This window comes from Epinephelus lanceolatus, chromosome 22, assembly GCF_041903045.1.
Source record: "Epinephelus lanceolatus isolate andai-2023 chromosome 22, ASM4190304v1, whole genome shotgun sequence".
Classification (NCBI taxonomy): Eukaryota; Metazoa; Chordata; class Actinopteri; order Perciformes; family Serranidae; genus Epinephelus; species Epinephelus lanceolatus.
In genome coordinates this window covers 16769731-16912837 of record NC_135755.1, presented here as the reverse complement: position 1 = coordinate 16912837, position 143107 = coordinate 16769731, and the positions used below count along the sequence as shown (strand labels likewise).

The following is a 143107-nucleotide window of genomic DNA, read 5'->3' as shown; positions in this document are numbered from 1 at the left end:
GATATTTCAGTGTGCTGTGAACCAAACACAATGGATTTAACAAATATTGTCAGTAAAATAAAAAATAAACATTTTAACTCTTAACTGTATGTCCATTAAAAACAAAACAGACTCACACTGTGAAACTGTCACTGTTTTACAGCTCATTAAAATTTCTTATTTGAATAAAACACAAATAATGTAATGCATCAGGCTGAGCCAATAACAAACATTCATTCATTTTCTGTAACTCCATTCACACCTACAGACAATTTAGAGTCACCAATTAAACTGCATGTCTTTGGACTGTGGGAGGAAACCAGAGCTAACATGCACACATCATAAATGCTTTTTTTAGCCCATGAAGTAGTGATGGCCAAATGAAGCCTCATGAACCTCTTTCTTTATTTTCTGACCCCACCAGATGGCGCTATTGGTTTAAGGATAAAGGCTGAAGGACTGGCAATGAAGTGTGCTTTCAAACCTTTGTTGAACAGACAGCGCCATCTGGTGGCTTCAGAAAATAAAGACAGTGGTTCAGTGACAGCCTCATTTGGCCATCACTGCCATGAAGGTTACTTATTTGGGTTGGGTTGGGAGGTAGGTAGATATATGAGGAACGCCAAGCAAGATGCTACTGGTCATGAAAATGCATCAGTCAATACAAAACAACCTCTGAAACAGCACCATCAAAAACTACACATTGTACATTGAGCTTATTCTCATTGATTGCATTATGTTGCCAGATGTTTCGTTGTGTTCACCCCTCCTACTATATACACAATGTTTAATACATGTACCTCATGATAAAAACCTTTAAAGAATGTATTGCATATATTGTAATATATGAGATAGATAGATAGATAGATAGATAGATAGATAGATATTTTTAATTTTAATTTAATTTTTTAATTTTAATTTTTTAATTTTATATACTTTATTAATCCCTGAGGGGAAATTCAATTTTTTCACTCTGTTGTCAATTACACACAGGTCCGAACACACACATGCACAAACTGGACCTGTGGAGAGATGTCAGAGTGGGCTGCCCATGACAGGCGCTCCGAGCGGTTGGGGGGTTCGGTGCCTTGCTCAGGGGCACCTCGGCAGTGCCCAGGAGGTGAACTGGCACCTCTCCAGCTACCAGTCCATGCTCCATATTTTGGTCCGGATGGGGACTTGAACTGGCAACCCTCCGGTTCCCAACCCAAGTCCCTATGGACTGAGCTACTGCCGCCCCCAATCTATCTATCAGATAGATAGATAGATAGATAGATAGATAGATTGATTGATTGATTGATTGATTGATTAAACTTACATCTGGCGATTTCTTCTCTCCTCGCTTCACTCTTGTGTTCTCTCCTTGATGTGCTGATGTAGACTGCTCTCAGTACAGTGTTGCATGCTCTACATGAAGCAACTTTACTGTCGGAATTTGAATAATTAAACAAAGAGGTTTCAGGTCTGCGTCACTGCCACTGATCAGAAGAAGAAGTCCATAAGTTATGGCAGAGGTCGTTTACATAATGCCATGGAAACCAAACAGGAGTGGAACATGGATGTTTACTGTCCAACAGGCATCGTTTCTAAATGCCACAGCTACATATGGGGCAGGAGTCAGAAACCTTTACTACACAGGAGCCATGAAACATATTTTAGCCTTATAATGAAGGTAACACAGACTATTAAGTCTAAATTAACAAATCAACATTATTAGTAGGTCTAAATAAGCATTTTTTTGTTGAGTTTTGGCAGAGTTTGGAGAAAAATGCATCATAGATGTTTGAAGCACATTTCAGTTGACAAAATGTTTCAACATTTTTCTTCAGTTGGTGCATAGGTGCATAATTACTTTAGACCTACAACAATGATAAACAAAAATTAAAATGCTAAAAGCCTGTCAAAGCCACAGGGAGCCACTGAAGAAGGGCTAAAGAGCCACATGTGGCTCCAGAGCCACAGGTTGCCCACCCCTGGTATGGGGGAAATACATTAGATTCATGTTTATTGATAAAGAATTTTAGTTTTTAGAAAAATATCTCTTGTAAAATTTGAAGATAATCTTTACCTCTTGACTTGATTACTGTCATGCTAGCAGAGATATCTATTTTTTTGATTGTTTATTTGTGATGGGAAAGCTGACAGAGTTTTCTTCAATGGTAAATCTCACTTCAATAAAACTCTAGCTGCTATTGCTGATTATTCAATTTATTCTATTGGATTCATATTTGATGATCAAACACTGATAAAGATAAAAGCATCAGGGTTACCTTCCATCACAGCCTGGAAGTCGTGGCACTCACGTTAAGGTTTTTTTTGTCATAACCCTGCGGGAAATGTCCCAAGTACCTGCTTTTGTCACCACAACCTGGCTGTAAATGTCCTGACTTCTCATTATGAAGTGATGAGCAATTTCCCAAACCTTTGTTAAAAAAGTACCCGCTTTTACCACCACAACCACAGTGGGAAATGCCCCAACCTATTGTTAAAAAGTACCTGCTTTTGTTGTCACAACCTAGCTGGAAATGTGCAAAACTCCTGTTAAAAAAAAAATCTTTCTCCTCCCTTGAAATGTTCCAAATTCTTATCCAACATCTTGTTAAAGAAATACTTGCTTTTGTCACCACAACCACGGCTGAAAATGGCCAGACTCTGTCAGCTCATTGACACGTTATCTTTACTATGTCACTTTAAAGTTGTTGATGTGATACGTATGAAACATATAAATGTAAAGTATCCATGCATTGCAGAAATGTACAATGCCAACCTTTTCTTCTGGTGACTGGGCTGGAGATTAGTCTATGTAGCTTAGTCACCTTGGTGTTGGCCAGTAAGTACACAGTTTGTCCACCAGAGTGCAGCAAAGATTATTTTTCAACTGTAAAATCTCCTCAGTACATGTTCTCTGTTCAAACTCTTTAGAAACACCAAACATACTCTTATGTTTGTTTATATTATGTGCTTATGCAAAACATTACTATCTGCTCTAACAGACAGTTATGCAGATCAACACATATGGACAGTAACGTTTCCAGTATATTTAATGGGGTTAAACTGAGGCTAGTATAATGATTACTTGGTCACTTGTTCCTTTTAAAAGCAGAGAGCAGACAAGCTGGCTCAGGTGCGCCCTCCAGTGTCGAAAGATATCACTTCACCAACAAACACATCTCCATGGACTTGTTCAACTACTCACTCAGCAGATCCACTTATGTAAAAGTAAAGCATGAAAATCAATCAATCAAAACAGTGCAAACAAGGACAACATCATGGTTAATGGTTATATAGTTTATTCATCAATAGGCAAATCAATTATTCATTTACATAAAACTCCAAATTGTGACAAAATATGGTTTTGCACATTATAATAATAACCAGATCTGTGATTTTAGACATATTCTCTGATAATCATACAATAGGATACAAGAAAAATTCAAAAGATGAATAAAATATCCACACTTCAAGAGAAAAACAGCATATGGATACACTATACTCATATATTAATAACTACAACAACAAGAAATGTGTCAGTGTTATCTGCCATCCAGCAATAATGACAAAAGGCTGGGATCTTTTTACACTCAAACTGGAACAGTCTCTACAGAGGGATCAGTCATGTAGTCAGTTATGAGTTGTGTGTTCTTAATGTTTGTATTGATTGTTGAGTCTATGATTAAATTGTTTCTTCTTGTGTATTTGTCGTCATGTTTTATGTATTTTAAAGGCCCATCTAGGCACGTGAATATCACCTTAGCTAAGGCTATAAATGCAGGTGTGTGGCATTGGCGTTACATACTTATCCTTGTACAAATAATCATTAAATAAATAAAAATACGTCAACTTCAGCCACTTTAACTCAATGCCTAATCTGCAGTGAACAAGTCTGTTAGTAATTTTGTTTCTCCCCTCGTCAAGCTGTGATTTCTGTACTTGCCATATTATCATTCAGTTAACCCAGAGAGCAGATTATTATTGTAGTATAAGCTTGTTGCAGTCAAGAGCAGCACACCAAAAATATAAAGTCTGTGACCAGTGAGTAAGAGTGAGTTTAGGAGCAGTGTGTAGGATTTAGTGGCATCTAGTGACGAGGAATGCAGACCGCAACCAATTGAAACCTTCAGTGTGTATTGTTCAGGAGGTTTTTAAGTTTAATTAAATTTTTAAGAATATATTGGGTTTTTTTTACCCGAGACTCTGATGGATACTTTTTTTCTTCCGTGATCTGACTGGTCAGAGGTCGGGCTGTTGACAGACTGTGAGAGAGCACAGTCTCACTCCACAGTTGTCGAAATCCACGACTTGCTGTGTCAGGAACCAACAAAACGTCGGCATGTTATGCAGCCGGTTGCCGATATAGTTTGATGGCACCCAGCAGCGTCAGGGGGAAACACGGCGCGACAAGGGTCAAAGTCTGAACGGGCCGGGAAGGGTGGTGGATGGGTCCAACAAACACCGACTTTCACCCGAGAGAGTGGTGTTCGTGTCCCGTAAGATTCTAAAGCCAAACCCTGTTCTTTTCTCCTAAACCTCACCACTTCCCTTTGTTGCCTAAACCCAACTGTGTGTTTGTTGTTGAGGGGAAAACATGTCAGTTTGCAATGTTGTACCGACATAGTGCATTTACTGTATGTAAACGTCAATTTCCTGTGAAACGGAAGTGGATCTTGAAAGAAGAGAACTTGACACGGTGTCCCAGAACGTCAACAACAAACGCACCGAGTGTACCCTGCGCGTCGAATGTGGACGTGGAAATTCCATGACCAAAACATCAATATGTGACGAGGTCGGAGTGAGAATATGTTGGTTCAGCGTAAGTTACCACCCTGATTTAATGTGGCAAAAAGTGGTGATGGCCAAATGAAACTTCATGAACCACCACCAGATGGTGCTCTTGGTTTAAAGATAAGGGCTGAAGGACTTGCAATGAAGTGTGCTTTCAAACCTTTGTTGAACAGACAGCGCCATCTGGTGGCTTCAGAAAATAAAGACAGTGGTTCATGAGGCCTCATTTGGCCGTCACTCGTAAAAAGAGAACCAGCTTCGCCGACTCCAAATCCTGACTCGTAGTACAGGCCTCAGAAGCTGAATTATCAACAGAGATCTCTTCCTCTCCAAAACAAATGGACTCTGTGATTTTAACAGGTAAATACAGTGGGTCTCATTCATGAAATGTGAGCAGAAGGAATTTGTGTGTAAACTGTTCGCAGACGGAAATTTACGTGCATGTCCGCATTCATCAATATTTTAGTAGTTCCGATCTTTTCATAGGTACTAACAAAATCTACTCCTGCTCCTGACCATTCGTAGTGCTTGTGTAAATTGAGTAAAGCACATAAATATTGCTTGTCACTATTGGAAATTACAATTTTAACTCGTATTGCGCTCTGTTATGTACACAATACACAGATGCCTTTGAAACACGTAATCTAAACATGACAAAATATTAAAAATATAACACATTTAGTTAAATTAGTTGGCAATTAGCAGGTTTAAGATCCAGATTAGGTTCATGATTGTGAATTATCTATGTAAATCGACTCAGTAGATTACACATTCTCTCTACATGTTGAATGATGATAATAAAAATATCCGTAAGGACAGCCGGATCACAGCCTCTTCGGCCTCGGTGCCGAAGACTGGTGGAGCCACAAAGGAGCATGCGCCAGCTGAAAAAATTATTTGAGACACTTTTTTTTTTCTTTTTTTTTTGTGGCTTGTTGATCATTTGAATGAATAAATCTGATTTGAAAAATGTTTAATTTACATTTTATTAAACAGAGCTTTAGGCTATTAAGATTCAAATAATTTGAAGACGATGCATACAAACTGCTGTAGGCTATATGTTATCCGTATCATTTGTTAAAATAAATGTTAAAAAGCTCTACATTCCAACAGCCATCACTGATTCAGAGTTTATCCATTATGCACAAAACATCTCTGGTTTCCCGTTCCCACTTCATTCAAATCCCCACAAATGAATCTTCTGTTTGTTTGGTGACCGCTGTATTTTTGTGTGTGTGATTATGCGTTTCTTTGCCTCCAGTTTCATATCAAACCATTTACGCTTCACCTCTGACATGGTTCTTTGTACCACGGAGACAACAATAACAGCATCTGTTACCTCCCTCCAGGCCTTCGCTTTGCCTGTCCCTGCCCACCACTACTAACTGAAGAGAATAAAATGTTCAGCTTCACCCAAAATTATTTTGATCTCCGCTTCGGAAAAAATCTTTTTTCTTTCTCTCTCTTTCTTTCTTTGCGCCATGACTGACAGGTCGACTGGATTCACCTACACCTCCTTATATGGTGGTCATTGGCTATTCATGGGCGGGGATTTATGCTAACTGATGATGCTAATATGCCATCACAAGTAGAAACATGGTGGTGCAACATGGCCATGAACAACGACCCACCCCCTATGTAGATATATTAATGGCTCATTCTAAGGCAACAAAAAGCACAATTCTTGTCTTCAGGTGATTATACAAAGAGGAAAACATAATTATAATGTTATCGTCCATTAGCGCCATTATGTCCTCTAAATCCTACACACTGGACCTTTAAAAAATGTATAATAGATAAATACACACACACACACACACACACACACATGAACAACAACGCAGAATAACAGATACACTTTAACCAAGTAACTTTTTAAAAACTCAAACTATGATCTTTCCCTCATTTAGGATCTTTCTGCTGCTTTCGACCACTGACCTGGGAAACTTACTTTACAGTGCAGATGAAATTAAATGTGTCAGTATCAGCCTTTTCATACCACTCATGTCCTTCCTCTCTGCTCATGGCTGCAGCCCTGTCACAGCTCTCAGTCTTTTTTTCTGAGGCCCACTTCTGGTAGCAGACCACATTGTCATTGACCCAGAACCACAAATCCATAACGCAGGTGTAGCGCAGTCCCAGCCAGACGTGGGTAGTGTCAGCCTTCTTGGCTTTCTCTTGGACCCATCTCTGCTGGTCATGGTTGGTGATGGAGACCAGGTCACAGTGTTTCTCTCTGCAGTAATTCAAGGCTTCCTCCCAGGTCTTGCTCTCTTTGATCAGGATCACTTTATCTGTCATGGAAGAAATGGACAGTTTGTGGACACTTTAGCCGGACAGTTAAAGAAACCATCTATTGTGACACAAAATCAGATGTCTAGGTAATTTACATGTTGTGACATGACAGACTGAATTTAGACCTGGCAGCTTTGTTTCTGGTCATATGTATTTTTACTTCAAGGAATAATTAGACAGAATCCAAATGTGAAATCCTGTGTATAATATATGACAAATATCGTCACTGAAAGGAATTCAACATACATACACAAATATGTAGCATAAAACAAATATTGTTAGATAGACTCTTGCAAAACTCACCATCATAGCAGAAGAAGGGTTTTGTTTTATTACACTCGTCAGAGCTCCATTTTCCATCCAGCAGAGTCACAGCACATTTCTTACTGCTGTCTTCATCTCTGAATAACTCCAGATCCCTGTATCTGAAAGAGAAACTGCTCCCATCTGACCACCTCCAGGAGTCTCTGAACAGGCCGATCCACACGTCTTGATTAGAGCCCATGTTCTTGAGGCCCTCTAACTGTTGGTCTCCACTGACCAGGTCAGTGTGATTTTCTCTGCAGTAGCTCTGAGCCTGTGGCCAGCTCATCTTGTCTTCAATCAGATGGAATCTCTTGTTGGATTGCTTCCTTTCTGTGGGATAAACAGACAAACTAAGAAACACACACTGTTTACAAGTTATTTCATCTCATAAAAATCCTTTTTTCTTATTTAAACAGGTGAAACAATAACGTGAGATAAATTCAAATGAATCCACTGCAGGTTCACATGTTTACAAGATCAAAGTGTGTGTGATATAATAAGGTGGATCACATCATTAAAAGTAGGACTGGATTAGAATTCATTTCTGCATGTAGAGAAAGAGACATTTTATCACCACACTTACCAGTAATGTTACTTAAAAGTAAAATTAATAAATAAATTTAAATAAAATCACACCAGTTGACTTTTAAATATATAATTTTTTAACCTTATCAGCCAAGTTTCTACTTAATCCCACACAAAAAGAGGAGGTATATGTCAACGAAAACTATTGTTAGACAGGATGATCTGCTGTATACACATAATAACATTATTAGTTACATATTCTCACCATCATAGCACATAAATGTATGATTGTAAGAACAAGGGACATCCTTCCATGTGTGATTGCCCATCCGCACACATTTCTCAGGGCTGCTCTTATCATTCGGCTCTTTCTCATGCCATCTACTCTCCCTATCATTGAACTCCAGCCCTGGCAGAGACCACTGCCAGTGCCACATCCCTCTCTCATTTCTTTCAGGGTCGCTGTAAAGCCCAATCCAGGCTTCATCTTGATTCTGTGCAGAGTCACGGAGTCTCTCCATGTCTGTCATGTTAGACACTGTGGCCAGGTCAGTGTGATGCTCTCTGCAGTACTGCTGGGCTTCAGTCCAGTTCTTTGTCTGGTTAACAAAGTGGTACTCATGGAGGTGACACATGTAGAAGGAACACTGACCTAATAACAGAGGAAATACTGCAGTGATGGAGCAGACAGCATGAAATCAACATCATGAGTACACAGCTCACACCTACTACTTACACCAAATGGGGCTCTGAGTCCACCTATTTAACTTTTGATTGATAAGAAAGGTGAGCTGTCTGTCTTAAAATGCTGTAAGATGATCACTTACCCATCAGAAGGAGCACAAACAGACTCCACTGCATCTTTGCTCTGTTGGACAAAAGTGACATTTCAGTGCACAGTGAACAGAACACAGTGGGCCTCGTGCAGAAGGTGATATGCAAACAAATTTTCTCCCATTTTCGTTCCCACTGACTTCTCAGATTCACCAGTGTTTTCCTAATGTTCCTAATGTAAGAGGACATTTCAGTGGAAGACAAAAACATCTGGTTTCACAGTCCTCACATTGTCCAATGAAAACACACGACATAAATTTGAGATTAAAAACATGCATGACTGTCACATCATCAAATTTAGATTATTATGTTTGAGAGTAATTATAATTGGATTATTAAATTCTTCAACACAGTTATTCATTTTAATCACTGTGTTTCCCTCTGCTGACCAGCAGTGGAATGTAACTAAGTACATTTAGTCTAAAAGTATAACTTTGAGGTATTTTAATCTCATGCCACTTTCTGCGTGTACTCCACTACACTTCAGAGGGAAATATTGTACTTTTTACTCCACTACAATTATTTGATAACTTTACAAATTAAGATTTTTTGCACATGAACCACATGAAAATATACAAATGCAACTAAAACAGTTAGTTGATTAATTAGAAAATGAACTGGCAACTGTTTTTAAAAAGCATTTAAGTCATTTTTCATGCAAAAATAAAAAAGAAAGAAAGTCGTGGCTCCTGTTGTTTTTTCCTGTTCATTGTTTTGATTTTATTAAAATTATTTTATTTTTCTGCAGTGAGTGCTTTCACTTTAAAACTTAATTTTCCTGATTGTTCACATAGTTTAACTTTTATTTTCACTGCAGGACTTTTGCAGATTATTCTTACAGTGTATTAGTACTATTAGGATGTGAATACTTCCTCCACCCCTGCTGCTGACACCACATTTACTCAGCATCACAGATGTTTTGTCATTGCTGGGTTTTTGATTTTCTTGTAACGCCTGTTCCAGCACTCACAAATCACCTTTACTTTGAGTTTACTTAACATTTCACCACTGCTGAAGTTCCTCTTCCAGGCTTTTTGGGTGGCACCTCTCCCATTCATGGGCGTGTGCCAGAGTATTTGCACACGTCACAGCATTTAGGAGGCGTTACCTATGCTAATAGGTTACCTAGGATACAGTGGGATCCGTCACTCAGCACACCTTGGTAAGAGCGGGTTGGTTAAGGTGCATCTGAAGTTGACTTTTCTCTTACCAGGATTTTAAGAGAAAATATGAGAGGAATTTAAGAGAATGTTGCTGCATGAGGCCCACTGAGTCTGATAACTTCTGTCAGTTTAAAGAAATGACATTTAACTCTTAAAAGTAGGTCCAGTTTAATAAAAACACACAAACACAGGTCACCACCCCCTCCAGTTTATGAGGAAGCAGAATGATGTTTAGCAGCTAATATGCAAATTAGGATGAAACCTGCATGAACAGACTCACACTGTGAAACTGTCACTGTTTTCCAGCTCATTAAAATTTCTTATTTGAATAAAACACAAATAATGTAATGCATCAGGCTGAGCCAATAACAAACACTCATTCCTTTTCTGTAACTGCTTATCCTGTTAGGGGTCACGAGGGGGCTGGAGCCTATCCCAGCTGACACTGGGTGAGAGGCGGGGTTCACCCTGGACAGGTCACCAGACTATCACAGGGCTGACACATAGAGACAGACAACCATTCACACTCACATTCACACCTACGGACAATTTAGCGATTTAACGATGACGTCACAGGTTCTTTAACCAGAATGAGCAAAAAGAGGTTAACACATAGTCACAGATAAAACAATATTAAGGCTTAACTAAGAGGAGGGAAAGTAGTGTCTTTTCAGCACAGAGTAATGTCTGCTGCATAAAGCTCCATAAACCAAATCCTGAGCCTGAGAGGTAAAACCCAGGGCAAGAAGACGTCCACTGGCCTCACAAAGCTTCACAGTATTGAAGCATTGTTGGATTTCTTTGCATTATAATGTCAGGTGTTCTTGTTATTGTGTCCACTCTTTGTAAAACACGCTGAACTTTGCATGAAATTAAAACTTTAAAATGATAAACTGTGATTATAAAACATGTCACAAATGAGCTGAGCTGTTTGCTAAATCTGGCAAATACAAAAAGACAAAGTGCAAATCTGATTTGATTTGAAATGATGTGAAATATATACTGAAAAAAAGACATTACTGTTCTGTCCACCTCTGCACACACACAATAAATAATATATCAAAGTGACACAACAGAATCATAACTTACATCTTCTGTCCTCCTCTCAGCCGCTTCACTCTGGTGTCTCTCCTTGTGTGCTGATGAAGACTAAAATGTCCCCCAGGTAGATGCTCTCTTTGAGCCGCCTTCACCTGACGTCAGCATTTGAATATCAAAATACTGAAGTCAAAAATGTCCAAAGTCCAGAAAGGATCTATTGATGACAAGAACATCATTTACATGATGCAGCAGGAAATAAAAAGAGGAACACACTTTCCTGTTTTCTGTCCAACGAGCAGAAAACAAGGTGTCATACCTAAATATCCACTAATAAGGAGAATAAACTGAACTCATGTTTGTTACTCTGAAAATATAGATTTTTTGCATTGTCAGAAATATAATTATTGTTATGCCAGCAATGATTTGAACATATTTTTGTTGTTATTCTGTTTCTTTTCATTCACACCCACAGGCAAAGTCAACAATGCCATCAGTTTACAGTGTGTAGGAGCCTAAATGCAGTTTCACATCTCTAACTGTTAAGATAAGGGCACTATTATTGTTGTATTGTACCTTTAATTGCCCCTTTTTTACCCTCTCACCAGTAGGGGGAGCTCTTGGATTTGAGAGAGCTCATTGCAGTGGAGAGTGGAGCCACTCAGTCTGTGACCTCCTATCTCTTTTATCTTTGACCTTTGTCTTTACCTCTTTTTTCTGGATAATAGTGGATTTGAAAATGGACAACTGTCTCTGTACCAGCTTTGAATTTTGAAGTGAAGTGTTAAACTTTATCAAGTGGTCGGCTGGATTTGTTTTACATGTGGATGAAGACGAAGGTGATGATTGGAGCATTAAGCTACGGCATCACTGATTGGAAACCTGCACAGTGAAACAGAATTCCATTAGAATAGAAGTCCATGCACATGCCACCAGAATGCTCTATCATATTCTCAGGCGACTACTTGACATATCAAAAACCCTTATACATACAAACATATATCATCGCTTTGTCAGTGGCCTTTTACATTCACATATAACGTGCGAGGTATCCTTCTGCGTCTGCTGTTGACGTTCCAGGACGCTGCCAATACCAGGACGACAACAAAAGTACACGATTAGGTTTAGGCAACAAAAGCATATGGGTAGGTTTAGAAAAAAAACATCTTGGTTTGGCATTGGGGACGTGAACACTCGACTCGTGGGTGAAAGTCCAGGGTTTGTTGGACCCATCCACCACCCCTCCTATTCACCCTATACGGACTTTCCTGCTCCTTATATTACATCGTTACCAGCAGCATTTCAACGTGACCCTGTCCAGCAGTGTAGCATGCTGCCCTGATAGGTGCTGTCCGGCCAACCAGCAGCGTATCATAGCAACGCCAAAGGTTACATCCGGCCGCGTTACATACTGCAGTAAAAGGTGGCTTTTGGCACCAGAGTGGCGGTATTTGACGACTTCGGAGTGAGAACGGGCTGGAGGGGGAGGTCATAATCACTGATAAAGTTGTTCCTGTCATGATCTGTTTGCATCAGTTCAGCACATGAATTCAACAGCGTGGCTGCTAAATGACCTGTCTCCCCCTCATAGTCTATAACTGACCCATCGAGACTATGGCGAGGCAAATTAGTCAATGTATGGGAAAATCTGTACTTAAACACTAGAAAACTCGTGCCCTTTTCCTCCTTGTGTGGTGTATTCTGCATGATCCAGTGGGTGCACCTCTTTAAGTGGTCCGACCGGCAACCTGTTGAGATGATTTAGTTCCGCGTTCCCCCTCAGACTCTTCAGCTAGGGGGGCCACAAGGGGGGCCGGACTCGGAGTTACGGGGGCATTGGCCCCTGCTGGCCGCCCCTTAAAACCGCCATTGTCTGTGCCGTCACCTAGATCCCACATACCCAAAACTTCATTCAAAGTGAACCAAAAAAAAGAAGAGTAGAAGGTTACGTAGAACGAGAACTATGTATGTGTATAAGTACATGTACATCTAGATGCACTGTGTTATCCCACTGGTCACTATTGTTGCCGTCAACATGTTCACTGATTCTGTGACCCCACTGAACATCCATCCATCCATTTTCTAACCGCTTATCCTCTTGGGGGTCGCGGGGGGGCTGGAGCCTATCCCAGCTGACACTGGGTGAGAGGCGGGGTACACCCTGGACAGGTCACCAGGCTATCACAGGGCTGACACATAGAGACAGACAACCATTCACACTCACATTCACACCTACGGACAATTTAGAGTCACCAATTAACCTGCATGTCTTTGGACTGTGGGAGGAAACCAGAGCACCTGGAGAAAACCCACGCTGACACAGGGAGAACATGCAAACTCTGCACAGAAGGGCTCCTTCACCCGGGATCGAATACTATCCATACTAGACACCTTAAAGACAATGTGTACCAAAAATCCAAACCAGCCCAACCAGGAAGTAAACAGCTGTGGTCATGTGACAATTTACATTGAACATGTGACACTGCACATATTTAAATATTTCATTGAGACCTTTTATCATTTCAATATTTGCTGGAAATGCATTCATACATCATTCAGTAACATTTTACAGCCTTATGACTGAAAACTTTTTTGCTGTCACTGTTGTTACTGGTGGGATTAAATGGATGAATAGATCATTTTAATGTTAAAAAATAAATCCATGTTAGTGAGCACCTCTCCTTTTGTTACCGAGATAACCCATCCACCTGACAGGTGTGACATGTCAGGATGCTTATGAAACAGTGTCATCGAGGTACTAACAGAACCTACGCCTGCTTCTGACTGCTCGTAGCGCTTGTGCAAATAATGACTGCACATAAGTGTTGCTTGTCATTATCTGAAATTACAATTTTAATTTGTACTGTGCTCCGTCATGTTCACAATACACAGACGCTATAGATATTCTAATGGAATTCTGTTTCACTGTGCAGGTTTCCAATCAGTGAAGCCGTAGCTTAATGCTCCAATCATCACCTTCGTCTTCATCCACATGCAAAACAAATCCAGCCGACCACTTGATAAAGTTTAACACTTCAAAACTCAAAGCTGGTACAGAGACAGTTGTCCATTTTCAAATCCACTATTATCCAGAAAAAAGAGGTAAAGACAAAGGTCAAAGATAAAAGAGATAGGAGGTCACAGACTGAGTGGCTCCACTCTCCACTGCAATGAGCTCTCTCAAATCCAAGAGCTCCCCCTACTGGTGAGAGGGTAAAAAAGGGGCAATTAAAGGTACAATACAACAATAATAGTGCCCTTATCTTAACAGCTACAGATGTGAAACTGCATTTAGGCTCCTACACACTGTAAACTGATGGCATTGTTGACTTTGCCTGTGAGTGTGAATGAAAAGAAACAGAATAACAACAAAAATATGTTCAAATCATTGCTGGCATAACAATAATACTGACTCAGTGTGTTAAGGTTCTCTTTGATTTTGACAAGCTGAATTTTTGACGATGCAAAAGAAACAGTTTCAGAGGAGCAAACGTTTAGTTTATGCTCTTTGTTGGCGGACATTTTTGAAGGACACCTTGCTTACTGCTTTCTAGTAAAGAGGAAAGTGTGTTCCTCTTTTTGTTCCCGCTGCATCATGTAAATGTATTGTTGTCATCAATAGATCCTTTCTGGACTATGATAAACATCTTTGACTTCAGTATTTTGATATTCAAATGCTGACGTCAGGTGAAGGCGGCTCAAAGAGAGCATCTACCTGGGGGACATTTTAGTCTTCATCAGCACACAAGGAGAGACACCAGAGTGAAGCGGCTGAGAGGAGGACAGAAGATGTAAGTTATGATTCTGTTGTGTCACTTTGATATATTATTTATTGTGTGTGTGCAGAGGTGGACAGAACAGTAATGTCTTTTTTTCAGTATATATTTCACATCATTTCAAATCAAATCAGATTTGCACTTTGTCTTTTTGTATTTGCCAGATTTAGCAAACAGCTCAGCTCATTTGTGACATGTTTTATAATCACAGTTTATCATTTTAAAGTTTTAATTTCATGCAAAGTTCAGCGTGTTTTACAAAGAGTGGACACAATAACAAGAACACCTGACATTATAATGCAAAGAAATCCAACAATGCTTCAATACTGTGAAGCTTTGTGAGGCCAGTGGACGTCTTCTTGCCCTGGGTTTTACCTCTCAGGCTCAGGATTTGGTTTATGGAGCTTTATGCAGCAGACATTACTCTGTGCTGAAAAGACACTACTTTCCCTCCTCTTAGTTAAGCCTTAATATTGTTTTATCTGTGACTACGTGTTATCCTCTTTTTTCTCATTCTGGTTAAAGAACCCGTGACGTCATCGTGTCTCACGCACTCCTGAAACACAATATGTTTGTGATAGTAGCAGTGTATTGTAAGGTGAATATATGAAAACCAGAGAATAACCACGTTTCTGACAGATTAGGGTGGGGGGTTTGAACCTCAGGGTGGGGGAGCCCTTCTGTGTGGAGCTTGCATGTTCTCCCCGTGTCAGCGTGGGTGTTCTCCAGGTGCTCTGGTTTCCTCCCACAGTCCAAAGACATGCAGGTTAATTGGTGACTCTAAATTGTCCGTAGGTGTGAATGTGAGTGTGAATGGTTGTCTGTCTCTATGTGTCAGCCCTGTGATAGTCTGGTGACCTGTCCAGGGTGCACCCCGCCTCTCACCCAGTGTCAGCTGGGATAGGCTCCAGCCCCCTCGTGACCCCTAACAGGATAAGCAGTTACAGAAAAGGAATGGATGTTTGTTATTGGCTCAGCCTGATGCATTACATTATTTGTGTTTTATTCAAATAAGAAATTTTAATGAGCTGGAAAACAGTGACAGTTTCACAGTGTGAGTCTGTTCATGCAGGTTTCATCCTAATTTGCATATTAGCTGCTAAACATCATTCTGCTTCCTCATAAACTGGAGGGGGTGGTGACCTGTGTTTGTGTGTTTTTATTAAACTGGACCTACTTTTAAGAGTTAAATGTCATTTCTTTAAACTGACAGAAGTTATCAGACTCAGTGGGCCTCATGCAGCAAACTTCTCTTAAATTCCTCTCATATTTTCTCTTAAAATCCTGGTAAGAGAAAAGTCAACTTCAGATGCAGCTTAACCAACCTGCTCTTACCAAGGTGTGCTGAATGATGAATCCCACTGTATCATAGGTAACCTATTAGCATAGGTAACGCCTCCTAAATGCTGTGATGTGTGCAAATACTCTGGCACACGCCCATGATGGGAGAGGTGCCACCCAAAAAGCCTGGAAGAGGAACTTCAGCAGTGGTGAAATGTTAAGTAAACTCAAAGTAAAGGTGATTTGTGAGTGCTGGAACAGGCGTTACAAGAAAATCAAAAACCCAGCAATGACAAAACATCTGTGATGCTGAGTAAATGTGGTGTCAGCAGCAGGGGTGGAGGAAGTATTCACATCCTAATAGTACTAATACACTGTAAGAATAATCTGCAAAAGTCCTGCAGTGAAAATAAAAGTTAAACTATGTGAACAATCAGGAAAATTAAGTTTTAAAGTAAAAGAACTCACTGCAGAAAAACAAAATCAGTTTGATAACACTGATAACCCTATTTCCCCTCAGGGGGATTAATAAAGCATATAAAATTAAACTTAAATTAAATTGAAATAATAAACAGGATGAACAGCAGGTTCTCAAAGGAACCATGATTTTTTTTTTGCATGAAAAACGACTTAAATGCTTTTTAAAAACAGTTGCCAGTTCATTTTCTAATTAATCGAGTAACTGTTTTAGATGCATTTGTATATTTTCATATGGTTCATGTGAAAAATCTCAATTTGTAAAGTAACTAGGAAGTTATCAAATAATTGTAGTGGAGTAAAAAGTAGGCTACAATATTTCCCTCTGAAGTGTAGTGGAGTACAGAAAGTGGCATGAGATTATTTTTTTCTTCTTCTCTATTATGTGATTTCATTGATGTTTTGACAGGGGAATTTCTTTGATAAGCTTTTAGTGGCTTCTAACCTCTCCGGCACTTTTCTTTTTTTAATCTTGTAAATTTTATACTGTCTGTTTTTAACATTACGTGCAAATAAACTAATCTAAACTAAAACTAAACATTATTCATCCCGTTATGCGTTGCCACGCATGTTTCCTCCTCCTGCAGCTGCCACAGTGTTGGCCTTTTCTGTAATGTTGCTTTTCTCCTCCTCATATTTTAATTGAATTAATCTCTGATCCTCACGAGAAATACTTTTTTTTCCCCTCACATACGGCGCTCTGTGAGGACGCTCAGTGACGCTGCGCTTCTCTCATGATTGTGATTGGTCCGCTGCGTGCGCGTTCACGGTTCTTGATAAAGCAACCCTGGGTTGAGTTACCGAGTTGATATCCAGCATTGTGATACCAATTATCCTGATTGCTATTGTTAGGGTTAGGCAATCCAGGATAGGTCTGGGTAACCCAGGAAAGGTTGATCTCGCTTCGTGATACAGGCCCCAGGAAAAAAGTGATGTGTAAAAAAGACGAAGGACTGAGATAGGCAGCCTACAAACACTAAAGAGGCAGTAGGACTGAAAAACAGTCGTGCGTCGGACTCTTAGTTTGGACTACCTTTTGTTACATTTTTGATATCTCTGTTTATGAATAGGACAGTCCTTTACCTTGTTTGTAAGAGAAAATTTGTTTGCATATCACCTTCTGCACGAGGCCCACTGTGTTCTGTTCACTGTGCACTGAAATGTCACTTTTGTCCAACAGAGCAAAGATGCAGTGGAGTCTGTTTGTGCTCCTTCTGATGGGTAAGTGATCATCTTACAGCATTTTAAGACAGACAGCTCACCTTTCTTATCAATCAAAAGTTAAATAGGTGGACTCAGAGCCCCATTTGGTGTAAGCAGTGGGTGTGAGCTGTGTACTCATGATGTTGATTTAATGCTGTCTGCTCCATCACTGCAGTATTTCCTCTGTTATTAGGTCAGTGTTCCTTCTTCATGTGTCACCTCCATGAGTACCACTTTGTTAACCAGACAAAGACCTGGACTGAAGCCCAGCAGTACTGCAGAGAGCATCACACTGACCTGGCCACAGTGTCTGACATGACAGACATGGAGAGACTCCGTGACTCTGCACAGAATCAAGATGGAGCCTGGATTGGGCTTTACAGCGACCCTGAAAGAAATGAGAGAGGGATGTGGCACTGGCAGTGGTCTCTGCCAGGGCTGGAGTTCAATGATAGGGAGAGTAGATGGCATGAGGAAGAGCCGAATGATTTATACAGCCCTGAGAAATGTGTGCAGATGAAGAATCACAAATGGAATGATGCCAGTTGTTCTCATAAACATACATTTATCTGCTATGATGGTGAGAATATGTAACTAATAATGTTATTATGTGTATACAGCAGATCATCCTGTCTAACAATAGTTTTCGTTGACATATACCTCCTCTTTTTGTGTGGGATTAAGTAGAAACTTGGCTGATAAGGTTAAAAAATTATATATTTAAAAGTCAAAAGTCAACTGGTGTTATTTTCTATTTATTTATTTACTTTTAAGTAACATTACTGGTAAGTGTGGTGATAAAATGTCTCTTTCTCCACATGCAGAAATGAATTCTAATCCAGTCCTACTTTTAATGATGTGATCCACCTTATTATATCACACACACTTTGATCTTGTAAACATGTGAACCTGCAGTGGATTCATTTGAATTTATCTCACGTTATTGTTTCACCTGTTTAAATAAGAAAAAAGGATTTTTATGAGATGAAATAACTTGTAAACAGTGTGTGTTTCTTAGTTTGTCTGTTTATCCCACAGAAAGGAAGCAATCCAACAAGAGATTCCATCTGATTGAAGACACGATGAGCTGGCCACAGGCTCAGAGCTACTGCAGAGAACATCACACTGACCTGGTCAGTGGAGACCAACAGTTAGAGGACAACGAATTCAAGAGAGAGTATAGGTCAAACGAGGTCGTGTGGATCGGCCTGTTCAGAGACTCCTGGAGGTGGTCAGATGGGAGCAATCACTCTTTCAGATACTGGGATCTGGAGTTATTCAGAGATGAAGACAGCAGTAAGAAATGTGCTGTGACTCTGCTGGATGGAAAATGGAGCTCCGACGAGTGTGAAGAAACAAAACCCTTCTTCTGCTATGGTGGTGAGTTTTGCAAGAGTCTGTCTAACAGTATTTGTTTTGTGCTACATATTTGTGTATGTATGTTGAATTCCTTTAATATATTCCACAAGAAAAGAAAAGTGATGTGTGTTGCTTAGATTGAAAGCTGTCATATATTTGCATTAAAGAAATAAATCAGCATCATAGCAACACTGTCATGTGACATTATCTAATAATATTACCCAGCAAAGCTTCACATCATGAACCATATATGAGCCTCTGTTTCAGGAACAACCACAAAGAAAGGAACAACAGCAGGTCCCTCATCATCCACTGTTACTGAGGACAAGACACAAGGTGAGCTCATGAAGAAGCTGCTACAAGTGAAGCGATCATGTGACATCGAGGTTTGGCAGATATCGCAGGACAAACAGTTCAGCTTTGGGGCAATATTTAGCCCCTTCCACAGTAAGCCGTGGTAAAAATATTCTTCCGATTTTAAGATTATAGTGATCAATGAGGCAGATCTGATTAAAATATGACCTATGTTTATATTTTTCACTTTTAGATGGTTGGATAATGTTTGTTTATTTATTTATGTTTATTTATTTATTTAGAAGGAGGACAGTGCACATTAATGGACATTTCTGTAAATGTGTCAGTTTTAGCCAAAAGCTAATTCACAACTGTGCTCCTCCGGCATGCTGTTAACATGATTTTGATGTGTGGTCAAAAGTGAGGCAAAGCAATGCAAAACCTGTTCATGATTACAGTCATAATTTATGGGAGTGTGGGTATGAGTTGTAAAGTGCTGCAGTGCTCAGTTATTGATATAAAAAGTTGAGTTACCATGATTTCACTTCAATAAAATTAGACTAGGGAGAAATCTGTTGGGGGTGAATATGAAAAATGGGGTTGCAACAATGCAGAGACCAGTACATTAATTCTTAGAGGATGATGAAGATGCTGGAGATGGAATGGAAAGAGGGAGTATAATTTTAAAGCGGTGTAGTATTCGTACTAAAGTGCTAGTTTGCCCATGTTAATGCACATAATCACAAAGGTGCTACATACATTAACAATGGTTACAGGTCTGGTTGTGCTTGAGCCAGTCTTTGAAATGCTTTTTAAAGATGGAAAAGCTGGAGCAATCTCTTATGGAGATTGGCAGGCTATTCCAGATTTTACTACCTCTGACAGATAAAACAGTTTGAGAGAATGAAGTGCGTCTGAATGGGATTTCACAGTCTCATACTGAGCTTGCTCTAGTGAAGGAATTACTGATTGATTTACGTTTAAAAAACTGACTCAGAGGTGGAGGTGCAAGACCATTCAAGATCTGATTTACGGAACATGCAAGTTTGAAGGTAGTAAAATTGTGGAAGCTCAGGAGATTGTGGCGCAATAGGATGTTGCAGAGATGATAAGAGAAGGGTTTTTATCAAAGATCTTCAAAGTGTTTTTATAAAGAGATTCAATAGGTTTGAGTACTGTTTTGCCTGTGAGTGACCAGTTTGTGAAGCAGTACTCAATATGCCAGAAGATCATAGAGTGCATGAACATTCTCGCTGCTTCTTCAGTTAGTGATGATCTTATTTGTTTAAAATTACTCAAGTTGAATTTGCCTGTTCTTGTGACTTTCTTCACATGATTTTCGAAAGACAGAGTTGGGTCTAGAATGACACCTAGATATCTGAATTCATTTACGAGTTCAAGCTCTTCACCCTTTAAGAAAATACCAGAATGGCTGATGTCACTGTTAGAAATAGACCTCCCACTAGACTGCAGTTTCATTTTTGACCTATTCAGACAGTTTCATTTAAAACATATATATATATCAGGTTACCTTGTGTTATTCATGGATAGTGTTTGAGTGTCTTACTGGTGCCTTCTAGTCAGCTGTTTAAGCTGTTTAAGAATGGATTAATCTGATATCAGTGCGTTGCTTAGATTGGAAGCTGTCATATATTTGCATTAAAGAAATGAATCAGCATCATAGCAACACTGTCATGTGACATTATCTAATAATATTACCCAGCAAAGCTTCACACCATGAACCATATATGAGCCTCTGTTTCAGGAACAACCACAAAGAAAGGAACAACAGCAGGTCCCTCATCATCCACTGTTACTGAGGACAAGACACAAGGTGAGCTCATGAAGAAGCTGCTACAAGTGAAGCAATCATGTGACATTATCTAATAATATTACCCAGCAAAGCTTCACACCATGAACCATATATGAGCCTCTGTTTCAGGAACAACCACAAAGAAAGGAACAACAGCAGGTCCCTCATCATCCACTGTTACTGAGGACAAGACACAAGGTGAGCTCATGAAGAAGCTACTACAAGTGAAGCAATAGATGGTTGGATAGTGTTAGAAATAGACCTCCCACTAAGCTGCAGTTTCATTTTTGGCCTATTCAAACACACTTTCATTTAAAACATATATATCACATTGTTTTTATATATGTAGTTCTTCAGTGTCTTACTGGTTCCTTCTTGTCAGCTTTAATATTTTCTTCTGAAAAACAAATCTGATCTTGAAAGACTCTTTTTAGAAAAAGAGTCCTGAAAAAAGGGGGACGTGTGTCTCATAATAAAGGTCAATATGATATATTATAAGCAGGTCAAGAGGCTGTGTTAATCCTTTATGTACGACTTGCTAAAGCTGTCTAAGAATGGTTTGTTGAATCCCTTTCAGTGAATATATTTATAATATATTATACACAGGATTTCACATTTGGATTCTGTCTAATTATTCCTTGAAGTAAAAATACATATGACCAGAAACAAAGCTGCCAGGTCTAAATTCAGTCTGTCATGTCACAACATGTAAATTACCTAGACATCTGATTTTGTGTCACAATAGATGGTTTCTTTAACTGTCCGGCTAAAGTGTCCACAAACTGTCCATTTCTTCCATGACAGATAAAGTGATCCTGATCAAAGAGAACAAGACCTGGGAGGAAGCCTTGAATTACTGCAGAGAGAAACACTGTGACCTGGTCTCCATCACCAACCATGACCAGCAGAGATGGGTCCAAGAGAAAGCCAAGAAGGCTGACACTACCCACGTCTGGCTGGGACTGCGCTACACCTGCGTTATGGATTTGTGGTTCTGGGTCAATGACAATGTGGTCTGCTACCAGAAGTGGGCCTCAGAAAAAAAGACTGAGAGCTGTGACAGGGCTGCAGCCATGAGCAGAGAGGAAGGACATGAGTGGTATGAAAAGGCTGATACTGACACATTTAATTTCATCTGCACTGTAAAGTAAGTTTCCCAGGTCAGTGGTCGAAAGCAGCAGAAAGATCCTAAATGAGGGAAAGATCATAGTTTGAGTTTTTAAAAAGTTACTTGGTTAAAGTGTATCTGTTATTCTACTTTGTTGTGTGTGTGTAAAACAAAAACTATATATTCTTAAAAACGTACTTAAACTTAACCTTAAAAACCTCCTCCATTTGAGGCTCCTCCTCCACCCACTCTTACTCACTGGTCACAGACTTTATATTTTTGGTGTGCTGCTCTTGACTGCAACAAGCTTATACTACAATAATAATCTGCTCTCTGGGTTAACTGAATGATAATATGGCAAGTACAGAAATCACAGCTTGACGAGGGGAGAAACAAAATTACTAACAGACTTGTTCACTGCAGATTAGGCATTGAGTTAAAGTGGCTGAAGTTGACGTATTTTTATTTATTTAATGATTATTTGTACAAGGATAAGTATGTAACGCCAATGCCGCACACCTGCATTTATAGCCTTAGTTAATTAATATGAGTATAGTGTATCCATATGCTGTTTTTCTCTTGAAGTGTGGATATTTTATTCATCTTTTGAATTTTTCTTGTATCCTATTGTATGATTATCAGAGAATATGTCTAAAATCACAGATCTGGTTATTATTATAATGTGCAAAACCATATTTTGTCACAATTTGGAGTTTTATGTAAATGAATAATTGATTTGCCTATTGATGAATAAACTATATAACCATTAACCATGATGTTGTCCTTGTTTGCACTGTTTTGATTGATTGATTTTCATGCTTTACTTTTACATAAGTGGATCTGCTGAGTGAGTAGTTGAACAAGTCCATGGAGATGTGTTTGTTGGTGAAGTGATATCTTTCGACACTGGAGGGCGCACCTGAGCCAGCTTGTCTGCTCTCTGCTTTTAAAAGGAACAAGTGACCAAGTAATCATTATACTAGCCTCAGTTTAACCCCATTAAATATACTGGAAACGTTACTGTCCGTATGTGTTGATCTGCATAACTGTCTGTTAGAGCAGATAGTAATGTTTTGCATAAGCACATAATATAAACAAACATAAGAGTATGTTTGGTGTTTCTAAAGAGTTTGAACAGAGAACATGTACTGAGGAGATTTTACAGTTGAAAAATAATCTTTGCTGCACTCTGGTGGACAAACTGTGTACTTACTGGCCAACACCAAGGTGACTAAGCTACATAGACTAATCAGTCTCCAGAAGAAAAGGTTGGCATTGTACATTTCTGCAAAGCATGGATACTTTACACTTTTATGATTCATTTGTACCATATGCAAAAGTGACATAGTTCAGATAACATGTCAATGAGCTGACAGAGTCTGGCCATTTTCAGCCGTGGTTGTGGTGACAAAATTTAAAATCCTGCTGTTAACTTATAAAGCTCTAAATGGTCAAGCTCCGTCATATCTTAGAGAGCTCATAGTGCCATATAATCCCACCAGAACACTGCGCTCTGAGAATACAGGGTTACTCATGGTCCCTAAAGTCTCCAAAAGTAGATCAGGAGCCAGAGCCTTCAGCTATCAGGCTCCTCTCCTGTGGAATCATCTTCAGTTGTTCATGAGGCTTCATTTGGCCATCACAAGCTGCAGCCCACCTCGTTAGAAATCATGTGATGATGGTGCTCATTCTGAGAGCAACATTCTGATGCGTAGTTTGGGTCGGAGGTTTAACCATCTCCTGCTGACTCTACCTCACTGCTCTTTCCCTGGAATTAACTTATGAAAATGATACGCTTGCTTCAACCAAAAAAACAAAAAAAGGCTTTTTTCTTGCTTCCCCCTGCAAAATGCAAAATGTCACCTGCAATCAGAAACTATGGGTGGTAACCCACCATCAGTGTTGGGCAAGCTACTTGGAAAGTGTAGTGAGCTAAGCTACTAGTTACTCTAATATTAAGTGAAGCTTCACTACATCAAAGCTATCACCCTCAGAAATGTAGCAAGCTAAGCTACAGCAAAATGAAAGTAACTAGTGCAACTACATCCAAGCTTTTTACTAAATTGAACCAACTTCGTGCCAAGTCAGTGTTACCTTACTGATCAATAAAACTGTCAGTCAAACAGACAGGCAGGTAAAAAAGTTAAGTTCAATTGTTTATTGAACAGTGAGCTGCACTAACTCCCAACACGACTCAAACCACAACAGCAAGAATGAAGACCTGCTTCAAACAGTCACAACATGGTCAAAAACGTACATCAATCAATCAATCAATCAATCAGTTTTATTTATAAAGCCCAATATCACAAATCACAATTTGCCTCACAGGGCTTTACAGCATACGACATCCCTCTGTCCTTTGGACCCTCGCAGCGGATAAGGAAAAACTCCCCAACAAAACCCCTTTAACGGGGGAAAAAACGGTAGAAACCTCAGGAAGAGCAACTGAGGAGGGATCCCTCTTCCAGGACGGACAGACGTGCAATAGATGTCGTACAGAACAGATCAGCATAATAAATTAACAGTAATCCGTATGACACAATGAGACAGAGAGAGAGAGACAGAGAAAAAGAGAGAGAGAGAGAGAAGGAGAGAAGGTGCCCGGTGTATTATAGGGGGGTCCTTCGGCAGACTAGGCCTAAGTCAGCCTAACTAGGGGCTGGTACAGGGCAAGCCTGAGCCAGCCCTAACTATAAGCTTTATCAAAGAGGAAAGTCTTAAGTCTAGTCAAATGTGGAGACGGTGTCTGCCTCCCGGACCGTAACAGGAAGATGATTCCACAGGAGAGGAGCCTGATAGCTGAAGGCTCTGGCTCCTGATCTACTTTTGGAGACTTTAGGGACCACAAGTAACCCTGTATTCTCAGAGCGCAGTGTTCTGGTGGGATAATATGGCACTATGAGCTCTCTAAGATATGACGGAGCTTGACCATTTAGAGCTTTATAAGTAGTGATGGCCAAATGAGGCCTCATGAACCACTGTCTTTATTTTCTGAAGCCACCAGATGGCGCTGTCTGTTCAACAAAGGTTCGAAAGCACACTTCATTGCCAGTCCTTCCGCCTTTATCTTTAAACCAAGAGCACCATCTGGTGGGGTCAGAAAATAAAGACAGTGGTTCATGAGGCTTCATTTGGCCATCACTATTTATAAGTTAACAGTAGGATTTTAAATTCAATTCTGGATTTTACAGGGAGTCAGTGCAGAGAAGCTAAAACAGGAGAAATATGATCTCGGTTCTTAGTTCCTGTTAGTACACGTGCTGCTGAATTCTGAATTAGCTGGAGAATTTTTAAGGACTTACTAGAGCTACCTGATAATAGAGAGTTACAGTAATCCAGCCTAGAGGTAACAAAAGCGTGTATGTATGTGTATGTACACCGCATAAACTCAAAATCTTACCAAGAATATTTATTTCTGTCAAAACAAATCTCATTACAATTGAAATAAGACTCATCACCTAAAAAGTAACTTGTTTTTAGGCAATTTTCACTTGTTTCAGGAAGATTTTCACTTCAAATAAGTAGAAAAAAGTTATTGCAAGCAAAAAAAACCCCAACTTGCTCATGGGCAGATTTTCATACTTATTTCAAGTGAAGATTTGCTTGAAACAAGTGGGCTATTTTTTAAGTGTAAAGAGATTTGTTTTGACTAGAAATGAGGCTAGTAAACACATTTTAGTAAACACATTTTATAGTGAGCAGCATACACATGTATGTCCCGTACATATCCCAACCGTGTTTACAAAGTTTGAATGAACGAGACGGACGCAAAGGAAACGGAGGCTGCGCATTGATCCTTTTGTCTCTGCAGGAACGAATATAAATCCCGTTCATGATGGGGTCAAATGGATTATGTGCATAATTAACCACAAAACAAGCAAATACTTCATCTTAATGACATATAACACTCATTGTGCTTCAGCTGAATCCTCTAAGCAAATGACCATGTTGAACTGAAATTAGTTTATCACGTTAAATGTCGGAAATTGTATGAAATTGCTCCAATACGTTAAACCAATCTTTGTGCGTAATCACACAGCCTGGTATGCCCTGGCAAACACAGTGGGACTGCTGTACAGATCGTTGGTCTTTCTTACCCTAACCCTGGTTATTTTCTGAAAACACAGAGCAAAGAAATGTATTTTTTTTCTCCCCCGGTCTGCCGTCAGCAGGAGCGGTGGCTGCAGTGGGGATTTCAGCACCACGGACGGCGCGCGTAAAAAGACTTGACAAGCGTCTCCTTTAAATGTGTTTGCTGCTAGAGAAATTATACATAATAAATGAAGACAGTGACATATTTTCAATAAAAACAATGAGCTGAACGTTCATTTCAAGGTTTTGTAGTACAACGAATTTCAGAATTGTGCGAGTGCGGCCGGAGAGCGGGCGACAGTGTTTGATGCAGGAAATTTGATATGGACTTGAAAATCAATTTCGGAGGGGGGGTCGTTCGGAACGGCGGGGTTTCGGAATGGAGGGCTGTCCCCCGTCAGGTTCATGCGGAAGTGACTCTGTGTGGTAGCGGTGACAGTTTTATTTCAGTCCATAACAGAAATCCCCGCCTCGTTTGAGCTTCAGAAATGATTTTGGAAATGTAGCTTGTGTGGACGCTACCACGCTAAGTGATCAATAAAAGAGCTTAACTACTGAGAAGTTACTTGATTCAGAAAACAGCGACGCTACCACCAAGCTACTGAGAAATGTAGTTAAACTACAAACGTCCGCTACTGTAGTGACGCTACTGCCCAACACTGCCCAGCATGAAGTTTAACAACAAGTAAGATAGTGTGGCGTAAAAGCACACCGTCTCCCTCCAACTCTCTGCCAGATTCAGGTTCACCAGCTGCCCGGTGTGAGCGGAGACACACGCCGAACTGCTTCCCCACGTCCACAGGTCTTATTAAACTAAAACTCAATCTGAAATAATGTTTACATCTCCCACGTCGCGTCTCTGATGATTAAATTAAACAAAGATGACCTCATGCAGGTTTTGTATTGAGTCGATTTAAATAACTCATTCACATTTTTAAGAACCCTAATCTGAAACCTAAATCTGCTAAATGCCAACTAATTTAATTTTAATTTAATTTAATTTAAGTGTGTTATATTTCTAATCTCTTGTCATGTTTAACTTACGTGTTTCAAAGGCATCTGTGTATTGTAAACATGACGGAGCACAATACAAATTAAAATTGTAATTTCAGATAATGACAAACAACATTTATGTGCAGTATCTTATTTGCACAAGCGCTACAAGCAGTCAGAAGCAGGTGTAGGTTCTGTTAGTACCTCGATGACGCTGTTTCATAAACATCCTGACATGTCACACCTGTCAGGTGGATGGGTTATCTCGGTAACAAAAGGAGAGGTGCTCACTAACATGGATTTATTTTTTAACATTAAAATGATCTATTCATCCATTTAATCCCACCAGTAACAACAGTGACAGCAAAAAAGTTTTCAGTCATAAGGCTCTAAAAATGTTACTGAATGATGTATGAATGCATTTCCAGCAAATATTGAAATGATAAAGGGTCTCAATGAAATATTTAAATATGTGCAGTGTCACATGTTCAGTGTAAATTGTCACATGACCACAGCTGTTTACTTCCTGGTTGGGCAGAGATTTTTGGTACACGTTGTCTTTAAGGTGTCTAGTATTGATATGTTAATATGCAATTACTCATCTTTGTTCAGTGGGGTCACAGAATCAGTGAACATGTTGACAGCAACAATAGTGACCAGTGGGATAACACAGTGCATCTAGATGTACATGTACTTATACACATACATAGTTCTCGTTCTACATAACCTTCTACTCTTCTTTTTTTAGGTTCACTTTGAGTGAAGTTTTGGGTATGTGGGATCTAGGTGACGGCACAGACAATGGTGGTTTTAAGGGGCGGCCAGCAGGGGCCAGTGCCCCCATAACTCCAAGTCTGGCCCTCCTTGTGGCCCCCCCACCGAAGAGTCTGAGGGGGAACGTGGAACTAAATCGTCTCAACAGGTTGCCGGTCGGACCACTTAAAGAGGTGCACCCACTGGATCATGCAGAATACACCACACAAGGAGGAAAAGGGGCACGAGTTTTCTAGTGTTTAAGTACAGTGTTTCCCATACATTGACTAATTTGCCTCGCCATAGTCTCGATGGGTCAGATATAGACTATGAGGGGGAGACAGGTCATTTAGCAGCCACGCTGTTGAATTCATGTGCTGAACTGATGCAAACAGATCATGACAGGAACAACTTTTATCAGTGATTATGACCTCCCCCTCCAGCCTGTTCTCACTCCGAAGTCGTCAAATACCGCCACTCTGGTGCCAAAAGCCACCTTTTACTGCAGTATGTAACGCGGCCGGATGTAACCTTTGGCGTTGCTATGATACGCTGCTGGTTGGCCGGACAGCACCTATCAGGGCAGCATGCTACACTGCTGGACAGGGTCACGTTGAAATGCTGCTGGTAACGATGTAATATAAGGAGCAGGAAAGTCCGTATAGGGTGAATAGGAGGGGTGGTGGATGGGTCCAACAAACCCTGGACTTTCACCCACGAGTCGAGTGTTCACGTCCCCAATGCCAAACCAAGATGTTTTTTTTCTAAACCTACCCATATGCTTTTGTTGCCTAAACCTAATCGTGTACTTTTGTTGTCGTCCTGGTATTGGCAGCGTCCTGGAACATCAACAGCAGACGCAGAAGGATACCTCGCACGTCATATGTGAATATAAAAGGCCACTGACAAAGCGATGATATATGTTTGTATGTATAAGGGTTTTTGATATGTCAAGTAGTCGCCTGAGAATATGATAGAGCATTCTGGTGGCATGTGCATGGACTTCTATTCTAATGGAATTCTGTTTCACTGTGCAGGTTTCCAATCAGTGATGCCGTAGCTTAATGCTCCAATCATCACCTTCATCTTCATCCACATGTAAAACAAATCCAGCCGACCACTTGATAAAGTTTAACACTTCACTTCAAAATTCAAAGCTGGTACAGAGACAGTTGTCCATTTTCAAATCCACTATTATCCAGAAAAAAGAGGTAAAGACAAAGGTCAAAGATAAAAGAGATAGGAGGTCACAGACTGAGTGGCTCCACTCTCCACTGCAATGAGCTCTCTCAAATCCAAGAGCTCCCCCTACTGGTGAGAGGGTAAAAAAGGGGCAATTAAAGGTACAATACAACAATAATAGTGCCCTTATCTTAACAGCTACAGATGTGAAACTGCATTTAGGCTCCTACACACTGTAAACTGATGGCATTGTTGACTTTGCCTGTGAGTGTGAATGAAAAGAAACAGAATAACAACAAAAATATGTTCAAATCATTGCTGGCATAACAATAATACTGACTCAGTGTGTTAAGGTTCTCTTTGATTTTGACAAGCTGAATTTTTGACGATGCAAAAGAAACAGTTTCAGAGGAGCAAACGTTTAGTTTATGCTCTTTGTTGGCGGACATTTTTGAAGGACACCTTGCTTACTGCTTTCTAGTAAAGAGGAAAGTGTGTTCCTCTTTTTGTTCCCGCTGCATCATGTAAATGTATTGTTGTCATCAATAGATCCTTTCTGGACTATGATAAACATCTTTGACTTCAGTATTTTGATATTCAAATGCTGACGTCAGGTGAAGGCGGCTCAAAGAGAGCATCTGCCTGGGGGACATTTTAGTCTTCAAGGAGAGACACCAGAGTGAAGCGGCTGAGAGGAGGACAGAAGATGTAAGTTATGATTCTGTTGTGTCACTTTGATATATTATTTATTGTGTGTGTGCAGAGGTGGACAGAACAGTAATGTCTTTTTTTCAGTATATATTTCACATCATTTCAAATCAAATCAGATTTGCACTTTGTCTTTTTGTATTAGCCAGATTTAGCAAACAGCTCAGCTCATTTGTGACATGTTTTATAATCACAGTTTATCATTTTAAAGTTTTAATTTCATGCAAAGTTCAGCGTGTTTTACAAAGAGTGGACACAATAACAAGAACACCTGACATTATAATGCAAAGAAATCCAACAATGCTTCAATACTGTGAAGCTTTGTGAGGCCAGTGGACGTCTTCTTGCCCTGGGTTTTACCTCTCAGGCTCAGGATTTGGTTTATGGAGCTTTATGCAGCAGACATTACTCTGTGCTGAAAAGACACTACTTCCCTTCTTTTAGTTAAGCCTTAATATTGTTTTATCTGTGACTACGTGTTATCCTCTTTTTTCTCATTCTGGTTAAAGAACCTGTGACGTCATCGTGTCTCACCCACTCCTGAAACACAATATGTTTTTGATAGTAGCAGTGTATTGTAAGGTGAATATATGAAAACCAGAAAATAACCACATTTCTGACAGATTAGGGTGGGGGGTTTGAACCTCGGGGTGGGGGAGCCCTTCTGTGTGGAGCTTGCATGTTCTCCCCGTGTCAGCGTGGGTTTTCTCCAGGTGCTCTGGTTTCCTCCCACAGTCCAAAGACATGCAGGTTAATTGGTGACTCTAAATTGTCCGTAGGTGTGAATGTGAGTGTGAATGGTTGTCTGTCTCTATGTGTCAGCCCTGTGATAGTCTGGTGACCTGTCCAGGGTGAACCCCGCCTCTCACCCAGTGTCAGCTGGGATAGGCTCCAGCCCCCTCGTGACCCCTAACAGGATAAGCAGTTACAGAAAAGGAATGAATGTTTGTTATTGGCTCAGCCTGATGCATTACATTATTTGTGTTTTATTCAAATAAGAAATTTTAATGAGCTGGAAAACAGTGACAGTTTCACAGTGTGAGTCTGTTCATGCAGGTTTCATCCTAATTTGCATATTAGCTGCTAAACATCATTCTGCTTCCTCATAAACTGGAGGGGGTGGTGACCTGTGTTTGTGTGTTTTTATTAAACTGGACCTACTTTTAAGAGTTAAATGTCATTTCTTTAAACTGACAGAAGTTATCAGACTCAGTGGGCCTCATGCAGCAACATCCTCTTAAATTCCTCTCATATTTTCTCTTAAAATCCTGGTAAGAGAAAAGTCAACTTCAGATGCACCTTAACCAACCTGCTCTTACCAAGGTGTGCTGAGTGACGGATCCCACTGTATCCTAGGTAACCTATTAGCATAGGTAACGCCTCCTAAATGCTGTGTAGGAGCAGATGCTGTGACGTGTGCAAATACTCTGGCACACGCCCATGATGGGAGAGGTGCCACCCAAAAAGCCTGGAAGAGGAACTTCAGCAGTGGTGAAATGTTAAGTAAACTCAAAGTAAAGGTGATTTGTGAGTGCTGGAACAGGCGTTACAAGAAAATCAAAAACCCAGCAATGACAAAACATCTGTGATGCTGAGTAAATGTGGTGTCAGCAGCAGGGGTGGAGGAAGTATTCACATCCTAATAGTACTAATACACTGTAAGAATAATCTGCAAAAGTCCTGCAGTGAAAATAAAAGTTAAACTATGTGAACAATCAGGAAAATTAAGTTTTAAAGTAAAAGAACTCACTGCAGAAAAACAAAATCAGTTTGATAACACTGATAACCCTATTTCCCCTCAGGGGGATTAATAAAGCATATAAAATTATAATTAAATTAAAAAATAGGCGAGGCCCACTGTGTTCTGTTCACTGTGCACTGAAATGTCACTTTTGTCCAACAGAGCAAAGATGCAGTGGAGTCTGTTTGTGCTCCTTCTGATGGGTAAGTGATCATCTTACAGCATTTTTAAGACAGACAGCTCACCTTTCTTATCAATCAAAACTTAAATAGATGGACTCAGAGCCCCATTTGGTGTAAGCAGTAGGTGTGAGCTGGGTACTCATGATGTTGATTTAATGCTGTCTGCTCCATCACTGCAGTATTTCCTCTGTTATTAGGTCAGTGTTCCTTCTTCATGTGTCACCTCCATGAGTACCACTTTGTTAAAGAGAAGAAGACCTGGACTGAAGCCCAGCAGTACTGCAGAGAGCATCACACTGACCTGGCCACAGTGTCTGACATGACAGACATGGAGAGACTCCGTGACTCTGCACAGAATCAAGATGAAGCCTGGATTGGGCTTTACAGCGACCCTGAAAGAAATGAGAGAGGGATGTGGCACTGGCAGTGGTCTCTGCCAGGGCTGGAGTTCAATGATAGGGAGAGTAGATGGCATGAGGAAGAGCCGAATGATTTGTACAGCCCTGAGAAATGTGTGCAGATGCACAATCACATATGGTGGGATGCCCCTTGTTCTTACAATCATAAATGTATCTGCTATGATGGTGAGAATATATAACTAATAATGTTATTATGTGTATACAGCAGATCATCCTGTCTAACAATAGTTTTCGTTGACATATACCTCCTCTTTTTGTGTGGGATTAAGTAGAAACTTGGCTGATAAGGTTAAGAAATTATATGTTTAAAAGTCAACTAGCGTTTTTTTATTTATTTTTAAGTAACATTACTGGTAAGTGTGGTGATAAAATGTCTCTTTCTCTACATGCAGAAATGAATTCTAATCCAGTCCTACTTTTAATGATGTGATCCACCTTATTATATCACACACACTTTGATCTTGTAAACATGTGAACCTGCAGTGGATTCATTTGAATTTATCTCACGTTATTGTTTCACCTGTTTAAATAAGAAAAAAGGATTTTTATGAGATGAAATAACTTGTAAACAGTGTGTGTTTCTTAGTTTGTCTGTTTATCCCACAGAAAGGAAGCAATCCAACAAGACATTCCATCTGATTGAAGACAAGATGAGCTGGCCACAGGCTCAGAGCTACTGCAGAGAACATCACACTGACCTGGTCAGTGGAGACCAACAGTTAGAGGACGACGAATTCAAGAGAGAGTATAAGTCAAACGAGGTCGTGTGGATCGGCCTGTTCAGAGACTCCTGGAGGTGGTCAGATGGGAGCAGTTTCTCTTTCAGATACTGGGGTCCACAGTTTAACGATGACTCAGGCAGTGAGAGATGTGCTGTGACCATGCTGAATGATGGAGGCAGATGGAGGGATGAACACTGTGATGAGAAAAAACCCTTCTTCTGCTATGGTGGTGAGTTTTGCAAGAGTCTGTCTAAAAGTATTTGTTTTGTGCTACATATTTGTGTATGTATGTTGAATTCCTTTAATATATTCCACACAGGATTTCACATTTGGATTCTGTCTGTATTCTCACTTCAAGGAAATATACATCTGTTTTTGGTTCACAATAAATGCTTTCTTTAACTGTCTGGCTAAAGTGTCCACAGACTGTCAGTTTCTTTCATGACAGATAAAGTCATCCTGATCAGGGGCGTAGTCAGCTGCCGGATCTGTTCCCTGTGTCCCCCTCACTTTTCCATACTGTAAATGGTAAACAAGTTGTCCTGAAGGCACCATGCGTGGGCGGGCCAGGTGTGCACTTGCTGCTGCTTTTGTTGCAGCGCACTGTGTTGCACAGATGATTATTACTGCGGCACAAAGCACTTACGCTGTGGACACGCGACATGAAGAAGACATCTCAAATTCATATGTCCATGCTAAAAATAGAGGACGCGGGTTAATAGTGCTGATTGCAAAATGACAGAACTGTGTGGAACTAAAGGGATAGTGCACCCAAAAATGATAATTCAGCCATTATCTACTCACCCATATGCCGAGGGAGGCTCAGGTGAAGTTTTAGAGTCCTCACAACACTTAAGGAGATCCGAGGAGAGAGGGGGTAGCAGCACAAGTGCACACCTAATGGCTGACGGCGACCCAGATTAAAACGTCCAAGAACACAGAATTGAAACCACAAAATATCTCCATACTGCTCGTCCGCAGTGATTCAAGTGTCCTGAAGCCCCGACATAAAAAGTTGTTTGGAAAAACATCATTTAAACTCTGTTTTTAGCCTCATTGTAGCCTGTAGCTCTAACTGCCTCTCTGTGAACCGTGCTCACGTGTGTGCGCTTCAACGCAAGACCAGCGAAAGCCCATGAACACACATGAAGGCGGTGCCCATGTCTCACGGTCTTGCGCAAGCGCACACACGTCAGCGCAGTGTACACAGAGGCAGTTAGAGCTACAGGCTACAATGAGGCTAAAAACAGAGTTTAAATGACGTTTTTCCAAACAGCTTTTTATGTCGGGGCTTCAGGACACTTGGATCACTACGGACGAGCAGTATGGAGATATTTTATGGTTTCAATTCTGTGTTCTTGGATGTTTTAATCTGGGTCGTCGTCAGCCCTAGGTGTGCAGTTGTGCTGCTACCCACTTCTCCCTGGGATCTCCGTAAGTGTTGTGAGGACTCTAAAACTTCACCAGAGCCTCCCTCGGCAAATGGGTGAGTAGATAATGGCTGAATTTTCATTTTTGGGTGCACTATCCCTTTCAGAATGGATTAAACTGATATCAGTATGTTGCTTAGATTGGAAACTGTCATATTTTTGCAATAAGTAAATCAACATCATAGCAACACTGTTATGTGACATTATCTAATAATAAAAAAAAATCGGGGGTCTGCTCCCAAGGGCTGTATCGCTGTCTGCTGGAAGTCAGACGCCGAATACAGAGAATGGGTTCCGGGCTGTTAGCTAAAAAGATTCAAAAGGTGTGTGAGACAGACATGGATCAGAGAGGAGGGGAAGGGGGGCCACAGAGACTGCTTTTGCATAGGACCCAGAATTAGATGCTGCAGCCCTGTTTTTAACACACATAAAGATATTTGATATTGGCACCAGACACACAAGCAGTGATTTTAACCCAGTGCTCTCAATAATGAACTGCTGCTACGATCCTGTGTTTGTCTCCATTTCTTCCATGGCAGATAAAATGATCCTGATCAAGGAGAACATGACCTGGGAGGAAGCCTTATATTACTGCGAAGAGAAACACCATGACCTGGTCTACATCACCAACCCTGACGAGCAGCGATGGGTCCAAGAGAAAGCCAAGAAGGCCAACAGTCCCTACGTCTGGCTGGGACTGCGCTACACCTGCACTCTGGGTTTCTGGTTCTGGATCGATGACAAGATGGTCACCTATAAGAACTGGGACACAGATGTACCAGCGGATGACTGTGACATGTCTGGAGCCATGGACAGAGGAGGAGAACATAAGTGGTTCAAAAAGAATGACAATGAGAAGTTTAATTTCATCTGTTCTACGTGCTAAACCCTCTATACTCACTGTTAGCAGGCCTTTGATTCATTTACTCACTTTGTTTGCAGTGCTGTGTTACTTTTGGAAACATTTACACTATAACGTGTGTTTGTTGAACGGCATTCTGGGACATGTAGTAATCCCAACCTGAGGGGGAGAGATGTGAAATCACCAGCAAACTTTTTAACAGCAGATTTAAATAGAGAGAAAGTAGCTACATTGAAGTCAGTTTCAAAGCAGCATCAGATTACTGAGGATGTGACCCTGTGATGGGTTTTTCTGTCTCTTTATTCTGATTTAACAACACCTGAGTTATCAATATTTGTCATTTTCTGAGCTTGTTGTTGTTATATTTTATTTCTCTATCTTTAATTCATCTTTTGAGGTTGTATTTAGTTTTCTGTATAATTCACAGTGTGTATGGTCGACATCTTTATGGTGGGAACTGGAATGAATACACCAGTCTACAGCGTACTGGTTTGGTTTTGCTCCCATGTATTCAAATATGGAACATTTTACTATCTTTATTTAGGTTTTGATGTGGTTGGTTTTATTATGTAAAATCTTTGTCTTTAATAATCACATATTTGGAGTTTTGTGTAAACAGATAATTGATTTCGCTGTCGCTGAATAAAGTGTTAAAAGACACAGTGGTCCTCTCTTTTTTACACTAAAACTTAAGCTTTACTTAAATGAAGTGCACAGACATTTTGTGGGGCAGGTGCTCAAGCAAAAAAAGATCTATATTATATGCACCTAGCAGCTGCTACACATATACATTCACTTTATACATTTATCATTTACTTATAACAGACAACAACTGAGAAAACAGTGCCACACTGTGCATGCTTCAGTGGCCTATACAGAAAATAAGCATTTGAAATGAACAAATCTTCACATTAAATTGCCAAATGCTGGTCTCTAAATAATAAACCAATCTACCCTCCAACCTATAAGGTAGGCCCATGTTCTGTTGTAACAATCAAGCTAAGCTCTTTCTGCTCTCCTCCTCCTTTCCTTTCTCTATTTTCCTCTTAATCTTTAATATAGTCACTTATTAATTATTATTTTCATCATCCTCAAAAAAAGCTTTAAATATTCTAAAAGAATCCCAGAGAGCAGACGCCTGCAGACCCAAAGCCCATGTCAGATTTGTGTAAATTAATGATAATTGCTGTGGTGTGAGAGATGGAAACATCTTTTAATGTAGTTTGTAAAGACACATTTAAGTGGGAAAGCAATTTGGCGTGTGTCTCCGTGCACATCGGACAATTATTGAACCTGAATCTGGCAGAGTTGGAGGGAGATGGTGTGATTTTACACCAAACTAACCTGCTTGTTATTAAGCAACTGCCTAAATTAGACAGGCTGTACTGAGATGACTTAATGGTGGTTTAACTTCACGACACTGACAAACAGTGCCGATGCTCAGGGCAAAAATTATCCTTACCTGGCTGTCCATGAAGGCAGGTCAGGGAGACGTGATGCTGCTCTGCAGGGAGCTAGATCTGCCTGTGTGAATTGTGACAAGGGAAGTTGAAGAGGGAGGAACAGGGGCTGGACTCACATGCAGGTGTTGTGCACACAATGCTTTTAGCAAAGTCAGTAATGAAAGCCGTGCATGGATGTGTGTCAGGTGTGCAAACTGAAAAGCAATGAGAGCAGGTGAAAACATGAGGCAGCCTTTATAGCCTGGCAGGCCCAGGTGAGCTCAATCAAGGCAACGACCCTCTCATGTCAGCCAGCTGCCTGATGAGGTTGGCTGGAACATCCTCCAGGTAGTGATGGCCAAATGAGGTCTCATGAACCACTGTCTTTATTTTCTGACACCACCAGATGGCGCCGTCTGTTCAACAAAGGTTTGAAAGCACACTTCATTGCCAGTCCTTCAGCCTTTATCTTTAAACCAAGAGTGCCATCTGGTGGGGTCAGAAAATAAAGAAAGTGGTTCATGAGGCTTCATTTGGCCATCACTACCTCCAAAACAGTGGGAGGGGTATCCATTGGTTATTTAAGTTAATCTTAGATTAATAAATGATGCTTGTTTTAACTAAGTCTATTGACTCCTCTCATGTTCTGCACACAGAGTACGAGTTGCTGCCCCCTGGGAGGAGATTTAGAGTGCCTCATTGCAGACTGAACAGATTTAAAAATTCATTCGTACCTCTATCTATTTTAGTTTTTATGTGTGGTCCATGGCACCAATACTCAATTAAAAGCATATTGTGTGCCCAACATCTGCATCTGAGTCCAGCCCCTGCCTCTTCAACTTCACTTGTCACAGCAACAAATAGAGAAGAGGAGAGCAAAGGAAAGGAGGAGGAGAGCAGAAGGAGCTTAGCTTGATTGTTACATCAGTTGTAGTTTGGTTTATTATTTAGAGAACAGCATTTGGCAATTTTGTGTTAAATTTGTTCAATTCAAATGCTTATTTTCTGTATAGGCCACTGAAGCCTGCACAGTGTGGCACTGTTTTCTCTGTTGTTGCCTGTTATAAGTAAATGATAAATGTATAAAGTGAATGTATATGTGTAGCAGCTACTAGGTGCATATAATATAGATCTATAGACACCTCATATGTAAGCTAGACATATGTAAACTTTTTTATGTTTGAGCCACAAAATGTCTGTGCACTGCTCTGCATTTAAGTAAGGTAAGTTCAGGGTTCCTACAGCTTAAGGCAAGTTACATTTAAGACTTTTAAAGACTTTTTTAAAGCCACTTGAAATGAAATTTAAGACCAACGACACAATCAGTTCGAATATATATATATATATATTATAAGTTCGAACCTAAATTTGATAATTCGAATATCATTAATAATTAATTAATACTATCAATAATGTTGTATATCACTGCGAATCCCGTTCGGGCGGAGATGGCTCGCGCACAAGCCGGGCCAGAGAGGGACGCAGCGAGGGAGGGAGAGGCGCCGACGGAGGAGCCCGCTGCGCCAACACAACCCACTGCGCTGTCCGCGATGTGTGACCTGTTTGGGGAGACATACAGGGAGAGCGTTGCACCTGCTGCCTCCCTGCCTACCCTTTTTGAAGAAGAAATGAAACGTTACCAGAATGAGACACCACTACGAGCCGAACAGGATCCACTCTTGTGGTGCACGCACTGAAGTATCCAACCATTGCTCAGATAGCGAGGCAGAAGTTGGTCATTCCTGGCACTTCAGTGAGGTCAGAACGGGTGTTTTCATCCGAGTGTCACGTTCACATTGCGTCAGCAATAAGCATCTTATTTTTTGTGTTTTTTTGTAAAAATAAATAAATAAATAAATAAAAATAATAATTAATTCGAAAATATTCGAAATCAATTTCATGGTGCTTTTGACAGCCCTAGTGTGATTGGGGTTTTGTCACGGTGTTCAGACACCACACTACCTCTACTTTTAGTATAGGCGTGCACTCCAACATTGTCCGGAGATTTGGTGCTGCTGTCCCGGTTGTTGATATTGGAGATGGGGGTGGAGGCACGGTAGAGAGGAGAGTAGAACAGAACCACGAAATACCTCGGGTTTGTTGACAGCTTGATTTTGAGGCTTTGTATTTGGCGCTGTGCATGTGGGACTCCACTGCCTTGATTCCCATCGTGCCGATTTTGAAACATTTCTTGCACAAAATACACCGTATTATAGGAGGTCCCCCGGCAGAGTAGGCCTAAGTCAGCCTAACTAGGGGCTGGTACAATGCAAGCTTGAGCCGGCCCTTACTATAAGCTTTATCAAAAAGGAAAGTCTTAAGTCTAGTCTTAAATGTGGACAGTGACGGACTGGCCATCTGGCATTTGGGCAAATGCCAGAACAGCCGCATGGTCCTGCGGCCGGGGTCCACCAGGCAAAATAAATAAATAAATAAATCTTCTCTTGGCAGCCCAAAACATTTTTATCGGCCACAATATAGCTTCATATAAGTAGCAGCCTAAATACAATTTTAAATAAATATGAGTGAAATGGGGCTACCGGTAATATAAAGTGGTTTTGGTCATCAAGCATTTTCTCGCAATCATTGAGTAATGATATTTGACATCTGACGAGTGACAAATGAATGATGGGTAATGCACTCAACGTCAACGACAACATCACAACAAGAAAAGAAAATGGATCGAGGCACGAAAAGACGGGTGGATAAGAGTGGAGCGGAGAAAAAGAGAGAGAGAAAAAAAGGAAAGCTATGCTCGCGGAGAGTGAAAAGTATGCGAAAATATCAGATTTATTTACAAAAAAGTGTTTACCTGGCGGCGACAGACTGAGCACCTCTGCAGCAAGTGCAGCTAGCAGTACGGCCTCTGCCTCAGAGAAGAGCAAACTCCTTCGCAGCCTGCTAACTACTTAAAGGTAAGACATAATAATAACAATAATAATAATAATAATAATGATAAATAATAATAACTTAATTTGTATAGCACCTTTCAAAACGGAGTTACAACGTGCTTAACAATAAAAACAATTACACAATAAAAACAATTAGTACATAAAACAATAAAACATCAAATAATTTAAAAACAGTTACAATAATTAATTACCATCAATTAAGAAAAGACCATACGATAATTGTGAGTAAGAAGAGATTTAAAAGAATACACTGAGAGACACATATTTATTTTTATACTCTAGCTGTGCAGTGTTCAGGTCATGTTTTGGTGAAGCTATTGTAATATGCATTGTAGCTGCTGTAACATTTATTATGGCTTATAACACATAGGGTCCTTCTTGTTTCTGTTGTAACTAGTGCTTTTGATAGAGCTATTGAAATGTGCACTGTGGCTGTGCAGTGCTCTTTTCATGTTTTGGTGAAGCTATTGTAATATGCATTGTGGTTGGTGTAAGATTTATGTTTCTATTGTTATAATTTGGGTGTGCTGTAGCTTTCCATATGCTCCCATGCAAGCCACAAATCAATTTTATCATTCATAATGACTGTGTCTGTATATCTCCTCTTCTAGTGTGCATCAAGGCCAGTGAGTGAGTGAGTTTCTATGGTAGTTGTGGAACAGTCTGTGTCTCTGTGGCGCTCTGAAACGTTCCGCCAATGATAGTGTTTTTTATGTTAGTATGTGTAAAATCATCTATCATAGTACTTAGTAATATGTGGGAGGGGGGATATGAGACACCACACCTGTTCTTTCAAAAATAAGGAAATGATGATCTAAAATGACGTAAAAATGCGTATTTTTTGTAAAATAAGATGACATTTTTTCACCCCTGGCTGGCCGATGCGCCGCCATGGGACCTCTGTGTCAAAAATGCCAGGGCCTCTTTTTGGTCCCAGTCCGTCACTGAATGTGGAGAGGGTGTCTGACTCCCAGACCGTAACAGGAAGATGATTCCACAGGAGAGGAGCCTGATAGCTGAAGGCTCTGGCTCCTGATCTACTTTTGGAGACTTATAGGGACCACGAGTAACCCTGTATTCTCAGAGCGCAGTGTTCTGGTGGGATTATATGGCACTATGAGCTCACTAAGATATGACGGAGCTTGACCATTTAGAGCTTTATAAGTTAACAGTAGGATTTTAAATGTTGTCATCACAACCACGGCTGAAAATGGCCAGACTCTGTCAGCTCATTGACATGTTATCTGAACTATGTCACTTTTGCATATGGTACAAATGAATCATAAAAGTGTAAAGTATCCATGCTTTGCAGAAATGTACAATGCCAACCTTTTCTTCTGGTGACTGGGCTGGAGATTAGTCTATGTAGCTTAGTCACCTTGGTGTTGGCCAGTAAGTACACAGTTTGTCCACCAGAGTGCAGCAAAGATTATTTTTCAACTGTAAAATCTCCTCAGTACATGTTCTCTGTTCAAACTCTTTAGAAACACCAAACATACTCTTATGTTTGTTTATATTATGTGCTTATGCAAAACATTACTATCTGCTCTAACAGACAGTTATGCAGATCAACACATATGGACAGTAACGTTTCCAGTATATTTAATGGGGTTAAACTGAGGCTAGTATAATGATTACTTGGTCACTTGTTCCTTTTAAAAGCAGAGAGCAGACAAGCTGGCTCAGGTGCGCCCTCCAGTGTCGAAAGATATCACTTCACCAACAAACACATCTCCATGGACTTGTTCAACTACTCACTCAGCAGATCCACTTATGTAAAAGTAAAGCATGAAAATCAATCAATCAAAACAGTGCAAACAAGGACAACATCATGGTTAATGGTTATATAGTTTATTCATCAATAGGTAAATCAATTATTCATTTACATAAAACTCCAAATTGTGACAAAATATGATTTTGCACATTATAATAATAACCAGATCTGTGATTTTAGACATATTCTCTGATAATCATACAATAGGATACAAGAAAAATTCAAAAGATGAATAAAATATCCACACTTCAAGAGAAAAACAGCATATGGATACACTATACTCATATATTAATAACTACAACAACAAGAAATGTGTCAGTGTTATCTGCCATCCAGCAATAATGACAAAAGGCTGGGATCTTTTTACACTCAAACTGGAACAGTCTCTACAGAGGGATCAGTCATGTAGTCAGTTATGAGTTGCGTGTTCTTAATGTTTGTATTGATTGTTGAGTCTATGATTAAATTGTTTCTTCTTGTGTATTTGTCGTCATGTTTTATGTATTTTAAAGGCCCATCTAGGCACGTGAATATCACCTTAACTAAGGCTATAAATGCAGGTGTGTGGCATTGGCGTTACATACTTATCCTTGTACAAATTAATCATTAAATAAATAAAAACACGTCGACTTCAGCCACTTTAACTCAATGCCTAATCTGCAGTGAACAAGTCTGTTAGTAATTTTGTTTCTCCCCTCGTCAAGCTGTGATTTCTGTACTTGCCATATTATCATTCAGTTAACCCAGAGAGCAGATTATTATTGTAGTATAAGCTTGTTGCAGTCAAGAGCAGCACACCAAAAATATAAAGTCTGTGACCAGTGAGTAAGAGTGGGTGGAGGAGGAGCCTCAAATGGAGGAGGTTTTTAAGGTTAAGTTTAAGTACGTTTTTAAGAATATATAGTTTTTGTTTTACACACACAACAACGCAGAATAACAGATACACTTTAACCAAGTAACTTTTTAAAAACTCAAACTATGATCTTTCCCTCATTTAGGATCTTTCTGCTGCTTTCGACCACTGACCTGGGAAACTTACTTTATAGTGCAGATGAAATTAAATGTGTCAGTATCAGCCTTTTCATACCACTCATGTTCTCCCTCTTTGCTCATGGCTGCAGCCCTGTCACAGCTCTCAGTCTTTTTTTCTGAGGCCCACTTCTGGTAGCAGACCACATTGTCATTGACCCAGAACCACAAATCCATAACGCAGGTGTAGCGCAGTCCCAGCCAGACATGGGTAGTGTCAGCCTTCTTGGCTTTCTCTTGGACCCATCTCTGCTGGTCATGGTTGGTGATGGAGACCAGGTCACAGTGTTTCTCTCTGCAGTAATTCAAGGCTTCCTCCCAGGTCTTGTTCTCTTTGATCAGGATCACTTTATCTGTCATGGAAGAAATGGACAGTTTGTGGACACTTTAGCCGGACAGTTAAAGAAACCATCTATTGTGACACAAAATCAGATGTCTAGGTAATTTACATGTTGTGACATGACAGACTGAATTTAGACCTGGCAGCTTTGTTTCTGGTCATATGTATTTTTACTTCAAGGAATAATTAGACAGAATCCAAATGTGAAATCCTGTGTATAATATATTATAAATATATTCACTGAAAGGGATTCAACAAACCATTCTTAGACAGCTTTAGCAAGTCGTACATAAAGGATTAACACAGCCTCTTGACCTGCTTATAATATATCATATTGACCTTTATTATGAGACACACGTCCCCCTTTTTTCAGGACTCTTTTTCTAAAAAGATTCTTTCAAGATCAGATTTGTTTTTCAGAAGAAAATATTAAAGCTGACAAGAAGGAACCAGTAAGACACTGAAGAACTGTGTATATAAAAACAATGTGAGCTGATATATATATATTTATTTATTTATTTATTTATTTATGTGTCATACACCAGTGAAGGTGCCCAGCCTATAAGGCTTACAAGACACAAATTTCATAATCAAAGCCAGCAAACATAATCAGCAGAGTACAAACAAAACAAACAACGCAGATTATACATTTCAAATAGAATTCACACAAATAATTCATTCTTTCTTAATTTCCAGGCACTTTTTATGAAGGTAGCTATAGTAAAGTTCTGAGTTTTGCTTTAAACCAGATGTCATTGGCCCATTTTTCTTTATACTCAAGGAATAACTTATGCTTCACAAAACTGACACTACATCGCAGACCATTTGTGAAGATGTGTTGTTGATCAGCTTCATTAAAGATAGCGTTCATTTCACGACACCGAGGATAGTTATATGCTTTATCCCAGTTAAAAACTCTTTTAGCTATTCTACCCTCTGGCATAGAAGACAGACGATTCCAGAGCCTCAGCATTTCCCCCTTCTGCTTAATTAAACAGGGTTCCCATCCCATATCGCCTTGGAGTGCCAACACAGGTGTAAATTTGTGCACACATAAAAAACAACAAATAGCCCGGTTTTGAATAGCATTCACCTTGGAAAACTCCTTCCCTCCCCATATTCCAGCTGCATACAAAAGAATCGGAGAAACACAGACATCACAGAGCTTTGAAAAGGTAGTATAGCCAAGATCTCTACAATTCTTCCTTTTACTTATAATAGAACCTAATGCTCTGCCTGACGTATCAACAAGGGTATTAATACCTTCTTCAAACAGTAGGTATTCATCCAGGGTGAAGCCAAGGTATTTGTATGCCCTTGTGTAAGATAATGGCTTAACTCCAACATAAAAATTAAAGGTGTTTCTACTTACTCCACGTTTTCTGAAATGTATGACTTGAGTTTTTTTCTTGATTAACTGACATTCTCCACTTTTGGCACCAGTGGTTAACAATGTCTAACAGGGACTGCAACTCCTCCTCCCTCTCTGCCAGGATAACGCTATCATCCACATACAAAAGTATGTTTAAATTCATATCACCTATTTGCACTCCAATATCTTCATTTTTAATTTGCTGGGCTAAATCATTTATAAACAGAGAAAAGAGGCTAGGAGAGAGAACATCTCCCTGTCTGACTCCTAGTGGAGTGGGAAACCACCCTGTCCTCATATCATTCACCTGAACACATGCCACTGGGTTTTTGTATAAAGCTTTAACAGCTTTGTAAAATATACCATCTACACCAGCTGAAATAAGTTTAAACTCCAACAAATCTCTGTGAACACAATCAAAAGCTTTTCTGAAATCAATAAAACAAACAAAGGTAGACTTCCCCTCAGAAATTCTAGCTCTAATTACAGTACTTAGGGTGTAAATATGATCTAGACAGGATCTATGTTTTCTAAATCCATTCTGCTCCTCCACTAAAATGTTTTCAGCCTCTAGATATTGAGACAGCCTGGAGTTTAGAATATTAGAGAACAATTTATAAACTGTGCTTAAAAGGCTGACACCTCTATAGTTGAGACGGACCCTTGGGTTGTTTTTGGTCTGGAATTGGTTTGGAATTGGTTTAATGAGTGATTTGTACCAATCAGAAGGAACAATACTAGATTTGAAACATACTTGCATGAAATGGGTCAGGAACTGTAACAATTTAGGTGTTTTCAGTACTTCATTAGAGAGCCCCTCAATGCCAGAAGCTTTTCTCAATTTAGCACACTCAACAGCTTTACTAACCTCTTCAAGTGTAATATCTGAATTTAATAGCTGATTGGGCTCATCATTTTCGTGTGCAAACTTCTCTTCCTGGGACTTTTTTTCAGCACAAATATATTCTAAGAAAGTCTCATCAAAACCATCTATGCCATTATTGCCAGAAAATAAAACAGTAAAATCATTCTCCCATTTGTTGAGCACCAAGTCAAGCTTATGCTCAAGATCACCATTTTCTAGCACAATTTCCATTGGAATTTTTGAGTCTTTCGTAGGACCCAGTTTATTAATTTCTCTCCAGAAGAGCTGAGGATTTTTAATTTGCAAATGCTCTAAACTAAGAGACAAGTCACGATCAAATCTTCTTTTACAAAATCGTAGCTTTTTATCAAAAAGCAACTGACAGTGTTTATATTCCATTTTAAGAGCCGCTTTCTGTGAAGGAATTTTGTTTTTAAGAAATCTCCTCTCAGCAGCTTTTAGATTTTTCCATAAATTGTCCAATTCAGCATTCCAAAAAGGTTCATTTTTCTTACAGAGATTCTTCTTCTTCTTCTTACAGGTGTTAACCCTGGAAGAATTTTGTATGAGAACCGTATCCATCTCTTTATATAGCAAATCACAGAACTGTCTATATTATCTGTCAATATTATCCTGGGATTTTTGACAGGATAAGAGATCATCTATCAGCTGTTTCAAAGCCAAACAACACAAATCAGAGGACAGAAAAGTTGGAGGAAAATTCCTAGGTCTTTTACATTGGGCCGCCTCTAAAGGAGGGGTGGGCTTGTCAAAAGAATAACTGGCGTTAGCTGAAAATTTTAACGAAAGCAAAGAGTGATCTGGCAAACTACATTTATCACCAATCAAACCTGTACAATCAGGCCCTATATTTTCAGCCAGTTCGCTGGAAGTTAACACCTCAAAATCAGCACACGTGTTAAAACAATCATGAGCTGTTATAATATAGTCCACAACTGCCATCCCCTTCGTTGAAATAGAGGTAAAGTTATCCTTTGAAGGGGACAGTCTGCCATTTAAAACACAGCATTTGGAGTCTTTCAAAAATTCTAGCAAACTTTCCCCATGATTATTAAACCCAGTATCTAAAGCATATATGTTTTAAATGAAACTGTGTTTGAATAGGCCAAAATGAAACTGCAGCTTAGTGGGAGGTCTATTTCTAACATTATCCAACCATCTATTGCTTCACTTGTAGCAGCTTCTTCATGAGCTCACCTTGTGTCTTGTCCTCAGTAACAGTGGATGATGAGGGACCTGCTGTTGTTCCTTTCTTTGTGGTTGTTCCTGAAACAGAGGCTCATATATGGTTCATGATGTGAAGCTTTGCTGGGTAATATTATTAGATAATGTCACATGACAGTGTTGCTATGATGCTGATTTATTTCTTTAATGCAAATATATGACAGCTTCCAATCTAAGCAACACACATCACTTTTCTTGTGCTGCTTTCAGATGCCTTTCACAAGTATTTTAACCTTTGAACCTTTGAGCAGTTTGGTGCAGTTCCTTCAACAAAACATGGGGGAAAAGGAAGTGGGTAACATGGTAGAAAATGTCCCCCAAATTGTGGGAAAAAAAAAAAAAAAAATCAGAAAATTATTTTTTAAACGTGTACAGAAATCTTAGAATTGTTTCCAGGTCATTTTCTTGTTTGTTTGTTTGTTTTAAATTTTCTTTTTCTATTTTTTTTTCTTTTTACCAATTTCTTGAATATTTTTGGGTCATTTTTTCTTTGGTTGCTCATTGCCTTCTTCCCATTTATTCTGTAAGAAATCAAGTCAGTCTGCTCAGGTTTCAAAGGGTTAATCCATTCTTAAACAGCTTAAACAGCTGACTAGAACACACCAGTAAGACACTGAAAAACTACATATAAGTAACACAAGGTAACCATGTAAAAGTGAAAAATAGAAACATAGATCATACTTTAATTAGATCCCACCTCATTGATCACTATAATCTTAAAATTGGAATAATGTTTTTACCATGAGATCTGTGAAACCTTGATGTCACATGATTGCTTCACTTGTAGCAGCTTCTTCATGAGCTCACCTTGTGTCTTGTCCTCAGTAACAGTGGATGATGAGGGACCTGCTGTTGTTCCTTTCTTTGTGGTTGTTCCTGAAACAGAGGCTCATATATGGTTCATGATGTGAAGCTTTGCTGGGTAATATTATTAGATAATGTCACATGACAGTGTTGCTATGATGCTGATTCATTTCTTTAATGCAAATATATGACAGCTTCCAATCTAAGCAACGCACTGATATCAGATTAATCCATTCTTAAACAGCTTAAACAGCTGACTAGAAGGCACCAGTAAGACACTCAAACACTATCCATGAATAACACAAGGTAACCTGATATATATATATGTTTTAAATGAAACTGTCTGAATAGGTCAAAAATGAAACTGCAGTCTAGTGGGAGGTCTATTTCTAACAGTGACATCAGCCATTCTGGTATTTTCTTAAAGGGTGAAGAGCTTGAACTCGTAAATGAATTCAGATATCTAGGTGTCATTCTAGACCCAACTCTGTCTTTCGAAAATCATGTGAAGAAAGTCACAAGAACAGGCAAATTCAACTTGAGTAATTTTAAACAAATAAGATCATCACTAACTGAAGAAGCAGCGAGAATGTTCATGCACTCTATGATCTTCTGGCATATTGAGTATTGCTTCACAAACTGGTCACTCACAGGCAAAACAGTACTCAAACCTATTGAATCTCTTTATAAAAACACTTTGAAGATCTTTGATAAAAACCCTTCTCTTATCATCTCTGCAACATCCTATTGCGCCACAATCTCCTGAGCTTCCACAATTTTACTACCTTCAAACTTGCATGTTCCGTAAATCAGATCTTGAATGGTCTTGCACCTCCACCTCTGAGTCAGTTTTGTAAACGTAAATCAATCAGTAATTCCTTCACTAGAGCAAGCTCAGTATGAGACTGTGAAATCCCATTCAGAAGCACTTCATTCTCTCAAACTGTTTTATCTGGAAAATTAAAATTGGAATAATGTTTTTACTATGAGATCTGTGAAACCTCGATGTCACATGATTGCTTCACTTGTAGTAGCTTCTTCATGAGCTCACCTTGTGTCTTGTCCTCAGTAACAGTGGATGATGAGGGACCTGCTGTTGTTCCTTTCTTTGTGGTTGTTCCTGAAACAGAGGCTCATATATGGTTCATGATGTGAAGCTTTGCTAGTTGACTCTTGATAGATACAAACCTCACAACATTGTAGCACTGGGTTAAAATCACTGCTTGTGTGTCTGGTGCCAATATCAAATATCTTTATGTGTGTTAAAAACAGGGCTGCAGCATCTAATTCTGGGTCCTATGCAAAAGCAGTCTCTGTGGCCCCCCTTCCCCTCCTCTCTGATCCATGTCTGTCTCACACACCTTTTGAATCTTTTTTAGCTTACAGCCTAACATACAATAAAACACACTACTTGATGATAGTCTTGCTAAACTTCTCTCAGCTGAAACTGATACAAATGATTGTTGGGAAGAACTTTCAGTTTCAACAATATGAGCTCACCTTGTGTCTTGTCCTCAGTAACAGTGGATGATGAGGGACCTGCTGTTGTTCCTTTCTTTGTGGTTGTTCCTGAAACAGAGGCTCATATATGGTTCATGATGTGAAGCTTTGCTGGGTAATATTATTAGATAATGTCACATGACAGTGTTGCTATGATGATGATTATCTTGTGCTGTTTTCAGACGCCTTTCACAACTATTTAAACCTTTGAACCTTTGAGCAATTTGGTGCAGTTCCTTTGACAAACATGGGGAAACAAAGGCAATGAGCAGGTCGTTTCCTTGTATGTTTGTATTTAATTTACCAATTTCTTGGGTCGTTTCATCTTTGGTTGCTTTTTGCCTTCTTCCCATGTTTTTGTGAGAAATTAAGCCAATCTGCTCAGGTTAAAGGGGCTAAATATTGCTCCAAAGCTGAACTGTTTTACTGCCAGATCTGCCAAACCTCGATGTCAAATGATCGCTTCACTTGTAGCAGCTTCTTCATGAGCTCACCTTGTGTCTTGTCCTCAGTAACAGTGGATGATGAGGGACCTGCTGTTGTTCCTTTCTTTGTGGTTGTTCCTGAAACAGAGGCTCATATATGGTTCATGATGTGAAGCTTTGCTAGTTGACTGTTGATAGATACAAACCTCACAACATTGTAGCACTGATGCTTAATTATGATCCTGTTTTTTCCCTCAGCTTGTTTTCTCTCCCTTTCCTTTCTTTCTTTTGAAAGCCTGATTTGCACTTTTTGGATAAAGACATGATGACAGTCGCGCTCCAGCAGCAACATGAGCTGTCACTCACTCACTCTCTTTGCTTTAGCTGCCTTTAGAGAGGAATCCAGGTGCAGGGGCCAACTGAACCATTGTGTGCTTCTTGTAGGGGGCATGAGGGGCCTCAGAGAGCCTCCACTATTTTCATTACACAAAGTTCACTCTGTCAAGTGATTTACTCAGCCCAGTTTGATTTAGTTATGGCACTTTTTACTTAGAAATAAAATTTGCAAACAAAACCAAACTTTTCATTGCAGGCTTTTCAAGAAAGGAACAAATAAATAAATAAAGAACATAAACACTGTAAAATCAGCTGGATCTTCAGGCTGGTTTTACAGTGATACTCCAATAGGAGAAAACAGTTGAGATGGACCTTTGCAAAACTCACCATTATAGCAGAAGAAGGGTTTTTGATGGTCACATTTGTCTGCTCTCCATTTTCCATTCTTCTTCTTATTGTTATTCTGATTATTATTATTGTTATTATTATTATTATTATTATTGTTATCATTATTATTATTATTGTTATTGTTATTGTTATTATTATTATTATTATTATTATTATTATTATTATCATTAGTAGTAGTATTTAACGTAGTCATGGCACATTGGTTCTGGTCTTTATCATTATCTGACTCCAGATCCCAGTATCTGAAAGAGTGATTGCTCCCATCTGACCACCTCCAGGAATCTCTGAACAGGCCGATCCACACCTCCCTGTCTGACTTCTCTCTCTTGAATTCGTCGTCCTCTAACTGTTGGTCTCCACTGACCAGGTCAGTGTGATGTTCTCTGCAGTAGCTCTGAGCCTGTGGCCAGCTCATCGTGTCTTCAATCAGATGGAATGTCTTGTTGGATTGCTTCCTTTCTGTGGGATAAACAGACAAAACTTACATCACCATGTCTTAAGGAAATACACATTTTGTCAAGTGGTATAGTTTCATAAAAGACTGTTTGATAATTACTCTTATCATTATTATTATTACTATGTACCTGTGAAACATTAACTAATTTATTTGTATTCCAGTCAAGATATTGGCAGCATTTTGGCAAAATATGGTGGATAACTCAATATTATGAATAGCATTAGTATGTATATATGTGATTCAGTGAGTAGTTGGGTTATAAGAAACATATTCTCACCATCGTAGCAGATGAAGGCAGGCTTATGCTCTGTACAGCGGAAGTCCAGCCATGAGTTATTACGTATACACACACAGTTTTCAGGAGAGTCAACATCATTTGGTTCACCTGGAGCTCATTTTGTATTAGTAACATTGAACTCCACTCCTGGCAGAGACCAGTGCCACATCCTGTTGTCTTCTCCTGCGGTGCTGCAAGGAGGTTAAAAAGAGGACAAATCACAGTGTCATATCACGTCATATCATTGGCTACAACCCTCTGCAGTGAAATCTGGTCTGCACTTGTCAAAAGGCTCAGTAGCTGGCACACTATCATACAACATGGGGATGATTGGTTAGTTGCACTGAGGTGTCCACAGTCGGCCTTGAGTCACAATTGATCTTATATGAAGACACCAAAGATAAGGGTGAGAATTACAATACTGCCATTATTGTAAAGGCCCCTAAAAAAGACCATAAATAATGCTCATTATATGAAAACATTAGATCTTATATCGGCCACCATCCATTCCAGTGTACCCAAACAGTTCTGTCAGGCCAAGCGCACCCAAGAGGGCTAAAAAGAGCACCTGAGCAGACTCCATCCCTTTATTTCTATCACAATCTGCTGTAACCCTCACACATCACAGTTCAGTTACACTGCATATGTGTCATACCTCTGAGACAAGTTGTAAAGCCCAATCCAGGCTCCATCTTGATCGTGTGCAGAGTCACGGAGTCTCTCCATGCCTGTCATGTTAGACACTGTGGCCAGGTCAGTGTGATGCTCTCTGCAGTACTGCTGGGCTTCAGTCCAGTTCTTCTTCTCTTTAACAAAGTGGTACTCATGGAGGTGACACATGAAGAAGGAACACTGACCTAATAACAGAGGAAATACTGCAGTGATGGAGCAGACAGCATTAAATCAACATCATGAGTACACACCTACTACTTACTCCACGCCTCTTTATTCACTTAGATTTCTGAGTTTCTGGATGATTTGCTCTTTATTTCATGATAAGAATGAGCTTTAAGTGAAATCATTTCATGGCAGCAGCAGCAGCAGCAGCAGCAGCAGCAGCAGCAGCACTGCTGTATATGTGATAAGATGATCCACTTACCCATCAGAAGGAGCAGAAACAGACTCCACTGCATCTTTGCTCTGTTAGATGAAACTGATATTTCAGTGTGCTGTGATCCAAACACAATGGATTTAACAAATATTGTCAGTAAAATAAAAAATAAACATTTTAACTCTTAACTGTGTGTACATTAAAATCAAGAAATACACACACAAACAAAGGTCACCACCCCCTCCAGTTTATGAGGAAGCAGAATGATGTTTAGCAGCTAATATGCAAATTAGGATGAAACCTGCATGAACAGACTCACACTGTGAAACTGTCACTGTTTTCCAGCTCATTAAAATTTCTTATTTGAATAAAACACAAATAATGTAATGCATCAGGCTGAGCCAATAACAAACATTCATTCATTTTCTGTAACTGCTTATCCTGTTAGGGGTCACGAAGGGGCTGGAGCCTATCCCAGCTGACACTGGGTGAGAGGCGGGGTTCACCCTGGACAGGTCACCAGACTATCACAGGGCTGACACATAGAGACAGACAACCATTCACACTCACATTCACACCTACGGACAATTTAGAGTCACCAATTAACCTGCATGTCTTTGGACTGTGAGAGGAAACCAGAGCACCTGGAGAAAACCCACGCTGACACAGGGAGAACATGCAAACTCCACACAGAAGGGCTCCCCCACCCTGAGGTTCAAACCCCCCACCCTAATCTGTCAGAAATGTGGTTATTCTCTGGTTTTCATATATTTACCTTACAATACACTGCTACTATCAAAAACATATTGTGTTTCAGGAGTGGGTGAGACACGATGATGTCACAGGTTCTTTAACCAGAATGAGAAAAAAGAGGTTAACACGTAGTCACAGATAAAACAATATTAAGGCTTAACTAAGAGGAGGGAAAGTAGTGTCTTTTCAGCACAGAGTAATGTCTGCTGCATAAAGCTCCATAAACCAAATCCTGAGCCTGAGAGGTAAAACCCAGGGCAAGAAGACGTCCACTGGCCTCACAAAGCTTCACAGTATTGAAGCATTGTTGGATTTCTTTGCATTATAATGTCAGGTGTTCTTGTTATTGTGTCCACTCTTTGTAAAACACGCTGAACTTTGCATGAAATTAAAACTTTAAAATGATAAACTGTGATTATAAAACATGTCACAAATGAGCTGAGCTGTTTGCTAAATCTGGCAAATACAAAAAGACAAAGTGCAAATCTGATTTGATTTGAAATGATGTGAAATATATACTGAAAAAAAGACATTACTGTTCTGTCCACCTCTGCACACACACAATAAATAATATATCAAAGTGACACAACAGAATCATAACTTACATCTTCTGTCCTCCTCTCAGCCGCTTCACTCTGGTGTCTCTCCTTGTGTGCTGATGAAGACTAAAATGTCCCCCAGGTAGATGCTCTCTTTGAGCCGCCTTCACCTGACGTCAGCATTTGAATATCAAAATACTGAAGTCAAAAATGTCCATAGTCCAGAAAGGATCTATTGATGACAAGAACATCATTTACATGACGCAGCAGGAAATAAAAAGAGGAACACACTTTCCTGTTTTCTGTCCAACGAGCAGAAAACAAGGTGTCATACCTAAATATCCACTAATAAGAAGAATAAACTGAACTCATGTTTGTTACTCTGAAAATATAGATTTTTTGCATTGTCAGAAATATAATTATTGTTATGCCAGCAATGATTTGAACATATTTTTGTTGTTATTCTGTTTCTTTTCATTCACACTCACAGGCAAAGTCAACAATGCCATCAGTTTACAGTGAAACTAAAGTCCATTTATACGACAATAAATAAGTCTTTAGGTTAGCCTGTACACTATATTTGTACTGGCACATTTTGACTGTACATTCTGTAAGGGTGTTTTCACACTCAGTCCTTTGCACTCAGAGCGGTGACTCAGCATTTTTTTTGCGCATACAGTATGTGAACACTCCAAGAGATCTCAGACCCCCCTGAAGTGAACGTACTCAGACCACCTCCCTGGACTTAACACTGGAGGGAAACCTTAGCGTTTCTGTGCTGCACACTGTTGCTGTGTGATGTATTCTACATCCCACATCTGGAGACGTGCAGTATCGTCCGTGGACCAAACTACTCCTCGTCCTGCGTCCTTGCAAGCGTTACAGGCGGACGTGGTTTCGTCTGTTTTTTCAAGCGTCCCAGGTCAACAGCATGTGATCTAGAGGGCTAAACACAATGGCAAAGAGCAACACCTGGAGCTCTTTGTGTTCAAATGGCACAAGGCATACTCTGGTTCACTTCAGGGGGGTCTGAGTCCTCTTGCAGTGTTCACATATGTGCAAAAAAATGCTGAGTCACAGCTCTGAGTCCACTTAGAGGGCTGTTAGGTGTGAAAACACCCTTACAGAATGTACAGAGGTCTCCTCCTCTCCAAATCAAATGGACCAGGTGATTAAAAGCAGTAAAAACACTGATTAAAGCAGTTTCACATTAGAAAATTATGTTTTTCTGAAGCAGCTCGTCACAGAAGGGCTGCTAAAATGTCAGTGACTGTATCTGAAGCCAGTGTTTGGTTGGTCCGTTCTGGGCTACTGTAGAAACATGGAGGTGCAACATGGTGATCTTTGTAGTCGAGGACCCGCTCCCTGTGTAGATAGAATTCTAAGGCAACGAAAACACGCGTAAAACATTCTTATTATCAGGTGATTACAGACTAAAGAACTCATCTTATTATATTGCCTATCTGCCAATATATCCCCCTAAAGTTTTTGCAAGACATGTTTGTTCTATTTTAACTTTTTAAATGTGTCCCTCTGCATCACCTCTCAATTAAAAGTGAGCTGTTTGCCTGACAACAGCAGCTGACTCGAGCCCCTGCTCCTCCCTCTTCAGCGTCCCTTGTGACAGCCGCGCGCAACTCAAGCGCCCTGCAGAGCAGCATCACGTCTCCCTCATCTGACGTCATGGACAGCCAGGTAACGACTGTGTGTGCCCCGAGCCTCGGCATTCTTTGTCTCTGTTGTGAAATTAAAGCACTATTACACATCTTAATACAGGCAGTCTAATGTGGGCAATAACCCAGCGTTAAGTTTAACAACAAGTAAGATAGTGTGGCGTAAAAGCACACCGTCTCCCTCCAACTCTCTGCCAGATTCAGGTTCACCAGCTGCCCGGTGTGAGCGGAGACACACGCCGAACTGCTTCCCCACGTCCACAGGTCTTATTAAACTAAAACTCAGTCTGAAATAATGTTTACATCTCCCACGTCGCGTCTCTGCTGATTAAATTAAACAAAGATGACGTCATGCAGTTTGGGGCTGCGGTGCGTAAAGACTTGATCTTGTGATCATGTGAACCCATCCCCCTTCACTGCCATTCTCTACCTGTCCACCAGATGCCCTCAGACTTGCACACTTCCACATGCAGCCACTTCCTCCTGCCCTGCAGTCACCCCTGTCCTGCCACTGCCATCAGCCGGGGCGCGTTCAGTCTCACAGGGTGCCTTTCTTTTTACTTTTACAAGGTGCTGCAGCTGCCATTTAAAAGTCTGTGCTGTTGCATGCAGCATGCACACAGTCAGGACACACTACTGCCTCATAAGATTACACCTTGAACTTTGACCCTCTTGCTTTTATATCCGTTACCTTGGAGATGAAACAAACGCCACTTACCCAGTTCGCCAGAGACTGAGATCAACCCAGAGAGCTCTGCTGTTGTTACTTTGTCATGTGTGTAGTTTATAATTTAAACTATCTTAATGGTCTTTTTTCTTAATAGACGTGCAAAATCAGGGTGCACTTGATGATCTGAATGAAAAATATGTCTAATTAGGAATATTAGATATAGTAATACTTAGGTCAGTGACCTGTTCGACACAACTATTAAAACATTAAGGAGAAAAACAGTCATAAAATATTAAATTCCACAGCCTGAGATGGCACAATACAATTTCTTGTAACTTTAAACTGTTTTTAATCCCCTGGCTACTTAAAAAATAGCAATCATATTTTATTTTGATTTAAATTTGAAGTTTTCAAAGCTGAAAAGGCATTGATTTTCATGGAGTGACTCATTACACACTTGCCAAATGAACGGAGTTAAAGAATAAAAAGCTTGGGTTGAATAAGCTTTAGTTTTAGTGAAAAGAAGAAAAAGAAGAGAGGACCACTCTGTCTTTTAACAGTTTATTCAAGCTCAGAGAAATCAATTATCTGTTTACACAAAACTCCAAAAACGTGATTATTAAAAACAAAGATTTTACATAATAAAACCAACTAGATCAAAACTAGTGACGGCCAAATGAAGCCTCATGGACCACTTTCTTTAGTTTCTGACCCCACCACATGGCCCTCTTGGTTTAAAGATAAAGCACTTGCAATGAAGTGACTTTCAAGCCTTTGTTGAACAGACCGCGCCATCTGGTGGCTTCATGAGGCCTCATTTGGCCATCACTGCTCAAAACCTAAATAAATATAGTAAAATGTTCCATATTTGAATACATGAGAGCAAAACCAAACCAGTACACTGTAGACTGGTGTATTCATTCCAGTTCCCACCATAAAGATGTCGACCATACACACTGTGAATTATACAGAAAACTAAATACAACCTCAAAAGATGAATTAAAGATAGAGAAATAAAATGTAACAACAACAAGCTCAGAAAATGACAAATATTGATAACTCAGGTGTTGCTGAATCAGAATAAAGAGACAGAAAAACCCATCACAGGGTCACATCCTCAGTAATCTGATGCTGCTTTGAAACTGACTTCAATGTAGCTACTTTCTCTCTATTTAAATCTGCTGTTAAAAAGTCTGCTGGTGATTTCACATCTCTCCCCCTCAGGTTGGGATTACTACATGTCCCAGAATGCCGTTCAACAAACACACGTTATAGTGTAAATGTTTCCAAAAGTAACACAGCACTGCAAACAAAGTGAGTAAATGAATCAAAGGCCTGCTAACAGTGAGTATAGAGGGTTTAGCACGTAGAACAGATGAAATTAAACTTCTCATTGTCATTCTTTTTGAACCACTTATGTTCTCCTCCTCTGTCCATGGCTCCAGACATGTCACAGTCATCCGCTGGTACATCTGTGTCCCAGTTCTTATAGGTGACCATCTTGTCATCGATCCAGAACCAGAAACCCAGAGTGCAGGTGTAGCGCAGTCCCAGCCAGACGTAGGGACTGTTGGCCTTCTTGGCTTTCTCTTGGACCCATCGCTGCTCGTCATGGTTGGTGATGTAGACCAGGTCATGGTGTTTCTCTTCGCAGTAATATAAGGCTTCCTCCCAGGTCATGTTCTCCTTGATCAGGATCATTTTATCTGCCATGGAAGAAATGGAGACAAACACAGGATCGTAGCAGCAGTTCATTATTGAGAGCACTGGGTTAAAATCACTGCTTGTGTGTCTGGTGCCAATATCAAATATCTTTATGTGTGTTAAAAACAGGGCTGCAGCATCTAATTCTGGGTCCTATGCAAAAGCAGTCTCTGTGGCCCCCCTTCCCCTCCTCTCTGATCCATGTCTGTCTCACACACCTTTTGAATCTTTTTTAGCTTACAGCCTAACATACAATAAAACACACTACTTGATGATAGTCTTGCTAAACTTCTCTCAGCTGAAACTGATACAAACGATTGTTGGGAAGAACTTTCAGTTTCAACAATATGAGCTCACCTTGTGTCTTGTCCTCAGTAACAGTGGATGATGAGGGACCTGCTGTTGTTCCTTTCTTTGTGGTTGTTCCTGAAACAGAGGCTCATATATGGTTCATGATGTGAAGCTTTGCTGGGTAATATTATTAGATAATGACACATGACAGTGTTGCTATGATGATGATTATCTTGTGCTGCTTTCAGACGCCTTTCACAACTATTTTAACCTTTGAACCTTTGAGCAATTTGGTGCAGTTCCTTTGACAAACATGGGGAAACAAAGGCAATGAGCAGGTCGTTTCCTTGTATGTTTGTATTTAATTTACCAATTTCTTGGGTCATTTTGTCTTTGGTTGCTTTTTGCCTTCTTCCCATGTTTGTGTGAGAAATTAAGCCAATCTGCTCAGGTTAAAGGGGCTAAATATTGCTCCAAAGCTGAACTGTTTTACTGCCAGATCTGCCAAACCTCGATGTCAAATGATCGCTTCACTTGTAGTAGCTTCTTCATGAGCTCACCTTGTGTCTTGTCCTCAGTAACAGTGGATGATGAGGGACCTGCTGTTGTTCCTTTCTTTGTGGTTGTTCCTGAAACAGAGGCTCATATATGGTTCATGATGTGAAGCTTTGCTGGGTAATATTATTAGATAATGTCACATGACAGTGTTGCTATGATGCTGATTTATTTCTTTTTAATTCAAATATATGACAGCTTCCAATCTAAGCAACACACATCACTTTTCTTGACGCCTTTCACAAGTATTTGAACCTTTGAACCTTTGAGCAACTTGGTGCAGTTCCTTTGAAAAAACATGGGGGAAAAGACATGGTAGAAAATGGCCCCCAAATTGCAAAAAAAAATCTGAAATTATTTTTAAAAAGTGGTACAGAAATCCTAGAATTTCTTCCAGGTCATTTTCTTGTTTGTTTGTTTTAAATTTTATTTTTCTTTCTTTTTTTTTTTTTAACCAATTTCTTGAATATTTTTGGGTCATTTTTTCTTTGGTTGCTCATTGCCTTCTTCCCATTTATTCTGTAAGAAATCAAGTCAGTCTGCTCAGGTTTCAAAGGGTTAATCCATTCTTAAACAGCTTAAACAGCTGACTAGAACACACCAGTAAGACACTGAAAAACTACATATAAGTAACACAAGGTAACCATGTAAAAGTGAAAAATAGAAACATAGATCATACTTTAATTAGATCCCGCCTCATTGATCACTATAATCTTAAAATTGGAATAATGTTTTTACCATGAGATCTGTGAAACCTCGATGTCACATGATTGCTTCACTTGTAGTAGCTTCTTCATGAGCTCACCTTGTGTCTTGTCCTCAGTAACAGTGGATGATGAGGGACCTGCTGTTGTTTCATTCTTTGTGGTTGTTCCTGAAACAGAGGCTCATATATGGTTCATGATGTGAAGCTTTGCTAGTTGACTGTTGATAGATACAAACCTCACAACATTGTAGCACTGACGCTTAATTATGATCCTGTTTTTTCCCTCAGCTTGTTTTCTCTCCCTTTCCTTTTTTTCTTTTGAAAGCCTGATTTGCACTTTTTGGGTAAAGACATGATGACAGTCGCGCTCCAGCAGCAACATGAGCTGTCACTCACTCACTCTCTTTGCTTTAGCTGCCTTTAGAGAGGAATCCAGGTGCAGGGGCCAACTGAACCATTGTGTGCTTCTTGTAGGGGGCATGAGGGGCCTCAGAGAGCCTCCGCTATTTTCATTACACAAAGTTCACTCTGTCAAGTGATTTACTCAGCCCAGTTTGATTTAGTTATGGCACTTTTTACTTAGAAATAAAATTTGCAAACAAAACCAAACTTTTCATTGCAGGCTTTTCAAGAAAGGAACAAATAAATAAATAAAGAACATAAACACTGTAAAATCAGCTGGATCTTCAGGCTGGTTTTACAGTGATACTCCAATAGGAGAAAACAGTTGAGACGGACCTTTGCAAAACTCACCATTATAGCAGAAGAAGGGTTTTTGATGGTCACATTTGTCTGCTCTCCATTTTCCATTCTTATTATCATCATCATCTAACTTAGTCATAGCACACTGGTCGTCATCTCCAACTTTAAATGACTTCCAGTATCTGAAAGAGTGATTGCTCCCATCTGACCACCTCCAGGAATCTCTGAACAGGCCGATCCACACCTCCCTGTCTGACTTCTCTCTCTTGAATTCGTCGTCCTCTAACTGTTGGTCTCCACTGACCAGGTCAGTGTGATGTTCTCTGCAGTAGCTCTGAGCCTGTGGCCAGCTCATCGTGTCTTCAATCAGATGGAATGTCTTGTTGGATTGCTTCCTTTCTGTGGGATAAACAGACAAAACTTACATCACCATGTCTTAAGGAAATACACATTTTGTCAAGTGGTATAGTTTCATAAAAGACTGTTTGATAATTACTCTTATCATTATTATTATTACTATGTACCTGTGAAACATTAACTAATTTATTTGTATTCCAGTCAAGATATTGGCAGCATTTTGGCAAAATATGGTGGATAACTCAATATTATGAATAGCATTAGTATGTATATATGTGATTCAGTGAGTAGTTGGGTTATAAGAAACATATTCTCACCATCGTAGCAGATGAAGGCAGGCTTATGCTCTGTACAGTGGAAGTCCAGCCATGAGTTATTACGTATACACACACAGTTTTCAGGAGAGTCAACATCATTTGGTTCACCTGGAGCCCATTTTGTATTAGTAACATTGAACTCCACTCCTGGCAGAGACCAGTGCCACATCCTGTTGTCTTCTCCTGCGGTGCTGCAAGGAGGTTAAAAAGAGGACAAATCACAGTGTCATATCACGTCATATCATTGGCTACAACCCTCTGCAGTGAAATCTGGTCTGCACTTGTCAAAAGGCTCAGTAGCTGGCACACTATCATACAACATGGGGATGATTGGTTAGTTGCACTGAGGTGTCCACAGTCGGCCTTGAGTCACAATATGAAGACACCAAAGATAAGGGTGAGAATTACAGTTCTGCCATTATTGTAAAGGCCCCTAAAAAGACCATAAATAATGCTCATTATATGAAAACATTAGATCTTATATCGGCCACCATCCATTCCAGTGTACCCAAACAGTTCTGTCAGGCCGAGCGCACCCAAGAGGGCTAAAAAGAGCACCTGAGCAGACTCCATCCCTTTATTTCTATCACAATCTGCTGTAACCCTCACACATCACAGTTCCAGTTACACTGCGTATGTGTCATACCTCTGAGACAAGCTGTAAAGCCCAATCCAGGCTCCATCTTGATTCTGTGCAGAGTCACAGAGTCTCTCCATGTCTGTCATGTTAGACACTGTGGCCAGGTCAGTGTGATGCTCTCTGCAGTACTGCTGGGCTTCAGTCCAGGTCTTCTCCTCTTTAACAAAGTGGTACTCATGGAGGTGACACATGAAGAAGGAACACTGACCTAATAACAGAGGAAATACTGCAGTGATGGAGCAGACAGCATGAAATCAACATCATGAGTACACACCTACTACTTACTCCACGCCTCTTTATTCACTTAGATTTCTGAGTTTCTGGATGATTTGCTCTTTATTTCATGATAAGAATGAGCTTTAAGTGAAATCATTTCATGGCAGCAGCAGCAGCAGCAGCAGCAGCAGCAGCACTGCTGTATATGTGATAAGATGATCCACTTACCCATCAGAAGGAGCAGAAACAGACTCCACTGCATCTTTGCTCTGTTAGATGAAACTGATATTTCAGTGTGCTGTGAACCAAACACAATGGATTTAACAGCTTGTCTTCATATTCAAATAAATAAAGAAATATATTTGAACACTTACAAGTCCCACTGCCGAAGTCTACTGAGACAGAATACAAGTATTATTATTGTTATTATACAGTTATTAATGGTTGGATGTTTATAACGTTCTGGGCGCCAACACTCATGTTTTTAAACTTGGGTTTCACAAGAAAGCAGGTAGAAAGCACTTTTCAAGGTTCTCTGTCTGGGTTACTGAGAAGCAGTGATGGCCAAATGAAGCCTCGTGAACCATTTTCTTTATTTTCTGACCCCACCAGATGGCACTCTTGGTTTAAAGATAAAGGCTGAAGGACTTGCAATGAAGTGTGCTTTCAAACCTTTGTTGAACAGACAGCGCCATCTGGTGGCTTCAGAAAATAAAGACAGTGGTTCCTGAGGCTTCATTCAGCCATCACTACTGAGAAGGATGCTAAATACATTTTTAAGTGTTTTAATGTATTTCCCTGTCTGTAAGCCACGCGATACCTTAAAGAATAGGTTCTCAGTTTTCCCCCTAATACTTACATGCACATCATACTAACATTTCTGTCTTAACATTTCTTTGGATTATTTTACAATGTATTAAGAATTACAAATTCTGTCATAATTATTTGAACAAAAAGGATGGACATGTCATGTTTTATTTAATTAATTATTTTATTACCCCCTTTCTGTCCCTTTAAACTCTCTTTATTCTGTATTCAATGCTCAAGGTTGCTTTCCCTTCATCTTGGATTGGTATTATCTTCAATCGATTACTACCTAAGTTTTTTTTTCTTTTCTGAAGCCTTATTTGGTCCATTGCGTAAGCATGACACAGCCCTGAGTGAGCTTGCCAAAGTTAAGAAAGATATGCTTGGTCATATTTTTATGGGCTATATGTGTGATCAATACTAGAAACACTGCATTGAAATTAAAAGAAAATTCTACAGCAGTTAGTTTTGACCACGTAATTTGGTCAAAACTAACTGGAGGCATTCCTATGAGCTGATAAGAGAACATGCAAACATGTTTCCGCAAATAGCGTTTGAGTTAACCCCTTCAGATCCTTCGTCCACTCCAATGGACATAGCTTTTCTAGGAGGTCCATAATTACTGTCATCCGACTCCACCCAAGTGCACAGACTTATTTTATTGGATGTCCATAAGCCAATCACAGAGTCCCACAACATCAGGGACATCAACAGACATGGCTGAGCATGAGGCAAAAAGGGAGCGCAAGGCACATTTTAGTCTATTTCTGATACTGTTAAAGTACATGAATTGTGTTTAAACTGTGTTTGACGTGAACACAAGACGTTATTTTACTTATACGTGTCAAAATGTCATATAACCCTAACCCTAACCTTAGGGAAAGTCCAGTTCAGATTTGATTTTCTAAAGCAAAAGACTAAATCAGCAGATAAAATGCAGAGTTGAGACCTAATTTGATCACTGAGACACATTTCTGAAATTGTGCCAGCTCATTTATAAGCCAATCAAGTACTTTGGGTATCCTAGTGTTATCCCAAGAGTTAATTATTTCAGACAAATACAGATTACTGCTGTGAGAACTAAAAAAAAGAGCATTTGTAGGATCTGGCTGAATTTACAAAGTATGAGAGAATGGTCAAAATCTCTCAGTGCTGTTATTTTGAGCTTGGTGGTGTCTAGGAGAAACAGACCGGACAAAGAAGAGATCGTATTTTGAATCTTCCTTTCCTCTGGGTGGCCTGGTCGTGCTGTTGTATTGAATATCAGCACGGCTTTGATAATCTTCAACACATGGCCTGCAGCCTCATTCCTATGACTGCATCACAGCCGCGCTGATATTCAGCAGTCTTGAGTGTGAGAGTGCTTAAACACAAAGCAGATTTAAGATCTATTTAAAAGATATCAGCCCAGACGCAATGAGCTCATTTTTATCGCAAATTTAAAAAAAAATGTTCAGCTAGTTAAAACATTCCTCAGTCACAACAAATGTCAAGTTAGTATCCAAAAATATTTTAAGATGCAAACAGTTTCCTTAGATAAATTACATTTTACATGCAGTGGAGCTGAATATAAGAGCTAAATATACTGTCCATCTCTGTATACACACATTAAATCTCAAAGTCTGAACTTACATCTTCCGATTCGTGCTCTCCCCGGCTTCACTCTGCTCCGATGTCTCTCCCCTCTGTGCTGATGAGGACTGCTCACAGTGCTATATTAATCCTGTTCATTCGCTCTCATGGCACACTGATGTCAACATTTGAATAACAAAACAACGAGATGTCAGATCTTTATCATACCCAGTACACCTTCCACTGTTGACAAGAGTACACTGTCATCCCTTAGGATAATTTTAATATTATGGAAATCAACCACATCATAATAAGAAACATCCAGTGTTGAAGATTCAGGTGGATTTAGTGGCGTCTTTCAGAGTGCAACCAGTGGCTTCTACTGGTTAGGATTCCTCCAGTGTTCATTGTTCAGGAGGTTTTTAGTGTGAGCCAAATTATCCGCAGAGGTCTCTTCCTCTCCAAAACAAACAGACCCGGTGACCTAAACCAGTAAAAAGACTGAATAAAGCTGTTTCACGTCACAAATCAGTGTTATTCTGACAGTGTTTGGCATGTCGGAGATGGGCCGCTAGCCCAGCACCTGCTAATGAGTGCTCACCTTTATTCTCGAATAACTTCAGATCCAGACATTCAGGAGTTTTTTACCGGTAGCTGAATCATTCTCTTCCTCTCCAAAACAGGTGGACCTGGTGACTGACAAGAGGTATTCTTCTGCTTTGTTTAGTGTAAAAAAAAAAAAATTAAATAAAGCAGTCTCAAGTTAAAAAAAATCTGCCTTTTTCCGACACTCTCATAGCAGAGAGGCTGCAACTATGTTGGCCGACGCCAAAATGCGAAAACGCTAGGGCTGGGTATTAAAGTTTGATACTATTTTGGCACCAGTTGAAATGTCTTAATAACATCGAGTATCAAAAGACGTCTTGTTGTTCAGTAGGCTACCGAATTTCAAAACCTAAGGGGTCAATCTCATCAATGTCAGTCAGCCAGTAAGCATGTAGTATGCATGATGTGCCAGTATCTACAAGTGCTCGTGATTGGCTGTGTCAAGGTATCCAGGAAAAAGACTAGGTTATGGCAAATGTTACGCCCACGTGTATGCATTGTATTTTTAGAGGCTATCGTGTAACTACGTTAAGTGTAAAAGATGTTGAGAAGATCAAAAGTGTGGCTACATTTCACCAACAGCGCGCAATGCAGTAATTGCGAGTCGGTAATTGCTGCGAAGACCGGCAATATGATAAATCTCATGAAGCACTTGACAGTGCACCGATTAAACTTAAGAGCAGGAAGTTGCTCCGTGTACGACTGCAAGAAGACTGGGCTGGAGCAGTCCTCCTCTCAGCGTCCTCCTGCCACAGCAACATATTCGCACGCCGACCTCGTCACATATTGACGTTTTGGTCATTGACTTTCCATGTCCACATACGATGTACAAGGTACCCTTGGTGTGTTGGTTGTTGACGTTCTGGGACACCGTGTCAAGTTCTCTTCTTTCAAGATACACTCTATTTTAATGTTTACATACAGTCTCTTTCAAAATAAACTCACTATGTCAGTACACTGCGAAACTGACGTTTTTTTTTCCTTCAATAACAAACACAGATGGTTGGGTTTAGGCAACAAAAAGAAGTGGTTAGGTTTAGGAAAAAGAAAAGGGTTTGGCTTTAGAATCTTACAGGACACCAACACCGCTCTCTTGGGTGAAAGTCGGTGTTTGTTGGACGCATCCACCACCCCCATCCCACACGGACTTTCGCCGCCTTAACTTTCGTCCTTGTCCTGCCGCGTTAACCCCTGACGTTAAACTATAATGCCAACTTGCAGTATATCATGCCAACATTAAGTAACACTTACTTTTCTTTGTTTAGGTTAAAATGCTATCAATACGCTGATGGCACACTAAAATGTAAGTGAATTCCACCAGAGATAAAAACTCATCATTATACAATTCTCATATGGTTTTAAGAAAACTCCGACCAATCATTGCATTCGGACCTAATACAATGATTTGTCGGAGTTTTTTCCTGTCCTGTCTGTCTTCCCCATGTCGAGGCCTCCAACTGACGTAACCACTCGCGTAACATCCCCCCCCAAGTTTCTAACAGACATTAGAAACCACTGCAGAGATCTAACGGTACAACTGAGAGAGCTCAGGATGTATAGCAAGCTTAGCCTGCTAAGTCGAGCTAGCCCTGAGATGAGCATGGTTTTGTCTGGAGCTGTCCTGACGGGGAGACGGCGGCAGCGCTGTAACAGGACGCAGGACCGGGGGAAGCGCAGGGGGGTTAGCTCTAGGCTCAGAGCTAACCTAGGCTAGAGCTAACCCCATCAGACCAGCTGTTCCCAGCAGCCTTCTGGCGAACGTCCGCTCGCTGGTCACGAAAATGGATTACATCCGACTGTGGAGATCCACTCACCTAGGAGTGAGGGACTGCTGCATCCTTGTGTTCACTGAGACATGGATGAATGGTAACATATCAGACTCTGGTGTTGAGCTAACGGGGCTAACACTACACAGAGCAGACAGAACAGCTGCATCATCTGCTAAGCTCTGTGGTGTATACACAAACAATTCATGGTGCTGTGATGTGAAGAGGATCTCCCAGTTCTGCTCTCAGGATGTGGAGATTTTGACTGTGAAATGTCGACCCTTTTTATCTTACTATTGCACTATATGTTCTTTCTTATATGTTGCGCAAATATGTTTTGTTTCTGTTTGCTTGGGGTATGCAAAATGTCATTTCGGTTTTATGCTGCTCATAAAAATGACAAATGAAGAAGTTCAGTTCAGTTCATAACATTATATATGACAACATAGCATCCAGTTGCTAATGGCTAATGTTAGCCTACTGTAGCGTAGCCTCTGAAACATCAACGTTATCTTCCTTGTGTGTTTCCACTTACTAATAACGTTAACATTAACGTTAGCACTGTACCCTTTACCCTAAAACTCATCAGTCATCACTGACTCCGGTTGAGTTTTAAAACTCCAGGGTTGCGCTTGACTGTCTTGGTCGTAACGTTACACTTGCTCTCCTCTTCCGTATATCTAATGTTACCTTGCCAATGCCTACGTCTATCATAGACGTAATGAGGACATAATGGAGGAGGGGGGATGGGACTTTGGAGGGAGGCGGGAGTTGTGGGTGTTCAAATTTTGTGAAATGCAAGAAAGGTAAGAGTTGCTTGAAAGGACGCTTATTTTTTTGTTGGTTTCTGATGCTGCAAGTCACTGCTCAAGCACTGGATTTCGACGACTCTGTACAGTGAGACCAGGTTCACCACAGGGCCTCCTGCGTCAACGCAAATGGCCCTATCTAGAGCCAGTGTTTAGTGTGTCTGTTCTGGGCTACTTTAACAACACAGTGGTGCAACATCTCCATGAACAAACACCTGCTCCCTATATAGATAAAAACGGCTCATTGTCACAATGACTCTATTTTCAGCTGACTATACACTAAAGAAAACATACTTATATTCTATTTCTGCCATTATATCCCCCTATATCATACACACTGCACCTTTAAGCAGGTAAAATGTACATTATCCAAAATACAGCCTGTACAAATGGTGCAGATTAATGAAGTTTAAAAGAAAATCGAGACACTTAAAGGGTAAATATTGATTTTCCTTCATGTGACTCAATGGCTCAAAGATAATTGTACACTGTTAATTAGGACTACTGTCATGTCAGCAATGATTTGCCCTTATTTATTTAATTTTATAAGGATTCAAATTTCAGACACAGCTGAGACATCTCATGACCTACATTAAGAAGAACTAACTCACAGGCTATATGAACAGTCACGACATTTCGCAGTGAAACAGTCATGCAACTATAAAACAAAACAAAACCATGTATTGGTTGTATTAGTTAACTACTATCAAAGCAAAATTCCTGCATGTTTAGGCTTTGCACCCAGCAGGAACAATTATCAAGTGCAATGTCACATGTAAAAATGGCTCGGTAACTACATTGCTAACATTACATTAAAGTACAAGTTATCATTACACTTCTGTGTTACATTTCTCCAAGTCATTTTTGCAGTAAATGCTGAACATTATCTTCTTTTTAAAATGATTACACATACAGGGAATATTGAATGAAACGAATATTTCGAAGAGATAAACTAGGTCTATGTCCGAAATCACTCCCTCACACACCCATTCACTACTTCCTGGATAGTAGACACACAAGATTTGGGGCACTTATTAATAATCTTTTTTCTATTATCAATGATAATGATGTGATTTGTTGCACAACTGTTCATTTATGCATCTATAAAATGTGAGTTGTTGCATTGTAGGACTGTTAGAAGAAAGCAGTGCATGTTATGGATACTACTTAACGTTTTATTGTGTGAACTTTTGAGAGCAATGTATAGCATAAATGGCATACTCATAACTAGGACACTCAAACAACATGACTGACATTTATTACTAATTAACCTGTATTATTTAGTAATTATATTTATAAGCATCTCAGTTCTATTAAATAATAATTGTACAAAAACAATCACGTTTTGAGATGTTCGTTTCACAAAATAAAGAGGATCAAGACAAGACCCCTGCGGGACACCTACACTAACCTTAAAAGGAGAAGTCCCGTATTTTCCACTTTGAGCCTCATTTCTGGGTTGTTTATGATGAAATAGAGTGGTTAAGACCAAAATTTTGACGACTGCTCCTTTTCAGAGAATTTGGCTTTCCCCTGCCTGGCTTAATAATGCTGTCTATGGCCATGTGTAAATCTGTCCTAAAACCACCCTAAACGATCGTTTTTAAAGCCATTAAACTCACCGAGTGTGTTAGTTGATCGTAGCAAACTGTGGTTTCCATCCGTGTTTTCGCTATTCATCTCGATTGTGGAACTATTTTTTCAGCTGCCTCACACCCGTGTGTAAACTTCCGCTTGATCGTTCATTTGACCCTGAAGCGTTATACACTCCAGCCCACTTGATGGCCATAATGCTCCTTTACGTGGGTGTCGCCAACCGGCAGGAAACTGTCTCGTCTCGTCTCGTCTCGTCTCGTCTCGTCGTCTTCCGCTTATCCGGGTCCGGGTCGCGAGGGCAGCAGCCTCAGCAAAGAAGCCCAGACAGTCCTCTCCCCAGCCACCTCCGTCAGCTCTTCCAAGGGAACCCCGAGGCGTTCCCAGGCCAGCCGGGCGATATAATCCCTCCAGCGCGTCCTGGGGCGGCCCCGAGGTCTCCTCCCGGTTGGACATGCCCGAAATACCTCCCAAGGGAGGCGTCCGGAAGGCATCCGTACCAGATGCCCGAACCACCTCAACTGGCTCCTCTCGATGTGGAGGAGCAGCGGCTCTACTCCAAATCCTTCCCGGATGTCCGAGCTCCTCATCCTATCTCTAAGGCTGAGCCCAGACACCCTGTGGAGGAAACTCATTTCGGCCTCTTGTACTCGCAATCTCGTTCTTTCGGTCACTACCCAGAGCTCATGACCATAGGTGAGGGTTGGAACATAGATCGACCGGTAAATCGAGAGCTTCGCTTTCTGGCTAAGCTCCCTTTTCACCACAACGGACCGGTTAAGCGTCCGCATCACTGCTGACGCCGCCCCAATCCGCCTGTCAATCTCCCGCTCCATCCTACCCTAACTCGTGAACAAGATCCCGAGGTACTTGAACTCCTCCACCTGAGGCAGGACCTCCCCCCCGACCTGGAGTGGGCAATCCACCCTTTTCCGGCTGAGGACCATGGCCTCAGACTTGGAGGTGCTGATTCTCATCCCAGCCGCTTCACACTCGGCTGCGAACCGTCCCAGCGAGAGCTGGAGGTCACTGTTCGATGGAGCTAGGAGGACCACGTCATCCGCAAATAGCAGGGACGAGGTCCTCCTGTCACCAAACCTGACACCCTCCACCCCTCGGCTGCGCCTAGAAATTCTGTCTGTGAAAGTTATGAACAGAACTGGTGACAAAGGGCAGCCCTGGCGGAGTCCAACCCTCACCGGGAACAGATCCGACTTACTGCAAGCCACGCGAACCAGACTCGTGCTCCTTCGGTACAGGGACTGGATGGCCCTTAGCAAAGGGCCACCAACCCCATACTCCTGGAGTACCCCCAACAGGATGCCCCTGGGGACACGGTTGTAAGCCTTCTCCAAATCCACAAAACACATGTTGACTGGTTGAGCGAACTCCCATGCCCCCTCCAGCACCCTGGCGAGGGTAAAGAGCTGGTCCACGGTCCGGCAGGAAACCATTGCAATGTAATGGGACACAGAGAAGAAGCAGAAGAAGAAGGCTGGCGTTGTGTTCAGAGGCATCATACTGCGAAGGTTGTTTACACGCGAGTAATGCATTGTGCAGTTGTTTAAACTTATTAAAAAATGTTTTCTTTTGTTCTCGTTCTTCTTCCAGGAGCGCACACAGCACTGTCGAGCTGGCACTTTCGCTGAGCTAAAAGACTACAATGACTACAACCTTGTCGTAAACAACCGCCTTTCCATTTCCAGAGGCAGATTATTACCAATGGACAATGAGGCTTCCTATAGAAAGCCAATGGGTTACACAAAATGTCAAATAAATCATCACGGAAACCACAGTTTGCTATGATTTTTATGTCAGGACATCAATGAACACCACTGACCACTCGGTGAGTTTCATGGTTTTGAAAACGAACGTTTAGGGTAGTTTTAGGACAGATTCACACATGGCCATAAGCAGCATTGTTAAGCCAGGTAGGGGAAAGCCACATCAACGGAGCAATCATCAAAATTTTGGTCTTAACCACTCTATTTCATTATAAACAACCCAGAAATGGGGCTCAAAGTGCAAAATACGGGACTTCTCCTTTAAGAGCACTTGCTTTGGAACTATTAGAATTAGTGCCAGACTTCTCCCAGAAACAGATCAACTTGTTCTCATTCCCAGGTCATCAGATACCAATGCCTCCTCATAATGATGCACACCATTAAGGATCTCTATGTGACACACAGCTGAAACACATTAGCCACTTTATACTCCCTGTTCAAGGTGGGAATATTGTGCTGGAACGCCGCCTTGCCATTCTGTAAAAAAGGTACAATCATGGAAAGGGGAGACCAAGTTAAGCCTTTAAGCTGACAGTGGAGGTAGTAACAGCACTGGAGTGATGTCTGTGTGAAAGGGACAGCCGGCAGGACGGGACCATGGGCAGGACAAGTGTGATGTTTTGACAATGTGTTATGTCTGCGACCAACCACTGGGAGTTTTAAAAAGCAACTCGCAGCAGTTGGCAGCTAACTCAAAGAATAACAGTTGCCAAAAATGTCCGCAAAGTGGGAAAACAATGATGCCCAGGAGCTTCTTAAGCGGGATTTATACTTCTCTGTCGAATCAACACTGTGCCTGTGGCGTAGGCTCTGTGTTGATGTAGAGGCTACGCCGTACCCTACGCCATAGCCTCATATGCACCTCCCAAGAAATGTAACTACACGTCGCGGTGACGCAGCCCTCCTGTCTATTTTTGTAAGCTGAAACCATTTCCCTCAGTGGAAACAAAGCTTTTATTTACTTTAATTTCACAAATAAGAAACAATAAATTTGGTGCCGATATCAAACGCCATAGGGCATGACAAAGAGTTGGTATTTGACAACCTGCGGATGAGAATGGGCTGGAAAGACAGTGATTAAATCCGTTAAATGAACTGTTCATTTAGTTCTGACAAGGAGAGAATTTCTGGGAAAATATCACATGTATGCACACAATTTAGTAAATTGGGAGTGATTGCAGACACATCCTGTGTTTGTGTTTCTTTTATATTTTTACGTTTCTTTCATTAATTTCTGATTTTCATTTAATTTTCTTAGATCATTTCATATGGTCAGTTTTCAGTTTTCCTTAACGGCACTATAATGCATACATATGTATATTTACAGTACATATATATATAAACATAGACAGGTGAAAGATAAAAATAAAAACCTGAATAAAGGACTAGAAAAGCATAACAAATGTAGATACTCCCACACAAATGTATTAAATGATGCTATTAAGCTATGGCTAATATGCTAAGGCCTTCTCCACTCAACTGACAATTTAAGGGGGACTGGGAAGCTGTCCTGGAGGCTCACGGAGGGTCAACACCTTCTGAAGTCACCTCATGTTGGTTTTAGGTGCAGTCAGATTTGCAGTGCCTGCAGCTGCTGATGGACACATACTGGCTGTTGCAAGGCTGGAACCTGTGAACAGCCCAGGACAACACAGTCTGTGTACTTCACTACTTGGATGAAACTTATTCTTTTTGGGTCTGGGTGCGCTTGTATCACTTTTTGTTCCAGGTTGTAGATCCATCCAGGTCTCGTCAGCGGGGTCCTTGCACAAACATTTTTTAACTCATTAGGTTTGTGTGGCTTTATATTAAGTGTCTCAAAATAGGATCCAGGATTCACTGGCAGTAGAAAGTGAGCACATTCTGCTGGTTTCCTCGTATCAGCACCGCAGGGCAGTGGAGGCCACAGGTCAGAGTGTCTAGCCAGGCCATGTACAGAGCGCTGGGGCAGTCGCTGTGTGGCACAGGAAGGCTCCTGGAAAAACATTTACATGTACATGACAAGTCTGCATGACAAGCACAAAAACTGCTCTTACATGACTTACGAGGAAAAAGTCAAATGAGTGCATGCTGTGGTTTGTAGCGAATACAAAGAGACCATATCTGTGTATTGTTTTGCATCCCTGTGGACATCATTTTCATCTCCTGAAGCTGAGAGAGAGGCCTGTATTCATGCCTGCTGTGTCAATTAAAGGTCACATTGTGTCATTTTTGTTTGAGGTAATTTTGCATTATTGAAGTCATTTTATGTGTCTTTGAGGTCAGTTTGTGTCTTTTTGTAGTCAGTTTGGGTCTCCTTGTGGTTGTTTTGTGTTTCTTTGGAGATCATTTTGTTTCTCATTGAGGTAATTTAGTGTTTTTTTTTTTGTCATTTTGTGTCTCTCTGTATTAATGTGGTGTCTTTTTAGGTCATTTTGTGTCTCTTTGAGGTCATTTAATGTCTGTTTTTGGTCAAGTTGTGTTTGTCTGTATTCGTTTTGTGTCTCACTGAGGAAATTTTATGTCTTTTTGGGTCATTGTTTGTCTCTCTGTAGTCAGTTTGTGTCTCCCTGTGGTTGTTTTGTGTCACTTTGAGGTCATTTAATATCTTCTTTTGGTCATTTTGTGTCTCTCTGAATCCATTTTGTATCTGTTTGAGATCATTTTGTTTCTATTCAAGGTTATATCGTGTCACCTTGAGGTAAATTCATATCTTCTCTCTCGTATCGTCTCTTTGAGGTCATTCTGTGCCTAATTTAGGTCAGTTTGTCTCCTTGTGGTTATTTCAAGTCTCTTCCTCAGTATGTCTTAATTTCATTGACATTTTACAGGTGAAGGTCAGAGAGCGTCCTGAAACTTTGGGCCCCGGGGCCTGTGCCTAGTGATGGCCAAATGAAGCCTCATGAACCACTTTCTTTATTTTCTGACCCCACCAGATGGCGCTCTTGGTTTAAAGATAAAGGCTGAAGGACTTGCATTGAAGTGTGCTTTCAAACCTTTGTTGAACAGACAGCGCCATCTGGTGGCTACAGAAAATAAAGACAGTGGTTCATGAGGCCTCATTTGGCCATCACTACCTGGGCCCACAGCCTGGCAGGCCCATTCAGTAATGCATCCTTGCAAATACTATATGCTATTCAGGGGCGGGCTGGCCATAGGGAGGTTTGGGAGTATTCCCTAACAGCCGGTCTGTTCCAGGCCGAACCGGCCGGTGGTCAGAACGTTTTTTTACCACATAAAATGCAGCCGTGGTTGAGCGCAGCAGCCTGCCCTCGCAGCTGCAGGTGGCAGTGGCATAGAGTGGAACATCAGACTGGGTCAATCTAATATTTTGCATATAAAGGGGGGATAAAAAATATGCAAATGACTCGGGCCGGGTCGGGCCTCGGGCCTCCTTTTTTTCGGGCAGACAATTAGGCTAATGCTGGTGTGTCGGCTGCGTCGGGTCTGGGCTTAAACACCCGCAGGGTCGGGTTGTAATTTTCAGGTCCATTGAGACCTCTAGTTTGTGTTTTTGGATGTGTTCAGGGCACACAGAACATTAAAGGTAGCCTATCAGCAATGTTACACCATACGTGCATAAATCATTAATCTGCTTTATCAATTAAAAATAAAATCCATACTGGCTGACCAGAAAAACGCACAAATTTCTTTATTGCAAAAGAAAACATAGCCTATTTCAGGAGAGAGTCTGTGTTCAAAGTTAAAAAGATAATATTTGAATATATAGGCTATACAGCTGTGTTCTGTTTCTACATTAATATATAGCCATTTTTACCAGCTCAAGAAAAATACATTAAAGTGAGTAATTCATTTACTGTGTGTGTGTGTGTGTGTGTGTGTGTGTGTGGCGCTTTTGTTATGTTGATTTTTATATTGTATTTGTGTTCTAACACTGTGAATTCTTTGCTATAACGTTTATCATTGTTGCTGTTATTGTTATTATTAGCTGACGAGGCCAGTGTCAGTCGCGGAGTTGATGCAGAGGGACAGGATAATGCCAGTCATAGGAGTGAGGAGGAGGAAGAGACAGATGAGGAGGGACAGGAGAAGGAGGAGGAGGAGATGGAAGAGGAGGTGGAGGAGAAGAAGGAGGAAGAGGAGGAGGAGAAGGAGGAAGAAGAGGAGGAGAAGAAGGAGGAAAGTGGAGCAGGAACCACCAAAAAAACAGTGCCAGGTACAGGACCGGGTTGGCAATAGGTCTTTGCATAGAATTATATTATATTCTGTATATATATTATTATATATGTATATACACTCTACTGTGTGGGTTGTGTTTAATAATATTAGATTGTTTTTATACTGCAAATAAAGTGAAATTACGGTTCCACTTGTGTCTGTCGTGCGATCGGAAAAAAGGCCTCTCCAAATCAAGCTCCCGGGCTGAATTTCAACCCCAGCCCACCCCTGGTGCTATTAACCCCTCCGTGTGCTTGGTTGTGTGTGTATGTGGATGAGAAGGACCTCTTGTGGTTGCAGTGATTCACAGCTTTTGAAAAAAACTGTTTTACTGACCGTTTTATACCGTCATTGACTGCTGACTCCTCACGCCCCTTAACTTGCCACAAGAGGCCATAAGTTTTCTGGAAACATACCATCTGTGGCGGCCACATTTTTGCCCTGTCTTATAAACTGACATCCATAGAAACGTTTGGTGTCATTTTGAACTGGAGCATGCGCAGATTAATTCATTACCAGATTATGATCCTCTAAAGTTTTAATTACTTCTCTTAAAAACGAAGAAGGGGAGCATCCCCCTGATGAGGAGGTTCAGGATCTCAATGGAAAACTGCAACATGTGTATTAAATCTGCCCAGTGTGCAGTAAATCTAATGAGCCTTGATAATTTCATTAAGCTGTCATGTCCTGAACTGAAATGATGATGTAAACTCTGTACTCACACAAGCACGAGAGCAGCGTGTTGGGAATTCCTCCGGATGATTTCGTTCAGCCTCACTTTTCTTTCAGACTGTGAGGGGAGGAAATTAATTAGAGACATCTGACAGAGTTTATTCACAGTGGGCGACATCAGAAGGGACAGCATGTTGTTACACATGAATGACATGTACACACACACACACACACACACACACACCTTAAGTCTGAAGGCCTCAAACTCTTTGTCGGTTATTTTCCAGGGGGCGTTTTGTCTCAGTTCCTCCACTGAGATGCCTTCCTGCTGTTCATCATGTAGCCTGAAGGGGGCAACACTGTCCACAAACCTACTCAGGCTTAGATACAGCAAGAACAAAAGGGACAGAAGTCAGTATGTGGTGAAGGACACAAATACAGAATACAGAACTCTAATCTTGGTCTTTTAAGGTTGGAAGACCTCTTAAGGTTAAAGGGATAGTGCACCCAAAAATGAAAATTCAGCCATTATCTACTCACCCATATGCCGATGGAGGCTCAGGTGAAGTTTTAGAGTCCTCAAAGCACTTGCCGAGATCCAAGGGGAGAGGGGGTAGCAGCACAACTCCACCTAATGCAGGCTGATAGTGCCCCAGATTAAAACGTCCAAGAACACATAATTGAAACCACAAAATATCTCCATACTGCTCGTCCATAGTGATCCAGGTGTCCTGAAGCCCCGACATAAAAAGTTGTTTGGAAAAACAACATCATTTGAACTCTGTTTTTAGCCTCATGGTAGCTTGTAGCTCCAAATGCCTCTCTGTGCACCGCGCTCACAGTCATGGAGATATTTTGTGGTTTCAATTATGTGTTTTTGGACGTTTGAATCTGGGGCGCCGTCAGCCTGCATTAGGTGCAGTTGTGCTGCTACCCCCTCTCCCCTGGGATCTCCGCAAGTGATGTGAGGACTCTAAAACTTCACCTGAGCCTCCATCAGCATATGGGTGAGTAGATAATGGCTGAATTTTCATTTTTGGGTGCACTATCCCTTTAAAAGTCCATAGTGGTTTACTTTTCTTATTTTAAACCGTAAGTTTTTATGTGATTATATCATTTGTTTGTGTGTGGAAAAATTTATGAGGGTGCCCTTTAGGAAAGCCCCACTTGAGGAGCCAGAGTCAAAAAAATTCAAATACTAACTTTAATGGTTTTTCATTTGTTTGTTCACAATAAAGCTACACCTAAAACAATGAAAAACACAGCCTATTAATAGAGATTAAAACCGACCTGTATCTGTATCTGATCAGATTCCAATGCGTGTTGTGACCTATGAAAGTGAATTCAACGATTTTTTGTACATACTTCTTGGCGTGTGGACGCCTCTCACTGTCCGTCATGACTATAACGTCGTTAATATCCAAACGAAATCTCTTCAGCAGAGCAATCATCCTAAAAGAAACAACGATCAATGTGTCAGCACACCAGTCTCCACAGACTGTCATATACTGCAACAGAAAAGCATCCATAAACTGGAGTAAGTCTAAAAATATTCTGAAAGATTTATGTATTGCCGAAAACGCTCCATCATACATCTACCAGCATTCAATTAAACAGCATGGATAAATGTATGCATGTTATTTAAGATATTACTATCTGACTTTAAAAAACAACAACCTGGTCTCACAGAAAAGGTTTGAAATGACTACAACCTCTTAATGAATTCCCTGGTTCAACAACCACGTAGTGGGTGGTGGTTAGTGTTACAACTCCATAGATAGTATAAACTAGTGATGGCCAAATGAAGCCTCATGAACCAGTTTCTTTACGTTTTGACCCCACCAGATGGCGCTCTTGGTTTAAAGATAAAGGCTGAAGGACTGGCAATGAAGTGTGCTTTCAAACCTTTGTTGAACAGACAGCGCCATCTGGTGGCTTCAGAAAATAAAGACAGTGGTTCATGAGGCCTCATTTGGCCATCACTAGTTTAAACAGCAAGAAAGTCCACATAGGGAGGGTGGATGGGTCAGACACCAGACTTTTACCCGTGAGACTGCTGGTAATGTCCTGTGTGACACTAAAAGTCAGCGTTGACTGCTGTTTACTTAATTGACGTTTAATTTCAAATAGATGCATTGTGAGTTAAATTTGTAGTTTAGAAAAAATAGACAAAGTACAGGACTTATTGACAAGACGTACCCAGCACCATAGGGAGCCATTTTGTGCTCACCAGTAACTTGTATTATTCACTATTATTTATCATTTACGTATCCCAAAAGGTAAAACTGAGAAAACCTACTCGTTGCGGCCTTCCTCCATGTTTTGTTCATCTCCTACGATGAAGACCCTGACCTTACTGTGGTGCCAGTGTTTCCTCCTGGTGAGCAGGTAAGGCACCAGCAGAGTCAGACCTTAAAAGAGAAGAGAAATACTGCAGTTCAGAAAGAGGAGCTATGTTCAATGTGCATTTTAACGTCACGCCTCAGTGTCCAATCCACTCCTCCTTGTGTCCACTGACCATTATAGTACTAAACTACAGTAACAAAGACTAAAATGTCATATATTGATTATCACACATATAGAGTCAACATACAACCAGTGTATTGTACTTGTTTTTTCAGATCTAACCTCCGTCATCAGCTATCCAGTAGACGTCGATGGTCTTCTTCCCCTGGTCATTCTGAAACACTGTCCTGATCTGATCACTGTCGCCTCTATCTGAGATGTCATCAACTGCAATGGCAAGAGGAGGAAGAATGAAGTGCAGAGCAATAGTTATATTTACTAGAGGTGTGGACTCAAGTCACATGACTTGGACTCAAGTTGTGTGTAGTGATAGCCAAATGAGGCCTCATAAACCACTGTCTTTATTTTCTGAAGCCACCAGATGGTGCTGTCTGTTCATCAAAGGTTTGAAAGCACACTTCATTGCAAGTCCTTCAGCCTTTATCTTTGAACCAAGAGTGCCATCTAGTGGGGTCAGAAAATAAAGAAAGTGGTCCGTGAGGCTTCATTTGGCCATCACTACTTATGACTAAGGAAAAATCTGGACCCGTGGCTGGACCAGTTGGGAACCACTGATCTAATCTGTACGCATGCTCACCTGATAACCTCTCAGGAGACTGCTGGTCATCATTTTCAACAGATTCATCAGACTCGAAGCCCTGGTTCTCTGAAAGGCAGACATTACATCCTTCACCATTTTTTTTTTGTTGAATAAATACACCAAGTTGTACAAAAGCATGTAGAGAAAATTCAAAGAGATTATGAAGTCTTCATTTCCAACCTTCAAAATCAAACTGGTCAGAGATATCCAATCCATCCATCATCCGCAAGATACACAAACAGTAGTTGGAGTCAAAGGTATCACTGCAGAACAACAGGGGAAGACGAGTTAATTAAGGTGGGAGACAGTTGACAAAATGTTTCCCCTTTTCTTTAACTACACTTACTATATGGTGTTGATATAATCTTCAATGCTCTCAGCAGTACTGTCCCTCCAGTTTGCCTTGAAGCCCAGGACCAGAGTGTTGGGCTTTAACTTTCCAAGACCAGAAGCCTTGAAAAAATGTCAAATTAAGAGAAAAGGTTTTAAAGAAAATACAAATAAAAACACACAAAAAGCCCCAAAAAGTCCCAGGATGATTGAATGTTCTATCGAAAGTAATATTTAGCACCCAAGAGATGATGCGTACTAAAGAAATGGGAAGAAATATAAATATAAAAAAGTATAAATGGCAAGGATGACATCGTATCAATTCTCGTCAACTTTAAGGTCCAGTGTGTAGGATTTAGGGGGATATGTTGGCAGACATGGAATATAATAAGTATGTTTTCTTTAGTGTATAATCACGCGAAAATAAAACTTGTTGTGTTTTTGTTATTTAGAATGAGCCGTTCTGTAAGAGGGAGCAGGTCCTCGTCTATGGCGATCACCATGTTGCACCGCCATGTTTCTACAGTAGCCCAGAACAGACAAACCAAATTCTAGTCAGGGAATATTATCAGACATTTGGCCATTCTGGGAGTAAGATCCTTAACAAAAACTTTCCTCATCAATGTGCTCATAAAGGTGTCTAATAAGATTTGATAGATTTGAATTCAACTCCTGTAGGAAAATCTGTGACAGCTGCTGAAAGTTGGGGTACCCAGAACCTTATTGGTGAAAAATTGAAAACGTTCACCTCTACCTTAAGCAGGTTGTGATCAGTCAAACTAGGGTTTTTTTGTCAGGATTCTGGATTGATTGCAAGTACTTGTTTTGCACCAAAACCACTCCTTGGTGGAAAAACGGCCTCGCCCAACTTTTCTGCTCATCACAACACCTTTTTATGTGAGTGTGAAAATAAATATTGCTGGGTGTGTGTAAATCAAGAAATATGGCTTTACAGGTTACTTATTGTTTACTGGTAACTGTTGCAGTTGGCTGGCATTCACAGCGAATTAGTGAGTTTGGAGTGGCAGGTGCCAGACCATTGAGTGTCTCATGGACAGACACAATGCACTCCACACATATCACAGCATTCTGCACAGCATTCTCTCCATGCCTGTCTTGGACTGGATGGCTCTTTAGAGCATGTCTTTGGACTCCAGTGACTATGATGGTAGGAGTACATGGAAGAGTCTGGAGAAGACTCAGACCCAGGCTCCTGACACATTTGACATTGTGGAGCAGTATTGTTTTCTAACCACCATTCTAGATATTTAAATAAACATATAGATGCCACTAAACCCCCATAAACCTAACACACTGTTCTTTTAAAACAGAATCTGAAGCCAGATAAATTCCCAGTAAATGTGCCTTATACTATTGAACACTTGCAGCTTCTCAAATAAAAGATGTTTTACCTGTAGCAAGTGTCGAGCTCCAACTCTGAGGCTGTCTGCGTTGAAAGGAGTATAAAAAGAGCGCACCTTCCTCTTGTTCATCCACTTCACCAACCAATCTGTGGTATCCTGCGGCCGAGTCTGCCTGTCCTGCTCCTAGGGGACAATGGGATATAAGGACAGATATAAAAGCAAGCTAAAGACATTGAGCATAACCTGTAAAAGATGTCAGACAAAAAGCAGCTGTACGGATGTTGAAAACTGGATATTTTCTCAAACACAAGGATATGAATCGGCACTCTATTTTCCTTTCAGGAGCAACATTGTTGAGATGGCATGACTGACCATGATTATGTCTCCACAGATCATGAGGCTTATGTGTTTGGTGAAGGACCCGACAAAATCCACTAGGGCTGGTCGCTGAATTGGTGGCCCAGTCAGGACAAGACATTGCGGTCTGAAAGAAAACAGATTAGATGTAAACACGTGGGATATGTGTATGGGATCAAATTCAAGCTAAAAAATAGACTAGACTAGGATTACCGATGCGTGATATAACTGTGGTCTTTGGTCACTCACCTAAAATTCTTGACATGATCCTCGACGCCAGACAGCGAAACAGAGTATGACAAGGCCATGTTGTATGTACCCGCCTGGACTGACGAACCCCAGTTTACCTCTGCGCATACCAAAGCACACGCACAAGTATGAGAGACAAAAGTAAGAGAGGGTTCTTCCTCTGTAAATAATATGGCTCTGACTTGGTGAACTTACTTGGCTTGTTGTAGTTGACGTATCCAAACAGGAAGAAGATGATGCAGAAGGTTGTGAGAGCAGCCCACCAGGTGAACAGGAACATCAGCACCACAGAGATCACTGCTCCAAACAAAGCTGTCCATCTACTGTAGTAGTGAAATGACGGCCTCCAACCTAAATGGGGTAACAGTGATTAGTAGAGGATCGGCAGGTGGCACATTTTTTATTTGTATCTGGATCTCTTTTAGCTCATTGGCTAATCTTCCAAGAGTCTACATTAACTGGATGGCCACACCATTGTCCAATATGGCAGCCAGAGGGCAAATGTCTAGCTGTGGTCAAACAGTCAAAACAATTATGTCCTATATCTTTTTCCTTCATCACAATGAAATAACATGACGTCAAGAATAAATGTGAGGAGCTGTTTGTGTCCTTACCATCCCCACCAATACAGTGCCAGATAGATTGGGACCCTTTACAGCCAGGCGTGATGTACAAACTATACAATTCAATTCAAGAAATGGTCACCCCTCTTCCCGGTCGGTGGTTGTTGGGCCCATCCAGCATCCCTCCCACCCAATTCTGCCACCTTAACTTCCATTGTTATTCCTAAAGTATGGTCCAGCATACCCTATGCTGAAGGAGATAAGACAGGAAGCACTGAAACACCTTTCCTAAGCATTTACAGAATTTGACCAGCTTTTGTCATGGCTGCCACGGAGATACTTCCAGGTAATTTCGCCCAGTTGGGAACCCTCCTAAGCAAAAAGTGACTAACCTGGCTCTTAGACTGGGACAAAAATGGGAGACACATGGTTACACCAAATTAAAGGGGAAAAAACTTCTTAGGAGGGAGCCTGGAGGAGCATAGGCAGGCAGGCAAAGTGTGTATTGTTATGCAGGAGACAGCTGTTTTCTTCCTGTTTCCTACCACCAACTAATGTTAGCCGCATTATACCTTAAAGGGCCAGTGTGTAAAATGGGTTGAAAACAGTGACATCAGTGGCCAAATTCTAAATTGCAGGGCTCACTCGCTCACCCCTCCCATCGGGTAAATGACAGTGGCCTCGTAGGGACAAAAAGCCTTGCGCATGAGTTTTTCAGGAGTAGGTCTATCTAGTGACGAGTATGTTTATTTAGAAATCTAAGCCATGTTACGATATTGTAATGAATCCCTCATGAGCAGGAGACCAGAGGAGTGTTCAGGAAAGAGGCCCGTTTATTTGAGCACTCCAAAAACTCCGGTAACACTCCAGGGGGTAAAAGACTCCGTCCCAAACTCTGACTCTTCTAGCGTAACAGACACACTTCATAACTTTACACACACACTCATTTACCATTCTGAGTGGGGACCCCCCTCCCCTCTCTGCTCAATCTCCAGCCCGCACACTGACTGACAGCGTAGCCGGTAAACAGAGCTCAGCTGTTTATTCAGCCTAGCGATATCTCCGGACTATAGTAGTTGCAATGGACGACTTTGAACGCGATTTTGAAGAGTTTCTTGTAGCGGACACAGACCCAGAGCCATACCTGTTTGAGCCGGAGCATACAGATGAGGAACTCCATGTGGATGCTGAGTGGGTGAGAAGAGAGGCTGAATGCACAGAATGGGATTCAGTGCTACTGCTACCATCGTTGGGGAGATATATCATCAGGAGGAAAAGCGCCGCAGAGAGTGCATCACAAGGAGTGAAGTTGCGTCTTCTTTTCCTCGCAGATGACAGTTTGGGTTCATTCTCTTCTGTTGCGTGGTAAGCGTGGTCCATTCGCAAACTTTATAACTAAAAAAACTTTTCACTACTCTCTGTCGACGAACTACTAACACTCTCTGCTGTTTCCTCCTCCTTCTTCCTTCCTTCCGCTGTCTTCGTTGGTTTATTTATACACGCGAAACACGTTCTCTGGCTGGCTGGATTGTCCGCTCGGTCTGCCGTACATACATGGCGGCGCAAGATGGCGACCTCTCTAAAGCAAGGCCCTTGCTATATATATATATATATAAAAGCATAACTATAAGGCTACGAAAACCAAACAAATTTTATTTTATAGCGATTATACACTTGTATAAACATATTAATGGGTAGAAGATTCAGATTCAGATTCAGATTGACAATAAACCATGCCAAATATTACACACTGGCCCTTTAATCGCAATGATTTCATAACCTTAAACCATGGCTTTTCTGAAGGCAATAACAAACAGGTAACTCACCGGGGGAGTTGGTGATTGAAGCGTGAAAGCAGCTGAAGTTGATGAGGCTGTAGGAACACAGGAAGAAGTTGGAGATCAAGGCTGCGATGTTGTTCAGGTCAGCTGTAATGATAAGGGAGAGATAAATCAAAACCACATTACAAATCCAGAGCTAAATTAAGAAAGTGAAGAGATGACCATTTAAAACAAATATGTGAATCAATAATTCAACAAAACAGCGGCAGTATTTGATCACACCCACCGATGAGAATGAAGGCCACAGCAATGACGTAGCAGAGTAAATAGGCTCGGAGTGGCTCATCATTCTTCCCATAACCCTTTGCAAAGAATCCAATGTACGGGTAGATATTGTCTCTGCACAGACACTGGCAGATAGGGCAGAACATATAAGCTCATAAATAAGTGCATCATGTTAGATTTTGTTACATTTCTACGAACGTTAGATATGCAGCAAAACAACAAGGACTTTTTATTTTGTAAATGTTCTAGCATGTTTCCCTACTGAGGGATAATTTTCACAGTTTACAAGTCCCATAAAAGGCTACATGAATACAACATTTTAATCTGTAAATTCCACCATAGTCTTTTCTGTCAATGTGGTCATGGTCTGGCAGTTCAAGAATGGAACAAATCCTGGAAAACCTTGTATCTAAATTCATAACAAGGGTCTAATGCTCAAAAATTGCCGTAATATAGGTGTTAGTTAGGTGATGCTGGTCATTTTCTTTAATGAACCAACACTGGAGAGGTGAAAACAAAGAAAATCTACATTTTATATCTTCATACACAGACAGTGTGCCAGTTGGAAGATACTCTACAATAAAGAGGGATGCATTAACCATCTTTAAAAATGCAGTGTAATTATACCAAGCTTTCAATGTACTAAAAAAGTACAACCATTTAAAGCTAATGACTCATTAATTTTCATTTTATTACTTAAGTTGATAACAGAGTTCTGTAATAAAAGCACAATTAATCACCTGAAAGACTTTAGGGGCAGAGACGAGGAAGCCGAGTGCTGACGACAAGCTGGCTGCGAAGACACCAGCAGTGATGAGGTGATAGAAACCTGAAACTTGGCCCAGTACCTGGTTGGAATAGTCATCATTAAGAATGCATTATCACATTTTGTGCAAGGGTTATAGACACAGACAAATTCAAAACATCAACATTTAAAGGAACAATATGTAAGATTAAGGGGGATTTAGTGACATCTAGTGGTGAGGGATTGGAGACTGCAAGTAGGTGAAATTTCTCCCGGTAAGAATTCCTTCAATGTTCATCGTTCAGGAAGTTTTTACCAAAAAAATGGAGCAGGTGAAAAACTAAATGAAGGTGTTTCAGGTTAAAAAAAAAAAAAAACCTGTGTTTTCCTGATAGTTCTTGTGAAGGGGCTGCTTACTACGGTGGACAATTTGAAAATCTATCTAGAGCCAGTGTTTGTTTTGTCCATTTTGGGCTACTGTAGAAACATGGCGGTGCAACAAGGTGATCTCCATAAATGAGGACCTGTTCCTTATGTAGATATAAACAGCTCATTCTCAGGTAACAAAACCAATGCTTATTTTCAGGTGATTATACACTAAAGAAGACATGGTTATCATATCCCAACTCTACCAATACACCGATCAGCCAAAACATTAAAACAACAGGTGGGTAAAGTGAATAACATTGATCATCTTGTTACAGTGCAACATCATGTTGGGAAACCTTTGGTCCTGGCATCTATGTGGATGCTACTTGACACACTCCACCCACCCGAACACCATTGCAGACAAAATAAACCCCCTCATGGCAACAGCACTTGTCAGTGATAGTGGCCCCCCAGCAGGACAATGCACCACGTCACACCACGAAAACTGCTCAGGAATGACCCCAGGAATGGGACAAAGAGCTCAAGGCCTCCATATACCCCAGATGCCAATCTGACTGAACATTTGAGGGACGTGCTGGTACTCCAGAGGTACCCCCGACCCACAGTGGGTCCGCCTTGGACCGGACTTGGCTCTGACCTGTCAAGGCATAGACACAGGACCTCTGGGGGGTGTCCTATAGTGTCTGGTGCTAACGCGTTGGCTTCAGATCTTTTGAGTCCTATGGGTTGTGAGGTGGGGTAATAGCATGTCCTGCAGATGTTTGATCAGAGTCGGATTTGGGGAATTTGGAGGCCAGGTCAACACCTTGAGGTCTCTATCATGTTCCTTGGGCCCTCCTGAGCAGTTTTTGTGGTGTGGCATAGCACATTGTCCTGCTGGGGGACCAATGCTACTGGGGAGTGCCGTTACCATGAGGGGGGGTACCTGGTCTGCACTGGTGTTTATGTGGGTGGAGCACATCAGGTGGCATCCACACAAATGTCAGAGCCCAAGGTTTCCCAAATGAACATTGCATTGTAATAAGATGATCAATGTTGTTCACTTCACTTGTCAGTGGTTTTAATGTTTTGGTTGATTGGTGTATATCCCCCATAAACCTACACACTGGACCTTTAGGGTAAACCGGCTCTTTTTACAAACCCAGTGTAAGAGCTTTGGACTGAGAAAATATTTGCTATATTTTGTAATCCATGATAGGCAGAAGGTCTTCTGGATTGAAAAGTACCTTATTATTGTTGGCCAGACCATAATCACAAGACTGTGACTGGATGCACTCTGTGAAGTTCCAGCCAAAGTTGCAAGCCAGACCCACACAGCCATCAGTGACGTTTCCAGTCAGAAGGTCAGTTATATTACCAGAGGCGTCCCGCACCACACACGACCCTGGACGAAGATGAAAATTGAGCGTAGCGTTAGGTCAGGCAGGACATGACGTCAAGCTCAGTTCACATTCCAGATCACATGATTTTTTTCTATGCAACCGATTGGCAAATCTCATTCAGGGCGCCCTATTTAAACTGCTCTGCCCTACCTACTTTTGCTGCTACCTCTGCAAGCTGCTTTGCAAGCTGCCTCCACCCCAGCTCCTCCTTTCCATGCCATGTCTGACTTATCAATGTCATTTCTGTTTGTCATTGATGCTGCTCTGTTCTGTTCCCGGGGGGTCTTTTCTGCTGCTCTCTGTGCTTTAGGCTTTCCATGTAGGCACATGGAAGGGCAGGGAAGTTTGCTCTCTCTGCATCGGGCTTTCCTCGTTTGCACATGGAAGGGCAAAGAGGTGTGCTCTCTCTGCCATAGGCTTTCCATGTAGGCACGGGAAAGCGGCTTTCTGCATAGGCCCAAGGAAAGGCAGAGAGGCCCCAGAACAGAGTCATACTGTTAAATATGATACTACAAATAGAAATAAAGTTTTCTTTGACTAAAGTGGTCCTAATTCAAGAATAGTCATGATGTAAAGTAACAACTTGACATTATTGTTTTATCTCTGAAAACTCTCTGAGTCCAAGATGAACTTGCTGCCAAGCAGGGTGTGAATAAAGACTCTTTACACAGCCACATGACTGCTTTATTGTCTTCACTAGGTTTAATTTTCTGGAATAGTTGTTGGAGAATGCATTCCCTTTTTTGTAGAAAGCTCTCATATCTGGAGGACTCTTTGTATACACCAAAAAAAAGTTCATTGCCACTGCAGCAAATCAGTGTCAGAAAACACATATGGTCCTTTACAAGGAGATGGAAATGGCTAACAAGTAAAAACTCAAGGTCTTCATGACTCTGGAGGTTCCAACACAAACCTGAAAATATTGGGGTTTTTTAGGAGGTGTTTGTCCTGGCCAAAGGGTCTTTATATTGGCGACCTGCTGAGTTATGATTAGGTTTGAAGGGTCCTCTGTGATGTCATGAATTTCTCATGCTGATTACATCTGTCATTTGTCTCCTCTTTCTACCATTTTGAGCACATCAACCTTCTTGTGCTCATGCAGTACACTGATGACACTGCCCTTAATATGGGTGGCAAATCCTCAGGCCACATGCTTCCAATCTCCTCTCTAAAAGTACCAGCACCTTAAATAATCCCCACCAAACCAGATAATCAAACCAATCAAATGACAAGTAAAATCATGACAAAATAAAGTCACTTTGAATGACTAGCTTACCAATAGTTGCAGTTATTACTAGATAGCTGAATGTAGTCCAGAAAATGGCCATGAGGGTGCCTTTAGGGATAGCAGTAGCAGGGTCCTGCAAAAGGAAATAATACACAAGTCAGCATTCATGTTTGACTTGGTGGCTGTGATGTAAAACCTATACGTCTGATTTCTTTTTCATCTTACTTTGAGGTCTCCGGAGATGTTGGCTCCAGACAGGATGCCGATGGTGGAGGGGAAGAAAATGGCAAACATCTTGAAAAAGTTGTGTCCAGCTCCTCTCCAGTCTGGTTTCAGATTTGATATGAAGATTTCACCTGATGACAGGAAACAACAAAAAACAACGCTCTACTATCTGCTGATAAAGTATATAATATATACATATTCTAAAACTGGTGATAACAAGCTGTAATTAAAGGGAGTAGTTTGTCCCAAGAAGCCTGAACTCACTACGGTATCCAAAGATTCCCTGGGCATTTTTCTCCAGACTGGGTGGTATGACTGTGCCCACGAAGTAGTTGGCAAACGAGACCAAGAGAACTATAAAGAACAGAATCTGGGTCTGAGAGACAGAGACAAACAAAAGAGAAGAAAAAAAGGAAAATGATATCATGTTGAGTAAAACATTTTAAGAGACAAGTAGATTTATCTGAGAAATCCAGCAAATAAAGTGAAGTGTGTCAGCATGTACTCACCTTGGACTCCCACTCCATTCCAGCCAATGAAATGAGCAGCAGAATAGTCACCGTGATCACGCCCACGATACGGACATCATTGATTGCATCAACCATGACAACACCAAACTCCTACAGTAATACAACCAAATTATTCGCACATCCTTCAGAAAAACAGAAACATGAAATGAAGACACTGTCCTCCACCAAAATACTACCACATATGTTTGTTAGCTTTTTACAACCCATACTTTTTGTGAGGCAGCGACCTCTAGTGGCTGTAGTAATTATGACAGGACCAAAGGAGGAAGTATGCTAATATGGTATAAAGACTGATAAAGTCTTTGTAGAGTGGAAGAGATCAAACAAACACAGGGCTTTCATCCAGGAGACCGTTGTACATGTCCTGTTTAAAACCAAGTTTTAACATTGAGTTGTTTTGAGTATGCAATATGTTGTGATAAATATGTTGTATGCCACATAACATTTGTCATGTTACATTAGTACCAAACGTACTTATTTTAACTCACGCCATGATTATTTTTAAACCTAACCAAGTAGTTTTTTTAGCCTAAACCTATAGAAGTAGTTTTGTTGATTAAACATATAGAAGTAGTTTTGGTACAACTGCAACCATTTCACAATGTTAGTCATCAAAATCCAACACGTGAGCAGTGACTTAAGGCTTCAGACACCAACAAAAACAGAGTTATAGTAACAGAAGTGTATTTTGAAAAAAGATGCATGTAACAGGCAGAACTTGACACGGTGTCCCAGAGCATCAACAGCCAACACACCCAGGGTACCTTTCACGTTGTATCTGGACGTGAAAAGTCCATGACTAAACGTTGATATATGACAAGGTCAAAGTGAGAATGTGTTGGTTGTATGAGTTGGAGGACTTGTTGTATGTATAAAGAGCAAATCAGGAGTCATTGAGGGGTCTTTGCTTAACAGTTAAAATGTTTTTGAGTTCACATTCTTATTAATATATATCTGTAAAATCAAATTCATTTATTCTTTTCAAGTTGTAAAAATTCTGTTAGACAGTTGAAAAGGAGCACATCTATTATGTGAAGCCCAAAAGTTCAGAGGAGAGCTAAGATAGGGCTAAAACGGCCCAAAATTCCAAAACTGTTAGTTCGAAAATGTCCCTTTAGACCAAAAGCCCATTTTGCTGACCTTTATCCTAGCCCTTTATCACAAAAACAAACACCCATGCTCGACAGTCCCATATCTCTGAAAATACTCACTCCCTGTAATAGCTGGAAAAGCAGGGACAGGTTGCTGAAAAAAACACCTGGGTTCAGTGGCTCAAACTCCGCTGGGAAACTGAAACTAACTTGCAGGGAGTGTGTATTTTTGGAGAAACAAGATTTCAGAGCAATGGGTGTTTTTTTTTGGGATAAAGGGCTGTCAAAGAAATTTAGAATTTTGGGCTGTCAGAACAATGGCATGGCACCTAAATTAGCAGAAAACAATGAAGGTGTGTTATCAGGGGGTTCTTGTCAAATATATACTCTTAGTGGCCATGTTAAACAAACTATTAGGCCTATATATTATTTTTTAGCGCACTGAAGCATAATAAGTACCTGCATTAGATCACGGACCACCTCTGCAAAGCCAACGGTGTTGAGTGCACAGCCCAAAGCGTTGGCAAAGGAAAACACCATCCCAATTGGCCCACCAATTTCAGGACCCAGAGAGCGGGAGATCATGAAGTACGCCCCACCTGACAACAATGTTCAACAAGAGATCCAGTACTGTGTACATCATGTTTAAAACCTTAGTGCATGACTTAGCAAAGATTTTGAGACACAGGAAGTGACTGACCTGAGGTCACCCTCCCATTGGTGGCGATGGCAGAGATGGAGAGGGCAGTTACTGAGGTCACCACCACAGACATCAGGATAATAAGCCAGGTCAACACTGAGATGAGACGAATGAAGGTATTCATCATTACTATGATACTAAATCAACTGTGGGACACTTCCCTCCATCTTTTCACTGCCTGAGTTTATGGAAGGGCCATCTTTCCAACAGTGAAGTACTTCTGTAACTTCAGGTTTTACCCTGCACCTGAGATTAAGCTCTATGAGCAATGTGCACACACTATTCTCATGCAGCATAATGTGTAGAGGTAAATCCATTACAGATAAGAGGGTGGGAGTGACACAATGGAGTTTTCTACTCACAGAACAGGGGAATAAAAATGACTGAAGTACAGAGGGATGAATTAACTCACAAATGCCTGCCTGAGAAGTGATCCAAGATAGGCGGAGAAACAGGATGACTCCCCAGATGTTCAGCATGCAACGAACCTGTGACAAAAGTTCAATAAAAACAGCTGAGCAAGATTTCATAATTTCATATATCAAGTGTTGACATCAATGAAATAAGGAGTACGTAGAGCTTTTGTCCACGTTTCAAACACTATACTGTATATTCTCAGACACACATAAGTTATGCTCACCATGACTCCAGTCACCCAGCCAAATCTAACAGGAGCCTTCCCATGTGGAGCTTGTGACTGTTCATATCCACTGTCTGGCAGATGGCTAACTCCTGGGTCTATGGTGGTGACCTGCATACCCGCCTCCTCCTCCTTAAATACATTTCATACAAACAAAAACAAAAAATCAAATACCCTGATGATAATAACAGGAATTGGAATTTATTCACTTTTGGATTAAACTCTCCAAACAGATATCTGCATCTGGATCTGTAGACAATGGTACAAGATTTTGGTATCAGTAGCAGTTTGGTTTCCATTTGTAGCCTGAGTTGCAGTGGCACCCCCAGAAATTTTAAACTATGTCAGTATGAGAGTTAAGTAATTGCATACTGATAAACTTTGGCCTATTTTACAGTTAATATCACAAATTATCTGACGTGCATAGACCAATACAGGTGCAGATAAAATTTTGAGGTCCACAACAATCCTGTTTTAATGTGCAATGTATCTGTATATCTCCAGCGGCAACCTCCAGGGCTGAAAAAGGAAGCTAAGGGGGAGTGCCAAAAACTACAGTTCTTTGAATGGTCACTTGAGGTTGCTCCAGAGGCGAGTCAATCCCCTTAGACCAGGGGTCGGCAACCTTTCCTATTCAGAAGAGACATTATTGGCCAAAAAATCTGTCTGGAGCCGTAAATCACATTTTAATAAAAGTTAACGGACTATTACGTCTGAATCAGCCCATTAACATTACAAATAGGTCTAAATGAGCATTCATTACTATGATTTACTACAAGGTGGCTGCTCTACAGTTGGCTACTTTTATTTATTTATTTATTTAGAAAGTTAACTTTGTAGCATTGTGGTGAAAGCTAATGAATCTGTCCACACATTATTAAATTCTCTATTTTCCTCCAAGACTTTTCCTTTGTGGAGCTAGCCTTGCTAGAGAGACTCCATGCTAACCACTGCTAGCGACAGTCTGCAAAACTTAGAAGGAAAGGCAAAAGGCTGTAGATATATTACATTTTAGTTGATGAAACGTTAAGCTACTTGAGATACACGCTGTGAGGCATCGCCATAGTCTATGTGAACAGACTGCGCTGCTGGCAATGGAGGCGAAACGCATTGGCTGAAATGCAATCTTGGAACCCATCAGCTATCGTCTAGTGATGATTTAGCTTTTTATTAGTTGTCACGAGTTGCTAATCAAACTGTAAAGAATGAGCGGCACACAGAAGAGAATGTCTTGGCTTGGATATCTGCTGGATAGAAAGATAATAGCCAACTGGTTCTGAAACTGCGGTTAGATAGGATTCCCCAGAGGTGGAAAACTTACCTCACATGCCCTGCGGAGAGCCTCAAGAGATGGTCGGCTCCTCGCCTGCTGGTTTGGCAGCGTGCTGGCATAATGCTCCAGCTGTGGCACCAGGTCTAACGTGCTGTAGAAGGAGGATCTCCGTAGCTCCATCCTCGAGCCCCGGTGCTCCAAGCCACTGGGAAAAACAGGGAAAAATAACAGCAAACGTTGCAGTAAATGCAGAAGGTAATTTGTATTGTCATGAGCTGCAGTTCCCTTAATGGTCACTAGATGCTCCTAATTGTGTTTTTCCATAATTCGAAGGTTAATGTTCCCTATTTCACAAAATATCTCCTCTCTCTCCACTTTAACTTTCGCAGAACATCAAAAGATATAACAGCCATCAATGACTTTAACTTAAAAACCAACAAAATGACATTAATCAGTAAGTAGTGTAAGACAGCGGTTCCCAACTGGTGGGTTGTGGTCCAAAAGTGGGTCGTGGGTCCATTCTGAACACACTTTTGAAGTACAGTGAATTTCCAACACAGAGCTTTTACTTTGAAGTGCCGTTTCCTGCTGTAGAGTGAGTGATTAATGGACAGCTACTTAATAGAGACAGCAAACCAGCTCAATGGCATGGCCAAAGGCAAGTATGACTCTGATTATATGAAACCGTGTGGACCTTGAACCAGTGGCTAAGGAGAAATCTGGACCCTGTGGCTGGACCAGTTGGGAACCACTTTTGTAAGATGACCGGGAATTATTTAAATTAAAGTAAAGTTGAACTTATGACTAATTCTGAAATATGGAATAAAGGACATGCCAGTTGCTTTGGAAAAACACAAACCTTGAATCCACGTCTGAGACCACGATGGTTGGAGGAATTTGGAGGTTTCCATTTTGTTGCTGGCTGCTGGCATCAAAGTGGTGTGGAGAGTACCTGAGAGGTCCTTCTTTATTGGCTGAATAGTGAACACCCGGGACCGACCTGTCACGTTTGGATATGAACTGCCCCATCGGCACGTCTTAATGATTCCTTTGTAACAATAAGGGAGAAAAGGGCCTGAGAAAAGGTGGTCGATTGTTAGTATGTTCTATGAAAATATTGTCAATCTGTAAACACTTATGATGATTATCAGTGGACTCAGAATTTAAAAATTTTCAGTTTTTTGGCAACTACCCAGAATTAAAAAAAAAAGGGTCAATATAATTTAGTTGTTAGTTGATTTTTTTTGGCCATTAGGGGGCAGTGGAACAAGCTGAAAAAACGTGACATATTTCCACCTTATATGAAGTTGTTAATGGAAGTGTATGCTTAAAGCTGTGCTGTATGTTGCTTTGTAATTTTGTATGGGTCTCACCTTTCACATGACGCATACTGCAGTCATTTGAGCCATTGTTAAAAGTTTACTGATTTAGTTTTGCACTTCTATTACATTGTCAAAAGGATCAAAATCGATTCAGCAAAAGTATAGATATCGTCTGTTTTTCCACACACTGTCAAAGCCTGGCACTTACATTATCCAATAGCAACTTAACGGTAACTGTTCGGTCAAAGATTTGGGTTGTTATGCTGGTAGCTGCTAATGTAGCCTCAAAATGCTAGCTTAAAGCAGAGATGAGGAGCAGGTTACAGAGGTCTGAACTTCAAATATGCAGACCTCCAACAACTATAAACAGATTCTGATGTGTAAGATCTAGGGCTGCCCCCTAATAGTCGACCAAATGTTAGTCAACCTGAAAGGTCATTCGTTGGCAAGATTTCATTGGTCGCTTCGTCGCAGTATAAAAAATCATGGAACTCTATCAGGAGCTGCACTTGGTCAAAATAAATCAAAACCTTTATGACTGTACCATGCGGGATTTTAATTTGAAAGGACAGACACAAGAAGAGGCCACGCTCAGCAGACAGATAGGAGTCCTGTTACAAACCAATCACAGCCAATCACAATCTTTCCCTTTTTCTGTAAATATTCAGTCTGATAAATACAGAAAAGTTGATCATGTTAGTGCAGGGCTACCCAGAGCTTTACATCTGTCCCACAGACGATAGGCCTACACACTTATAAACAGCGCCTGGAAGAAGATCAGCTCTGCACTCAGGATTTCAGGTCAATAGGCTATATGATGCTTGTTAAGGTTGCATAGCAACCTCAGACGCAACTGGCTACCGCGCTCTTGACAGTTGGCACAAAAAAGGCACAAGAATACCACCCAGCGCCCGACCTCGCATTTTCCAGGTGGTTAAAGACGCAGCATGTGTGCGGCCTCTAATTTCCAGGGCTGGTACCTGCGGTTATTCCACAGGCTAGTTAATAACATGTCGGGCAGGAAATCCAAAGTGTGGGATCATTTTGAGAAGGTGAAGGACGAACCCAAGGTGATATGTAAACTCACCTTCACTGGTCGACTACAAACATGACGTATCATCTGAAACATGTCAGTAGCTACATGCCCATTAGCCCACAGCATCATTAACAGGCGGCTCGCTCAGTGTGTGACGTGCACTTGTAGATAAAATATAGGCCTATATTAATGAAGGTTCATTAGTACGGTTTTGTATTTCTCTGTAATGTAGCACAGTGTTAACAGTGTTACTGATACTATTCTTTCTCACACCTTCAACTCAAACCATTGTGTTGCCCCGCCCAAAATATATCATTTAATAATTACATTAATATCATAAACTAGTTGACTAATGGCCCTAAATCAAGACTATTGGTCAACTAGGAAAATTCTTAGTCGGGGGCAGCCCTAGTAAAATCGATGTTTCCCCTTTCATTTAAGTAAATTTAATAAAAAAGAGATAATAGCAGTTTTAAATGCATTGTAAATATTCTTCACTGTAACTATGAATCCAGTAAAGCTGGTGAATATTTAATTTCACTGATACTGCTAAAAGAAATTCATGTGACTAATTACTGACATAATATAAGTACTGAATGCAAAGGCAGTGTGTGGGAGTCTTCTGTTCTACCAGATACTGAGCACAATACTCCTGCATAAGAAATCGTGATTGTGCAAGTCATAGTCACGTATTTAAAATTTCTTCTGTCTCTAACTTTGTACATTTTTGAACGCAGGTGAAGTAGACTGATATATGGGACTGATTTTGATATATTCTATAAATTGAGGTATATGTTATATATAGTATATATTATATATTTTGTAGTATAGCTGTTGTATTACTGTTTTCCCCTATGTACATTTTTATATTAATTTATTTATATTTATATTTAATTTATGTTTGATTTTTTATTGGCAATTATTTTACCGCCCTAAGTGGTTTAGATGGTCAACCACACCTGCCATCATAGAGCTTGTCAGCGTATTGGTGTACATTATGTATGAATAAAGGTGTGTTTCAGCTTTTTGAGTATTTTGACAAAGATTCAAGTGGGATCTAAACATTGTCTTGATTTAAATTGTTGCAAATGTATTCAGCTTAATAAACTGGTCATACATAAAAGTCAAAAATAAAAGTCATACATACTATTAACACTACTGAAACACAGCAATAATCTAAAATGTATACAATCATAACACAAATTTTGAATTTGATTAAGCCTTTTGATTCTGTCATATGAAAACATTTAGCCTACTATTTAGTAGAAAAAATGAAGCAAAGTACTCACAAAGATCCGTTTTATTCCAGATGAATAAGCTGCAATGGATGAAATAAGTTCCTTCTTTCATATCACAGGGCAAATCTTTATATTTATACCTTCAGTGAGGTAGGTGACATCTCCTCCCATCTTTCTTAGTTTCCTCCCATCTCTTCTCCCTTCTCCCTTACACACACACACATTATCATTGTGTACACTCAAAGAAATGTAAGATAATTTCATAAAAGATGAATTTAGCTTCTCTCTGATGTCATTTAAGTTTATCACAAAAAGGGTGTTTTAAATAAAGCACATGACTCAGCATGTGATTAAAAAGAAAACTCTAGTGGTCTTGAAGCAGACCTTTAAAGAAACTGGTCCACACACTCACCTTTACATTATAATTTTACACATAGTAGAATAAAGATAATTTTTGTGTCAGTGTCTGATAGTATCTTTTCTAGCCTTTACCAATGTAACCTGTTTTATTTCATGTTTTCCATATTTAGTTTCTTGTTTTTTTTTCATGTTTCTGGCAGCAGCATTGGCAAAGTTTGGAGTAAACAAAAGAACAAGTGGTTGGTTAGTAAAAGTCACTTCAGCTGAACCGATTTTAAAAAGTAAAAGATATGTACTATGTACTGTAAACTATGTACTCAAAACTCTTTGATTTTCTTGGGAGCACACAGCAAAAATGTAACATAAATGGCAGGTTTGCATCAGAACAGAAGTTTTATTCAGCTGCTGAGAGCTGTGATCACACCAGACCTGCGGGTCGAAGTTGTGATGACGAATCCCTGATTTTAAAAGTGTCGTGCAATCAACAATTAATGTAACTCACTTATTTTACCAACATGACTGTTCTGAAACAGTTTGAAAATACAAGAAAGACCCTGTTGTGCTCTGAAAAGTCTCCAATTAACTTCGGTGAACGGCAAGGTCCATTACTGGGCCCACTGCTGTTCCCTGTTCTTTCAAAATAACTCCATATTTAACCATTCAACACTTTTGACTTTCTGTTTAAAACATGCTGTTTTCACTTACTCTGGCATTCAAATCATTATTGTAAAATTAGTATAGACAAAATTTTTTCTTCATTTTTTTAAATTTAAATTGAATTTTTTTTTTATTTAAATTTGAAATGTTCATTACATCAATAAACATGAAGGGCAGTGCATAGTTTAGATTTCCTGGAGATGAGATGATAGCTGAGCTGATACGAAGTGGCAACCATTGGGGTTGAGTAATGAAGCCACTGCAGTAGTGCCAAAAACTGCAGTTCCTCTAATGGCCACTTAAGGCTGGCTCCAGAAGCAAGTCAGTCCCTAAAGACCTCCATGTTAAAATGGCCAACTTTAGAGCAGAAATAAACATGTTTACAGTCTGGTACAAAAAAACAGTTTTGGTCTCCATAGCTAATTTTTCATTTCTATATGTCTCACCTATTTACATTTAATTATGTTTAATTAGGCTCGAAGTTAAGCATATTTGAGGCCGAGGCCACTTAAACGACAGGCACCTGTCAAGAGTCAGATTCTATCCCAGCTCCTCCATAATTCTGCCCTTTCTTTCAAAAATAGTCACTTCCGGCTCCAAAACAACAAGATGGCAATGGTCGAAATGCCAGACTTGAGGCTTCTAAACAGTCCACTAACCAATGGGTGGTGTCATGGTTGCTACATCCATCAATTTATCCAGTCTATGACTCATGCATTTGTAACGTGACTCAACAAAAGGGTTGGGTTTTTTTTTTTTGCCAGAATTGTTGATTGTATATGACGAGTAATGTTAACTACATCAGTAATATAGAATATACAGCACTACTGGAGAAAACTTGGGGTCCCCCTCTGCTTTCACAAGATACCCATTAAAATAATATAATGTATGAAAAAAGTACTTTACTTCTTACCCTTTGGACTTCAGTCATTCTAAAAGACCATCTCATTCGTCAGATGTCTTTCTAATGACACCAAACAATTTTAATTCAATATTTATTGAACTCTGGCGAATAACTGTCATTTTAAACATAGTGTACAAAACAGATAATGAGGTGCACCCACAGTTTTTATGTTTTAAGATATGCGGCAGAAACAGCCCTGTCCCCTAGAAATTACATTCATATACAAGTAATATGAAACAAAAAAAAAAATGGGGTTAGCACTGTCACCTCACAGCAAGAGAGCTCCCATTTCAAACCCCAGGGTGGGGGAGCCCCTCTGTATGGAGTTTGCATGTTCTCCCCGTGTCAACGTGGGTTTTCTCCAGGTACTCCGGCTTCCTCCCACAGTCCAAAGACATGCAGGTTAATTGGTGACTCTAAATTGTCCATAGGTGTGAATGTGGGTGTGTATGGTTGTCTGTCTCTACGTGTCAGCCCTGTGATAGTCTGGCGACCTGTCCAGGGTGTACCCTGCCTCTCACCCAATGTCAGCTGGGATAGGCACCAGCCCCCCCGCAACCTCTAACAGGATAAGTGGTTTCAGAAAATGAATGAATGAATGAAATGAATGAAGTTGAAAAAATGTTGATACTGAACAAATCAGCAAAATAGGCGATCTGGCAATACAGTATTCACTCATAGTGACTACAGCGTTGGGTTTTTATTCCCTTTGTTTTTAATCAACATTTAACTGAAATCACAATCTTTCCCTAACCTTAACCAAGGTGCATTTGTTGGTTACACCTACAATGAGAGTCTGGGAGCAAACCTGAGGTCTGGTTTCAAAGTCCTGCACTTTGTACACCAGCCATCCACCCCAAGCGCTTTGCTGCAAAGCCTATGCAGGATATGAATGTAGTGTTTTGTTACCTAAAAGAAACATTTCTGAACATAATCCATTACACATTAACAGCTTAATCAAGAAAGCAGTTTTGTAGCATACAAACGTAAATTCTAGGCGACAGGGTTTGCAGAAAATTGTACGTTAGGGCCAAATATACTACAGAATTCCAAATGATAAATAGTCTACTAACAGAATCAACAGCAGTGGCAGACAGTAGAAAGTTTCTGTTGTTGATGACACATACACTGCAGAAAAAAAGTATCAGTTTTATGCCTTACAATTCAAACTAATTGTCTATCCACCTTATTCCTGAGGGCACCGCTGTAGAAATGATTATAGGCGCAACTTCCTGTGAGATAGCGGAAGTAACAGTAAGCTAGTTAGTCCCATAGACTGTCTGTGGTTAGTTCCAGTGGCTACTCTTGGTGGCTAACCGCCAACGCTGGTTCTTTTCTAAAGGAATTTGCCTTCAGTTTAGCAAATACTGATTTATTTCTTAACAAATATTTATCTAATGTTAACTTAGTATTTTCAAAAATGTCTTTGCGGAGCTCTGGTACCTGTTGCACTGTAACGACTAACGATTAACGATTAGCTGGGAAACATCACATTTATTCACTTTACATGGGGCTACAGTTTACACTGAATTATGTTAAATGTTTGCCGAATGTGTTAGTATCTCTTAGTAAGTCATCAGAAATCAGATGTTTAACTTAAGCTAGCCCGGGCCATGTTAAAGTTAACAATATTTTAACGGAGCAAGGCAAGCTAATTGCTAGCGTGCTTGGTTGAAAAGGAAAAGATGGCAGAGGTATGATCACATAATCCTGTTTGAGCTATAACAGGTGGTGTGTTGCACATTTTATTTGCTCTTGGAAAAAAGAATAGAGCACTGTAAACAAACTGTTACCATTGGAAATCGCCGGTTTCGGTTCAACGCCGGAAGTTGCATACATAATTCATGCAAGGTATCATGGGGGCTAGGAATAAGGTGGATAAACAAAGGAAGTATTGTGTTGTGAAGGTAAAATCTGTAAGACACTTAAAATATGATATATTGGAATCTTGCTGATTACTCCTTAAATCATAGCATGCAGTCTCTTTAATTAAATTTGCATTGAAAAAAGGCGTTTTCTCTTTGGTCTAAGGAAAACAGGCTTTAAGTCTGCATACTGACTGACTCATTAAAGGTAGGAAACTTCTTGCAGTGTATTAGTCATAGTGCCAGTACCCAGCTATTATTAAACCTGCACTCTACATGCTCACAATGCCATTGTGCCCTGGTCAAAGTCACTTGTTACACCCACACTGGTAGAGGAATCGCTAAGGTAGGTGTCTATGCAGAGTCTTGTTCCAAAATGGACTGTGTATTGAGACATTCTCTTGCAGCATTGCTAAAGAGAGTGACTGACACGCTCATGACCTTATGTGAACTTGGGAGCGTCAGTCATAGTGACAGTGTTTGCAGATCATTTTGTAGGAGAGGTTATGATTAGAAAACATAAAACCATTCGTGTGAAATTAAACTCATTTCAAAATTAGTAAGTGCAGTGACTGTGTGACATTTCCAGGAATGCAGTGTTCACACTGTTCCTCCCTGCTGTCCCTGGCTCTCCCTTTTTGCACTCTGAGGAGGGAGGGATAGAGAAAGAAAAACAGATATGGATGATGTTGGGCCAAAAGGAAAACCAAGAACTTGCCGCCAAAACCAAAAACATGATGCAGATAAACAATCAACTCACATGCCGGACTCTAAAGCCTGTCACCCCCTTCACCACCCCCCTTCATCTCTCCTCAAGGACACAGATTTCATCTCTTACATCCTTCCCTCATACTCAGACACTCTCTTCGCTTGCCTACGTAACCTTCAGGAGGAAGAGCTACTCCTTGACTGCGCATTTCTCCTTCAAGACAACTCCGTCCAAGCTCATAGACTTGTGTTGGCAGCTGCCAGTCAAGCCCCAGATGTATTTTTTGGCTCAAAACAAAAATTTAGGCTTGGAGTGGAGACAATAAGAGAATGTCGATTGACCCCAGTTGGGTTGAGGGCTGTTCTGGACTTTGCATACGGTGGAGATGTCACCATGGACTTGAGTAAAGAAGGGGTAATGGATGAGGTGCTGGATGCTTGCAGGTGTCTAGAGATGGAGAGGCTGAGGCAAAGGAGCCTGTCAAAGGTCGCGGCCTCTGCAGCCACAGAGAGAGAGAAGAGCTTGGCGATCATCAGGGACATGTGGGAGAGAGGAGTAGGGTGTGACGTCACAATACAAGCAGAGAGTGGAGAGAGATATTCAGGTAAGAGGCTGCCAAAGAAGTCCTCTTGACTGTCCTCAACAGGAAAATAATAGCACTGGCTGTTTGTTCAAACAGCTAAAATGGCTGATGATTACATGTTCCTGACAAAACACCATAGCTGTATGAGTAATGATTGTTTTCTGGCAGAGACAAAACCCCAAGTAGTGTGATGTGTGAATAGCCTGTGTAGACCTTCAAGAACTTGGGGAGATGACAAAATGTATGTCATTATGTCCATCCATGAAATAACCTTAAGAGAGGAGTTTGGGGTGAATGGCTGAGAGTTTAACTCTGATGCACAGCTTTGGCATGGAAGAATGCTCATTGCACCCTCTTTGCTACCAGCAGTCAACACTTTCTCTGTAACTAATGCAATGATCTTTGCCTAATTTTAACCAAGTAGCAACTAACTCCAGGAAACTAGCGATGGCCAAATGAAGCCTCATGAACCACTTTCTTTATTTTCTGACCCCACCAGATGGCGCTCTTGGTTTAAAGATAATGGCCGAAAGACTTGCAATGAAGTGAGCTTTCAAACCTTTGTTGAACAGACAGCGCCATCTAGTGGCTTCAGAAAATAAAGACAGTGGTTCATGAGGCCTCATTTGGCCATCACTACAGGAAACCTCAGATAGATATTTTTTGGCTTTATTGCCGTTACTTGACAGTACAGACTTAGTTTGAAAGGGGGAGAGAGTGGGGATGACATGCAACAAAGGGCTGTGGGTTGCAATCGAACCTTGCCTTTGCAGCAAGGACACAGCCTTTGTACAGTGGCATGCACAGACTTTTTGAAGGGCAGGGACGAAAAGAAAAAGAAGGGCACATACAGCGCATTCTTGCCACTGAAGAGGGCACTAAGTTCCGCGTGTTTTCGAGGGCACTTTAGACATGTTTATATGTTATACAAATGGCACATTATATAGCCTTTAAACAGACTAACTAGGCAGACTACTCAAGTTAGTTTGTAGTTAGGATCAGCATCCACGAGAACTGTGTAGATTCAACGTTGGACTGTGAAGAACACACAGAGACATGGATGTATGAAAGAAAGAAATCCCTGGGTGGGTCTGGGGGTCCTCCCCCAGAACATTTTCAATTAAGTAGATGCCATTTCCTGTATTCTGGTGCATTTTAACACCATATTAGCACCAGATAATCCAAACTGGTTCTGTGAGATATAGTTCTGGCACAATATAGATCAAAAAAGGGCCCAACATAAAAGTCATTGCAACAGTAATGTTTTTACCACCCAAGAGGGCAGTTTATCATGTTTTAACCAGCCAAGAGAGCAGTTTAGTGTGTTTTTCCCACCCAAGAAGGCAGTTTATCATGTTTTAACCAGCCAAGAGGGCAGTTTAGTGCGTTTTGCCGACCAGGAGGACACTTTAGCACGTTTTTACCACTTAAGAGGGCAGTTTATCATGTTTTAACCAGCCAAGAGAGCAGTTTAGTGTGTTTTTTCCACCCAAGAAGGCAGTTTAGTGTGTTTTGTCAACCAGGAGGGCACTTTAGCGCACATTTTGGCTCCCAGGGGGGCACTTTGGCTGCCAAGAGGGCACTTTAGCTCGCGTTTTGGCTCCCAGGAGGGCATTTTGGCTGCCAAGAGGGCACTTTAGCTCGTGTTTTGGCTCCCAGGAGGGCACTTTAGCACGCGCTTTGGCTCCCAAGGTTAGGTTAGGTCTCAAAACAGGGTATTCTCTGCTCTGAGAGGCTGGGGACCTGTCTGCTGAAGGAGCTGAAATAAAGATGGAGACCATGCGAGGCAACAGACTAACCACGATGGCGATGGTTGCAATGCCAAACCTTGGCAGTCTACAAACCAGTGGGTGACATCACAGTGGCTATGTCCATTATTTTTACAGTCTCTGCCTGAACCCCACAGAGAATCTATGGAGTATTGTCAAGAGGAAGGTGAGAGACACCAGACACAACAATACAGATGAGCTGAAGGCCGCTATCAAAGCAACTTGGGCTTCCATAACACCTCATGCAGTAATTCCTGCAATAGGCGCCCCAATCAAGTATTGGGTGCATAGATGAACATACTTTTCAGAAGGCTGACATTGTTTTACTCCTGGTACATCAAAGCCTGCTCAAATTCCCATGTGCTGCCACATCATTTGCAGATTTTCCCAGAAACCCTTTCCCTTAACAGCTCATCAACTTGTCACAATCAGGTTGGGTTTTGCAGGTTGGGGGAGGAAGTAGTGTCAGTGACAGCAACAAGAGCCTGAAAGTTTATCCAGTCATAACAGTGAGCGACTTCTTTACCATAGCTGATGTTATAGTATCTCTGTGACACACGCTGACTCAACATGTCCTGTTGTAAGATCAAATAAAACGTCCACTTATTTAACAACTGCTCATGCTGGTGTTGTAAATGTTTAAGAGTGATGTCACTGGGTGGCGTCACCGTTTGCGGCTTGGTCCAGCCCTGCAGAAAGAGACAGTCATCCACTGACATTTCATAGTAGTTTTGGTGATAAGACCCTCCAGCTGTTTCTCCATAATTTTTAATTTCTTATCATCTTTGTCTCTTGTCATTCCCTTTGTCTTCATCCTCCCTTTATCTCCCAGCACACCGTGTGGTGTTAGCAGCAGGTGGGGACTATTTCCGGGCGCTGTTCTGCGGAGGGTTACGTGAGTCCAGTGAGGACGTTGTGTGCCTGCGAGGCGTAGCACCCCAGGTCATCGAATCCATACTTGGCTTCATCTACTCAGGTCAGCTCAGACTGGGCTGGAGCCAGATTTGGGAGCTCACAGATGCACTGCTTCAGTTCCAGCTGCAGGGGGCGCTCTCGCTGTGCATTGACTTCCTGCGGGACAGAATGGATGAAAGCACCTGTCTGGATGTGCTGGTCCTGGCTGAGACCTATGGACTGGTCCAGCTGGGGCAGGCTGCAGGGGAGTACATCTTAGCCCACTTCCAGTGCATCTCTGCTGAGGAGAAGTTCAAGGATGTCCCCTATTCCTTCCTGGACAGGTTGCTTGAGAAGGACTCATTGTGTGTAGAGAGTGAGGTAATAATTTTATCGCTGTCTGTGACTCATCCTCTTGAGTCTTAATACCTGTAGTTTGGCAGATTAACCTCAATTTGAATGTGAATCATACAAAATGAGCATGTGCTTAGAAACTTGATTGGAAGCACACACATTTGTGTTTCTGTGTGGACTTAATTTGACTTAAATATTGTTTATGTACTTAATAATAGTTAACTACTGTATTTAAATATTTTTTTAAGTTATGGAAAGCAGGTATTTGCTCTAAACAATAGTTCATAATAGATCTCTAATATGTAACTAATGTTCACAGTAGTGAGTTGGTACAGCTTTATATTGTTGGTCATGGCACATCATTCCTGCTAGTAACTCTGCAAAGTATTTGAGAATCTGCCACTTTGGCTCCATCTGCTGGTTTATACAAGAATGACCTGTGGCAGGCAACAAATGCTGGCTCCAGCTTCTGAAGTGTACAGAAGCCAAGAGAGGCCATGTTTCCAAATATTTTTGTAGCACCATTATTGAGATCACTTTATCTTGAGATAACAAAGCTTGTTTTATAGTAGCCTTAAGGTGTCATCCTGTGTCTGCTGTTGATGTTCCAAGACGCCACTACCAATGCTGAGATGTCACCAAAAGCATGAGGTTAGGTTAAGAAAGAAACATCACGGTTTGGCTCTACATTCATTCAAGAAGCTAACATCGGCTTCCTGGATGAAAGTGCGAGTTTGTTGGCCCCATCCACCCTAGTGATGGCCAAATGAAGCCTCATGAACCACTTTCTTTATTTTCTGACCCCACCAGATCGCACTCTTGGTTTAAAGATAAAGGCTGAAGGACTTGCAATGAAGTGTGCTTTCAAGCCTTTGTTGAACAGACAGCGCCATCTGGTGGGGTCAGAAAATAAAGACAGTGGTTCATGAGGCCTCATTTGGCCATCCCTGTCCACCACCCCTCCTGTCCACCCTACAGGGACTTTCCAGCTTCTTAAATTATGTTGTTAGTGGCAGCATTTCAACCTGACGCCATCCAGCGATGTAACACAGCTGCGACAGGTGCCATCTGGCAGCGTTATGAATTGATGCTGTTTGTCCGTGTATTATACTGCCATGACAGATGCCATCTGGCCGACCAGTGGCACATCATAACACCGTGAAAGGTTACATCTGGGCATGTTACAAACTGACACTGCCCAGGGGTGTATCATACCACTGCAAAAAGTGGCATCGGGTGGCATTAGGTGTCTGACGCCAAAATCACTGACAAAGCAGCGGTATTTGATGACTTCAGAATGAGAATAGGCTTGGCAGACACACCTAACTGACATCAAAGAACTAGTGGCAATGAAGGACAACTGTTGTGTCGGCTCACGTTGCCTTTGTCTCGACCAGAAATTTGTATCTGAGCACACAGCAAACACTACAGGCAACGGCAAACTGATTCAATTCCAGAAGGCTAAATTGGCCAAAAAAAGCTGACTAGAGCCGATGAGAGCCAACAGTACGGGACACACTGCAAAAATCAGGGCAGTAGACCCTCATCAATGGTCCAACATTGACCGACGGCTGAACATTTGCTAGGTGCGTAAGGGCACTTCTTTAATGTCGATTCTCAGTAAAACAAAAGGTGAATTTCTTGAGATAATGAGAACTTTTATGTTTTTCAGATTTTGAAAATGAGTGTTTTTTGATCACACCTGAATCCAGCCTTTAAGATCACTGTCATGACTGACGAGGAAATTTAAGAAACTAAGTCAAAGCATGAATGTGTAGCATGAGAGGATCTCTTTTAATTTCATAACATAAATGCTATAATTTGGGGACTTTTAACTGTTTTTGAGACAAAATGCTGGACTTCTTACTATATTAACATTTTTTAAAATAGATGAGTTGATTTTTTCCAAATGTACACATCATTAAAAACAGTTATATCCTGTAAATACTCCTGTAATACTCCTGTAAATCCCTATAAGTTTGTGAATCTGAGAAGCAGGATTTTGTGGTTTCCTCAGTAATGTTGCGACCAATACCTAAGGAAACCATGATGTCTTCTATAATGTATTGTGACATGCTAATTCTTAAACCTTGAATTTCAAAAGGGAGAACAGGGAAACTCTGATAACACCAATTTCACTTCTTCCCACTCAGATGGTGGTGTTCAGGGCAGTAGTGAGCTGGGTGGAGGACAACCTTAAAGAGAGACTAGCAGTATTGCCAGGCCTGCTCCACCATGTTCGCCTCCCCCTCCTCAGCTACTCTGAGCTCCAGGAGGCCCTGAGCTGCAGCCTCCTCTGCAGGAGCCCTGGGGCCAGAGGAACGCTGCAGGCCCTCCGAAGCCTCCTGGAGGGGGATTACAGAGGACCTGAGTGCCGACCTCGCACCCCAAACCAAGTACTTATCATACCTTGCACTTTTAACACTTGACTGTTTTTCTCTAGATGTGGAGATTGTTAAAAAAAATTAAATTATCTATTATTATCTGAAAAAGAAAAGTCGGAGCACTCTTTTAAATGTTCTGTACAATCCTCTGTAGAAATACATTTAGTACTCATGCTTTAGAGATACCTCACACCTTGTTTTAGGTCCTGGTCCTGGTTGGTGGGGACACTGTCGATGATGAATTCATGAAGAGGGTTCCAAGCCAGACCTTGTGGTTCGCCGAGCGGTTCCATCGTGGACACGGTCTGATCAGAAGCATAGAGTGGAGGCCATTCGCCAAGCTCCCTGAACCGCCCCGGTTCAGGCACTGCGTCTGTCTCCTCAACAACAAACTGTACATCTTGGGAGGACGCAAGTACTACGGAGCGCTGGATATCCTCAAGTCTGCCTTGAGGTAGGATGTGTGTGGGTAGCAAGTAGAGCTGCTGGCAGTTCAGAATTTTGTGCCAAACTCTCAATATCTTCAAATTTGATTTAAAAAAATGTAAATATTTCAGGTTTTTTGTGCAAAAAAAAGTTTTTGTCAGGGTCAAGTCTCTAAAATGGCAATGACACATGGGGGACCCTGAAGTTCTTGACAGGGGCTTCCTATACACTGGAAAAATAATGGACGCAATACCATGATGTCAACCATTGGTTTGTGGACTGACGTTTTGAAGCCTCGAGTTTGGCATTTCAGCCGTCCCCATCTTGGTTTTTTGAAGCCACAAGTGACCATATTAGGTTGAGAGGGTGCAGCTGTGGAGGAGCGAGGGCTGGATCTGACTGACAAGCTGAGGACACGATCGGCAGACAGTCTGTCACTCAAAGCGGTCCACCATTAATTATGCATAACTTTAAACCTTAATCAAATGTACAGGGGTGAGTTATATAAAAATTCACCCTTGCACTGTTGTCATGAATGTTTAAATTAGCTATAGAGACCAAAAGCGTTTTTTGAACCAGGCTGGTTTATTTCTGCTGTAAAGTTGGGCATTTTAACATGGGGGTCTACGCTGTAAACCCCAATCCATCCATGACACAAAATTCTAATATGAAGTCTACACAAATGCCCCAGATTGTCAAAATGACATAAAAACTTTATATTCACTTGACACAAAAACTCATCCCTTGTGAGCTTGAAATAATTTTTTTGAGTTAAAGTGACTAACATTTATCAAACTTATCTCGCCTAAATAAACAACACTCTGGTTGTGCACTCAACATATTGTGGCATGTTGGGACTAAATGAGTCAAGTTTCCCAGCATGCCGTGAGACAATGTGTGTAAGGCCATAAGCTGAAGAAAACTGTTTAAGCGTGTTCTATATTACTCATGTTACCCACTACGCAGTGATTAATGTTTAGGTATTTCACAATGGTTCCAATGGGTTACAGTTAATGTTGTGGTATAAAGACATTTTGCACCATGAGTTAAATCGTTTACAGTCAGTGATGTCTGGATGTGTGGAAATTAGAGCTGAGTTAAGGTGAAGTATAAAGAACTTACTTTGTCAGAATTCATCTCTTTGCCTTAAAGGATAACTTTGGTATTTTTCAACCTGGATTCTACTTCCCCATGTGTACGTGTGCGTATGATTCATAGGTACAACTCATTTTAAAATTGGTTCAGTATTGAGGGAGGCGGATGCAGCCGGCAGCCGTGAAACAAGCTAAAACGGTAACGGGGGCAAATGCGTTCTGTATAAGTTTACGCATTAAAAGTGCTTTTTTTCGCTACTGACCGGTTCAGATCGCCAGTGCTATCTCTGTAAACAGCATACTAAGCGTTTCCCTTACCTCTGGGCTACGTGACATCATCTCGCGAGAACTTTGCTTGTTGCCGGAAGAAAACAGAGGAGCCATGCTGAGCGCCGCTCACAGTGGCTCTGGTTGTCCCGGAGTACAGTTGAGAGTTTTACTGCATCGATTGAAAACAATGGTCCATGTTTGTGCTTATCCGAATTTTAAGAACAGGATGTCGCGCAACACCCCGTACAGCTTTCATAGGCTGCCTTTGTCAGAGGGCGAGATGCTGAAGTTGTGGCTAGTTGTGCTACAAATGGATGCTAACACTCCTGTCCAGACACTGCGCCTTGCAGACCATCGGGTCTGCAGTGCTCACTTCTCCCAAGATGACTACTGCCAGCCGAAGAAGAGAAGACATCCAATCCCGAAACACCTCTTCCTCAAGAAAACGGCTGCCCCATGGTTAGAGAGAGCTACAGACACAGTGGAGGTAATGTTATATAAACAATGTTCGAAACGCTTAGTATGCTATTTACAGAGATAGCACTGGCGATCTGAACCGGTCAGTGGCAAAAAAAACACTTTTGATGCACAAAATTATACGGGACGTATTTGCCCCTGTTACTGTTTTAGCTTGTTTCGCAGCTGCAGGCTGCATCCGCCTCCCTCAATACTGAACCAATTTTAGAACGAGTTGTACCTATGAATCATACGCACACACACACATGGGGAAATAGGGCCCAGGTTGAAAAATACCAAAGTTATCCTTTTTGATCTCGCTCACGACAATGCATAAAATTTCTGTAAGACAAAGGTCATGTGACCAATCACTTTGTGGCTAGTGTACTCAGAAGTTTAATGTGACTGTATTGTACTAAACAAAAACTTTTGAGTGCAAACTGTTTTCAAAAAAAAATCGAATTTGATTCAGCGAATTGGGGTTTACGGCGTATGGGGACTGACTGGCTTCCAGAGCCAGCCCACAAGTGGCCATTAGAGGAACTACAGTTTTGGGCACCTCTGTGTTGGCTTCATTTTTCAGCCCAGGATGTTGCTGCTTGGGGCTTCCACCAACAATTATTTTCAATATTGATTAATCATCTGTTATGTTTTCTTACTTTTATTGTTAATCAATGAATTGTTTGGTCTCTACGGAAGCTTATTGCTGCCACACCAGGAAAAAAAGAATGGGTCAGTATTACGTTATAACGTGAAAAGTTTATTGTTCTAACAAGAAGTTTGAAACTTTTCACTTTTAACTTTTTACGTGAAAATATGTTGTTATAACGTGGAAATATATTGTTATAATATGAAAAACTTCTTGTTAGAACAACTTTTCACGTTATAACGTAATACTGACCCATTCTTTTTTTCCTGGTGTGGCAGCAATACGCTTCCGTAGGTCTCTAATAAGTAAGAAAATAGTGAAAAATTCTGTCAGTTTATTAGACCCCAAAATAAAATCTTCAAATAGCCTGTTTTTGTTAGACCAACAGTCAAAAGCTCAAAGATATTCAGTTCAATATGATGAGAGACTAAGAAAACCAGCATATACTGAAAATGGACTGCACTTGTCTAGCGCTTTTCTAGTCTTCTGACCACTCAAAGCGCTTTTACACAACATGACACATTCACCCATTCATGGGTGGCTGAGGTTACCATACACAGTGACACCTGCTACTCAGTAACCACAGTCGCCCAACATTTGAGAAACTGGATCAAGTGAATTTTTGGCACCCTGTGACTAACATGTCAGCTTTACTCTTCACAGACACAAACACTAAGAGCATAATTTAAGGGTTTAGCAGACTGTTTGGACAGGACACACCGCAACATCTTCTCAATTACAGGGAAAGCTTTAAAGATGCTGGTACACTGTGAAAAGATATTAGGATACAGCAGGAGATTTGGTCCACCTTCTTCCCAACATGCCTGCAGCTTCAGAGCCTGGCCCTGTAAGTCGCAGGGCTGATTCACCCATAGCTGCAGGGTTGTGATGCAACATCCTCCTGCAGAGCTGCTGATGCTCAGCTCGGCAGAAACTTTTCTTTTGATGTGGGCAGTCCAGGGCTTTTGTTTACATGGGTAAAATTTTGCACACATTCTCTTCATCTTGCTGTGGAACAATTATGTGTCCCCTCTGTGGACCCTGGCATGGCCCAGGTGTTTTCCATCAGCTGCTAATTATGAGTCAGAACCATCCTCTGGTGTGTGGTGTCAGGGGTGATCCTCCAGTCTTTTGCAACACCCAGCTTGATGTTTCAAAAGGTCACAATTTAAAACTTGAACTTTGGCGAGCGCTATTAAGAAGTAGGAAATTAATCAACATCAGTCACTGTCACCCTCAGATTACGCACTATACACACTTACAATAAAACAGTTGTTAAGTTGTTGTTGCAATAAAGTTTTATCTTCTATCAGAGTCCTGCTCTGCCTCTCTGCAGGTTTGACCTGTCTCAGTGTAAATGGGAACGACTACCTGACATGCTGTGTCAAAGGGACTACTTTTCTGCTGTGTGTCTGGACGGTAAGGTCTTCGCTCTGGGGGGTAACCGTGACGACAGCCAATACCTGGACTCTGTGGAGTACTACACGCCTGAGGAGAACACCTGGAGGTACAGTATAACACTGAAGGAGCTGTACTAACAAAACCTGAAGAGGCAAGCATGTCTGAGCTGTATTTTAGCACTTAAAGGGACAGTCCACCACAAAGTCATATACATATTCTTCCTCTTACCTGTAGTGCTGTTTAACAGTCTAGATTGTTTTGGTGTGAGTTGCTGAGTGTTGGAGATATCGGCCGTAGAGGTGTCTGCCTTCTCTCCAATATAATGGAACTAGATGGCACTCGGCTTGTGGGAAGGAAAGGCAGCTTTAGTTGTATAGCATATTTCATACACAAGGGCAAAGTGCTTTACAGAGCAATAAAATATAACACAAGTTGAATTCAAAATTCAACAGCAGCCTGAAGCAAGACTGTACCACAGTGGTGGACACAACGTTCTGGAGAGGAGATCCAGTGTTTTATACTGCAGGGTTGATTACTGGATGGTTCTCAGGTGAGCAGCAGGGAGCAGGTGAGTTGAATGGATGTAATCAGGAACTTGGGAGAGTGAGGGAGTTGACGCCCACAGCACAGACACGCAGAGAGACTGACAGGGGAAGGGGAAACAGAGGACAAGGAAAAACACAGAAACTAGTGACACAACCAGCATTGTGACAGGCCAAGTGGAAGCTTTTAGCATAACAAAAAAAGCGTATTTCAAAAGTTAACTTGACGATCAGACACACAATACTTTATTTGAACTTGGAGGCCAGAACTGACATTCCTGAACACAACTTTTATTTTACCCTAATTGACATACAGAAACACGTTAAATTATATGTGAAAACAAATCATCCTCAAAAAATCTCAGAAGAACATGTTTAAAACAATGTGGAAAAAAGTTCTACTTCATTTTTAAAGGGTGTCCCAGGTGTACGGAGCCCAGAGGTACAGAGGAAGTCTTCACAGAAGAGATTCAGGCAAGGCTCGCGCTGGTGCACGCTCGGGCACGGCACCTGCGCTCTCTCATTGGCTGGGGAAATCTCCGCCCAGAAGCGGTCCGAGCTCACAAAAACGTCAAAATACAGTTAAAGGGCAGGAGTTCTGCAAACAGAGTCACCACCACACATGAGTAGAAGCCCATAGGTGATGATTAAGCAGGATTTCATTTGTATATGTCTATATTTTGTTTTGTTTGAAAATCCTCCAGATCCTACCTTTAAAGCTACAGTACTTAAGGGGCCGCACACATGCCGCGTTTTTTTGCGCCTTCAAATTTATTGTTTTTAATGTAGACGCATGGCAGACATGCTCAAATCCCAAAGCAACTCGTTTACAGCATGCACGCGTTCCTGAGCACCTACTTTTCAGGGTGTGACTAGTGATGGCCAAATGAAGCTTCATGAACCACTTTCTTTATTTTCTGACCCCACCAGATGGCACTCTTGGTTTAAAGATAAAGGCTGAAGGACTGGCAATGAAGTGTGCTTTCAAACCTTTGTTGAACAGACAGCGCCATCTGGTGGCTTCAGAAAATAAACACAGTGGTTCATGAGGCCTCATGAACTAGGTGTGATGGCTGCACCATGAGATAAACTGCACTCTTGAAGACTCTTACAGAAAAGGCACAATAGTAGCACCCAGCGCCTGACCTTGCATTTTCCAGGCGATTAAAGGCGCGGCATGTGTACAGCCCCTTGGAAGAACTTTGGGGGAAAGAGATGTTTATAACCTTTGATCTCTGCAGGCCGGCTCACCCTCTGGACACAGCTGTGTGCGGCCACGCTGCAGCTGTGCTGGACGGCCAGATCTACGTCTCTGGAGGCTGCGACCCCTATCAGCGCTGCCTTCCCTCCATGTGGCACTACCATCCTTCCCGTGGCTGTTGCCCAAGAGCGCCCATGACTGTCGGAGCGGGACGTGCAGGTCATATCATGTTAGCCTTGGGGAGGGGGTTGGTGGTAGCTGGCGGGCTGCAGCCACTCTGGATGGGCTTTGGAGACCAACTCCTCTGTGAGCTCTACAACCCCATGTATGACTCCTGGTCCTCCATCCCTGCCCTGCCTCGACCTCATCTGTCACCAGGGGCAACTGTACTTGATGGACGGTTATACATGGTGGGGGGATCCTCAGCAAACACAGCAAGAGATACCAAGTGGGTGCATCGCTATGACCCCATGGAGAGGTGCTGGGAAAACCTGGGGGCCATGCCACACCCGTACACCGATCTGGCAGCTTGCTCCCTGCCACTTCCTCAAGTCTTTTGAAGTTTTTCATTTGAGCGCTGGTTTATTTTCTTGTCTGGCTTAAGAAATCCCAAGGAGCAATCATTACCTCTGCTAATGAGGTAATGTCCTAGGTTTGGTTTGTTTGTTTGTCTGTTTGTCAGCAAGATAACTGATTTTCATGAAACTTGGTGGAAGGGTGAAGCATGGGCCAAGGAAGAGAACATTACATTTTGGAGTGGATCCAGATCTTTTATTTCCAACTGTTTCAAGTCTTTATTTGTCATATATTACAGCACAGTCTTCCGTCAGAGGCTACGGTTACATTCACACCAATATTAAGAACTTGATGCAGCTAGGCCTTTTTCAGAATGTAGCACGTGATTAAGATGTTGGATATGCTGGTATTATTCAGAGTTTAATTATTTGGGCATATATACAGCTAATTCAGAATACGCAACTCAGTTGGGGGTTTTACCACAGTTTGTGACACACGGCCTCTCATCTGTCTATGGATACGTTGTACACAAACTAACTCATCAACAGTTTGCAAGGCTGTGGGGTAGAGATGCACGCCAAAAAGAAAAGCCCACATCTCTGGTCATAAGAAGAAAAATGCTTTCTTTAAAACTTTATGAAAGGATATCAACATGTTTTATTAATTCATTCATTCATTTCTGTAACTGCTTATCCTGTTAGAGGTCGCGGGGGGGCTGGAGCCTATCCCAGCTGACATTGGGCATGAGGCAGGGTACACCCTGGACAGGTCACCAGACTATCACAGGGCTGACACATAGAGACAGACAACCATTCACACTCACATTCACATCTACGGACAATTTAGAGTCACCAATTAACCTGCATGTCTTTGGACTGTGGGAGGAAGCTGGAGTACCTGGAGAAAACCCACACTGACACAATGAGCAAAATGACAAGCGGCTTCAGCTGTTGTGCTTTTCCATATTTTGACATAATAAATGACATGTTAGGGTATGTTAATCGGGGTACACGCAGCTACATGTAAACAGGAATATTAGTAGATTTCATTTTAATCAGCCATGTAAACAGCTTACACAACAAATACAACATGCTAACATTATTAGCACAAGCCTAAGGCATTTTACATTGTATAAATTAGCCTAGCAGCTAGCAGACTTTTCCTCTGCTCAAATGAAGCCAGGATAAATCACACACAAGACTTAAGCTTGTTGCTCCTCAGGAAATAGTCTGTACCAGGCAGAGGCCTGACTTAGTGTTGTGGTCAGTGAGTCAACAGATAGTTTATTTCATTGAGCTGACAGTTCCTTGGGAAGACTCAGTGGAAGAAGCCTATGAAAGAAAAAAGCTTAGATATGCAGACTTAGGAGCAGAAGCTGAGCAGCGAGGATGGAAGACTAGGATTTGTCCAGTGGAAGTGGGGTGTAGGGGATTCATAGCAAGATCAACTGTCTCACTCCTGGGGGAACTCGGAGTGCGGGGACAGAGTTTGAGGACGACAGTGAGGGAAATGTCAGATGAAGCAATTAAATGCAGCCAGTTTATCTATTACAGAAGAAATAATGTCAGCTGGGGGCCAGCAGGGGGAACTACTAAGCAGGGCACATAACTCCTTGAGATCAGGTGGAGAGATTCACTTCCTGTCAGGAGAAATCCAGGAAGAGGAAGTATTTAAGTGTGGGAGTGGCCTATTTGAATCCATTTTGTTTGAGACCATGCTGCAAAGTGAGTGTGTTTGCTGATCCTGTGAGTTCATTTATCTCCTTTAACTTTAGCTTACATTGTAGTTATGCTATGTAGCGTGTGAAATAGAGTATGGTGAATGTGCTAGTAAAGGTAGTATCAGCATTGCTTCTGCCTGGAGCTCGCATGTACGGAGCCTGGGTTTGGTTGAAGGTGGCAGTGCTGTTTAGGCTGAGATCACTGTCCAGCCTCCTGGAGGTGTCATTGTTGTGAGGGCTCGTCCTGGGGAGGTAGACTGTACAGCCTAACCCAGCGGGGGAGTGTGATAGCCTAACAAGGCTTCCTTCCCTGGGTCTACCTCCTCTGTGGTAGTATAGGTAAGGTAAAGGAGGTTGTTCGGTTAGTGTGGGGAGCAGTGAGAGCTGGCATTAGGGGAGTGTCTCTGGGACGCCAGAGATCACTGTCTAGCCTCCTGGAGGTGTCGTGGGACCAACTAGACGAAACACCAGTGAAAGGAGGTTCCCACCTGATGACCCCAAAGACATGTTAGTTATCACTGCTCACTGGTATGTATAGTTAAGCCTTGCCATAATAGCTTATCGTAGGGCTTAGGAGGATTATTCACTGAGCGCTGATCCTTTTTTTTTTTTTAGAGCACAAACTTCTTGTGTTTATTTGAATTGAAAATGCTATTTTTGTGGAGGCTTTATTGTCTTCACAATTTATTGTTTCTTATCTGTGAAATTAAAATAAATATAAAGCTTTGTTTCCACTGAGGGAAATGGTTTCAGCTTACAGAAACAGACATGAGGTCTGTGTCACTGCAACATGTAGTTACATTTCTGGGGAGGTGCACGTCAAGCTACGTGGTCGATTTGATGCCTAGGAATAAATCTCGCTTTATCGCTTAAAAGTTCAGTTTTTTTATGTCAGTTGTGCATCCTACCACAAAGCAGCTTTTAGGCATTTTGGTGTTGTTTGCTAACAGCCGTAAATGAAAAGGAAGCACCTTAAAGGGATAGTGCGCACATGTGAGCTCAGTGTACAGACAGGCGGTTAGAGCTACAGGCTACAATGAGGCTAAAAACAGAGTTCAAATGACGTTTTTCCAAACAACTTTTTATGTCGGGGCTTCAGGACACTTGGATCACTGCGGACGAGCAGTGAGGAGATATTTTGTGGTTTCAATTATATGTTTTTGGGTGTTTTAATCTGGGGTACCGTCAGCCTGCATTAGGTGGAGTTGTGTTGCTACCCCCTCTCCCCTGGGATCTCCGCAAGTGTTGTGAGGACTCTAAAACTTCACCTGAGCCTTGCTCGGCATATGGGTGAGTAGATAATGGCTGAATTTTCATTTTTGGGTGCACTATCCCTTTAACACCATACAAAGTCAATGAGAGCAATAAATTGTTTTCCCCTCCAGTGGTGGTGGGACTTAAACACACTCTTTTTATACTAGGTGCTAAAAGTCAGGATATATAAGCTATATAAGCTTCAATGTTGACAATGATTTTCCACGTACGGCTGCAGCAAGACTACCCATCGGATCGGAAAGCAACAAGTTCAAACGTTGGATCAAGGAGGCTATAGAGATCAGGAGGCGGGCCAAGAACACCATCAACCAGGATGAGGGGGCTTTCATGCTGTCACACACCTGGGACTCTCTCCTACAAAGAACACCCGGCGGCGGGGGGCGTGACCAGCCTGGCAATCCGATTTGCCAGGCTGGTCACGCCTCCGGGATACTACCATCTAATAAAGACACATCATGACGCACATCAGATGACGCTTCTGAAGAAGACTGCAGTGACAGTCGAAACATGTCAAGATAAACTACATCTCCTTAAAAACTCATTGTCTGAAAAAAAGAAACCTTTCTACACTGAGCAAGACTACCCCTTTGAAAAAGAATTGGGCAGAGTTGAATTTGTATACTCTTCATTGCGCTAATTATGCATCCTGTTGAGTTTAATCTTACTGTACCAGTCGAATGTTAAATTAGGTCAAAGCTATCTAAATGTTACCCGGTAATCCGGCGGCTATGCTTCACGCACCTAATCAGCAACTGACGTCAAATAAAACTTGTGTAAATTCCAAGTGCGTGAATCCTTTTTACCATGTAAAACTTAAGTCGACCACTTCAGTCCAAAGTGACGCTAAATGAGGTCACAACCACAACAAGTCTGGTGCTTTTAGCAACAGTTTTGTCCTATTTATCTGTTCAAAAACAGCTTCCTGTCGACAGTGAAGTCAACTACAGTCAGAACTGTGTGTGTGTTGGATGGGTGGGTGTGAGGGAAATAAAATGAACGCCTGTATTTTATTCTTTACCTTCTTGTATTTCCCTTTCTATAGAAATCTAATATCCTTGGCCTACAGTTTTACTTTACAGTCTCAAAGTCTCATGTTTTTGGGACTGAGACTAATAACTCAAAATCTGCAAATGTCGCAAAAGAAGAAAAACAAAAAATATATGTTATTTGAGTTGTTGCATGACCAAAAGTGGTCAATTTCCTGAGTCATGTAAGGTCATAAGTTGAGTAATGAGAAAAAAAAGAGGAAGTTTAACAGATAACAAACTAGAAATCGAATGACGCAAACTGATACTGTAGCTCAGAACATATAAGTCCTCTTTGGCTTTTTCACTGATCTAATCATGCTGCGATGTAATGGAAACTAGTCAGTGATTGTCGATAAGAGTTCCCAGACAAGCTGCTTCTTTTTTTATGAGCAAACTTTTTGTTTTGGTACTTCTGCAGATGCTCAGAACAAACAAGGAAAGTCAGTGCAGTATCATAACAAAAAGATGAGATAAGAGTTTTCTTGTTCAAACAACAGAGCTGCTTTTATGCTTCTGAGATCCGAACTTTTGTTTGGTATGTTTCTTTAATTTCTCCCAGCTATCTGGGATCAGCAGGACATGATTAGTATAAAAAACGAAATGTTCTCAATGATAATTAAGTCCCAATGTCCTCAAATGAGCACTTCCCAATTAATAGTGTCTTATCTTGTTACTGTTGCTGAAATTGGTCAAATTTGTTGCCATATCAAACTACAAACATGATTAATCATAAATAAAGAAGTTCTAACCATAAAATGTGATCAGGTTTTGGACCTTGTCCTCTTTTGTGTCTGGATCAGCAGAGGTTAAATCATCTTATTGGGACTCCACTGAGCTTCGATCTGGTAAAGTTTTGCAAGTCAAACCTGAGTATACAACTTTACCAAGAGCAACTCTTCCTAATTTTTGTATCCTTTATTTAGCCAGTAGAGCCTATTTAGATTTCCAGGAAATCATGGTGAAGATTGGCAGCACAATCAGTTTCACTTCAAAATATATTTCATCAAGTAAAACATACAGTATATAGAAGCAACACATACAGGTAAGAGGAAAAATATGTATTTTTAATTATGGCCCTTTGTCTGGCAGAAGCATCCGTAACACCACAAGGTCTAAAGTGTCCAAAGAATTTGTTGTCAGACGACTGTTTTCAAGGTCATGAATGCACCTTTACGTTTAAGATTTATCACAGTCTTTGAAAGCTCAGAAGAGGGCTGCTTGATTTTAAAAACATAATTTATATTGCCTTTTTTTCTGTTCTTTAAATGGGTAGGATTCCTAATTATTATTAGAGTGACACTTTGCCCAGAAAGTCAGTTTGCTGCAAGTGGCGTAAGAACAAAATGGACAAGCAGGGACACTGGCACATGGGCAAAAGGCATTTTAATTAAGGGAAATGGGATCGTAGTATCATTTTAATACAATACAGTAAGTTTTTGCTTTAGGCCCACGGCCCACCATTAAGTTTCAGTTTTGGCCCTCCAAGTGAAAAGGTTTGGGCACTCTTGGCTTGTGACAACTATATGAAGATAGAGTGTGTTGACCTCTTTAGATGAAGGGTTTTGACATTGTTGAACCTCTGTGGCACTAGGCCTCTTGGTTGCTACAAAGCAGGAAGTTTACACTGTTACAATACCACCAGCATTTTGTAATCATCCTGTATTACAGTTGTGTCTCATAAATGTTCTCATGCCAAGATCTCTTGATGTCCATTCAGCATTTTTAAATGTGACTCACGCTTCCTGTAAAATATTTCCCCTTTTTGTCTTTTGCTCAGTTATATCAAAGGAAATGAGTGGTGAGCTATGAGCCTTTAAGGAGATTAAGCACATAAAATCCTGTAACGTGACTGTTTCAGTAGGGTGTTATGTAATAGTGGACAGAGGTGATGCAGGAAAGAGTGAAAGAAAGCACGCATTGATGAATGCGTCTTACAATATGTAATGATTTGTTCTTGCAGCTGAACGTTGCAAAATGAAAAGTCAGTTAATTTTGCAAACAGGAACTCCATGTACTCTTTTGGACCTTTTTGACAAATACACAGCAGCAGAAATGTAATATTATAAAAGCTTTATTAATCCTTTAAAAAAACCTGGAGCGACATCACTTTTCTTGTGCTGCTTTCAGATGCCTTTCACAAGTATTTAAACAATTTTTGAACCCTGAGCAAAGCTGAGCAAATAATAATAATAATAATAATAATATCATAAATAATGATTTTATCTTTTTTTCTTTTTTTTTAAAACTAGGGAAAAAAGTAAAGAGCTATAGAAAAAATGTAATAATTATAATAATTAATTAATAATTATTATTATTAAATTAAAAAAAAACTGTTACACAATTATTATAATTATTATATTATATTTATATATTTTAAGCACTCCTTTCAGGTAATTTCCTTGTTTGTTTTTTTATTACTAATTTTCTTGTTTTTTCTCTTTTTACCAGTTTCTTGCTAATTTATTGGGTCATTTTTTTCTTTTTCTTTCATTCGCTCATTGCCCTCTTTCCATGCTTTTTAAAGAAATCAGGCCAATTTGCTCAGGTTTCAAGGGGTTACATTAACAAACACAGCCTTTCGTATTTAATGACAAATGACCATACAAATTACAACAAAAAGCATGTGAAAAAATGTAATAATTTGCATAGCAAAGTATACATACAGAACATTAAAGTCAGTGCCGTACAAGTCGAACATTCTTTTAGGCGTATAAAAAAACATGGCTCAAAATCATATAAAATATACAAGCAAATGATTATAATTTTGTGCGTTTCTGGGCCGACGACGCTTTTATTTAAAACAAGCATGGTAGCGGCTCTGTAAAGCTATACATCAGCAGACTGGTGCTTTGAGTTAATGTTCACCATCTTAGCTTAGCGTGTTAGCATGCTAACATTGCATAATTAGCACTAAACACAAAGTACAGCTGAGGCTGATGTGAATACCATAAGCTTTGCAGATATTTGGTTACAACCAAAGCACTGGACAAGTTGGAAATTAGACTTGATGGTTCACCCTGAGGGGAGCATGAATGTGAGTGCCAAATATCATTGCAGTCAATCCAATAGTTGTTGAGGCATTTCATTCAAAACCAAACAAATGCTAATCTGGTGGCCCCACGGGAAATTTGAGGGGATGACCACAGTCATTCATTTGAAAGAAAACTTTGACCCTCTGGTGGCAAAGTCATTAGGATTCATCCTCTGGGGATAGGGCTGACCCGAATGCTTCAAGGATTCAAAGCTTCAGTTATTGCCATAGTAATCAACGTCCAGACCAGTATTCAAATGCTTCAATTTTTGTTTTGTTCACCGCTAAAATGGTGGAGGAAACTTTGCATCTGGTGATGGGGCCAACCCACAGTGTTCAAGTTATTAATAACTTACAGAAACATTGCTTACAATAGTCCACCTTCCACCTTCTCCTTCTTCTCCATCTATCACTCTCTCTCTCACACACACACTTAGTGGCGCTAGGTCCTACTAAAGTTGGCTCTGGTGCAGGTGGTTGATTAGCCTTTATGATTATGATTGATTCATGGGTGATTATAACTGAAGCTTCACAGTCTCTAAAATGGTATATTGGACAGCCCTACTGGGGATTTTGAGTTTTTCTACCAAATTTCATGGAAATCCATCTGATCGTTGTTCAATAATCTTCCTGGATATAAAAGTTATGTATAGAAAAAGGTCATAAATACAAATTTGGAGTCAACAAAGTCTGTATAATTCATTAATAAAAAAGTAGTCCAAAGAAAACAGCTTGCATTTGGAGGAGAGCTTAAGTGCTGTACTCTGTCTGGTCAACACTGGCCATAGTCTTGAGCTCAGGCTCGTCGACCTCTTTTCCCGCCATGCTGCTGCTCCTGTCCTTGTTCTTGCCTTTGAAAGGCCTTCCCAGTTTTGTTGATAGCGTGTGCAGGACAGAGCCATCATCCGGTGAAGAGCTGCTTGTGTGGCCGCCGCGGGTGAAAGTAGACGTGGTCCTGCTCTCTGAGTTTGTGGCCTCGAAGAGCTTACCCATGAAGCCTAGGCCGGCCTGGCGGATGTGGGAGCTGCCGGCAAACACGTAGAGTATGGGGTTGACAGCGCTGCTGAAGTAAGCAAAGGCTATGACATTTGGTCGGGCTGTTTTGGCAGCGGCCATCACTGAAGCACTGTCCAGCAACTGACCGACGACCTGGAGAATGGAGAGGGTGAGGAGATGTTAGAGAAAGGGAGGGAACAGAAAAAACAGCCCAAAAAATAAAGGTCCCCAAAAAACAGGCCTGGTCAAAATCATTGGAATTACCTCTTCTATAAGGGCTCAAATAAATTCAGCATGATGTACATTTCCACAACACTAATCCCAGAGCCTAGTCTCACTCTGAAGTCATTGAAATCCGGCACCTGGGCAGTGACTGGCGGCATCAGAAACCAGCGACAAAAGGCGTCCTTTAACGTCGGCTATGTGCCATAATAGTATAATGGCGCCCAGCGGCGAGACATGGGCAAACGTTAAGGCAGGAAAAAGTCCAGCTGAGGTAGGGATGGGTCCAACAAACAGATTTGAGAGAGAGTGGTGTTTGCATCCTTTAAAATTCTAAAGCCAAACCCTTTTCTTTTATCCTAAACCCAAACACGTGTTTCTTGTTTAATGAAAAAACAAGTTAATTTGTGATGTTGAACTGATGTAGTACATTTATTTTTAAAGAGACTGTACGTAAACGTTAAATTTCCTGTGAAAATGGAAGTGTATTCTGAAAGAAGACAATGCATGTAAGAGGCAGAACGTGACTCACCACGCTGTGTCTGATAGGTTTTTTCTTTAAGTAGAAACACTGTTCTCTTCTTCTACTTAATCACGCTCAGTTCTACGTTTCCCATTTTTCAGTTGGTGTTTAGCTACTGTCCATGAAAGTCACCATTTTCTGCAGCACTTTCACATTTAAAGCGATGAGGAAAGCAGGGGTGGTCTTGGATTGATTGCCAGTTGGCCCTGGCAACCAATGGATACATAGCCCAGTGGGCCAGCCCAAGAAAATATACCAATGGGCCAGACTACCTGTATTATTGGCCGGTCAGACAAAAAAAAAGGACAGTTGTGTCGGCCTGTAGGCACGTATGCCCACTGGGAAACTGCCCAGTATGCCAGATGGCCAGTCCACCCGTAGAGGAAAGGGAGGAAGTATGCGCTTTGAGACGCTTAAAGACTTTTAATATGGAATATCTGTGCAGGGAATGTTAGTTTGTGTGTCTACCAACAATTTGGTAGAAAAACTGTACCAAACAGACACATTCTCTAAATTGCAATAACCCGCTGAAACTCCTGGTCAGAATTCTTTCAGTGTTCATTGCTCATGAGGTTTTCAACCGTCACGGTGGGGCTGCCGATTACAGTGGCCAACTCAAAATGTGAAAACACGAATGTATGTGCAACTGTAGAAACATGGTGGTCTCCATAGATAAGGACCAACTCATTCTAAGGTAATGAAAACACAATTCTTGTTTTCAGGTGATTATACACTAAAGTAAACACACCTAATATATTATATTCCATTTCTGCCAATATACCCCTTAAATCCTACACGCTGGACTTTTTAAAAACAGTACTGTGTCTCTAACTTTACCTGTTATAACTCCTGTAAGTCAACATGCATTACAGTACTGCTAACCCTGAAAGAATTTTGATAACAACGATGATTTTAAAGGCAAATGGTCCAGGGACAATTTCCCAGAAGAAATGCCACATACTTGAATACTTGCCCATTGGCATCTAATGGAATCAGAAGCAGTTTCTAGCCCATGCTGGTCAAACAAACCTGTATGATGTTGACAATGTGATAGGGCAGCCAGAATACTGCAAAAGCACACATGATCAGCAGGATGAGGCGGCTGCCTTGTCTTCTGCGATTGAACTTGGCGCTTTTCAGACGGCAGATGATGGAGGCGGAACAGGTGGTGAGGAGGGAAAAAGGCACCAGGCAGCCCATGACGGTCTCAAACACGTACTGGAAGACTTCGTGACCCACGCTCCTCCAGTGGTACGGAATACAATAGTACAAAGTGACATTGTTTGATCCTAGTTTCCCCAGATTACTGTCAGAGAAGAAGAAGAGATAAAATACACAAACGGAAAGTTAATGTGGCACTAGATACACCAGCCAGAGACATAGCTAAAGGCTGTTTTAACTCAAGTCTGTAACAAGATGTTTAGTAAAATCTGTGACAATTGAGACAGAGAGAGGGATTCAAAATTACTCCTACGATCAGTTCAACTGTAAGTATTGAAGGTTATTAGTGACAAAGCTATAATGCAAAGTGTTACTGAAGCCCTGAGCCCGCAACAGCAAGCATGTCTTTAAAATCATTTATGGTAAGCACCTTAAGCCCGAGGCCATCAGGGCGCCTCACCTAATAGTTTGTTGTTCATAGAGTTCCCTTTTCATGCTGTCTGACCACGAGCGGATTATGAGACAATGGCCCCTGGGTACTGATATACAAAAGGTCCTATCATCTCTCCTACAAAAGAGCAAGACACACAGACTTTGTGGAGGGTTTGTGTCTCTTTGTAGTCATTATGGATCTTTTTGTAGTTTCTTTGAGGAAATTTTGTCTTTCTTGATCGTTTGGTGTTTCTTTGAACCAGCTGTGTGTCATCACACTGTGTGCAGATGAACGGTGTTTGGCTTCAACCTCGTGCCGCTGCCAGCACCAAGACCTCCACTGCTGGACAGGCAAGGCTCTACAGGGGAAGCCAAACAATGTTCATCTGCGCACACTGCGATGACACACAGCTCGTTCAATATCAGCAGAGTTTCCCTGCTTCCCTTCACTGGTTCCTGTACAGCAGGGTCCGTCTTTGTTTCCCTGTTATAATCATTAAAAAGCAAAAGCAGCATGTGTATACATTCAGTAGCCTATAGAGTGCCGAAGTCATGCCCCTTCCGGTGAAGCTCATGGGACCTTAGATCGGAAAAAATATGAATGGCAGTGAATGAGGAGAGAAGTATTATCTTTTGGTCCCGTTTGAGTTGTGACATGAAATCCAAATATGTCGTTAATGAATTTTAAACATACATTTTAAGGTCAAGAAAGTCATACTTTTTGGTAAAACTGTTGAGATATAAGCTTTTGAAAAAAACGTAATTAGAAAAACTACACAGGAGGCGGTTGCGTATGTGACGCCATAGCTTTCGCTCGCTTCCTGCAGCTTGGAGTGACTACAACCTGGCACAAAACACACAGACATCTTCAATCATAAATCGATTAATCATAAAACAGTGGAATTTCAGCGGGGAGGCCAAGCTGCAGGAAGCGAGCGAAAGCTATGACGTCACATACGCGACCTCCTCCTGTGCACTCTTGAGTCTTTCTAATTAAAACACTTATATCTCAACAGTTTTACGACAAAGTATGACTTTCTTGACCTTAAAATGTATGTTTTAAATTCATTAACAACATATTTAGATTTCATGTCGCAACTCAAACGGGAACAAAAGATAATATTGCTCTCCCCATTCACTGCCATTCATATTTTTTCCGGTCTAAGGTCCCATGAGCTCTACTGGAAGGGGCGTGACTTCGGCACTCTATATCTTCAGTAGCTAGCTAGCTAACCCTACACTTTTCAGGGTTAGATTTTGGAACAGGGAAGAAACGTATATCTTTTTCCAACCTCTCCAGGTAACGAGTATCATTAATACACGATGTGCCCCAGGCACAACATTTAGCTCCAAATCCACAAAACCAGCCTGGAAATGAAGGAAATCTGAAACGACTGCATTAGAGTCAATGGAGCACAGCTGTGTTGTTGTCGGCCTGATGCTACGTTATCACTGGCCAGTCTGCGTCCAGGGACAGGACTTAGGGAAAAGTCAATTTTGAGTCTCTTCTTGGTCAGTGTGTATTAATTTGAGTGACATTTTGTAGGTACAGCCCATTGACATTTTGGGACTGTAGGCCTCTGCCCGGTAGGCCCATTCAGTAATCCATCCATGAATCTGCCTGATAAACTGCATCAGGCTGTCTTTGAAAACAATGACAAAATAAAATCCAAAACATGTGACGCATCATATTTCCGATAACAGTTCATTTTGTTATGAAATTAAATGGCATACTTCTAAAATCTTTTTATCCTCTCACTTGTTGGTATTCGCCAGCAGAGCTACAAAATTACATCCGTATAATCTATGATCTAAAAAGTTCTGAATTGTGACTATGGGCCTTTCCCAAGCCACTCCCTCAACTCCCTCCCTACCCACTTCCTCTCTGTTTCTGCGTTCACAGGGAGGGTCAGCCACATTGAGTGCCATCCCAAACAAACTAGTGGGGAGTGGAAGTGAGTTATAAATTCCTACAACAGCGATCTGTACCCGTGCTGACTTATTGACCACACGCATAGTTTTTTTAAAAGATTATCTAACAGATTTTATGGACAAAACTTTTCTTAATTCCACACTGACAGACACAGATATCAGTTTGCTTGACTTCAGCTACTTTCACTGTGGCAGCAGCCATTAAAAATGTAGCTTTGTAGCTAGACCCATATGTACAAGGAAATTTTAGTCTCACCTGCGGTAGAAAGGCATCGGCAGCGACAGGATGAATGCCATCACCCAGACCACCAGCAGGAGAACCAACAGGGAGCGCTTGGTTCTCATTCTCTGGGACATAAAAGGCCTGGTTACGGCCAGCCAGCGGTCCATGCTCATCAGGCAGATGAGGTAGATGGACACATACATGTTCACATTTGACAGGTAATGCACCAGTTTGCAGGCTGCCGATCCAAACTCCCAGCCCCGACCTCCAGCCAGGTAGCGCAGGAAAAAAGGGGCACTGAGCAGCACGAAAGCATCCGCAATAGCCAAATTCACTATCAACAAACAGGTCACTGAGCGCTTCTTCACCTGGCAGGCCACGGACCAAACCACAAACAGGTTGCCGGGGAAACCCAGTACAAACGCCAGGGTCAGGATAATAATGCCGACCAGGTGGCTGATGGACAGAGAGGCGGCAGCGGCTGCGGCAGCGGTGGTGGTGATATTGGATGCCATCAGGAAAGCCTCTGAAGAATCTGAATTTGGCTTCGACACAGCTCTGAAACTGACACGACCTTTCAACAGAAAAAACAGGAAACAGGATATGTTGTATGAAGGTTTGTGAGACGTGAAGGTGTATAAATGCTGAGTAGCACTGCACTATTTTTTTTTGTTTCTTATCGTGTTACTGTATCTCTGTCTACACTACATATTTCTGTGCCATATTAGTTCTTATGGTGGACAGAAGAGCTGCCTGTTGTTAGATAAGCATAAGAGAAGTTGCAGGTCATGAGTTGCCTTCGTGGATATGGTAGGGTTTGATAAGTTTGCTAAGGCCTGATAAGTCCAACACGAAGGGGAGAGCTTTAAAATCTGATGCATTTTAAGTTCTAAAAATCAGTGTTTGGGAAATAGAAATTCATTGAAATGTTGAAATAAAAAGATCTCATTCTTTTCCTATACCTGCAAAAAAAAATTCATTTTATACTGCTTATCTTGTTGCTGACATCGGGCGAGAGGCAGGGTGCACCCTGGACAGGTCACCAGACTATCACATGGCTGACACATAGAGACAGACAACCATTCACACTCACATTCACACCTACAAACAATTTAGAGTCACCAATTAACCTGCATGTCTTTGGACTGTGGGAGGAAGCTGGAGTACCCAGTGAAAACCCATGCTGACATGGGAAGAACATGCAACCTCCACACAGGGTTCCCCATGGCTGTGAGGCGACATTTCACACTCCATACCGTGCCGCCCACTAATGTAACAGTCCTGTTTTACACCACATCATGACTAATAACTTTTAAATTTCTTCCAAATAAAATTTCTTAGCAAACTCTGTAATTTAAATATCAAATCAAGAACTTTTTCAGACTTTTCATTTTGCTTCTTTTTTTGTTTTTTTTTTTTAAAAAAAATGCTGCTGAGATTTCTGCTCCTTCTCTAATACTTGTGTGAAGAAATTAATTTTTTTGTCAAACTCTTCAGAGGAAAATCTATTTGGAAAATTAGGACAGTTTTGCCCTTAAAATACTTCAATAAGTTGAAAAATATAAGACTCACTGACCTTCAGCAGTTGACCTCTTCTGTAACAGTAAATCCGCTGCAAACGTTTACTGATATCCACCTGTTTTACACCTTGCCTGAGCTACTCTGAACTCCCAGGCTTCCCTCTTTGCTTTGGAGACTGTGTGTAGAGAGAATAACGAAAAAGTACATATATTGGGTAAGATGGTTCATGTGAGAGGAAACCCAAGACCACAGGAAGTCCGCTTGAGCTCACTGGATTGCGATATCTGTTCCTCCCACACATTTTATTCTACTATTACAGACTGATGCTGCAGGTATGACATGATACTGGTGCACAGAACAGCTTTGTGGTGAAAAATGTTCACACTGCAATGACGTCCTGTGAGGGGGACAGCAGCTAGGTCACTGGCAGAGAAATGCAGCGCGTCATCACTGAAGAAAAGAGTAGAGTGGATATCGTGGAGAGCCAAAACATGTTGTGAAACTGATGGCATCATTTTCAAGGAAGAGCAGGAATGAACAGCACAAGAGGTAGTCATGAGGGTGAATAAGTGTGTGTGTGTTTGTGTGTGTGTGTGTGTGTGGAGGGGGGGGGGTGTATTTCCAGTAAACTGTCAAGATCTTGTTGATACAAGAGTGTTAAATCATCTTGCACCAGACATCTTCGCAGATTTACCGCATATGCCCCTTTCCACATAACCCTACTTGCATAACAAAGTTGTAATGAGCGGGAGAGGTGCTTTACTTCATTTTGTATTTTTCTGCTTCATTTTATACTGACAGTGAAATATTAAAACTTTCCGGTGTAGGGTTTTCTCTTTAAAGCTTCATTAATACCATCATATTACAATAGATGACTGTGCAGGGGCGGAGGACTGAGCAGACAAAGGGTACGAATGTACAGGGTCAAAAGTTGCAGAGAGATCCGTGAAAAGTGCTTGAAATACTATTTTAAAATCATGATCACACCCAATCAAAAGGGACGTTCTCCAAATTTTAATGGTTGTATAAACAGGCCGAGAGACTGAACTTTGAAAAATTTAGTCTTGCAGGTGATTCGATGTCCCCCCTGTCCTCAAGTGCCGTCCTGGTCCTGACGAAGCTGTCTGATAAGCCATGTGTTTTCAGGGGAGGAAATCCTGTTTCCAAAAGACAAGAGGGATGCAGGAAAGAAAAAGAAAGAAGATGAGGGGAAAACCCCTCACCTAGTTCTTTCAGATTATAGATGAGCAGTGATTTGCTCTGCAATTTGATGCAGCAGGCAGAGTTTTTAGCTGGAACAGACAGTAACGTCTGCCAGCCTAGCCTTGTCAGCGTGAGTCAGTCAAAAGTTAAGGGTGTTGATAACAAAACTATGACTGAACAAGTTCTTCAGCACCCTTTTTTTCCCAAGACGATACGATGACAAGATGGTATCGACTTTATCAAACACTGAGATGAAACCAAAGGTTTTGTTGTTTTTTTTCACACTATGTCCCTTTCAGCCTTTCAAGTGGAGTCAGAGCAATGGGAGAGGTAGTGTAATGAAGGACTAAATGACTTTATAACTGTTCAGTTACTTTTTTCTGTGGCACAAAAATAGAATATATAACTACACCAACAAAAAAAAGAAAAGAAAGAAAGACACAAATATTTTAAACATTAGTATCGGCCAAGAATTTCAAAATCTGTGCATCTCTAGTTCAATTAGACTAGAGCTAGACCCTAGGTATCTAGACCCTTTGCAAAGTCCCGCCCCTGGACGCAGACTGGCCAATCATAACGTAGCGTCAGGCCGGCTCAGACCAGGGTCCCACGTTGTGCCTGGGGCACGTCATGTATTAATGATACTCGTTACCTGGAGAGGTTGGAAAAAAACATAAACGTTTCTTCACTGTTCCAAAACCAAAATCAGACCCTGAAAAGTGTAGGGTTAGCTAGCTAGCTACTGAAGATATAGCCTACTGAATGTATACACATGCTGCTTTTGCTTTGTAATGATTATAACAGTGAAACAAAGACAGACCCTGCTGTCAAGGAACCAGTGAAGGGAAGCAGGGGAACTCTGCTGATATTCAACCAGCTGTGTGTCATCGCATTGTGTGCAGTTTTACACTGTGATCTGTAGCCTATAGTTCGGCTTTAGCTTCTAACTATCTTTGTCTTTTTAACCTGTAGTTGCTGCTGAGTCAGTTTGACATCCTGGATATATCCTTCAAACACACACTGTAGACCCCTCTGTCTGCTTCTCTCTGGAATCACTGTTTCATTTTTCCAAAAAAACTCAGTAGCTCAGTCCATAGGGACTTGGGTTGGGAACCGGAGGGTTGCCTGTTAAAGTCCCCGTCCGGACCAAAATATGGAGCGTGGACTGGTAGCTGGAGAGGTGCCCCTGAGGAAGGCACCGAACCCCCCAACCACTCGGAGGGCCTGTTATGGGCAGCTCACTCTGACATCTCTCCACTTAGTGCATGTATAGGTCCTGTTTGTGCATGTGTGTGTTCGGACCTGTGTGTAATTGACAAACAGAGTGAAAAATTGAATTTCCCCTCGGGGATTAATAAAGTATATTAAAAAAAGAAATAAATTTTAAAGTATCAGTCCAGAATTTCAAAATGCATCCCTGGGTCAATTAGAAAGTTAATTTGTATATTTCATTATTATTTTAAAATGTCACATATTCTCTTATCTTTTATGGGACAAGACAACTAAAACTAAGAGTAAGAAAAACAGCTTACAAATTAACACTACCTATAATTCATACATTTGAATAATGGGGTGTTTGAGTGTCTTTCAGATCGTTGTTTTCATTTTACGGCCCACAACTTCACTGTTTTGACTCAGTCTCGCTGTTCTCAGTCACACAAGGCAGCTGTTTTTAGTACATAAAGCTCTGATAAACAAACTGTACACAACCTGCCCATCACCAAACTGCAGAGAGACCTAGCTAGCGACTAGCTATTAAAATAAGGTGAAGCATTTAGCAACTGAAAAGCCAAATATTTCCCTCGAAAGTTGTCTGAGACCAAAGAACAGAGCTAAACGGAGAACCAAGACTCCAAATGATTGCTAATAATGCTCTGTGTCCTCTGGACATGTGAGTTGACAACTGCTTACTAAGACAATCAGCACAGACAATGCACGTAACAGGCAGAACTTGACACGGTGTCCCAGAACGTCAACAACCAACGCACCCAGGGTACCGTTCACGTCATATCTGGACCTGCAAAGTTCATAACCGAATGTTGATATGTGACAAGGTTGGAATGAGAATGTGTTGATTTTAAAGCCTCGATTTTGGCATTTTGACCATGGCCATTTTGGATTTCTGCAACCAGAAGTGACCATATTTTCGCGAGAGGGTGGAGCTGTTGAGGAGCAAGGGGCGGATCTGACTCATAGACCACAGCGAAGCCTCACAGAGAACCTCACTCAGAGGCCACACCCTTTATTATGCATAATTTTAAGCCTTAATAAAATGTGAACAGGTGAAATATGTCTTAAGTAACCTCCCATCATGCAGGTGTCAGGAATGGGTAAATGGAGACCAAAACCTTTTTTTTGTACCAGGCTGTAAACATGTTTATTTCTGCTCTTAAGTTGGGTATTTTAACATGAGGGTCAATGGGGACTGACTCACCTCTGGAGCCAGCCCAAGTGGCCAATAGAGGAACTGCAGTTTCTGGCACTTCCACATAGTGATGGCCAAATGAAGCCTTATGGACCACTTTTTTATTTTCTGACCCGACCAGATGGTACGGAAGCATATTGCATTCACTTGACAAATAAAAAAAGCCGTTTTTCTGAGTAATTTTTTCTGTTTTTCTGAGTAATTTATTTATTGTTCTGTTTTTTGGTGTAATATTTTCTGTTTTCCGTGGTCATTTTTTTTCCTGAACGAGGAGAGGAGATACTTCAAAATCTCGTGAGAAGCTCCCACCTGGCACCTGCAAGTGACCAGTGCCTGTGTAAAGTTGACAAACTAATGCTAACACCATCTATATGACTTAAAGACAAGAGTATCTCCTAGTGTCTCAAACCCAAAACAAAGTAATACTGGATTAAACTAAACAAGCGGGTCATGTTTGCTTCCATTATATCGAGCTCTCAAGAAAGGAATGAAAGCCTCTGTTGTTTTATTGCTCTCTTAACTCAGAAAAAAATACTCAGAAAAAATTACCCCGAAAAACAAAATAAAACCCCACAAAAAACAGAAACAAAATTACCGCAAATAACAGAAAAAAAATTACCACGAAAAACAGAAACAATTACACTGAAAACTGAAAAAATTACTCAATAAAAGAGATTTTTTTTTTTTTAATTTGTCAAGTGAATGCAATACACTTCCGTAACATGGCGCTCCTAGTTTAAAGATAAAGGCTGAAGGACTTGCAATGAAGTGTGCTTTCAAACCTTTGTTGAACAGACAGCGCCATCTGGTGGCGTCAGAAAATAAAGACAGTGGTTCATGAGGCCTCATTTGGCCATCACTGCTTCCACATTGGCCTCATATCTCAAGCCTGGAGGTTGCCACTTTGTTCCACCACCCCCAAGTGGCCAAAAAATCTATCAGTTAAGCTTTAAAACATTTGAAAAACTATTAGAGCGAAGCACGCAAAGCAAAGACATTGGTGCGAATATTATCAAAAACAAAGTCAAGTGCTTCAATCTGTGCTCACCATGCACTGTTTCAGTTCATTTTGACATTTTGGTGCTTCCCCCTGGCATTTTGGCAAAAAAAAATAACAACAAGAACATCTGTAAAAAATAAAATAACTTTGATGTTCCAGTAAAAATGTACAGTAAAACCAAGGCAACACCTGGGTCCTGGATAATGCTCCACCATTCTTCCTTCCTTATGAAATAACTCAGCAAAACAATGACACTTAAGAATGCACCAGGCTGCAAGTTGTTCCAGGATCAGTATGCCCAGTGAAATCCCTTTCAATCTTTTTAACAGTCTCACTCAGAAGAGGGATTCACGTTATGCAGCAACTGGACTGCTGCTGAGTCTTTCTTGATTGGCACAAATCAGCTGTGTACGATGAACAATGATGAAGCTTTAAAGGCCTGAGTGGTTTCCCCTACAGAGGAACAACACCCGCTTCAAGCCTGCTGAAGCTCGTGTCCTCTACTTCCCATTCTTCACTGGTTTGATGTTACAGTTCGAGTGGGTGTTGGAGTCCGGATCTTTGTCCTTTAGCATGACGGCATCTGCGTCTTTGTCTTTGTCGCGACTGTTCTGGCTGTTCTGTCGGCTCTTCCTGGTGGCCGAGTCCAGCCCCGTGCCCTCGAACAAGCGGGCCATGAACGCCAGCCCTTCTCGTCGGATGTAGGACTTTCCTGCGAAGGTGTAGAGCACTGGGTTGGCACAGCTGCTGATGAAGGCTATGGAAGAGGTAACAGCTCGGCTCTTGTGCCATATTACATTCAGCCTAGAGGGTGAGGAGAGCATTTTGTTAGAGACCAGGACCGACTCAGAATTTTATGAGAATGTAGAGTCACAGACTGTGCATAGCTCCTTTGGTGAAAGAAGCACTCAGATACTTTACTTAAATAAGTATTTTATAGAAATACCTTGTCTCTGCAGGAGAGATTTGTAAATAGCAGAAAAACCTACAACCAGTGATGGCCAAATGAGGTCTCATGAACCACTGTCTTTATTTTCTGAAGCCACCAGATGGCGCTGTCTGTTCAAAAAAGGTTTGAAAGCACACTTCATTGCAAGTCCTTCAGCCTTTATCTTTAAACCAAGAGCATCATCTGGTGGGGTCAGAAAATAAAGAAAGTGGTTCATGAGGCATCATTTGGCCATCACTACCTACAACTATCAGAATGTATTGCGCCACACCAGACCAATAAACACTCGTTTTCACATCGGAAACAAAATGGCAGCTGGCCGGTAACAAACAGCCTCAAATTACAGTTAAACGGTAAGAGAAAATATGTTTCTGAAAATATTTGAGAGAAGAACTAGACAACAGAGTAAAGAATTGTGGTTTATATTTGATAAGCACTGCTTAGTTTTATCATTCAATCTTAGCTTTTACAGTTTTACAATAGAAGAAACAGTATGCCGCCAACTTCCTGTTCACAAATTCATTACAGTTAAACAGTGAAGTAAAATTTCTGATGGCATTTTAGGTGAAGAATAGGCAATACAGTGACAGTATTTTGGTTAATGTTTGATCAGCTTTAGAACATACTTCATGTCGGTTGCACCAACCAAACTTTTACCAGTCTTGGACAGTAGCGTTACTACAAGTAGCGACGTTATGAATGGCGGTGACATAGCTACTTTCTAAATCAATTAGCTTTTAGCAAAGCTGATTAATTGGAAGCGTAGCATAGTAGCGTGGTTTTTCCCCGGAGGTCTGGATAAAAGTAAGGACAATAAAACTAAGGGTTATGTAATGTGACTGACGTCAGTGCTACACTGAGGCATGTAGAAGAGGGGAACACATGACATCACTCACTAATCCTTAAGTTTATTCTGCATGCTGCTTTGCTATTGGCTTTTCTTGGCAAGACCCGCCCTACTCTGCCTCTCATTGGCTACATTGCATTTCTTGACGCGTCTTTCATACGTCTTGCCCATAGACTGTGTATATTTAGTGGCTTTGCAGTGGGCACTGGAGAAATAGACACAACAAGGGCCAAGAACAGAGCCAGAGCAAAATAAATGAATAAAAGCTTTGCAAGTCACAAGCTACTTTTGCCATTTTCTCGTACCTTAGCTCGCTATATTCCTGTGTAGTGAAACTTCATTTTGATGTAAAGTAACTAGTAGCTTAGCTCACTACATTTTTCAAGTAGCTTGCCCAACACCGCCATATACCTAGTCTTAACTACGCCCGGTCTTAGCGATGTGAGTTCACGAGAATGCCCAGCAAGTATGGCTATTGCCAAGCAGCATGCGTAATTAGGATACATTATTAGCATTATCCCGCTGTCTTGCTATGTGTAGCTCATCATTTAGCATCTGCGACAGCGTTTTTATGGAGGGTCATGGAAAAAGAAGAGGAAATTTGATGGACATTGAGATGCAAAGATTAATAAAGCTGTACAGGAGGGACATATCTGTGTTTGACTGACAGCGGCTGGCAGGTGGAGCTTCACAGGTAAGGTAAAAAATGCCTTGTTAAAATGTTAAATAAGTGGGGCATCGGTGACTTAGTGGATAGAGCAGGTGCCCCATGTACAAGGCTGTTGCTGCAGTGGCCCGGGTTTCGACTGCAGCCTGTGGCCCTTTGCTGCATGTCATTCCCTCTCTCTCTCTCCCCCCTTCACGCTTGTCTGTCCTATCCATTAAAGGCTAAAAATGCCCCCCCCAAAATATATATATATATATAAAAAAAAGTTAAATAAGTGACACGTTAAATTGCCTAATCGGACTCTAAATCAACTCCCAACTGTACACCATGTAAGGGATGATAACGATGATTGGTTTGTGTTTGAATTTTAATATTAGCTTTGCAAAGTAAGAACTGTCATATCACTTACACTTCTTTTGCCCGACCATCTGGACACAAAGCCCATGTAACCTGAGGACAATAAAAACAAAATTAATAGTTAGTGGTTAGCATCTTTTTACACTTTAAACCTGGGCGTATGAGGGGCCGTACACATGCTGCGTTTTTTGCGCCCGTAAATCCATTGTTTTAAAGTAGATGCGCAGCAGGTGAACTCAATAGTGCAAGGCCACCCAGAGCTCTAAATCTATCCCACGGACAATATTTTAGACTTAATACACACTATAAAACATCACCTGAAAGATCAACTCTGCACTCAGGATTTCTGGTAAAAAGGCTATGATACAGTGCTGGTTATAGTTGCTTAGTAACCTCAGACACAACCTGTCTCCGTGCTCTTGAAAGTTTGCAGAGTGGGCACGCTCCAGTGTTTTCCAGGCGTATAAAGACGCAGCATGTGTACAGGCCCTGATAAATACACTAACTCTGTATCCATAATTTTTGTAATAGGTTTTTACTTGTAAAGAGAGGATGAATGACATACTTGCACCACGTTGATGATATGGTAGGGCAACCAAAAGATGCAGAAGGTCAACACGATGGCCAGGATGAGCTTCTCACTACGAACGCGACGGTTGAACTTGGTCTTTCGGATTCGCCGTAAGATGCAGATGTAGCTGACTACAATGACCCCGTAGGGAATCACAAACCCCAACACCAGCTCCATCATGTACTGGATGACCACCTGTGAATGGAAGATGGGAAAATAGAATTTAATATTCTAGCATTCTGCAGCAAGTAGGGAAGTGTTTAAAAACCCAGAGATGCCTGCGGGATGGATTTCTTTTAATTTTGTGGAGTTCAAATCTCTGCCTTAAAAGACAAGCTAAATTGATTCAGGGAGTTTGATTCAGCTCTGTCGGCTGGTCAGTTGGTTGGTCAGTCCACAAGAGTTTTTGCCTTATGAGGCTGAAATCTGGCAAGGGGGTCAAGTGTGTTTGTGTGAAGGTGAGTGTTCATGCCAACTAGCTAAAAGGGGGCATGCCAATGGGGGGATGCATGCACGTACGAGGCGGTAGTTATGGCAAATTTGCTTCTGTTATCAGTTAAAAGAGTTTGAATGCTTTCTCTGTTGCAGGTAGAGTTATCCCTGATTCAGCCCTTCCGACAATTGGAGGACAAATTCGGTCTAAGACCTTGGTCAGTCCAAGTGTTCGACCTAGATTGGGCTCATTGCCCCGATTACTTTTAAACATGTTTGATGATTATGATTACATCAGTACAGAGCAGCTGATGGCGTTGCCAAGCAACAGTAAAAGTTCTAGCCCTAAAGGCTAACGTTACATACTACTGTTAACAGATATTAAAACTGACCCTGTTCAGAAGGTGTCGGTATCTCCATGTGTCCAGTCTTTATGCTAAACATGGCCAATCATCTCCTGTGTGCTTCATATTCAGCATACAGACATGAGTGTGGTATCAATCTTCTCTAACTCTCATCAAGAAGGCAGACAAGCACATTCGAGTTCCTTGAAATGTCTGGTACTTGGCACCAGTCAGGGCCTCCGTGCGCTTCATATGTTCTTGTTCATTCCAAGCATACAGAACCCTTCAGTCCAGACCTTGAAGCATAATGAGAACCTGCACATCGTTCTATTATTCAAAAATGCAGAGGATTGTTTTCTGCAACCTGGGAGGAAAGTGCTTTTTTTTCTTTCTTTTTTTTTGATAGTATGAATATAAACAGGTTTTTGCTTACTCACATGACTGTCAATTACGTGGAGCGGTTCACACACAGAAGCACGTTCCCGATGCGTCACTGTCCTGAAGATCATTGCAGGAATGGAGGCAATCATCACAAACACCCACACCACCGCCAGCAGCCGCAATACAATCTTACGGCTGGTGACGATACTGACGCGATGCGGCCACAACACCGCTACCAGCCTGTAGATGCTCATGAGCATGATGAGCTGGATGGAGGCGTACATGTTGGCCAGACACAGGTAGAAGAGCACCTTACACATCACCTCCCCAAACACCCAGTTCTTCAAAACCAGGTAGACGATGAAGAACGGCGTGAGAGCCATCAGAGAGCCGTCAGCAAAGGCTAGGTTGAGGATGAGGAGGGTGGTGACGGAATGTTTTCGGGCCTTTGCCAGGATGCTCCAGATGATGAAGAGGTTTCCAGGGAAGCCCAAGAGAAAGACAAGAGTCAGGATGAGGGCGCCCACAGTGGTGGAATTTTTGTCATGTACAATGCTCTCATCTGGTAAACTGGAGCTGTTTAGGATGTGAGAAGTGTTGCTATCGGCCATTTTGGTTACCTGCCGAAGAGAGAATATTTCACAAAGTGTAGCTCAATAGATTTACACAAAAAAGCAACAAAATTATACAGTTTTTCCTCTTTTTTAAAAAGCAAATGTACCTGCCGTGTCACTATTAGCAAAGCAGACCTCAAAATATGGAATCATATCTTACCTGGCACCAAGCTGCAACATTACAAAGTAACTTGACCAATAGCCTCACCTCTGAATCCTACCCAATATTTTATCTGGCACAGGCCTCAGTTTGACAATACAAGTATGTATCTCTGCAGGAAAGCGTGGGAGTGTGGCGCAACTGTAACAGGTTTTAACGGGGATTCTTAATTCCTGAACAACGAGACCAGACACGAATGGAGAGCAGCAGTCACTCAGCTGGTGTCAGCGTTTCAGCAATGATCCGTCTGAGTTTCATATTTTTTCTATTTCTCTTTAGGCCTGATGAGGCAAGTTTATATCTGGTACCATCCAAACACAAAAGCAATTAAAAGTGCTTTAAATAAAAATTATATTTAATATGTATAAATACAATCAAGAGAAATAAAATCTGTAAATTTAGGGGAAATGATATGAAATAAAATACAAAATATTAGACGAGAAATATGGTCAGAAGTGTGTAGGCACCCCTTTGAAAAATGAATCACATTTACTCACTCTACTTCAGTAAATTTCGGAAGTGCTTTTACGTCGTATTTCCATCGATTGTTAACGTTACTCTATTACATTTATTACAAAACATGATCACTTTAAAAAATATGATGCACTGGTATAAATTACTGGCTAACACTATATAAAATAGATCAAATTAGCTCCCCCCTTTTCATATGAAGAACCTCTAAATTGATACATATTAGGTCACAGACACTAATTCCGCTTCAGGAACCTCCATCTGCAAAGATTAATGTGGTTAGGCATGATTTGGACCACAATTTGGTTATCAGCTGCAGCTGAGGAGATAACTGTGGAGGAAGTGAAACCTATGATCAGAGTCATATGACGCTTACTCACATTGGGCTCACTTCTTCAGTGATTTGAATTGTGAAATCAAACAATTCCCCGTTATTCTGGGACTCCCCTGAAACTGAAAGGACCCCTAGTTGAGAGACCAACTACAATAGGAGCATCAAACTCATGTTAGTTCATGGGCCACATACAATAACCTATAAGTATCATTAGCTCCAATATTTTCCCTTTTTTTGTGTAAAGAATTACAAGTACATTCTGTAGATGTTCCTCCTTTTTCAAAACAGGTGAACAGCCTGAGATGTCAAAAGAAAAATAAGTGCAAATTCAACAGTATGTCTCAGTTTTTCCTCATTCAATCAGTCTACTTTTTACTGACATTACATGTGCATTTATCCATACATGTCCTGATACAGGTGTGATATAGATTCTTTGAATTGAAGCTGCCACTTGTCATGTCCAATATCTGTAAACATGGTCACAATAAGTATTTCAGAGAGCTGTATTCTGGTCAGGGCAGAAAAGCCACTGAAGCAGAATTTTACACGAAGTAGGCAACGCATTGTGGAACTTGCTCCTGAGACCCGGCACCTTTTTGTCGAGTTATCTAGCGCACCACATCGGACCCTTTGTCAGAATTTGTGACTCAGAGCTTTTATTAAGTGTCGTTTCCTCCTGTAGAGTGGGCAAATAACGAACACCTACTTCACATCGACAGCAAACTAGCTTGACGACATGGCCAAAAGCAAGTGTGATGCTGAATATATTTAACTGAGTGGACCTTGAACTAATTGCTAAGGCGAAATCTGGACCAGCTGGGAACCACTGATCTAAAGAAACCTGCCAGATTTAAATTTTTGAAGCGTATCAGACACAGAGTATATTCAAAGTGATTTAGGACGCATTCACACTGGTGCTATTTGGTCCACTTTAAACAAACCCTGGTCCACTTGAAACTGGGGGTCTCGGTTCATTTGCAAGTGATCCCTGGTGCGTTTCGCTTACAGTGGGAAATGCAAACTAACTATCCAGTGAACCAAAGAGAGGAAGTGACGTAGAGCGCAGTGCATTTTGGGTAGGAAAAAACCAAAGCCAACAGCGCGAACCGGGAGAAGCAGAAGTAAAACAAGAAAAAGTTGGAAAATGTCTCGTGGGCAGACGTGGAGTAGTGAGGAGATGCAGGCACTTATTGATAAATAGTCACAGGACTACATATTGTTGCTTGTGGCTACCCACAATGGATTTCCGTTTTCGGTCCTGGCCAATCAATGAGCCGGGTTTTCCTATTCCTCGTGCTTTTTGTCTTCCTGGTCAGTGATCGTTTCTGGCAATACTGCCCTCAAACGAGCAGCTGTTGTAACTGTGTGGCGCTGTCCAGGCCGTGTGGTCCGCTTTTTTTAGTGCATTGTTCATTTTTTACCTCGGTTATATGTCACAATGGCATCTCACATCCTGGAAAAAATAAAGTTGAAATAAATAAATAAATAAATAAATAAAATAAATGAAAGTAAATATTTGTGACACTTTCACAAAGGTTTATCTCTTTAATAGAGTCAAGTAGAATTAGGGATCAGTGCAACAGAATAACAGGACTGACACATTAGGTACGTGTACATGCACACTAATATTCCACTATTATTCTGAATAAGAAAATATTTCAAATTTGACACAGTAGGTCATACCAAAAAATTAGAAAACAACAACATTCGGCCACAGGGGGAGCCACAGCGATCGATCATTTTAGCCATTTTTAAGCATTTTTCTGTTGTTATAGCGCCACCCAGTTGCCAATTAGAGTTAAATTTCTCCAGTCACCTTGAGGCGTCCTGTTCTACATATCTACCAAGTTTAGTAAAAATCCATATGGCAGTTAGGCCTAGAAAAGAAATTAGCTCTCTAGCGCCCCCATTTTGTTTGATGGGGTCAATAATGGAGGGGTTCCCTCAGATTATGTGTGGTCATATACCTACAAAGTTGCGTGGTGATCGGTGAAACCCTTGAGATGTTATACACCTTTATGTGATGAGCCACATCCTCCGCAATATTCATTGCCTTATAGAAGCTCAGTTTTAGTAAGTTTTCCAACTTTTGCCAAGAGGGAACTTTAGATATTGGTCCCTAGATTATGTTCACCGAGTTTCATGCAGATCGGTCAAACTTCCTAGGAAGAGATCGATTTTAAGTGGTTTTCAAAAAATTCAAAATGGAGGAAAATCTATATAACCGGAAGTTATGGGTTCTTGAGGCAAATTTGTTCCTCATGAGGAGAGGCATCTCTGTGCAAAGTTTCATGTCTCTACGACATACGGGGCATGAGATATGCCCATTCAAAGTTTGCAATTTCAATCGGTTGCTATAGCGCCCCCCTTTGGCCAACTGATGTAATATTGCTTCATTCACATCCTCCCATGACCCTCTACCACTGTGCCAAATTCCACATGGAGATTTCATCATTATATAGTAAGATGGAGCATTTTCTGATTAACACGTGGGATAGTTTGCACGGCTGGCATAGAGATGCATGCCCAATAGAAAAGCTCGCATTTCTGGTTGGAAGGAGAAGCACACTTACATCACTGACATAATGATAGACTTGGATATCAACAGCTTTCTGGATACATGCAAATCTTTTCAGGAAGGTGGGTGAAGGAATGAAAGACGGAGGTTGTGTTCACATGGTCGGTCAAGCCCGCCACCAATGGAAAACTTGAAAATCCGGGCACAAGCGACAGACGTTCAACTTTGCCACAGGGGCATATTAATCAGAGTACGCACAGCTGCATGTGAACAGGAATATTAGTGACCATGTAAACAGCTTGATAGGATTTTTTTTTTTTTTAACCATAAAACCTTAATATTCTGTGCATGCAAACATTGACACTGTTGGTTGTGGTCTTTTTATGGGATTTGTTTATACCAATAACAAAAATGTAAAGTACCAGCCATATTTTTTTGAGATTTAAAAACTAGCAGCACTTTACAACATACTGTATATAAACTATAAAATATATTCTCTCTCTATATATATGTTAAGCCAATAGAAAGCTTTAGGAAGAGGATTAATGTGCTTAGTTCAGATATCAGCAGTCACACTTCATACAACAGATACTGCTCATGTATTCCTATAGGCTCCTTCCAGGTAATATATGTACCATAGCTACTTCATGTCCCTGCTAAAAATGTTTCCAGGAGTGACATGTCATCACTTGTTCGACATATCTTGCCTATTAGTTCAAAAACACGCCCTTTAGGCTGACACTGAAACTATGCAGTGTGAGTGGTGCTGTGTATACAGTCAAATATTCACACCCACACCTGCTAACCAGACCTGTTTGATGCATCTTAGCAACCTGTGCAGTAATTACGGATTACCATGATGTAAAACAGTATGCAGTTGGCTGCAGTGAAAATGATGTGGAATGATTGTGTCCTGAGAACTAGATATTTGTTGAGACATTTTCTTTTAGTGCTGCTCCTGTAGCGTATATTTGCATCACATTTAAGGGGGTGTGACTTTAGGAACGGACTGTCCTTAGTTTAAATGGTGTTGAATAAAAGATTATTCAATGTGTAAGATTTAAAGGGGAGTTACTGGCATCAAATGGTGAGGACTGCAGATTTCATCCAGCCAAAACTTATCCCGGTTAGGACTCTTTCTTTGTTCAGGAGGTTTTTACTGGGTGCCAAATATCTGCAGAAGTCTCTTCCTCTCCAAAACAAACAGACACGTGATTAAAACTAGTAAAAACGCTGAACAAAGCAGTTTCACATTACATATCTGTGTTTCTCCTATGCTGTTTGGCCACGAGTCCAGCACCTGCTCAAGTGTGCTCATCTTTTTTATCTGATCTGGATGTTCAGGAGGTTTTTACCATGAGCCGAATTATCCGCAAAGGTCTCCTCCTCTACAAAACAAATTGACCCGGTGATTTGAACTGGTAAAAACACTGAATAAAGCAGTTTCATGGTATAAATCAGAGTTTCTCTGATGCTGTTTGGCATGTCAGAGACATACTGCTAGCCCAGCACCTGCTAGTCTGTGCTTATCTTTTGTCTCTGATAACTTAAGATCCTGGTGTTCAGGAGGGTTTTACCTGGAGCCAAATTATCAGAACAGGTCTCTTCCTCTCCAAAAACAAACAGACCAGGTGATTAAAATGGGTACAAATGCTGAATAAAGCACTTTTTGCATTACAAATCAGCGTTTCTCCGATGACATTCGGCACATCGCAGATGGGCTGCTGCTAATGTGTGTTCATCTTTTTTTCAGGTCCAGATGTTCAGCAGGTTTTTTGCGGGAGCCAAATTATCTGCAGAGGTCTCTTAATCTCTAAAGCAAATTGACCTGGTGATTTAAACACAAAGTAAAGTAGTTTCATGTCATAAATTAGTGTTTCTCCTATGAAGTTTGGTATGTTGGAGATGATCCATATGATCCATAAAATCTATATGTTAAGGAAGGTTTTACCTGGAGCCAAATTATCAGCATAGCTCTCTCTCTCCAAAACAGACAGTGATTACAACTGGTACAGACGCTGATTAAAGCTGTTTCACGTTACAAATCAGTGTTTCTGATTGTGTTTTTTTGCGGATGGGCTGCTAGCCCAGCACCTGCTTATGCTCATCTTTTTTCCAGATGTTTCCAGATCCAGATGGTCAGGACGTTTAGGCAATGTCAAAAAAACATTGGCAAAAACAAATACTGAATAAAGCAGTTTTATCTTGTTGCAGATGGTCCGTTAACTATGGTGGCCGACGAGACAACGAGAAAACAAGTGCTAGTGCTAGGCCAGCTGCCTACCAGATACAAATGGCTCATTCTACGGTAACTAAAACACAGTGACTCTTATTTTCAGGTGATTATACGCTGAAGAAAACTGCTTATACTTATTATATTTCAATTCTGCCAATATACCCCCCTAAATCCTACACACTGGAGAACATTTAAAAACAGCATAAAGTTGCTTTAGAAAGACATCAAATAAAATGCAATTTGTTAATGAAATTTTAATGGGGTTTTTTTTTAGAATAAAAGCAGCAATTCATTAGTAAAGATGAATATTTTTCTTACAGATATATTACTTTTATGCTGATGATGTGATAAATAACCTTTCTTCTACCACTTGCTTTCAAAGAGGCTAACGTGACATTGTATGAAAACAAATTTCCCCAGGTTTCAGAAGAAGAGAGACAAAGAGCTGTAACCACATGGCAGTGTTTACAGAAAGCCGGTCAAACCACATTGACAGTGGCATGAGAGCAGCAGCAGCAGCAGCTAGTAAAACTATGTTATATTGTGCAATAGCCTCGAAATGAGACACGGCACCAGCTATAACTGGTGTCATTGTCATTTTGAGTACTTTCTGTTTCCATAGATCCTTTTACTCTTTTGGTTTCTTACGATACAAACATTAAAAGATTGATTCATCCCCTATTTTTTTAAGCTTTTATGACCTTTTTTACAACCAGAGCTCCCTGTAGTGACCACATCACAGACTATAAAACCTGACTGACTCAAAAGGTGTGTTTGTGTGTATTGTGTGACTCACGCACATACCTACTAAAACACACCTGCCTACAAAGACAAAACATACATATAGAAATTGAACCGCAAACAACACAGATTGCCATGTTGCTCATATTTGAACAAATCACAGCTGCCAAATGAACCTGACATTAACATCACAAGACCATGTTCTTAAAACTCAAAAATACACAGTAATAAATAGCAGAAAAAAACTCTAACTCCTCCAAAAGACAAAAAAAGTTCAGAGTTTCTCCTCCAGCAGTAGCAGTAACTGCAGCTGATTGCAGTGATTTGTTGGCACTTGTAACTGCAGTGTTGTTGCTGACAGAAACCAACACAGACTCATGAATGGGAGACGGACAAATGAGACGCACTCACCTCAGTCATCAGCTGTTAGTCCCAACAGAAGACAGAGGACATTAAGAGCTGGAAGAGAAATCCGTTCTTAATGTTGTGTTTTCTTCTTTTTCTTCTTACCCTGTCCTCTCCCCACGTTTTCCCCCCACCCACTCTCTCGGTCTCTCTGTGACTGATTTGTCATGCTTGCTGTAACTTGTAGTGAGAAGGAAAGGTGTGTTCCCATTATCTGGCCTGCCTCTGCCCTGGCACTCTGTCAACATCCTCACATGTCGACCAAGGAATTCCATCTGTGTGTCTATGTAAAGCTTTGGTTTATTTTTCCGTAGCGTTATGGAAACCATGCAGATAACTGCTTTGTGCTTCCACAAACAAAATTCTACTCACCCCAATTGTGTCAAAGTGGTAGCTAATATTTTAGCAGGGGTTATCTCAAAACCATAACACATGAAAATCCAACTACCCTACATGGCCAAAATATGTGGACACCCGTTATCTCCACACCATGACTGTGTAAAGCACTGTATTGTCATAATCTCACCCACGGGCATGTAGACTCCAATTCTGAGGCCTCAAGTTTGACAGTTTGGGCATCACTATTTTGTTTTTTTTGGAGGCAAAGTGACCATATTTGGACGACAGGCTACAGCTGTGATGGAGCAAGAGGAGGATCTGACTCACTCACAGTGATCATGCTCTTAATTATACTTAACTTAATAAAATGTAAACAGATGTTACATGAAAATCTTATTCTTCTTCTGTAAATATTCAGTCTGATAAATACAGAAAAGTTGATAGTGTAGGGCTACCCAGAGCTTTACATCTGTCCCACACACTTATAAACAGCGCCTGGAAGAAGATCAGCTCTGCAGGATGATGTAAGGTAAATAGGCTGTACGATGCTTGTTAAGGTTGCTTAGCAACCTCAGACGCAACCTGCCGCCACACTCTTAAAAGCTGGCACAAAAAAGGCACAAAAGTAGCACCCAGCGCCTGACCTCGCATTTTCCAGGTGGTTACAGCAGCAGCACGTGTACGGCCCCAAATTTCCAGGGCTGGTACCTGCGGTTATTCCACAGGCTAGTTAATA

At 41.0% G+C, this 143107-nt stretch overlaps 8 protein-coding genes across 10 annotated transcripts in view; 2 read left to right on the top strand and 6 right to left on the bottom strand.

The window, feature by feature from the left end:
- The window catches only part of LOC144459674 (C-type mannose receptor 2-like), an 18687-nt gene extending 7324 nt beyond the window's left edge, over positions 1-11363 (bottom strand). Inside the window, exons 1-7 of the mRNA XM_078164107.1 lie at positions 10974-11363; positions 8715-8755; positions 8153-8539; positions 7360-7692; positions 6718-7055; positions 1298-1363; positions 1-14 (exon numbers count right to left, since the gene is read on the bottom strand). The exon at positions 1-14 is cut by the window's left edge and continues 56 nt beyond it. Of these exons, the coding sequence (XP_078020233.1) occupies positions 1-14; positions 1298-1363; positions 6718-7055; positions 7360-7692; positions 8153-8539; positions 8715-8748 (1172 nt within the window). The 5' untranslated portion in view covers positions 8749-8755; positions 10974-11363. The remainder of the gene's footprint in view (positions 15-1297; positions 1364-6717; positions 7056-7359; positions 7693-8152; positions 8540-8714; positions 8756-10973) is intronic.
- Positions 11364-14539: 3176 nt separating this feature from the next.
- LOC144459705 (macrophage mannose receptor 1-like) lies at positions 14540-35977 on the top strand. Its single transcript, XM_078164192.1, has 10 exons — positions 14540-14713; positions 17637-17677; positions 17853-18239; positions 18698-19039; positions 19286-19354; positions 21078-21146; positions 21255-21323; positions 32082-32468; positions 32910-33254; positions 34995-35977. The coding sequence occupies exons 2-10, from the start codon at positions 17644-17646 to the stop codon at positions 35339-35341; spliced, it is 2049 nt and encodes a 682-aa protein (XP_078020318.1). The 5' UTR covers positions 14540-14713; positions 17637-17643; the 3' UTR covers positions 35342-35977.
- Positions 35978-48599: 12622 nt separating this feature from the next.
- Positions 48600-53070, bottom strand: LOC144459707 (L-selectin-like). 2 transcript variants are annotated; one of them, XM_078164197.1, is made up of 6 exons: positions 52913-53070; positions 51603-51672; positions 51159-51360; positions 50504-50694; positions 49095-50228; positions 48600-48669 (listed from the first exon to the last, which is right to left on the bottom strand). In XM_078164197.1, the coding sequence occupies exons 2-4, from the start codon at positions 51634-51636 to the stop codon at positions 50619-50621; spliced, it is 312 nt and encodes a 103-aa protein (XP_078020323.1). In that variant the 5' UTR covers positions 51637-51672; positions 52913-53070; the 3' UTR covers positions 48600-48669; positions 49095-50228; positions 50504-50618. The 2 variants fall into 2 exon arrangements, with proteins under 2 accessions (XP_078020323.1, XP_078020324.1); XM_078164198.1 differs by having other exon boundaries at positions 51603-51643.
- A 2664-nt stretch (positions 53071-55734) lies between these two features.
- LOC117245671 (putative C-type lectin domain family 20 member A) lies at positions 55735-63205 on the bottom strand. Of its 2 annotated transcripts, XM_078164193.1 has the most exons (9): positions 63117-63205; positions 60906-60975; positions 60468-60669; positions 59822-60012; positions 59199-59546; positions 58545-58613; positions 57745-57813; positions 57251-57319; positions 55735-56895 (listed from the first exon to the last, which is right to left on the bottom strand). In XM_078164193.1, the coding sequence occupies exons 2-9, from the start codon at positions 60937-60939 to the stop codon at positions 56549-56551; spliced, it is 1329 nt and encodes a 442-aa protein (XP_078020319.1). In that variant the 5' UTR covers positions 60940-60975; positions 63117-63205; the 3' UTR covers positions 55735-56548. The 2 variants fall into 2 exon arrangements, with proteins under 2 accessions (XP_078020319.1, XP_078020320.1); XM_078164194.1 differs by lacking the exon at positions 58545-58613 and having other exon boundaries at positions 63117-63204.
- A 7264-nt stretch (positions 63206-70469) lies between these two features.
- Positions 70470-94378, bottom strand: slc12a10.1 (solute carrier family 12 member 10, tandem duplicate 1). The gene is made up of 28 exons (XM_078164437.1): positions 94331-94378; positions 91543-91731; positions 90732-90888; positions 89411-89542; positions 89183-89258; positions 88771-88866; positions 88530-88669; positions 86959-87069; positions 86714-86825; positions 86450-86580; positions 86273-86357; positions 84841-84998; positions 83220-83327; positions 82481-82604; positions 82240-82341; positions 80046-80201; positions 79851-79950; positions 79617-79728; positions 79293-79427; positions 77897-78003; positions 77731-77813; positions 77548-77616; positions 77073-77177; positions 76744-76855; positions 75810-75896; positions 74689-74824; positions 74495-74562; positions 70470-71589 (listed from the first exon to the last, which is right to left on the bottom strand). The coding sequence occupies exons 2-28, from the start codon at positions 91710-91712 to the stop codon at positions 71451-71453; spliced, it is 3111 nt and encodes a 1036-aa protein (XP_078020563.1). The 5' UTR covers positions 91713-91731; positions 94331-94378; the 3' UTR covers positions 70470-71450.
- A 4351-nt stretch (positions 94379-98729) lies between these two features.
- On the top strand, positions 98730-112646 carry LOC117245672 (kelch-like protein 33). Its single transcript, XM_033609158.2, has 6 exons — positions 98730-99378; positions 101959-102401; positions 104528-104770; positions 104962-105212; positions 108990-109160; positions 110838-112646. Exons 1-6 carry the CDS (start codon positions 98745-98747, stop codon positions 111355-111357), a joined length of 2262 nt encoding a protein of 753 aa, XP_033465049.2. The 5' UTR covers positions 98730-98744; the 3' UTR covers positions 111358-112646.
- A 4736-nt stretch (positions 112647-117382) lies between these two features.
- Positions 117383-127022, bottom strand: ltb4r (leukotriene B4 receptor). The gene is made up of 4 exons (XM_033609918.2): positions 125433-127022; positions 123890-124430; positions 121138-121414; positions 117383-119516 (listed from the first exon to the last, which is right to left on the bottom strand). Exons 2-4 carry the CDS (start codon positions 124369-124371, stop codon positions 119118-119120), a joined length of 1158 nt encoding a protein of 385 aa, XP_033465809.1. The 5' UTR covers positions 124372-124430; positions 125433-127022; the 3' UTR covers positions 117383-119117.
- A 1768-nt stretch (positions 127023-128790) lies between these two features.
- On the bottom strand, positions 128791-142190 carry LOC117246165 (leukotriene B4 receptor 1). The gene is made up of 5 exons (XM_033609919.2): positions 142039-142190; positions 134610-135173; positions 133391-133591; positions 132878-132918; positions 128791-130809 (listed from the first exon to the last, which is right to left on the bottom strand). Exons 1-5 carry the CDS (start codon positions 142045-142047, stop codon positions 130506-130508), a joined length of 1119 nt encoding a protein of 372 aa, XP_033465810.1. The 5' UTR covers positions 142048-142190; the 3' UTR covers positions 128791-130505.
- Between the last annotated feature and the right edge of the window lie 917 nt (positions 142191-143107).

What these genes read in the sequence shown, in the direction of transcription:
- LOC117245671 (XM_078164193.1), bottom strand. Translation starts at nt 60,939, where the DNA reads ATGCAGTGGAGTCTGTTTCTGCTCCTTCTGATGG. An exon ending in CTTTACAGCTTGTCTCAGAG is followed by an intron (nt 60,013 to 60,467) that starts GTATGACACATA and finishes ACCTCCTTGCAG; the next exon opens with CACCGCAGGAGAAGACAACA. An exon ending in TACTGAGGACAAGACACAAG is followed by an intron (nt 57,814 to 58,544) that starts GTGAGCTCATGA and finishes CCTCTGTTTCAG; the next exon opens with GAACAACCACAAAGAAAGGA.
- LOC144459705 (XM_078164192.1), top strand. Translation starts at nt 17,644, where the DNA reads ATGCAGTGGAGTCTGTTTGTGCTCCTTCTGATGG. An exon ending in GTTTGTGCTCCTTCTGATGG is followed by an intron (nt 17,678 to 17,852) that starts GTAAGTGATCAT and finishes CTCTGTTATTAG; the next exon opens with GTCAGTGTTCCTTCTTCATG. An exon ending in TACATTTATCTGCTATGATG is followed by an intron (nt 18,240 to 18,697) that starts GTGAGAATATGT and finishes TTTATCCCACAG; the next exon opens with AAAGGAAGCAATCCAACAAG.
- LOC144459707 (XM_078164197.1), bottom strand. Translation starts at nt 51,636, where the DNA reads ATGCAGTGGAGTCTGTTTCTGCTCCTTCTGATGG. An exon ending in GTTTCTGCTCCTTCTGATGG is followed by an intron (nt 51,361 to 51,602) that starts GTAAGTGGATCA and finishes CTCTGTTATTAG; the next exon opens with GTCAGTGTTCCTTCTTCATG. An exon ending in CTTTACAACTTGTCTCAGAG is followed by an intron (nt 50,695 to 51,158) that starts GTATGACACATA and finishes ACCTCCTTGCAG; the next exon opens with CACCGCAGGAGAAGACAACA.
- LOC117246165 (XM_033609919.2), bottom strand. An exon ending in ATATCATCAACGTGGTGCAA is followed by an intron (nt 132,919 to 133,390) that starts GTATGTCATTCA and finishes TATTGTCCTCAG; the next exon opens with GTTACATGGGCTTTGTGTCC. An exon ending in GATGGTCGGGCAAAAGAAGT is followed by an intron (nt 130,810 to 132,877) that starts GTAAGTGATATG and finishes CTCACCCTCTAG; the next exon opens with GCTGAATGTAATATGGCACA.
- LOC117245672 (XM_033609158.2), top strand. Translation starts at nt 98,745, where the DNA reads ATGGATGATGTTGGGCCAAAAGGAAAACCAAGAACTTGCCGCCAAAAC. An exon ending in GACCTCGCACCCCAAACCAA is followed by an intron (nt 104,771 to 104,961) that starts GTACTTATCATA and finishes ACCTTGTTTTAG; the next exon opens with GTCCTGGTCCTGGTTGGTGG. An exon ending in ATCCTCAAGTCTGCCTTGAG is followed by an intron (nt 105,213 to 108,989) that starts GTAGGATGTGTG and finishes GCCTCTCTGCAG; the next exon opens with GTTTGACCTGTCTCAGTGTA.
- slc12a10.1 (XM_078164437.1), bottom strand. Translation starts at nt 91,712, where the DNA reads ATGGGGCAGTTCATATCCAAACGTGACAGGTCGGTCCCGGGTGTTCAC. An exon ending in ACATCTCCGGAGACCTCAAA is followed by an intron (nt 86,358 to 86,449) that starts GTAAGATGAAAA and finishes TTCCTTTTGCAG; the next exon opens with GACCCTGCTACTGCTATCCC. An exon ending in GATCATGTCAAGAATTTTAG is followed by an intron (nt 79,729 to 79,850) that starts GTGAGTGACCAA and finishes GTTTTCTTTCAG; the next exon opens with ACCGCAATGTCTTGTCCTGA.
- ltb4r (XM_033609918.2), bottom strand. Translation starts at nt 124,371, where the DNA reads ATGGCATCCAATATCACCACCACCGCTGCCGCAGCCGCTGCCGCCTCT. An exon ending in CCGATGCCTTTCTACCGCAG is followed by an intron (nt 121,415 to 123,889) that starts GTGAGACTAAAA and finishes CTTCTCTGACAG; the next exon opens with TAATCTGGGGAAACTAGGAT. An exon ending in ACATTGTCAACATCATACAG is followed by an intron (nt 119,517 to 121,137) that starts GTTTGTTTGACC and finishes TCCATTCTCCAG; the next exon opens with GTCGTCGGTCAGTTGCTGGA.